Source organism: Dermacentor variabilis, chromosome 3 (assembly GCF_050947875.1).
Source record: "Dermacentor variabilis isolate Ectoservices chromosome 3, ASM5094787v1, whole genome shotgun sequence".
Lineage (NCBI taxonomy): Eukaryota > Metazoa > Arthropoda > Arachnida > Ixodida > Ixodidae > Dermacentor > Dermacentor variabilis.
This window is the reverse complement of record NC_134570.1, coordinates 68,207,891-68,352,069: the sequence shown is the minus strand read 5'-3', so window position 1 is coordinate 68,352,069 and position 144,179 is coordinate 68,207,891. Positions and strand designations below refer to the sequence as shown.

Below are 144,179 nucleotides of genomic sequence, written 5' to 3'. Positions count from 1 at the left end.
ACCATCTGTTTTTAGTTACTTCAGTCAAGCCTCTGTGAACGTTAAGAATGGAAGAGCAGTGCCGGAAACGTAGAAGACCTAGGACCCGCAGTTGTGTGCGTGCATGCGTGTTACTAACTGTTAACTACATGTTAACTATACAAGACAGGCAACAAAAACAACTGTAAGCGAGATAGCTACTGATCACAAACTTACTAAGTACTACTTCTAGAGTTAAGCAGTCTGTTCGTCACGTTGTAAAATTTAAATTGAATCCTAGTGTTTTAGGAGGCAAAACCAGGACGTTGTTAAAGCGCGTTGTTGCGGGGGATCTCCATAAAATTTTGACCACCTGGGGTTCCTTGGCGCGCACCTAAATCGATGTGCACGCGCGCTTTTGCATGTAGCCCCCATCGATATGCTGTCGCCGCAGTCTGAATTGAACCCGCGACCTCGTGCTCAGAAGCGCAACACGATAGCCACCGGGCTATATACCGCGTCCGGTGCAGTGCATAATCGACGGCACGCTGATGGTGTAATCAAAGCATACTTCTCTATGCGCAGCTGACAATTGTCGCGTACTGGGCTCCCGTGATAATCTTCGCCGCATTCGTGAAGGTAGGTTATTCGCATTTGTCTAGTGGTACATTTGTCCACTTGTTTCGAGTCGGTATGGCTTTTGCTACAAAAGCTGTTAATAAAGGTTTAAAGCAGTATTGTTAGAACAACGGGCTGCAGCAGCTCTAAGACATTTACAAACGCTTTTTTATATACCACGTTTTGTGTATCCTTATCACGCAAAATGCTTTTTTTCACTTTTAGGAATTCCTTGTTGATTTTCTGAAGATGCGGACAATAGTTGCATGGTGAATCGCAAAGCACATGTAGCTAATAACAGTTGATAGTTCATTTGCTTTATAATGATTAAATTTTGGTTACGCGTTAAAATCGTGGAATTTAGCAACAGTAACCCACGCCCGGCTTAACAGAAATTCCTAGACTATAGCGCCAACTGTATCACATCTATATTCAAAATGTGGTACGAAATACATTGTCGTTATGTTTTTTTACATTTTCTCCATGGCCTTCTTCTCGATGTGAAGAACATTGCTGCAACGCTAATGCTTATATATACTGGAGCACAATTTGGAAACAAAAAAATATCGACAGTGTTGCGAGTTTCAGGATTTCTGCTAAGCAGAAATGACTGCAACAGTACTCGGTAAAAATTTCGCAGTTGGAACAATTGAATGATTTTGAAAGTTTATAAATGAATTATTTTCATTTGCTGCATAGGTATTCCATTTTGGTCGTGAAAGTAACGCATGCCCTGTCATGTATTGCTTCTGTGCAGGCCGAATTGCGCTGTGTTTCACACATGATCTTCAAATGTATTCGCTCGAAACAAAAAAGGAAAGAAAGAGTCAAGCGGGAACGTATAGGTAGTACCGACAAACGCGAAATGGAACGATCACGTGACTGCCGTGCATAAACACGCGCTAGCAGTGAATTATTGCGAGTCCGTGAGATCTCAATTTACCCAGGACCATTAATGTGGTAGTGAACAATTTCTTCACTTTGAAAACACTAACATAAATCTCCAGGAGGGCGCCTGAGCGTCGTTTCAATTGAGCGCCGGCATCGAAGCTATGCGGAGCACGCAGTCTTGCCCTTCATACTATGTCAGTGGAACGCTTCCGGTAGATGGCGGTACCGCATGTGGCGCCATGAGAAAAAAAAAGATATAATGGAGGAAGTAGAGCGTGAGTTCAGCCCCGGCTGAAGAACAGACGATAATATGTTTGTACTAGCTCAGTGCATCAAGATTTCAATAGCTCAGAATAAACTTTCATGGATAACATTTTGAGATGTAAAGGGAACCTACAACCACGTCGACAGGGTATTGTTATGGGATATTCACAAGTACAAAGGCATAGATGGTCACTTCGTGGAGCTGCTGAGGGAGAGATATAGAGACAACCGAATACAAATTGTATGAGAAGGCTGAAAATGTCATGAAGTGGTGAAAATTCACCAACGACTGAAGCTAGGATGTCCTCTGTCTCCACTGTATTTCACGCTTTATGTTAAAGGCACGAAGAGACGACTAAAAAAAAGTAACTTAAAGTTTCATTGATATTACATGCGTAATGCGCAAATGGTGCAACAAAATGTCCCCGAACTGATATATGCGGACGACATAGCAGTACTAGAGCACAATGCCCTTATAGGCACTTGCGAATATGTGTGGCAACGCTGCGACAAATCTAGGCGTTAAGTTTAACACAAAGGAATCAGGAATTATGATCTTGAATGAAGATACGAGAAATTACGTGGTGTAAATTCAACGGCAAGTCATACCGATAGTTAAGAAGTATATGTACATCGGCGTATACATAAACGAAGGAAAGACGTACTCAAGCACCTGCCAAGATGATCTGAAATTAAAGTGGAAGCGGAATGCAGCACTAATGAAAGACATAGAACTTTGGGAACAATAAATAGGAGGTAGTGCGTGAAATCTGGAAAGAAGTAATGGTGCCCATACAAACGTTCGCAGACGCCATTCTGTGCTTAAAGTCAGATATCTTGTTGAGGTTGGTAGTTAGCCAAAGATCGGTAGGCCGGTTGGCTTAGGAAGCCCATGGTAAAACGACAAATGCGGCAGCCCAGCGTGACGTGGGTTGAACCTTCTTTCGAAGCCAGAGAAGCGCAGGGCACGGTTAGTTTTGAAGAAAGACTCAGGAACATGAATGAAAATAAATAGACGGCTAAGGTGCACAAGTATCAGTACCTGAAAAGCACGGACACAGAATGGACATAGGACACAGGATGGAGGAAGCCTATAGAGACAAGGATGGGAACAAAGAAATTAGAAGGGAAAAGTTGTACGACAGCACAGGGCAGTTCCTTGCTATTTCAGGCTTAAGGTAGTTGCATCAGGACAAAAACATATGGGTGCAGATATTCGTAACGAGATGAGGTAGAAAAAGAAGAGGCACGTCTCTGCTGCAGCAAACATCTCGGACCACTCAGCACCTGCTAATGGAACGCAAAGGTATCCAACATGTGAGCCCGTAGGCAACTTACACCTTCCCGAAGCCCGCAGATTTAAAGTGAATGGATGCATAGACCGCTCCGCAGTCGAGTAAGCACGAGACGTTTAGAGTAATGGCGGGAAAAAGAAGCAGGGAGGAGATGGATACGACTGGATCTGTTACAGGTATAGGTAGCGGTACAATGTAGACAGAGAAGTTTCGAGGAAGAGAGAAAGATAAAGGAAATGTATACAAAAATGCTAGAATGAAAATCATGTATAGTATACCTCATCAAATGAAGCAGGCTAGATGACTGTCGCCGCCGCGTTTCAGAGTGGATGCCAATAAGTCGTCATCAGCAGCAGCATTCGCCGATGCTCTTTCCACAGTTATTTGTTTAAAAAAACCACCGATATGATCAAGATGCGTACTTATATGAGACGCGCAGTAAAAACCTTTTATGCAGCTTTCTTACATCCTACTGCCAGAAGTCGAGTTTCGAGAATAACCGAAGGAACTTACAGGCTTCAAAAGACAACGCATCTAAATTCAGTAGAAGCACAAGGGAGAAATAAATCATAAAGGAATAGTATCTAATTGTAAAGTCTAATAAGACATTAGAGTTAATTTTAGTTACCGTTACATCTTACAGAGAAGGTAAGAAAAAAAAAAGGAGGACAATTTGCCTCTGGCGGGAGCCGAATCTACAACTTCCTAACGACAGCTTCGGTACTTCACCTTCATTTTATTATGCCTTCAGAGTGTTAGCCAGAGCTGCTCGTGGCCATAGTGGAGGATTTGGAATGTCCGTTAAACCGCAGGTGCCTCTCCTAACTTGAAGCAAGCAACAAGAGAAAAGGTCCTTGTGTGCTGCCTAAATGAAAACGCTGCCATTGCTACAAATGATCATTCCGACAAACAGCGCATTTTGACCGACGTAACGTGGTACGCCAAAATGCGTACCTTGGTTGTGCTGTAATACTTGTAATTACACATCAGCGCTTCTTGACGTTACAGCTGTACTACACCTCCTTGCTGTACGGCTTCTACAAGACGTACGAGCTAACTCAGGGCAGGGCGTTCGACAAAAATGCTCCAGTCAACGTGTGGGCCAAGGCACGACAGCGAGGTCGCTTGTGGCCGTTCACCGGGTGGCTAATAGGTGGTCGTACATCCGGTGAAAAAACTCCTGCAGGGGGAATACCCGGCGGGCGAACTCCCGGTACTCGAACCCCAGGTGGTCGAACACCAGGTACCCGAACTCCAGGTGCCCGAACTCCAGGCGGTCGAACTCCAGGCAGTCGAACTCCTGGAGGGCCTACTCCTGGTGGAGAAATCCTACCGTCGGTTGAGCAAGCGACCTCCACTGGCGGGCAGACTTGTGGCAGTCGTACACCGAGCGGGCTTACCCCTGGGGGACGAACTCCTGGCGGACGAACTCCAGGCGGTCGTACACCCGGAGGACGAACTCCTGGTGGACAAACGGCCACTCTTACGTTGGAAGCACCAAGTCCAGGAGAGAGAACGTCAAGATTCTGGTCGGCACCGCTTCCAGGCTACGCCGAAGCCTCAGCGGGCACCGGCAGCACGACGCCGGCGTCTCAACGGGCCCGCGTCTGCGCTACGCGTCAATCGGAAGGAGACGAGGGCGGGGCTACTGCCACCGCTGGCACCACCAACACAACTCTGTCCCGGACGAAGAACGAACGGCAGAAACGCGGAACCGCGACCCCCACAGTGCCGGCCGGTCAGTCAACCGCGGAGCGAAAGCCTCGTCAGAGCGACCGTGCCGCCGCAGAGGAGGCGGCGAACGCGAGTAGCGCTGCTACTTCTGGGACGTCAAGCGTCAGGGCCGCCAAACTTACCGAAGGCGCCGCAGGCCTTGCTGCTGACGTCGGCGCTAAGGGATCGAGGCAAGTGCCACCCGACGACCGCGTGGGCACCGAAGTCAGCGTCGCAACGACCACGTCCCTTAGGTCCAGTGCCGATCCGACGACGCATAGAAGTGGAGGCGGAACGTCGGGGCAGCCTGACGGTGTTGTCAGTGGTGCGTCTTCCGTAGGAGCTTCTCGAGTGCCTCGACAGAGCGACCCTGCCGAAGACGCCCGCACTGCTGCCGGCTCGGTGGAGACACCCCGGTCCACGGATCGCCACGTGCTTAGTGGGCGCACTCCCCGGCAGCTGGAAGTCAACGCCACCACAGCACCGGCTGAAGAAACGGCGTCCGCTAAGCGCAGACTTCTACCAGTGCAGAAGACCAACGGAAAAGAAAGCCGGAAGGCTGCTACCGGCATTCCAAAGACACCGCATTCTTCCGGCCGTATTTCCAGCCGTCGGAAACCGTAGTATAAGCGGCTAACGAGTCCGTTGATGACGCTAATCCTGGTGACATTTTGAATTATACGAGGTTACAATGCTTTAAGATAGATCATGTGTAGTTACGACGTCATCTGTTGGGCACGTGCCATCTCCTGCCCGGGTACAGGCGCGGCTCAGGAGGTGGAGGAGGAAAAACGTTTCCAAGTTTCAAAGTTCTTGCGTCAAAGTGGTTACGAGTTTAGATAAATAAGAAATGTAAAAGGAGGTCCCATAATACCACAGAGTGTATTGGTACCTGAGGTGAAGGTTAGGTAGTGAGATTAATTACTATACGGCAGCAAATTAAAGCAATATCAGGTCATTAAAATGCAGGTGAAAAAGTGTATGTATAAGAGAAGTGAAGCGGAAATACCCCAAGAATGAGAAAAAAACAAGTAAAAAGTTAAATACAAGTGTACGAGTATGCTCAGATTCACATTACAAAGAAAAATAATAACGTGAGTCGGCAGCTTCCTCTTGCTTCCGATTCGCGCTAATGTGCGCGTGCGTGTCCGTGGTAGGGGGACGGGCGGTAGTAGGGCTGCTTAGTCCAGGACCATTTCGGACTTGGCTGCCTCTGGTCCCGGTACACGAGCTGCTGCTGGTCACGCAGGACGGGACAGGGCGGCCTTCCACTGTTCGGAGGTAGGATTTGCTACGGGAGTCATGGTTGGCCTACTTGGGGTTGCCAAGGTGGAGTGGTAAAGGAATGCTTACATATGTGGGCAATTGCAGGAATATAGAGGGTGAGGTTAACGGCACGATATTAGCTTAAGTGCGGAAAACTATTGGTCTCTAGCTTCCGCCACCCAACGGCTTTTTCTCACGCGAGAGTTTTGTTATGAAAGGGGGCAGATGTGGCGGCAAATGCGATCGTATTAGAGGATGGTGCGGTAAACGGGGGTTTGGACTCGACATTGCGGTCACGGTCTACTTCAGGGTGCGGCGCCCGGGTGACATAGGCTCGGGCGACAGCGACAGGGAGAGACATTTATTCCATTCCGGTCCCCTGTTTGGGTCTTCTGGACGTCAGGGTGGTGGCGAGGGCTGGCTGGTCTCCGCAAAGAGACTCGTGGCCAGGGGTCCGTACGATGCTGATGCTGGATGGCATGACGGTGGCACGGCAACGGATACGGTGGGCAACAGCGGCGAGCCGGCCTCGGATGATGTTTTGACAAGCAGCTTGGCAATCAGAGATAACGGCGAGCTGTTCTTGGTGCCTCGTCAGCTGCAGTGATGGTGGGAAGGTGTGGGCGGCCACGCTGACCGTAAGGACTTATCGACGGAGGTGCGTAGCCACGTCTACACATGTGGTACCGAGCCGATCGCCATGTCGCTGTCGTAGCGCTCTTGCACGAGCCCCGCGACGTAGGCACGGAAATCCGCGCGCGTATTTCGTGGTACGGAAGCGACTATTATGCATTCCACGAAATACGCTCCAAGTGCACCATATTGTCTGTTATATTTTGACACTGGACCCGAAGCTAGCCTTCCTTCGCTATCGGTCCAGATATCTGTTTAATCATGGTTATGTCAAGAAAAATAAACCTCTTGCGTTTGCGAAAAATAGGATAGGATAGAAGTAAACGTTATTCGTCCAACGGTTATTCCTGCTGCTTCCAACGGTTACTCCTTCAAGCTTCGTGCTGCTGAATACGTGCTAGACATAACGTTTTTCAGAGCGTGAAAGAAGCCCGCGAATGCACTCAATGTTCCTCGAGCGACCAGTGGCGTGGCAATTTCACTTTCGGAAAGACAGTTTTATGTAGCACATATTGAGCAACAGAAAGCTATACCGGGCGGCTTTCATGTTGCTCTACAATTTTCTCATTGACATTCTTCATCTAATTACAATATTTGAGAACTTGGTTAATTAATTCAGACTAATTCTGTAATTAGGCGGAATGCAAAAAGAAAAAAAAAACTCAGGGTATCCCCAAGCGACGGCCAACAACATTACCTTGGTTCTGTTCAGCTACGTAGCATATGCATATTTCTAAATCTTGAGATAGTGGGGACACCCTGTATATATACTCGTTCTGCCCTCACCGAGTTTAGAACGTAGTCTAACCATAGTATTAAGCGTCTGTTGTACATTGTAAAGAAGCGATGCAAACTCACAGCGAGTTGACTGTTGATCGACCTACACCTACACCGGACTTTCTATTTCGAATATGACCTTTCACGAAATGAATCGGTTCACGGGCACGATCAATGAGATTCACGTTTCGGACGTCTCTGGCTCTTCAATGTAGAAAAAATATAGGCAAGAATTCTCTGCACGAGTCCGGGCACAGTCGATGGCCTGCAACTAAATATAGCGCAAAATGTAGAGCAGTGTCGTGCCGCGGCCTCGACGCATGTGTTCGTCGACGTGGAACTTGCCTACAACATGGATGACGTGTCATTGAAACTCGGGGCCGTCGCTACGTACCGCATGCATGAGAGCATAACGCAGAGATGGCCGACTCGACTGTCGTGCGCGTGTGACTCTTTTGGCGTAGCACCGAACGGACACTTTGCTCGAGAGCAAATGAACCATCTGGGCTCATCGACAATGAATCAGTCAACAGAGTAGGCTAACTATGACTAATGCGCGTCAGTGGGAAAACACGGGACAGTTCTGCGCAAGCGGGCACGTGACAGTTGCCTTAAAAGGACTCTGCAAAACACGTCTTCGTCCTTTCGCATTCCTTCATGACATACCGTGCTCCTCAGGCACGATGATGGGCTCTGTGATATCGCTAATACTGAAAAACACCGTTGGTGGCTTTCTCTGTACGTGATCGTCGAGACATCACACGTGATTTACAAATCCGCTGATTGCGAAAGTCACTATTGAATGCCTTGTTTAAAAGCTTGAACACAGCAGATTTACCGGCTGACAGTCGTAAAAGAAGACTCGAAAGCGGAGCCGGTGGCTGATCAGGAGTGGTCCGCGTTCCATCGGACATCAACCTGTGCAGTTGTGAAAGTAGGCGAAAGCAAGGGAATAGCTAAATCAACGATAGGTTCTGCGCAGTCGACCTTGGCTTCTTGTACACGGCTGAAGTCGAGTCGTAAATGAGAGCCTAATCAACAACAAAAAAAAAAACCACAAATGATATTGTCGGTTATCGCATACAATTGATAACCTTAACTAACGGTACCACACTTCCACATCCATCCAACGGCATACTCTTTATTTCCGGGACACACGACACGCGAGAGGCTTTACTGCGTGTGCCTTCTGCTTTGCGAACGTCTTCCTGTGCTCTTCGATGGTCATTCAAGCTAGCATCTACAGATCTTGAGATCTCAACGCGTCAGACATTTTTTTTTTTAGAATTGAATAGCTTTCTGTCTTTAGTTCTTTGGCTATCTTTATTGCGATAGCAATTATATGGACATTCCAGGCGAATAACCGCCGACGGCGTCGGTGTCGCCGTGTTATTCCGTCTAAAGTCGAAGTGGGATAAGATCAGGGTGTCTAACCGAACAGTTTTCGGGTTCGGTTCGGCTTCGGGCTTCTGCATATTTTCCTCTTCGGTTTATGTTCAGCTCCGGAGCAAAAAAATGATGCTTCGTACGGGTTCGTAACGGTCCGGTACTAAGGATAATCTAATGTTTTAGAGAAAACATTTTGCAGGCTTACTCGACATTTTATTTGAGCGATATTTTGTCTACCCTTTCGTGATGCGGACCGATGTAAAAGGCCCGTCTTAAAGTCTATACAGTTAGCCCGCAAAAAAATAGTAACCTCAGACACACTCCAACATGGAAAAGAAGTTAACAGTCAATTAAGTATCCTGACCCGATTTCAATGCGAGAGCACACTGGCTTTTCTAAGTTATCACCTTAAATAAAAGCACTGCCCTGATCCACCTTAATGTACCGTGCTCTTGTCTCTACCAACGTTAATCTACCTTAATCCAGTTTTGAGAGTTGGCTAGGTCGGTTCTTTTGGTTGTGGGCCAATGGCGTCCGTCCGAGGATTTGACAGTGCGAGCCACAACAGGTCCAGCGCCGGGAACGTGGCGTCATCACCTGGTCACGTGGGTTTTGGTACCATCGTATGTTAAGGGCGGACGCCGGATTTGCCACTTCACGGGGCACGTAATAATTTCGCATTAGAATGCGGCTGATGGCAGCAGCGGTGGCCATAGCAAAAAAGTCATGAAACCAGGTAAGCGAGCAAGCAAGCAAACAAACAAACAAACAAACAAACTGCGGTCCTCCCGTCATAAGCGTGAAAGGGTCCCGCGTCCAGCGTCAACCGTCTTACGAGTAAAGAATCATTTTTAACCACGCATACCCAACCACGCAAGCCCTCCTTGTAGCGCAATTACTTTGCTGAACAAATTGAATTTCTCAAAGTAAAATGCTTCAGCAAAATCGTAAAATACGACTTACAGACAACCTATAGACACGATAGCGTCGGATTGCAATTCGAATATACGAGAAAACGTAATAATTCAATTACACGGAAACTCAAACACAAACCCCTTTTGCAGCGCTTCTACAGTTCATAGAGCGGCGCGCTCGATTCCTTCCAACACCATCCAGATGGCGCTCGCCTCCGCGCGTCCTCTTTTGGGAGAGCTTTGGGAGAACTGCGCGCTTTTGGGAGAACTTCAGAATGGCTTCAGAATAGGTAGGCGTTTAGATGATAACTTATTTGTTCTTACTCAGTGTATTGAAATATCAAAAGTAGAAAGCAGACCGTTATATGTGGCCTTTTTAGACATTACAGGAGCCTAAGACAACGTAGACCGCAACATTTTGTGGTATATTCTGAAATGGGAAGGCTTAGGTGACGATTGTCTACAGATTTGAGAGAGATTTACCTAGAAAATACCGTTTGCTTTGAATGGGAAGGGATGACAAGCGTGGAGAAAGTTCATATCAACAAGGGACTGAGTCGGGGGTGCCCTTTAAACCCGCTGCTGTTTATGATGTACATGGTGAGGATGGAGAATATCGGGTTTAATCTCTCATACAAACAGGTGGGTACAGTAGTAGGGCAGCAGCTCCCAGGTTTATTTTATGCGGATGACATTGTGTTCTAACAAGCAAAGTGATTTGCAACGTCTGGCTAACGTCTCGTGGCGCATCTGTCGACAGGAAGGCAACAATTTAGGTTTTCAATTTAGTGTTAGAAAGTCAGGTGTTATGGTATTCAATGAAAACAGTGAACAGAGAGTGGAGATACAGGGTCAGGAAATACCTCGTGTAACAGAATATAAATACCTTGGTATATGGATAAACGAGGGCAATAGATATATGGAAACACAGGAAAAAACAATAACAGCGAAGGGGAAGAGAAATGGAGCCATAATGAAGCACAGAGCGCTATGGGGATACAATAGGTACGAGGTCCTCCTAGGTATGTGGAAAGGTGTAATGGTTCCAGGACTTACTTTTGGAAATGCACTTGTTTGCTTTAAATCAGGGGTACACTCAGGACTCGATTGCAACCAAAGGTCAGTGGGTCGCCTCGCATTGGGCGCTCACGGGAAGACTAACAAATGAAGCTGTGCAGGGTGATATGGGCTGGACTAGTTTTGAAGTGAGGGAAGCTCGCAGTAAAATTGAGTATGAAGAACGCCTGAGGGATATGGAAGAAAGTAAATGGGCTGGGAGAGTGTTCAGGTATCTTTACAGGAAAAACATTGATTCACAGTGGAGGAAAAGAACTAGGAAGCTTACCAGCAAGTATGCGGCCAGTAGGGTTAGTAACACAGGAACAGAGCACGTCAAGCGGAAAGTCAGAGAGGCTGAAATAATCTCATGGGTGGCGGAAATGGAAAAGAAACCTGCCATGACTAACTACTTAAGAGGAAAAAACGAAATCAGGAAAGAAACAATTTATGATAACTCAAAGGGAAGCTCATTAGTTTTCAAATCGAGATCGGTATGCCTTAGAACAAGCACCTATAAAGCGAGATATAAGAAGGAACAAGAAGCATGTGCTTGCTGCGGTAAAGCTAGGGAAACTATGGAGCATGTTTTATTAGAATGTGAAGACGTCTACCAAGCGGTCGATTTAGGCACCACTGGCCTCCTTGAAGCCCTTGGGTTCAGCGGGAGCAGTGGAAAAGTAAACATGTCCGCAATAGGCATTAGTAAGAGGCGATTGGAGGATTGGTGGACGAAAAGTAGGGAAACGACAAAAAAAAAAAACGGAGACGTACAAAAGCACAGTTAGCAATAGGGGATCAGACAATATGGGTGCGGGAGTTCATAGTGTTTATTTTTTTATTGTTTAACTTAGGTAGGACATTAGGCAGTATAATAGCTAGAGCTTGGTTGTGCAACCCGTTCCAAAGGGGATGCTCATAACATACATACATACATACATACATACATACATACATACATACATACATACATACATACATACATACATACATACATACATACATACATACATACATACATACATACATACATACATACATACATACGTCCGTCCGTCCGTCCGTCCGTCCGTCCGTCCATCCATCCATCCATCCATCCATCCATCCATCCATCCATCCATTCGAAGCCTACGCAAGAGGCCACCTTTCTTCCGTCCGTCCGTCCGTCCGTCCGTCCATCCATCCATCCATCCATCCATCCATCCATCCATCCATCCATCCATCCATCCATTCGCTGCCTACGCAAGAGGCCACCTTTCTTCCGTCCGTCCGTCCGTCCGTCCGTCCATCCATCCATCCATCCATCCATCCATCCATCCATCCATCCATCCATCCATCCATCCATCCATCCATCCATCCATCCATCCATCCATCCATCCATCCATCCATCCATCCATCCATCCATTCACTGCCTACGCAAGAGGCCACCTTTCTACGAGAAAGCTCGTCTTCGCGCATAGCGTCCGCTGCCAGCGCTACCCGCTAAGCATTACAGTTACATAATTTGCAGTTGCCGAGAAGCGTGAGAAGCATTCAGGAATCATTGAATTTTATCGCGTTCCACTCTTAAAGGCGAGGCTTAAGCGTCCTTCAAATGTTTTGTCTACATTATACGAACTTCTCGAAAAAGTTTGATAAGCGTTCAGTGTATTTAGATAAAAGAATTACTCTCCGCACCAAACTCACTCGCATGTTTTTCTGATTGGCAAGGCTGCTCGGCATTCTGAAAGTTGCATTGAAAAAATATCCTTTAGACACGCTGTCCAGGAATGGGGTTTGCTTGAATAAACAAGGAGGCCCGAGTTCTGAAATTCCAGCTCCAATTGCAATAGTGGTGGTGACGTATGGTCGTCTGCGGCGACTGCGCATACTAATTTCTTCATGATACATCTCCTCAAACCTTACAGCACTTAGGGATATTTGAACGAACGTTAGGTAACTACAAAATTTGGAGGACGCTTAAGAGGAAGCTTTAGCTCGGGCTGAACTCCGACGCGACCTATTCAAATACATGTAAAACGCAAAAAACATTTTTCTTAGGTAAGCCCTGGACCGATTTTATTGAAGCTTGTTGCATTTCAGAGATAGAAATTGAAATTCTAGTGACTGTTGGAAGTGGAATTTCGATTTTGGGCTTGAATTTCATTAAAACGATTTTTAAATATTCAAACATTTGAAAAATATAGAAACACGAAGTTTACAAATTCGTCGCTCTGTATCAAGAAAAGATATCGCGGTTCTGTAAATGGCATCGATTAGATCATTCAAAGCGGACAAATTCTATTTGTCATTTTGCAACTTATGTGAATTTGTTACATTGGTTACAAGGCTTCTGCAAAAGCTCGATTTCCATATTACTAAATTATTTATATTCATGGGTAACATATCAATTTTGTCCGCTTTAGATGTGCTATTAGATGTAATTCTCCTAATTGTATTATCATTTTTTGTTGTTGTGTTACAGAGTTGTAAACTTGATTGTATGGCTTTTTGAAAATTTTTGATTTTTGCCAATTTTTAATAAAAAATTTACGACCTACTTCGAAAATTGGAAATCAACAGTCACTAGATTTCACGTTGTTTTTCTTTTAAATGCAACAAATCTCGTCAAATTTGGTGCAGTGGTTGCCGAGAAAGACGAATTCTCCTTTTACATGTATTTAGATATAGGAACAGCCGAGCCAAAGCTTCCTCTTAAGCTTCGCCTTTACGAGTGGAACGCGAAAGCATTCAAAGACCCCTGAATGCTTTTCGTGCTTCCCGGCAACTGTGGCTTATGTAACCGTTACGTTTACCGGGAAGCGCTGGCAGCTAACGCTATGTACGAAGGCAAGCTTTTCTGGTAGAAATGCCGCCTGTTGCGTGGCTCGACCTCCTGTTACGGTTTCGCACTTTTATAATTTCAGTCTGAGAAGAGCTAACATCAAAGGCATGCGCCGCCGGTGTTTTCTTTCTTTTTTTTCATTACGTTTGTTTGTGGGCTACCGTTCTCAAAATTCCGAGGAATAACTTTGTAAAGAATGAAAGACAAGGTAGGAGCAACTTTCGTGGTAGAAGAGTGGTTGGGTATGCCTGGTTCGGAATTTGGTTTGAGAGAGAGAGAGAGAGAGAGAGAGAGAGAGAGAGAGAGAGATAATGTTTACTTTCACCCGCAAAAGGAGTCCCGAGGAATCAAGAGTCTTCCTGTCTCTTCGGCTTGCTCCTCCCTTCTCAGCTGGCTGATGCTCCTTGGAGCTCAGCTGTGTCCAGGGCCATGCGGATGACTTTGCTCGTCTTCCTTCGAGTTAGTCGTTAAAATCCCCCAGGATTGTCTGCCCCTATCTGGTTTCTCGTATCTAGGACATGTCCATATTATATGAATCACGTCCGCCTTCGCCCTGCAGTGCTTGCAGTTCATGGTCTCCCCAGTACTACCGTGCCATCTCTTCAGAATGTAGGGGTTGCAGATCACCCCCGCTTGGCCTTGCCTCCATGTTATCTCTTCTTGCTTACTTAGTTTCTTATGCGCTTCTGGCAGTGTTTTCCTTCCCATTCTATAATAAGTGAGAATTTCGCTGTAAGTGTTTGTCTTCTTCGTTTTGTGGGCTCCCTGGCTGGAGAGGCTGCAGTGGTGTACCGGTAAATACGCACTCGGGCCAATGCGTGCGCTTTCTCGTTGCCGGGCAAGCCTTTGTGGGCAGGAGAAAATCTTTTCACCGGACGTCGGACGCCGACACCGCATTTTCTGCAATAGGGGGCCATTAACGCTTTCGCGTTAAGATATGTTAATCACCTTCCTATTACTAACTTCAAGGCACATGTTATAATACGAAGTTGAAGCCGAGGAGTAGTCAAGCTATGTCTACCAGCACAAATCTTAAGGCTAGCACTAATTTCCAGATGTGGGAGCCTAAAATGTTCTTTTAGATACGCTGGCGGTCCAGGTAAAACTTTTGACCGATTATAACTGGAACGCCGAGAAATCTTTTACCAGATTTTGGGAATGGATACCTCGAAAGTGGCGACAGTCTTGTGATTTCTGCCATGTATAAACAGGCATGACTTAACTACTCTTGGGCTTCAATTTCGCAATTACAACATGTGCCATAAATTTTATTATTACGCAGTTAATTAGTATGTTTTATTTGATTAGCAAAATTATCGGCGAGAATTTTCTTTTTCGTTAAGTACGCTTACACACGTTACCTGTCTGCAAGAGTGGCAGGAGCCTAGATATGACAGTTCTTTTTTAAGTGTTCCGCATAAAAAGATACACGTGTTATAATGATCACCTCGCACAAACCTCCTTAAGTTTCTTTGGAAAAAAAATTAAATTATGGGGTTTTACGTGCCAAAACAACTTTCTGATTATGAGGCACGCCGTAGTGGAGGACTCCGGAAATTTCGGCCACCTGGGGTTCTTTAACGTGCACCTAAATCTAAGCACACGGGTGTTTTCGCCCCCATCCAAATGCGGCCGCCGTGGCCGGTATTTGATCCCGCGACCTCGTGCTCAGCAGCCCAACACCATAGTCACTGAGCAACCGCGGTGGGTAAGTTTCTTTGGAGATGGGCGCCATCAACCTTCGCGTAAAAATGCACTGTTGTTCAACTTGCCTTTTTTAACAAACGCCCTTTTATGCATTGCAGCATAAACGTATCTGCAACACCCACATATTTCTTTTCCACACTTGGGGAACGAATACCTCGAAATTGGTGTCATCCTGAAAATTGAATTCCAAATAAGAACTAGTTGTGAACTCACCGGCTACAATTCGTAAATTACAATATGTGCCGTGAAGTAATTTATTAAAAAGCTCATTTGTGTTTTTTTTAATTATTCGGTTATGCATTCCGCTTTCTCGTGCGAATAATGTTTGCTTCTTCGAATAAACGAGCTCAAGTACAAGAATTACGCTATCTGCCAAAGGCGAGTTAAAAAAAAATTTCGGTTAAACTAAAAAATTATCAGTCCGTACACTTGTTTGCGCGCGCATATGTGCGCGCATGGCGTGTGACGAATACGCTTGGGCCGGAGGCTGTGGGTGTTTGCGGACCATGGTTCTCAAGTTCCTGTCGTAAGTAAAGTTAAGTAAGACCGTGCCTAGTTAAGGCATGTCAATTTACATCTATTTATACGGCATCTATCTATATGCGGTAAAGCCGGTGACACTACAGGTGGCAACGTTTCCAGTGCCATCAAGTAACAAATCGAGCAATACCATGCGAAGAAAATTGTCACGATCGCCTAAACAAAGCTTCGCTCGAACCAATAATTACGTACCGATTAGTTTAAGTGGACTACGCTTGGTACTTCCTCATATAATTGTCACCGCGCAACATGAAAGCACGTGACACAGTATGGTCTGATACGCCGTTACGCCCTTAAATACCAAAGCATATCTGTTATCGCACTTCTCCCTCCCCCCGCCCCCACCCAAAAAAATATCTTGAATAGCCCGCCTCATGCATCACGCTTATTCGCGGCTTGTAGATTTCGCTATATTTCTGAGCGGAGGTGCTGCATTCATCGAGTAAGAGTTTCTGCGTGTCCTCAAGTTTATATAGAGTTACAAATCATGCCTAAATGTTTTAAATTGTCGAAAGGTGAAGTTCGTGCGTAGCGTGCAAAGTTGTCTAAAAGATTCATGCGAGACAATGAGTCCGTAACTTGGCCGTCATTAATGGTGACCCCAATGCTCTATTGGCGCCGACTGCGAAACGCAGTAGGTGAAAGCGTGAACCAGCCTTATGAAACGGATTCTGGTGACATCTGTACATTGTTGCATGCGCAGTGGCCGACGAAACCAGCCGAAAACAGAGCTGACGAGTGACAGGCGTGTGGATGACCTCATATGCCGTCATCGTTATTATTCTCGCGTTGCGCAGCGACAGCCTGCATTAGCGAGGAGGGGAATACGAAACGTTGTGACGTCAGGAGTCTTCTCGTTGCTGCATGTGTAGTGAGGCCAATTACGGGAGCGCGAGATTGTCGCCCAGAAGTATACTCGTTTCAGAACAAGCTCTCAGCTCGACGTGGTGGGCTGCTTATAAATGCACACGATGTGACTTCCAAATAAATAAATAAATAAATAAATAAATAAATAAATAAATAAATAAATAAATAAATAAATAAATAAATAGAATCATGGCAACCGAAGGAAAATCAATTGAACAAGCAAACCAGCGAACGAAAGAAACTCGTCGCCGTGGTTCCTTCGAAGCACTGAAAACGGTAATTTCTCAAATGGTGACAACGGAGCACTAAAGCTCTCCTCAAAGACAAGTTGTAAAAATTTCGCCAGCCGATTACCCTTTGAGTGGGCGCGTAGGCGTTCGCGTGTACACTCGGCGCCCTTGCGCCGCAGTGTCTGCACGTTTGTGCGTTGAGCCCTCGTGTGAGAATTCGCTCTGGCGAACTGTGGGTGCGTGTGTTTGCGCAGCAACTTCCACGTGCTGCTCGAATTGTTGGGGGGTGGGGGTTAAACGTCCTGAAACTCGGCGCAGTGAGTAGTGAGGGACGCTGTAGTGGAGGACGTTGAATTTATCTCTCTCTCTCTCTCTCTCTTATGTCGCCTGGGGTTCTTTAACGTCGTCGCATTTTGCCCCTCATCAGAATGCAGCCGGCATTCGAACCCACGACCTGGTGCTCATCGGCAGAACGCGAACAACCGCCGAGTCACCGCGGCGGGTTCAACCTGCTTCCACGTGTCCGCGTCGTCTCTCGTGGGACGATTCCCTCTGTCGGAACGAGGATCGCGTGCGCGAGTTTGCGTACAAAGGCGCCCGCCATCCCCAATACGCGCTTATACTCAGAGAACCTCGTGCGCGCGTAGTGCAGTCAGCTTCTTCCTACGTGCACCTACGAGTTAAAAACATTTACCATACGGCGCCTACTGCTCGGCTTCTCGGTAGTGCTTCACCGCTGCGGTCTACTTTATTTAATTACTGTTCGCGAGAACAGTATAGGGCAATTACCGTACTGCCAGTCTGGTCACTCCTCGGTCAACAAGATCATCGCTCCATACCTCCATAGCCTTCGCTATGGAAAACCAGGCATCTTTTCATTGGAATCCCCTGGGGCAGTATTCTGGGCATGTCCACCTAGTGGACAGGTCCATTTCGTCCGCTCCTGAAGTGCTGATTGGCAGGGGGCACCTATCTCCTTCTCACGCTGTACCCCAGCCTAGCCAATCGGAACTTCAGCAGCAGACGAAAGGGACATGACCACTATGACCAGAAACCCGCCGTCGGTTACATTGGGCAGGTCATCATGGTGAATGAATGGATGGAACGAAGAGAGAAACGGAGAAAAAAAAAAGGGGAGTCAACAGCGGTTGACATCGAAGACGAGGTCTTCCAGGGCGCATTAGTGTACAATGTGGTTTGTTGTTCCATGTTTTCCCATGTTTGTTATTCGGGAGGGAAGAGCTAGAGACACTTCCGAAGGGCCTTGTCTTTCTTTCTTCGACGTAAACTGCCTGTTGGGTTACCGTAACTTCACCAACGCCACCTTATCCGGCTCTTACATAAAGCTATTTACACTTAACTTTTACTTTTATTTGTTTTGCTATTTTTCTGTTTAGACTGCTATACCTTCGGGATCAAACCGAATTTTTACACTGCACAATATCCGGGGTTGGTCCGCATTTTTGGTTAGGTAAGGCCACAGTTCCTGTTCCGGTTTTAGGCACGTGCACTTTGAACGAGCGCTTCTGAGTTTCGTCCTGGCCTTTTTCGCTAGTTATGCGTTATTACTACTCCTTACATAGCTCTACGCTAACACGATGCGCCTTTTTTGTTTGTTTTAAGCTTCGTTTGAGCACCTTTTCGTTGTTCTGCGCACACTGGAAGTCCTTAGATAGTCTCGTTTACGATGCTAAAGTGGCAAGATACCCAGATCTCACGAACCTCAACTCTATCTTAACACAGCACCTTTTTTCGTTCTCAGCTTCATTTTGACATCTTTTTCGTTACCTTATGTGCACTAGAATGCCTCGAATTGTTTCCCTCACAAGACGAAAATGGCCAGATACCAAGCTCCAACGAACACCAACTCGATCTCAACTCAGCAAAGCAGACCTTCTCTTTCAAAGAAAGAAATAACGAATGTAGCAAGGAACACAAGGACGAACGAACGCAGCGACCAAACCAAACTGAACCACGCCGACTTTCGCCAGTAAAGGAAAGCTTGCTAATAGCTTCTCGCAGAAGCACTGCTTGCCAGAATACGACAAATTATTCCTAAAGAAACGCACCACTTCGGCGCCCGGAGCCGAGCCGCATCGTTCGGCCGTTGTTGAAAATGACTTTTTAGCAAAATGCCGATTTCCGAAAGCCTGATTTCGGACGACATCGCGCTCGCTCTCACTGAAATACAACTTAAGGTGGAAGCATCTACCCGTCCCAAAGACACCAAGATAATATGACGCCCACGACAGCGAGGTTCCACTGCTCAGGTGCGCTTGACTGTGATTTAAGATGCAGCATCGCTGGTCTCCACTATAGGTTGTACAGCACGCCCTGTCATGCCCGTCATCATCAAGCAGACAATAAGGGCACGATTAGGAAATGGCGGAGCCATCATGAAATCAATATACGCGTATGAGCATATGAACAAAACGTAGAACTGGTCGAATGCTATTACTGCGTTGCGGGGACTATAGAAGAAAAGAAAAGTACATTCCTGCATATTTATGAGAAGAGTGAAACGAATGGCTCTTGAGAGGAAACTTTAATTACGCAAAAAAAGAAGTGACGCGTGCAGACAGGACACAAGAGTAGAGAAGTGGACAACACGTGCTGTCCACTTCTCGACTCTTGCGTCCTGTCTGCACGCCTCACCTTTTTTTGCATAATGAATCCTTACCAACTAGCTCAGCTTTCTGTCGTTCTAGGAAACTTTAACTCAGGCCCAACTCCTACGCGGGCGATTGAAATACATGTAAAACGCAAAAACGTTTTTCTGAGATAACCCCTGCACGGACCTTAATGAAATTTGTTGCATTTGAGAGAGAAAGTTAAATTATAGTGACTGTTGCAAGGAGAATTTCCATGTTGGGCTTGAATTTTGTTTTAAAAATTTCAAAAATTCGCAAGTTTGAAAAAAATATCAGCACGAAGTTTACAAATTCATAGCTCTGCATCAAGAACAGGTATCGCGGTTGTGTAAAAGTCACTCATTATATCATTGAAAACGGAAAAATTCAATATGTCATTTTCTATCTTACGTGACTTTGTTACGTTGTGTACAAAAGTTCGGCAAAAGCTCTATTTTCATATTACTAAATTTTTTTGAGATTCATGTGTAACATATCAATTTTGTCCGCTTTAGATGTACTATTACATGTAATATACAGAATTGTGATAGCATTTTTCATTGCTGAGTTATCGAGTTATAAACTTCATAGTTTTGTTATCTGAAAATTTTCGATTTTTGCTAAATTTAATAAAAAACTGACGACCTAAATAAAAAATTCGAAACAAACAGTCACTAGATTTTAAGATTTTCTTTAAATGCAACGAACCTTGCCAAATATGGGGCAGTAGTTGCCGAGAAAAACGAATTATCCTTTGACATGTATTTAGATAGGAGCATCCGAGCTAAAGCTTCCTCTTAAGTACACATTTAGTGCTCGCATCCATGTATACCGATTGGAACATCAGTCTAATACTTGCCACGAGAATGAGACTATGTTCACATCGGTGGCCAAAATAATCCCCCAGGTGCTCAAAATAGTCCGGAGTCTCCCACAACCCATGCCTCATAATCAGATAGTAGTTTTGGTACGTCAAACGCCAGAATTACATTAATTCATTGCTGGAGGCCATTTGCATAGAAGGGTTCCTTTAACCTGTGCAGTGTCTAAACTTTTGTTATATGTGATTTAGTATAAGTGGTGAGTTATGATTTTACCTATGCATCGTAGGTGTGATGACACGTCCATATTAAGTCAAGACACCAAATACTACGGCGCACAGTGGTGTCAGCTGATGTCAGCGAATGCTCTGTTCACCTATTGTACCCTAGTGCGCAAATCTAACGGACGGCTCCCCCCCCCCCCCCCCCCGGAAGAAAAGGAATCTTTCGTTTTGACCACAATTTGTGGATCAGCTGGCAAAGGTGTCGCCATTGTTTCTAGTCGAGGATATTCTCCAGAGGTATGAATACGCTCAAACGAGAAATAACGCTAACTGGTCCCTTCAAACGACGCCCAATCACGGTTTGAAAATTGCTGGTAAGTCTGTAGCTTTTGCACGCGCCTGCACACTATCTGAACTCATCTTTGGCAGCAAGCCATACTATGTGTGTGTAGATATAAATTGGGCGTGTGATTTGCGGATGATCTTCGGAACATGAAAGTTACGAGGCCGTGTAAGAACAAGCGATCATCCATTCTTCATACAACAAAACTTGGATGATTCATTATAGGTCCCTGGGTTTGTCTGATTCATCAGGCATTAAGTATTATGAAGGTACTTTTGTGAAGCAAGCCCATAGAAAAAAGAAAAAAGAAAGAAAAGGCGGCTTGCAAGTCAAGAGAAATTGGATTACTAAGCATGGCCTTCCGCACTCATATCTTATTGCCAGCCGATAGTCCGATTGTTTTGGGCTGCGGTGAAGAAAAAAGAACGAAATCGAATGTGGCACGCTCTTTTATGAAAGAAGTAACCATTTAGCCGCATTTACTTCACTGTGTCTGCCAATCTAAGCGTTTTCGCGGAAGTGTCACAAACAACCGTTGTGAGCTGCAGAATGTTTTGTTTCCGAGGTGCAGAGTCCGGCCGAACTACGCCAGAACCGGCGAGCTTTCAACCACTTGACCATTGGAAACGAGATTCAAAACACTCGTTTCGAGTGATTCATAATGTCGGTGACGCATCAGTCCACTTGACTGTCGCCATTCTCGCATTCTTTTCCCTCACATTCCTCCTTTGCACCATCGCCGTCGTCAGCACCACCGATAAAGAACGCGACCCCACCTTTCTTCGTCGTGCGGTCCCCTTCGCTAACGTCTTCACCCTCGGACTCGTCCACTTTCAGCACTGTGAAAGTCCGAGACCTCACGAGCGGTGGACGCGCGTCCTCGCTCACGTTCTCCGCATTGCAACTGGAATCTTGATGCCGGTCACCGCACTCGTCGACGTCCGACTGTGACTTGTCCGCTGCTTCGTCTTCGTTTCCATCGGCTTCATCACCGCTGAGGTTATCACCATCCCCGTCAAGACTCCCGCCATCTTCCGACTCTGTCGCAGTGCCCTCGTGACAGCTTTTATCATCCACGCCTTCTTCTTGGTCACAGTCGCCTGCATCACTCTCATCGTGCGTTTGTGAGGACTCCCGTCTACCGTCGCTTTCGAATGATTCGTCTTCGTTTGTCACGGCCTCCGTTTCCTCTTGAGAACAACCGCTCCCGATTGCCGGCAGGGGCGTGTATTTGGACAACGAAGACCGGTGTCCTAGCGACGTCTTGGAACGCGCCGAAGCGGTCAATCTTGACACGTCGTCGTCCAGGTTGACGGACAGCCTTCGATAGGAACTGCCGGTGCACCACGCCGGCGACAAAGTTCTGTCCGGACCTTCGTAAATGGAGCATCTCTCCTCTCTGAACCTGCCGAGGGCTGCCGACGCTGTCGCAGGGACGTTCTCCTCAAAGGGACGCATGTCACCATACAAGTATCCAGCACTGCTGCTCAGCTGGTATCCGCGGAATAAATTGTTCGGACTTTGTTGAAGACACCGGATGCTGCTTGGGTGGCGATTTGATTGCGGAATCGCTGTCAAAAGGGTTCCTCTTCTGCGGTCTCCAGGGTCACTCGCCGCTCGAGTGTAGCCCAAGGCCTTCTTCAACTGTGTCATAGAATCGCCGCCCAAAGGAACGAGAGAGCACAATCTTCAGACACTGCCAACGGCAGGTCCGTTCGCATGTCTCTCAGCATTATCAGACCTTACACATGTCAACATAACCGCAAAAGAGCAGAGCTTGCTGTTGTCCACCGTTCAAGATCTTCGGGGTGCGCCCATGACATCATCACGATACGGAACGGTTCCTATGCGAGCGGGGATGAACAACCTTCCAATGAAACTGGGGCCCCATACTGACATTGGGACTTGACTGTAGCAAGCAAAAGTCATAAGAACTACAGCTAGCAGCAATTGTGTAATTGTTCCTACAGGCACCACACATACCGCGTTTCTCGAAGCCCTTCGACGATGATGATTGCTTCTCCGTCCCGAAGACAAACACTGAGATCGCAAGGCAACTTCATTGGCGATGATCTGCCACGCCGTTGCGTCGGGATGGCACGTACCGTTTCTCACATAAATGGCAGTCAGCCACGTACCCTCTCCATAAATCCTTCAAATATGGCTTTACGTTTCTGAAAACAATGAGACACGCAGAGTCTTGAGTTTTGGCATCACCAATCCGAGCAGGAATCACTGTGCTGCCGGCTCACATCAGCTGCGGTCGTACACGCACCCGCATCAATCGTCAAGTTTCTGAGCACAGGACAGTCGTAGACACGTCCCCAACCGGTGCCATCGACGAAGACGCCGGCGGTTACGCACGGTCGCCACAGTCTGCGCCACTTTCCTCTCCTCAGGTAGGGAAAGTCAAGAACGGTGACTGAAGCGAGCGAGACTCCGCGGACGCTTCGACCGCTTCTGAGGGCCGCAGCCGTAATACGGCGCACGCACCATAGTATCGCGTCGACCGTCGGCACCATGGCAACCGAAATGTCCTGTTCGATTTCTGGCGCCATCATCAGCAGCCGCAATTGGTAAACGCAGAAAGAAAGCGAGAGAAAAAACATAAAGCAAGACCGTCACCAACGCGGAGAACATCGCGTCCACAGACCGGACGTGCGAGGGACGTGGCTTGTTTTCGCGCGTGTTCTGCTTTCACGTCTGGCCGTCGGGCGCGGTTCTCCATTACCACGTTTGGCACCGGTGAACTTTAAGCGGCCGACACGACGTGAACGTCCCACGGGGACCCCAGACCGCGATACGGGGTCTGAAAGAAAGAAGGGCATGGGCCAATCGAAAGCGCTAAGGACGTTGGCCGGAAGCTGACGCGTTGAGCCACACACGAAGCGTGCGTAGCATGTTTAAGAGAGGGCGAAAAATAAGTGGGTCCTGAAAGCCTGCACGCGAGATAGGTGCACTCGCGCCTGAGTGATACCGGCGCTTCCGGTGTATTGGCAGCACAGAAAGACGGGATTTCTATTGAGCAGCATTTTGCCGCCTGAGCTAGTCTCCACTTATTTGTGTGCGGAAAGTTATCTTGACAAGGATCATCCTGTTTATTTAAACGCCGAAATAATACCTTCAGGGTTGAGTGATTGTGGCACTCTGCAGCTGCACACAAGATTGTGGGTTTGATATTCTATGCCGTGCCGGCCGAATTTCTGCATAAAGGTGGAATACAAAAACGGTCGAATACTGAGATTGCCATGCATGCAGGTGGCTCTTACATAGATAGGCCGGCCTTATTGGCATTGACATGCGCAGTTTAGTACATCGATCAATCGACATGTCAGGCGCAAAACAACAACAACAACAACAACAACAACAACAACAACAACAACAACAACAACAACAACAATAGTAATGGTGATAGAAGATAAAGTGGTGTGCAGTAACGTGGGCAGTTCTGCAAAAGCTATGCTTCAGTTACGTAGCCTGAGGAAAGGGGGCTGCCATCTTTCAAGTACAACAAGGAATAGTTGCTTAAAAAAGAGAGATGTCGAGGATTCTGACCGACAGAGTTGTGCAAGCAATTCACTTTTTCTGCAGCTCGTGGGTTCGTGGGCATGCGTATCACTTTCACGAGCTCTGCAAGGCTGGGCCCTTATTCACAAAGCATTTGGTGTGCTTTGTGAATAATGGCCCAGTCTTGTGTGCTTTGTGAATGCAGGCTAAGTAGCACCGCGATGACCGACATAATATGAGCGACGGGGGCCAGCGATTAGCAAATTGCGTGATACAAGCATAAAGCATCGTGAATTCGCGCCCTGTTTCTGTAACCACAAAATCATTCCTTCCAACGAATGACCGATCCTGTATCAACAAAATTTTTAAAGCACGTACCAAATTTCAAAAAGCATTTGAATACAGTACCTATCCTTCGCGAGCGAAGAATTTCGCATTGCAACACCATTATACCTACATCTCCTGTCTGACATTCTCTCTAGACAATGCTGTGAAGACGTACTCAGCGTCGCTCTGAATAAGCGCCTCCTAAAACAATGTTTCGTTGTAATGAAGGCTGCACGGCAAAGAATAAGGGACGCAGTATATTTTCTAGGTCAATTTTGAAATGCACGCCATTGCCTGCGGTTGGCAGCTTCTGCTGCCCCTCCATCTTTGGATTTGGTTCGGTTCGTAGAGGTTACTTCCGCGTATAACCTAGATTAACGCCGTATGTCAGTGACCTCTCAGCTGTTGAGAGCGACAAGCTCTGCCTTGTAAAAAAGGCGGTAGCTTTTCTTTCTATATTGTCATTCTCATTATTTCTATATATAGAGCATAAGCTCTTGAATTGTTCAATGAAGTATTACATGTTCAGGCACGAGTGAAACAAATACCTGATACAGATAAAAAGTTCATCATCAGAATTAGCAGCTTGTGATGCTCCGAACTCATTTACTGTGACAGCAGACCTTCACATTTTTTAAGCCGCATTTAGCGGCCCTTTCAAGTGAAAGCGTGGTTGGAGGAAAGGGATCGTTTTGTACCACCGTCATTTGACTGCCATCTGTGTCTGAGAGCTCAAACACTGACTATCGTTCCGTAGACTGCAGAGGTGCGGTGTTACTTTGGGGTATCTTACAAAGAACACCTAGAAAAGTAATAGACGGTACACCATATTCAAGACGTTTTCTATCATCTAGACACTCCGATGGCCCTCTATGATACGCTCGTCTTCAAGGGACTGCATAGACTCTGGCAAAGTCGGATCTGTGAGCGACACGCAAAGACTCCTAAGTCTACGAGGTCATTATTTTCCCCGTGAGAACTGTGTCGTATGTGTGCAATGTGTATGTGAAGCAATAGCAGCCGCGAGACTAGACGTTCTTGTGTTTTGTATTACTTTAATTGGATGCATGGGTGTCTTTGTGGGTGTTAATTTTAGGTGCCTGTTCGTGCAATGCCTTGCTAACCTCTAGATCTGCTTTCCACGCAATTAAAAAAAAAAACAGCGCCATCATCTGAAGAACAATTTTTTCATTCCGATACATTACTTAATAGTTTTCGTCCGATACAGCATACTACCTGTTGTTGCCTCCGAACGACATGCAAAGGTGCTGGCGCTCTCATAACTAGGGTGGTGCATAAAACTCAACATAAATTGTCCACTGCGAATGCTGGGCGCTATAGTTAGTGCTTGGCGCGTCCAGTTCCCAATTGTGCATGGGTGGTGCCTTTGGTGACGTTGGAAGTAACAAAAAGCCTATCTCAAAGGATATGCTTTTGCGGGCTGCATGCGCCGGAAGTTATTTCAGAACCGAAGTTAAGCCGTGACCACCAATTCTTCGACCTCCATTGCCACAGGGTCGTCAATTGTATCCCCTGTGGCGGTTGGAGAAATTGCTTTCTTACTATACATGTACTGAATGCGAAGATAGGTGAAGGAACTGGTCTGACGATGGCGTCATGAAGACCAAAGCGTAACACTAAAGAGAGACAGAAACAATTCTAAACGCTTAGCTCGTGTCTCAATAAGAAGCGCAAGTCACACTGCATCAGAAATTAAAAAAAAATATTCACCAACGATTACGAAACTTCCTAACGCGAAATTTGAACGCTGCTCTACACCGTGTTTTCGTTTCGCGATATCTGTCGATATCTGGCGCGGACAATCTGTCTCGTGCGGCACATTGCAAACAGAGCGAAGTGCGGCACGACTGCCTCGCTAATCAGCAGAACGTGAGAGGCAGTGCGTGGGTGACGCATGGACGCGGCTCATAGCAGCCGCCGCAGACAGACTTCCGCTCATGCAGCGCTTTATTTCAATATATGCTATCGGTGGCGTCATCGGTGAACAGACGACGCGTGCTACTCTGGCTCAATCTCGTATTCATCGCCGCCGCAGAGCCCGTCTTGCGCGGCACTCCGCTTTTCTTCTCTAGCTTTCGCCATATCCCCGTCCCCCGCGTTACATCTCATGGTACCGCTACACCCTCCTCCTCCACTTTCCTCTTCGCGCTCCCTTCGCTGTCACCTTGTTTGATCCCTCGCTGAGCACTGCGTTTGCTCTTTCGTCATTCCCTTTGTTCGTTCGGTCGGTGACGAGGTACACCGACGCCGACGATGGCCGCAGGAACGAGCGCTTAAGAGCTGCGCTCTAAAGGGAGTGCAGTAGAGGCGTTCTGGATTCCGCACCGACGCCTTTCTATAATCTCGTGCGGAAGCAGAAACGTCTTCGAACGTCGTTCTTTTATTCTGTATTTATGTTTCGAATTCGGTCAGGGTGTGTCTCTATTCCGACCACAATCTCTAAAGTCCACGGGAGCTTTCGTCAACCCCTCGAGTTTAATAATCATACGCGTATAACAAGCGCTATATTCAATCGACCGTGCCGCTTCCTTTTGAGCGGAATAAGTTTAATAATCGCGATCAAACTTTTGTAACCACTTTAACTTTTTTTTTAAAACTCGGGTCAAATTGGGGGGGGGGGAGGTGAATACTTTTTCTTGGCTTATAAACGACAGAAATGCTCCTTTCTTTCTTTTTCGTGTGTTAGGGTACAATCTTATGAAGTATAATTCACTTTTGCCTTCTTTTAAGTAAAACTAACCAAGTAAAATATTTTTCTTGCAAATAAATACACGGAAGGTACTGGAACAGCTGTAGAAACACGCACGCGACATTTTCTCACCCGACTTCATTTCCCACACCGAACATTCGCCCGGAAATTAGAAGGCAAGTCAACGCCTTTTCTTTCTCCTTTTATGACCCGCTGTCGCGCTCCCCCCATCTCTGTTTCCTATACCACACCGAACGGCACGACATCGCCCATTATACGGTCAAGAAACAGGAACCTACCAAAGAACAGTACACGCATAGTCACTAATAGAATCGTGGCTACACAGACCGCTTTGTTTCGCGGACCCTTTGGTTGCGTGGAATATTTCCACGAACAACACCACGTCGGTGTACTGTCTCCGCTTGGTGCCCCGGAATCGATAAACACGTGCACCGGCCAACTGTCGCTGGACGGCGGCGATTTCGACCTTGAATGGAAATATGCTCATAACGGGCATCATTAGCCCTCGCCTGCTTTTCCCTAGCCCTCGCTTTCTACCCCTTTCCCTCTGACCATCCCATTCCGTGTCGCGGGTGGTCGATGGGCCTACACCGCTTCGGAAGCCCGCACGCACGTGCTTTGCATTCATATCTGCTGAATCGATCGAATAACCGAATCGCATTCCGAAGCTTGCAGTTCCTTTACGATACCACGTTTTTGTTGAAGCCTGATTAGACGAAATATAGAAGGCCAGTGGCAGTAATGCCCTAAAAAAATCTTGCAGATACTTGTGTTATACTTAAGCCACCGTAATGCGTCAGTATCAAGCCAATTTGTCACTCGAGGATAGTCTGGTGACAGCGCCATGAAACTCGCCTATCTATCTATCTATCTATCTATCTATCTATCTATCTATCTATCTATCTATCTATCTATCTATCTATCTATCTATCTATCTATCTATCTATCTATCTATCTATCTATCTATCTATCTATCTATCTATCTATCTATCTATCTATCTATCTATCTATCTATCTATCTATCTATCTATCTATCTATCTATCTATCTATCTATCTATCTATCTATCTATCTATCTATCTATCTATCTATCTATCTATCTTTGTTTTCTCTTTTTGCTGACCCTAAACGAATACGATCTGCTTGCGTGTTCAGCTGCAAGGTGCACCATCAGTAACAAAACTGCCCAACATCCACAGTGAACGCAAGAAAGGCTTGCTTAAACATTGCTTAAACCCCGGTAATATGCACACGTTCTGCAATCGGCCTTCTCATACCTTTACCAAAGTCGTTCAATACTTTTTATTTTGTCCCTTTACACTGTGCCTCGAACAGGCTCGTGTCAAAACACTTCGTCGCCTGAAACTTTCGAGCCATCGGGAGTATATGTGTATATATATAGCTAACGCCATCGTCGAACCAGCCTTGTGGACAAGCATTTTACCGACTACGGTCGCCAAGGTGTTACTTAATCTCACCTGCCTGGTTCGTCTGCACTAGACTCCATGGCATTGCGAACGGCAAATTAGAAAGACACAGACATTTCGTGGGCGACTGGGGCGAAAGTTAAAATTAAATTATGGGGTTTCACATGCCAAAACCGCTTTCTGATTTAGAAGCACGCCGTAGTGGAGGATTCCGGAAATTTCGACCACCTGGGGTTCTTTAACGTGATCCCAAATCTAAGTACACGGGTGTTTTCGAATTTCGCCCCCATCGAAATGCTTCCGCCGTGGCCGGGATTCGATCCCGCGACCTCGTGCTCAGCAGCCCAACACCGTAGCCACTGAGCAACCACGGCGGGTGACCGGGTCAAAAGCGTTATTTTGAAGGGACACGAATGACAACGAAGATAATGTTCAACAGGTTCAACAGTCTGGCAAGAGAGAAATAATTAATGATTGGCAGTCAGCCTCTAGAATTTGTACAAGAGTATGTTTGTCTAGCTCAATTACAGCGGACGCTGACAACAGAGGACCGTGATTATAGAGTGAGTGTGTAAGTGAAAAACTTTATTAGCTCTAGATCCGCTGGTCTTCTGCGGTCTTTAGATGGCTTCGTCCATCTTCTAGCACAACGGTCGGTTGGCCTTAGTCGAGGGCTCCGCTGGATGCTGCTGCCAGTTGTGCTCGCCGAATCAGACCTTCTTGGTCGACCCGGCGATCGCTGGAGAGCACTCCCTCTCGTTGCTCCGCACTCGGGTTTGGTATAACGGGTACCACGTCTACCTTCTGGCATGCCCATGTTATGTGATACAGCGTGGGTGTTTCGTGGCACTAGGGGCATTTGTCATTGTATAGAAGAATATAAATGGGTTGGAGCGACTGCGGCGGGGGTTACCAAATAATGACCGGAAGCTGAGTGCTATCGCTGAAAAGAAAAAGTGTATAATCATTGCATTGCAGCGTTGATAACATATGGGGCAGAAACATGGAGGTTAACAAAGAAGCCCGAGAAGAAGTTAAGAACCACGCAAATAGCGACGAAGAATAATGCAAGGCGTAACGTTAAGAGACGGCAGGACGGAGGGAAGGATTGGAAAGCAAATGGGTGTAGCGAATGGTCTAGTTTATACTAGGACAGAAAGTGAACCTGGGCAGGTCACGTAATGCGTAGGGAAGATAGCCGGTGGTCTATATTAGAGTTACAGAATGGGTACCAAGGGAAGGGAGGCACTGTCGAGAATTAGGGCGAGAATTAGCTGGTGTTGATCAAGTTAGGAAATTTGCTTACATAACTTGGCATAAGCTATAGTGTTAGCCAGGGATAATCGGATAATCGGAGAGGCTTCCGGTCCCGCAGTGGAAATAAAAATAGTGCATATCTGTTGATAAAGTATAGTTCCAAAATTTTGTTTTTGTTGATATCGCGGTGGTAGGTTGACTACTAGTAGAGAAAACGAAGGTCAAAGGTTTATTATATTTTTTTCGTTCTCGCCGAAACCTCAGCGCCGATAACATCACTGTGACGTCACAGATTTCATAGGATTTTCTCGCATTTGGGCAGCTTCGGCTCAGTAAAAGTCCTTGTATAGTGCCGAGGTCCGGTCTTTGTTTCTTTCAGAATAAAATGTAGTCGATCTTTAGTGATTAAAAGAATATTAAATAGACCCGAGCCGGCAGCGTCTAAAACCGTGGCGTCACCGGCAGGTTGGTGCGCAAACTCCGAGGCGGGGTCGCCACCCCCCTCTCGTTCTTACGCTTTATCTGTCCTACCAAGCCTCCACTCCCGCCAAGATTGTCTTATTTGGTATTATAGAGGGTTAATTTACTAACACACCTGAACTTGTCTCCTCAGCGTCCACTCAAAGCAATTGCCTGCTTGCTATACAGAAAGGTCGAGATCATCCTACGCGAAGCGTCCACACAAACAGGAAAACGCCACTCAGAAGCTGGCCCTCAAGTCTGTCTGCAGATCGATTCGCCTATTTCATTCTGCCTGGGACCGAAGGAATACCGAAGCGCCGCATGTATAGCATAGCGCGCCGGGTCTTGCGAAACGCGAGGCCCATGGCAGCCGAACAACGGCCCCTGTCTGTACAGCGCTCGTCGAGCGGAGTCGGAAGCGCGTTACGTAACAGGATTGCGAAGGATTCGGCGAGTCGCCACGACTTTCTTGCGCGCGTCTTTCGTACTTTTGTAACGCTAAGTCATTACCGTTCGAAACGATGCCCCATCATCACTGTGCGCGGTTCACCTCCTAGCTGACCATTTCAACTTGTCCGACCCTAATGCTCTTCGAGAAACACTTGCTCCCTACCTGCGCTTTAAAACGATCGCTGGTGCTTCTGAAAGCATTCTTTTGTTTTGGTCCCGCACACAGTAATTCTGAACGCGGCTTCGGCTTGAGACGACGGCAACTTCTCATGGTTGGAAACTTCGTCTCATGCATTACCAGAACTGTTTCTGCGGAAAAGATTTAACGAATAGAAAAGGTTGAAAAAAAAAACAGCAAGCGAGTTCTGAGGAGCAGGGCTCGGAGTTCTCGGGTGTCCACGTGCCACCATGCCGACCGCCGCGCGCTAAGTTCGCTTTCGCCGAACCAAAAAACCGTTACAAAGAACAGACACGAGCCCGTCGTACAAGAGCCTTGCGAAAACGGCGGTTATGCGCCGCCGCCACTCGGTCGCCACAGCCCGTGGAATGAAGAAACAAAGATCGAAACGAATGCGAACACTTCAGCAGTACACGCGACGGTCGTTGTTATGACTGCTGCGTGTACCTACAGAGGCGCACGTTCCTTACGATCGAAAGGAGTAACGGGCGTTATCCCCTCGTCGATGCGACGACGCCACTGTCCGAAGTGATGCATCAGCCGGCGCTTAATGACGGCGATAAAGACGCCGCATAGGGAGGCCTTTCTCCCACGGCACCTGCGAGACCTGGTAGCTATACACCCACCAAGGGCAGTCACGCAGGATATGCAGACGATTATTAAGCGGGCTGAATTATCGCGTCCAGAACGTAGCCTATTCTTTCTACAGGCGTAACAGATAAACAAATTTTTTTTCCGAAAAATATGAACGCATTAGACAAATTTATTTATTTATTTATTTATCTATTCGTGACTTTGGCAAAAAGAACAAGATGCCCCCGAATTCTCGGCAAAGTTAAATTGATAAATGGATGGAGGACGACAATTGGCGAAGCAGAACGTTCCGCTTATTTAACAGTGTCAAAGAAAAGTGTTTACACCAGACTGAAAACCGCGTCTTACAGGTAACGTGTTTTTCTCATTTTCCGTTTCGTCCTCTTGCAACCGCTACATTGCTTCCTCGTCGCATTCAACCATCGCCTGTCATGGCCATAAAATGAACACGCGCATAAAAAAGTCGTAGTTTCGTCCGAAAGGCGAAGCATCGATTGCGATAGCAAATTAGTAGGCAGTTGTACGAAGTAAGGCTAGTAGTTTTATCGGAGCTATAAATTTGGAAACATTTGTTTACTAACTGTATTAGCGAGCGTGATGTCAGCACGCACAAGCAAACATGAACAAATCACATTCGATGAGCGCGGACACTCGCTGTCAAAGCGCTGGTGTGAGCGTTGCGCGGCAGCAGCAGCGAGCAAAGTGACCTTGGTGCTGTCATGTCCATTGTTTCAACGCAAAGACAGCGAGACCGCAGCGTGCACAAAGGTATGAGCCTTGTGCAGATCCCTTTGAAGGTACGGCGCGCGACCACGCGAGGCCGTGCAAAGTACGCACTTTGCGGAGTCGAAGCCGCACCCCCTCCCTCCCGTGCTGCTTCCCGACTTTCCTCCCTTTCGCGAGCGAGATTGAGCCGCGATCGACAGATCCCTTTGCGCCCGGTCGCGAAATACGCAGCAGCTGCCAGAGCGCAACACCGGCCCCCACCACGGCCTTTCGCGGTACGGAAGATGGCGCGTTTGCTCTCCGTTTCCTAAAACCCCTTAAACTTCGTAAAGGAGCGCCACGCTTTGAAGAATGCCGCCTCCGCCAAGCGTGCGCTGGCCGAGGCTGACGCCGCGTCGCGATTGGTCCAATAGCCTTACGTCGGCGCTCGCGCCATGCTTCAGCGCCATTTTCGCTCGAGAAGCGTCTACAGAGAGGCGAGGAGCACATGTTGGCGCCGTTGCTACGCCACGGCCGGACTCGACTCGCTCGCTCAGCGCGGAGGGGAGAGTCGAGTCCGGCCGTGGCTACACTCGAGCGGTGTAGGCGGCGCCACGGTCGAGGAGGGAGCGTGAAAGAGAGGAGAAACGAGGAGGAGGGAAGGTGGAGGAGCACTGTCGCTACTTTACGAAGTTTAAGGGGTTTTACCGCTTCCCTCCTTCAGGCGCACCAGAGCAGAGCGAGCTGCAATCGTCGGCTTCCCTCAGATGCTTTCACCCGCACATACAGCATAAGATGCTTTACGACGGTGTTATCGCCCTTGAAAGTCATGGCGACAGCGATGGCAAAAATGCTCCTGGAGAGCGGCACTCCAGGAGCATTTGCTATCGCAATAGAAAGTACACGTGTTTTTGGAACATATCCGGATATCAGATATAAATTCAAAAGCCTTTCTCTAGAAAATAAATTCCTTATTAATTCTCAAACCAGTCCCGGGCTGAGGTGGCCTCGACCGACCAATCGATAGCATAAACCAACGCTCCCGGCAACAAGTCGAACACTCAAAACCACGAGTGTTTCATACATCTCAAACAATATGTGCAACGTACGTGCAAATGTGTAAGGCAGCTGCTCAAGTGTCCAGAATGAAACAATCAATCATTCGAGGTTTATAATATTGAAGATGTTTTTTTTTTCTTTTTTACTTCGAATACTCTAAAAAATCCTGGTTGCAAATGTTACAGTGTATGCTTATATAGGGAAACTTGACGCGAATAGCCAGAGAAGTCTAGTCACTTGTTTTTGCATTTCAAGATGGCCGCGTAGGCCGAAATAACTGGCATCAAACTATTCGTTCAATATACCTGATTACACGCCCGGAAGCACGTGTTTAAGAAAAATTATACCGCCCTGAGCAAAGGCATTGCAAGGGATACATGCGCCTTTTTATAATCATTACTTGGCTTTAGACAAATGAGCAGCAACCAAATTGGCACAGTAGTAGTAGTAGTAGTAGTAGTAGTAGTAGTAGTAGTAGTAGTAGTAGTAGTAGTAGAAAAACTTTATTATGTACAGAAACCGGAAGGGTGCCTACCCCAGATCCCCAGAGGGCGTAAGGGTGGGTGAAAAACGGAGTTTGTCCGTTAGGGTAGTGCCCCTATCGCAGGACACAGCACATAAAGAAAGAAACCTGAAAGGAAACGCACTCTTGTCACGGTGATTTTTTTCGACGAATAAGGTGTTGTCGATTTCGCGTGCTTCGGCAGCTTGTCTGAACTAACTTGCCCCTCCAGGCAAGCATTCCGCTTTCATTCTTTCGCCGTCGGAAGGTTTCCAAAGGAAGGTGCGAGGAACGATGAGCGGGAGCCTTCTTGCGAACATAATTAGCTTTTCGCAAAACTTGACGCAGTTAAAATTCGTAAACTTTTATAACAAGACCAAATTCTTAAACTTCGCTATTATTCAGGAGATTTGACAAGAACGCCACTATTAGGTGTGGGAACGGTTGAATTTGCATGTGACAGCAGGCATCTGGCTCCTCCCAGATCCAACAATGATTGCTTTAAGCAGTTTCCTTTATTCTTTTTCCGCGGGCAGTCAGTGAGTGGAACCATGTTGCCCAACTCAAATGTTTCGTCTCCGTCTGTAAACTCATTTTTGAAAAATCTAAATGACGTGATGTTCCAGCAGGTTCTATAGCGTCGTGGTTTCCTTGTTTGCGTTGTCTTTGTATAAAGTGATATGACTGTCCCACGAAAATTAATTTTTCTAGTATACACGTTCTTCGTGCCTTGCTGTTTGTGTAATAGGTGTGCCTTAGGTTTTAGAATGTCTTTTTTTTTTCCACGTGTGTAATAACCCTAGTGCGGCTGAAAGCATAAATACATGAAATGAAAAATGAAATCCGACAGGTTGCAAAACCTCTTCCTAAAACTTGCACGACGAGTTCATTTTCACGTTCCAGAATTATGCTGCCAGAAAAAAACGCATCAGATATATGCTCCTCCAGAACAAGGGCGACTAGACGTGCCGTAAACGTTTATACTCACAGGGCCCTTCTGGAATCCTCTACGTACATTATGCTCATTTCGTAATCAAATCGAAACGCTAGCCCATTTTCTTCAATCTTGTCGACGTTTCTCTTGAAGGGATTTCGAAAGCGCCGTTTCGCCAAATTGGACAGACCAGTCCTTTCATTCGTTCTGTACCGGAATTGACGTCAGCATTGTTCGAGCGGTGGTAGAGCTTCTGAATGTTTCAAGCTTTCATTCTAGGTCCCGTGTTTGTTTTGTTCTTTAAATTTCCTCTACATCGCCTCACACGATTGAACATCTAAATTACAGTATGGGGTTCTCCGTACCAAAACCGCGATCTGATTATCAGGCTAGCAGCCGTGCGTGGGGAACTCCTAATAAATTTTGACCACCCGGGGCTCTTTAACGTGCACCTAAATCAAAGTACACGAGCGGTCTTGCATTTCTCATTCTTGCATTTCTCGCCCTCTTGCACGCCACTATGAACTGCGTAACCGCGTATTCTGAACGACCTTGCCTGCATTCGCGACCCTGAGAGTTATTTTTTTTTTCAGAGTGGAATTATCTGGACGAATTCCATTTGCTTCAGGAACCCATGTCTTCACGACTGCTAAGCCCTCTATTCGCGAATAACCGACTTGTTGGATTCTTCGTTAGGTGCTTTTCTTTTAGTGTGGTGCATCAAGTACTGTGTAACGCTGTCGCATGTTTCATTTTGTTGCTATACTTTTGCATCCCCTCTCACTTTGGCCTCACTCTGTGAGGCCCAAGCTACCGATGGACGCCCCATTTAAAATAAACTGACAAATTTCCACATTGTGCAAAAAACAGAAAAGCTTGACAATCCTCAAACTTTCGCGCCACCTGCTGAGAGGAATAATTTACCGTGCTTCGCTAAATGTGACGTTCGCGCACAAATATTTAGGCCTGTTCTTTTTTTTTTTTTGACACCCAGAAGGTGCACATGCTTGCTTGCTAGCTCTAAAAATTTTGGAACAAAACTGGGTTGATAGCCACATGAGACAGCTGTGGCAGAAGAAAAACGAAGCAGAAACCGAGCTAGCCCAAAAAAGGGGCAACCGTAACCTGAGAAGAAGAATAGCAGCTCTCAACAAGGAAATTGAGAGCCATGCCCAAACCCTAAATAGACAACACTGGAACGACATCTGCGATAGACTAGACGGTCAATTAAGCTCCGTCACCACCTGGAAACTATTGAGACACCTCTTAGACCCAGACAACACCAAAGCTGAGACCAGGAGACAAATGCAACGACTAACCCACAATTTCCAGGGGTCGGAGGAGGATATGATAAACCAGATTAAAGACAGGTACATAGGAGAAACAAACACCGAAACATTGCCCGACTACAGTGGCGAAAACAACGAAGAGCTGGACCAACCAATCACCTTAAGAGAGGTCCAAGCTGCCTTAAACAGGCTCAACGGAAAAACCGCGGCTGGCCCAGATGGGGTCACCAATAAGATGCTTCGAAACCTCGATGACCACTCCCTCCAGCAACTGACAGCATTCTTTCAAAAGTGTTGGGAACGGGGGGAGATACCCGGGGAGTGGAAGACAGCAAATCTAGTCCTCATCCCCAAATCAGGAAAGGAACTCAAACTTGAGAACCTTAGGCCAATCTCGTTAACCTCCTGTGTAGCCAAGCTCATGGAACACGTCATACAGACTAGGCTCAACGATTACTTGGAAAGTAAGGAACTCTACCCAGACAGCATGATTGGTTTCAGACAACAACTGTCCACAACTGACGTCATGCTACAACTCAAAGAACAAGTATTGGAACGGAAGACTAGCGACTCGAGAGTCATAGTCGGACTGGACGTCAGCAAAGCATTTGACAACGTCAAACACAGAGCGATCCTGTCACACCTCAGTCACCTAAATGTTGGAAGCAAGCTATACAACTATATCAAAAGCTTCCTCACGGACCGAACGGTGAACATAGAAATCGGGGGCACAATAAGAAAAAACATTAAGCTAGGCAACAAGGGAACACCGCAGGGATCAGTGCTCTCCCCTACCCTGTTCAATATTGCAATGATCGGGCTGCCAGAACGACTCAGAAAGATAGAAGGCCTCTGCCACACACTCTATGCTGACGACCTCACCCTTTGGGTCGACAGAGGGGGGAGCGATGGCCAAATAGAAGGCACCCTACAAAGGGCAATATGGGAAACGGAATGCTATCTGAGACCCATAGGGCTAAAATGCTCGCCGGAAAAATCGGAGATGCTCATCATGGGCAAGCAGCAGGTCAATATCCAGCTCCTGGTCAACAACACCCCGGTACCAAGGGTGGACAAGATCAGGATACTGGGTATGTGGATACAACAAAATGGGAGAAACACCGAAACAATTAACCGACTAGACGCCACGACCAACCAAACATGCAGGCTTCTCAGGAGGATAGCAAACAAAAACGCGGGGATGAAAGAGGCAAACCTACTTAGGCTCGTTCATTCTTTCATCATTAGCAGAATCACCTACGCTATCCCGTACTTAAAAACAACTAAAGCAGAGAGAGACAAGGTAGACATTCTCATCAGGAAAGGTGTCAAAACAGCACTAGGTTTACCAGCATGCACATCAACCGAGATGATTCTGAACCTAGGAGTGTCGAACACCCTAGAGGAAATGTGCGAGGCGAAACTCACGGCACAATATATCAGACTAACTGGCAGCAAAACGGGCCGATCCATCCTCAGAAACCTGGGCTATCAAAACCCAGAATCACGTGATAGGATAACCGTCATCCCCAAAGAAATTGCTAACAAGTTAAGAATAACCCCTATCCCAAGAAACATGCACCCCATACACAACAAGGAACGCAGGAGAAGCAGGGTCCAAAGACTCCAAGGCTCCCTCCTCCAAACACAAGGGGTAGTGTACACCGATGCGGCAGAATACCCAGAAGGGCATTATGCTGCAGTAGTAGTGAGCGACAAAGGCGAGCTAGTCTCTAGCTGTAGCGTACGACACTCTTCACCAGATGAGGCAGAGATGGCGGCGATTGCCCTGGCAATCACACACCCATCAACTAGAATAGTCATCACCGATTCTAAAACTGCAATCAAAGCCTATGACAAAGGTAAGGTTTCCAAAGAGGCCGGCAAAATTCTGCAAGCAGGCAAGGAGAACGTACCTAACGACCTAATTAGGATAATATGGGCACCCGCTCATAGTGGACTCACAGGGAACGAGATCGCCAATGAGGTCGCCCGAGGACTCACACACCGGGCCCCAGCGCAGGCAGATTACTTCCTGTCCAAAAAGCGAGAGTTAACCACATACAGAGAAATTCTAGAACACTACAGAATGGGGAGGAGAACTCTGCCTCCCCCCCATAGATCTCTCACAAAGCAGGAAGAGGTAATATGGCGAAAACTGCAGACAGGTACCTTCCCAAACCCGTATATTCTGCACAAATGGCATCCTGAGGTGCACTCTCCAAAATGTAAAAACTGTGAAGGCACAGCAACGCTAAATCACATGCTTTGGGCTTGCCCAGCACTAAACGGCCTACATGGAAACAGAGAGTCATGGGAATCCTCCCTCCATAGCCAGGAAGAGCAAGCCCAAAAACAGGCCATCCGTCAAGCCCAAGCCGCCGCCGGAAGCCAACTGATTCCGGCCTACGTCTAGGGGGGAGGTAGACGGTGATAGGGAGAGCTGCGTCTCACCCGATCACCCATACTCTCTGACGGGTGTAAATAAAGTGCTATCTCTCTCTCTCTCTCTCGTCACACGAAAACTCTCGTATATCGGAGCCAAGCTTCGAAACGCGTGCGAGAATAACCGATTCTGCCAGTGACCCACTGTGCGTCGATCGATGCGCGCACGTTGGCCCGCGCACCTCGGCCCGCGCGAATAACGACCCAGTGTCGTGGCTGTCCTCTGAATACACACAGACACACACACACGCGGGCTCCATCGCTAAGCGGGCGCCCAGATACACGCAGGCACACACGGGCCCAATCGTTGCGTGAGCGGAGCCCGGCGCTTGCCTAAATCGCGCCGCGTTTGAACTAGCCCCGGAACGCGCGATGACAGCTCCTTTGTCAGGCTCAAGGCCAGCCGACGTTGAAGGGCGACGGTAGCGGTCACTGTTTGAATAATAAAGCGACAGTCGACACAAATAGTCAATTCGCACTTACAAATTGTCATTCCAAAAGTCTATTTTCGTTGTTTCGCGGTATGAGGTTGATTACTATGGAAGAGAAACGACACAGAAGTCAAAGGTTCATTTTTTTTAATCCCACGCCAGTACCCCAACGACGGTACCTCAGTGTGATGTCATGAATTTAAAGTATCTTTCGCGGTATTGTACACGTTGCAGAGCAGTACACGTTGCAGAGCAGTAAAATGTCCACAAAACGTGCCGAGTTCAGTCGCTGGCTCTTTTAATAAATGGTGTGTAACCCATCATCGGCAATATAAAAAGTTATCTTGGGTTGGTAACATCGACGAATCCACAATGGATTAATCGATTAAAGTTAGTAAATTATTTCTGGTTTAATGGCACAAAAGCGACAGAGGCCATGCTGCGCCAGCCACAAAACGATCCCTCCAAACGATTAACCTTCATCGACGTCCACCTTTCGTTTAATCGACCTAATCAATCAGGCTCGTTCGCGTAATCGTTTTAGAGAGTTTGACAAATGTCGCGCGAAATTTCTTAAATCGCACTACAGTCGCGGAGCGCGAGCAGTGACCGTGCTGCTGTGGTAGAGCGATCGTCGACTGTCCTCGCGAGTCTCGAGCGATGTCGAGCCAAGCGCTTCACCTCCCTTCCCTCCTCCCCCCCTCCCCCCCCTCCACCACGACGCCCGAAGGCGGACGCTTGAAATGTCCTCACTAGGGTTGAGGATTGGGCGACTTGGTATTGCATTCTAAAACTGGTACAGCGCAACATACAAAGAAAGAAACAAGCCGAGCACTCTGTTCCTTTATCTGGCCGGCTCGGCTTGTTTCTACTTTTGTATGGTGCGCTGTACCAGTTTTAGAATGAAATGTCCTCGCAATTCGCGGCATGCTATAAGCTGCCGAGTCGTTGATCGTCGTGTGGCTCCCAGTCCACTAAAGACGTGGCACGGCATGCGCGCCGGTTTGGAACACGTATTTGACATGGCGATGGAGTTCATGTCGATTCCAGCGAATGCATCGCTTCCGATCGTCTATTATCGCACGCTGGCTGCGTGGCCATTCAAACAAGGTGTTGGTTTCACCCAAACGTCCCAGCCAGTTGACACTCCTTCGCTCTGTAGAAAAGAGCATGTGGCTTAAAATCCTAAACCAGTAATTTATTTTTCCCCTGTGCATATTGCAGTTTCTAGCATATTTCCGTTGGAGTTCACCTTTCAGTTTCGCCCTTTTCTTATAGCTTGTTTAACTGTACAGGAACTCACTATTGCCATGTCTGTTATTTAATCCTGCACTAATTGCCATGTTATAACATATATTGCTTATCTGTTCGAAAGCACCTAGTAACAACCAGTGGCATAGCCAGAAATTTCGTTCGGAGGGGGGGGGGAGGGGGGCTCACGTTCTAGCTCGGCTTGCTCCATATAGAATTTGTCGAGGGGTCAAATACATCAACGATAACTGCATTGCCATCTCCAAAGGTGCTGCAAACGATTTCCTGAGCGCTACGCACTGTCAAGACATGTAAAATTTGCATTTTGCCATAAAAAATATATTCGTATGTCCAAAAACACTCTGCCAAAAATAACTGATATCTATGCTTCCACCTTTTTTGTCTATTTAAAAGAAAATATCACACGAAATTTGGAATATATTAGTTCGAAACCAGCAAAGGAGTGCATGCCACTCATATGAAAAACGTGAAGCCATGAACTGAACAAGTTGAGGACAAGTATTTAAATACTGTATTGAAATGTTTTAACTCAACAATCGTCTTTGCCTTTTTCTACGCATATGCAACGGCCAGGAAAAAATCTCAATGGCGCTGTCCTTCGTTCCAGTGTATTGCGCAGGAGCAGCTGTCATCGTGTGTGTATTGTGAGTAATTGCACCGAAATTATAGTAGCAAAGGAGAGCATATATAAAAAGCAGGAGTTATTCGAATTATACATTAGAAATGTGAAGATACATTGGAATGCACAGATGTGAAGATACAGCTTGATGAAGAACAGAAAAGTGTCACTGCAAACAAAGTTCATTGCACGTATACACAAACGCTCGCAACAAGATATTTATCTATACGTACCAGTCTCCAATAAATCTACGTATCTAAACAAAAGCCACGGTATATAATGCACCAAACAAGGGAAATAAGCATGTTGCGCAATCACAGATCACAGAATCCAGGATCGCAGGATCACTGGATCACGACGCGGTGTCTCCAGCCGTCTTCCGATGCTGCGTTGTTTCTGACTTATCGAGCCTCATGTTAGAGCAGGAGTGGCAGGAAAAAAATACCACTCCTGCTTTAACGTGAAGCTGGATAAGTCAGAAACAACGCAGCATCGGAAGACGGGTTGCGACACCGCATCGTAGTTCACGCACCAGCGGGCCGTGACGAAATGGATGTAGACAAAGTGTGCTCGGGCAGAGATAACTTAAGGGATAGTCGATTACCTTGTTAATTCGATTAACTATTATTCATTCATCATTTCAGCCTGTAACCGTTTAATCACTTTCGATGCAGGGCTTTTCATCGATAAATTGATTAATTAAAAATTTTGCCGGCCACTACTTTTAAAAAGGTTGAAACACACTTATCTACTTTTGTAGGCCGCTGTTTTAATACTTTAGAGGTGGAAATAAGTTCGGAACACAAGGGTATAGACGTTTGATACAGGATAACGTTTAACTTGTTAAAGGCTAAATATAGTTGCCACCAGGGCTGTTGCCAGGGGCGGGGGGGGGGGGGGGCTTATAGGGCTTCAGCCCCGCCCCCGAAATTTTTTCGTGCTATCATGCACCGCCAATCAAAACAACCTTGGCACCGGAAATCATTCTGGTTTTCGTCTAGAATGTCATTTTTATGCTCGAAAAGACATTTCGGCACGAACATGGCGAACTCGGGCTGGATATCGTGGCAACTCCCCTGCACCTGGAGTCACATAACGCCAAGAAGCGCCATCCGAGCACAAAGTTTCAAGGGCGTTTTCATGGCGAGCGGGCTCGTCGCGGCATCGCGCGGAGGCCGCGGAACCTACGGAGCACGTGGATTTCAATTGCGAAACTTTATGGGCGTAAAATTCTTATAAACATGTGATACCAAAAGTGCATTGACTTTTCTAAAGTCATACATCGGACCATGCAACGAGACAAGCCAAATCAACACACTATCATACAAGTGGGCAAAGCACGCAGCGAGGTCCTATGAGACGAAGCGTTGTGGCGGTTCATTTGCGTCGTCATGTAGCAGAAAAGAATATCAACATGTTTTCACCTGCGCCAAAGCGTCGATGTAAAGGCAGTAAAGCCAGCAAAGGTAACTATTTTCTTATTTATTTTTTCTACCTTGACTACCACCAAAAGCCGGAACGAAAATTCATACCGACGCCAGTAATGCCGGTCTGGGTGCAGTGCTCGTAGAGCGGCAGGAGAATGGCGAAAGGGTCGTAGCTTACGCCAGTCGCACCCTATCGCGTACAGAGTCCAATTGCACTACCACGGAGAAAGAGTGCCTTTCCATCGTATGGGCACTTGCAAAGTTACGACTTTATCTCTTGGGCCGCCCATTCCGAGTCGCTACGGATCATCACTTCTTACGCTGGCTGGCAAAACTGAGAGGCCCCTCTGGACGACTGGCACGGCGGAGCTTGCGCCTGCACGAATACGACATGACCATCGTGTCGGGTCGCACACACGAAGATGCCGGAACATTGTCGAGCGCGCCTGTTGAACCTGCCGATCCTGAAGATGACAGCGCTTTTCTCGGCGCCATAAGCGAGGCAGACGTATCTACACGGCAGCGCGCAGCACCGACAAAGGACCAAGTCAAGCTGATAGTGCGGCAAATCCGCTGACACGACGAAAACTGCCGCCTAATTCTGCAGTTGCAGCAACACGGAGAGCGTCCTACTACAATCAATAATTGAGAAGAAGAGAACATGCGAGGAGGCATGGCAGCCAACGAAAATTTGTGACGTATTGTTTTCTCGGTTGTTTACATTCCTTTCTTCATGTCGATGTCGCGAGGGGCAGCGTTTTGCGGTAGGCTGCTCGCAGGTACTTTAAAATTGACTTTAAATATGTTGTAGGCTATATACACCGTTGATATACTGCAGACGATGTGTGTGTATCTACGTAAATCGCTCTCACTCGTTAACACGGCTTCGAAATTTTTTGTCAGGACTCCTTTGAATACGGAATGCTCTCCGGGAACGCACTGCCCGCAGGTTTCTCTGTAAATGGAGGAATTTTTTTAACAGCATAACTACAAATGCCGCAAAAGCAAAATCAGCGAAGTGAGGGATCGTTTTCGCAATTCCTTGGGCCAAATTAAGCGCAGGTGTAAAAATTGTCAATTTTGTAAGAAATGCCTTTAACAAAAGCTCGGATGTGTCACGCTACTACTTTTAGCAACGCTTCGCTCTCTCTCGACAGAGAAGTCCTTGTTAGAAAAAACTTTTATTGTATAGAAGCGTGCGGCATGTGAAGTTCAATATTAACCTAAATGTTCATGTTACTGACGTAATTAGGAACGTTAAGAAATATTGCCTCCTCGCATTTTTTTGTTTTCCTGTGCGTGATGGGACGTTTACATGATGTCCTCATTGAAGTAAACGTGGTTGGATGTTTTATTGCAATAATGGCAAAATGAATCTTATGTCACCAAAATGGAAAGAGACTGGGTGAAATGAATTCATGGCTGTAAATATGCGGGTGGACGCGTCGAGTGTTTCTTTGCAGCTACAACGTGGTCCTTTTGCATAAAAGTGCGCAATTAAAAAAGCTATCAAAATAAACGTACACAATTATTCGTCGTGCGCTCGAGCCCCAATTCAGTTTCCCTCCACAACCCACACACCCACATGCGCGCACGCATACACGCACACACACACGCAGAAACACACGTATACACGCCCAACCGATGTGGTTGCACGAACGTGACCCCCCACCCTCCTATATATACAGGGCGTGTCTCGAATTCTGATCAGCGCCATAGCGGTCGAGACAATTTTCACCCAGACCTACACTAGCCCTGTCGCTGGCACCAGTAGCGCTTTGCAGGGTGCCCGTTCGCGCTTCTTGCAAGCTTCACAATGTTCCCGCATTCGCTCACGCAATTGGACAACTTTGCACAACATTGAATTACATGCATTGTGTATCAAATCATTCGTATTAATATATTTCCACAACTTGCTGGATGTAATTACTTTTATACCCATCGACGCTTTTGACAACGGACCAGGTCCATTGCTAAGTTGAATGCGTATCTTTGGCGTGACCTGGAAGACGGTATACATCGTCCTAACCACTGATGTTCGTACATCGGCGCGTATGCGAAATGCCGTTGGTAGGGATTTCTCCCAGGTTGGTTTGCATTGCGGATGAATTTGCGGTCAGAGTAGAATTCCAGGTGCATTTCTGTTTGGGTTGGGAGGGCAGTAATTGCCCGTTCATAGGAATTCTTGCATTAAATTGTGGGAATTTAGGGTACAGATCGTTCAAGAGTCATACTCTCTAATTAGAGTTGCTAGGCATGGGAAGTAATCTTGAGGTACCTGATTATTCTCTATATCAGGAAGAACTCATGAGCGCTAAGGACGGGGATGTAAATGAGGTTCAAAGAAATTCCACTGAAACAAAATCGCCTGCAACTAGCTGCATTGGTCTTCAAGATAGCTCGTTGATTGTCGCAGAGGTTATGCTGGCTGCTTCTTTTTGTATGTTGATAACGTTATCTGTGTATAAAAGAAGTGGGCGACGAGGATAAGAAGGAATAAATGCTCGTGCTGGCTTGCAGAACTTCACCAATTGACCGAGGAACAAAACGCAGGGTAGCAGCGTGTCTTGTAGGACCCCAAATCAGGCCAAATGATGATGCAGACTGTCACAATGACGATCCTGAAAACTACGGTATAGAGTGCATCACTACCGTTACTTCAGACAAGCTGCGATTAACCATAGTATTATAGAATATTTCTTAATGTACACTAGCTCATGCTAAAGTAGCTTCAGCAAACTAAAGTTCTGGCTACAAATCCTACGAAAGCGGTTTATCACAAATTGTGGACAGTAATAAGCTCACATCGCAATGGCAACGCATCATGGGCAACTGATGACTTCGCGCATCATTAATATAGGGAAAATCAGAAATCATAATCATGAATGTGTATGGTCTCCAAAACAAATTTATATGACAGTTGAACAGGAACAAAACATGCATTTCATTTCATTATGGTATAGCTGCTTGATATTGGTGCTTACAAATAACAGTGTCCATTTCGACATTTTGTCAATGTAGAGAGACGTAACACCAATATTATTACAAAGTTTATGAAAATAAGCACAGACTAATTACCGAGTAGATTAGTCAGGTACTTCTTGAGCACTTAAGTTCTTTCAGGGAAGCGGGCTGGTGCAATGCCAACAGGGCAGGCACCGTATCTATCGATGCTTTTAGGTCTGCCACAAGCCTTTCTGTGCAGCACAGACATTGATATTTTTTCATCAACTGGTCCTTCCAAAGCCCACGTCCTGCAGCGGAATTCCGAAAAATTTTGTGTACACTGGGCGTTCGCGCGCTAAGTAAAGTCACAGTACCTAAGCAACGGAAATGAAAAAACATAGCACAACAAAAAAATGTGGCCACAGCGTGAACTTCAGCACATGATATGGAACATGCACCAAATGCTACCACATAGCACATTGAAAAAGCTAAGGAGAAAGAACACTAATGCTGATGATGAACTGCTCACAAGTGAATTTTCAGAAGATTAAAACATAGTGCAGCGTGTATGTGAAGTGAGGAAGCACTGGAAATGTAGGCACCAGTGCTGGTTCATTGACTATGTGTGCTACAATTTGAACAAACCGACTAACCACTACGCTATCTAAAACAAAGTACAGGACTCAAAAATGCTTTTCTTCAACCTGCCGGTGCTACGCGTACGCCCATATGCATTCTGTTGCATGTATACAATAAGGACTTCTCAATACTGAAGATTTCATACGCGATACCGGAATGATCGTTGGACATAGCGCCGATGAGTACATTCTCCCGTATTGTGTTAAAGAGTGGAACCAATAGCAGACGGTCGTGCCGAATCTCTCACAAGCTCCGATTAGTAAAAAAAAATGTTTTGCGCTAGCTTATGCTGCTTCGAATATGCTTCAGGTGCTAATGTCCGCAACATGAACAGTAGTCATGCTTGAGCACATTGGAAACGTTTTAACGACAGCGCCGCAGCAACCTCGCGAAAACCGCATCAACATAATGTGCCCATATGCAAAAATGGTTCACTGACTCGTATTTTCTGTTCTTTTGTTGCTTTGAGCAAACTTTCAGCACCAATTGGTCTTTAAGATACACGAAGCTGTCCATTGGCCGTTCCAGCTGTGGCCTCCTTCGAAGTCAATCCGGCTCGGTCACCATACGCACACAGACAAAATCACCCATAATAACCGCGATTAACTACCGCCACGTGATCCACCAATGAAGCAATAGAAAACAAAGAGCAGCGGACGAATGCCGGCGCAAATTGGTTGGTTTTGCACCTCGAGACAAAATGCACGACACAGGAATTGTGCAAAGTATATCTGTGTCGTCGTCCGCTAGCATGCTATCGCCGAAGCTGCTACAATATTGCGCCCTTTTTACTGGCCACCGGGCCAAGCACACCTTTTGGTACGACATATACAGTACTTTTCATTAGTTGTCAAAGTATTGTCCTGTCACAGTTATCCACGTGCGTGAAAGAAGATCGCTATTTAAGATAATTGTACAGTAATACAAGCGGTATTCGTATGTTCTCCATATTGTCTACCATGTTGCCTTTCCGCTTCTATAATGTCCCCGCAAAGTAGACTAGCAGATATCGAATGCCAAAATGGCTGCCCACATACGAATAGGCCTCGTGCAAAACACCTCCCACTTAATTGTGTCCAAGGGTGGTGCGACTGTCAATGACATCATTAAGAGGAAGCTTTAGCTCGGGTGCTCCTATCTATTTACATGCAAAAGGAGAATTCGTCTTTCTCGTCAACCACTGCACCAAATTAGACGAGGTTTGTTGCATTTAAAAGGATAACTTCAAATACAGTGACTGTTGGTGCCGAATTTTCGATTTATGTCGTCCATTTCGTAATAAAAATTGACAAAATCGCAAATTTGTAAAAAATGAAAGTATCAACCTTACAACTCTAACTGAGCAACGAAAATCAATATCACGATTATGTGAATTGCATCTAATAGTAAGTCTAAAGCGGACAAAATTTATACATCACACATGACTCTGCAAAATCTAGTAAAGTGGAAATACAACTTTTGCAGAACCCTTGTACACGACGTATCAAATTCACGTACGATATAAAATGACATATCGAGTTTGTCTGCTTTCAATGATGTAATGTATGCCTTTTACAGAACCGCAATATCTGTTCTTGAAGCAGAGCTATCAATTTGTAAACTTCGTGCGTCTATATTTTTTTCAACCTTTCGAATTCTTGGTAATCCATTTCATGAAATTCAGGCCCTAAATCGAAATTCCGCGACCAACAGTCACTAGAATTCACCATTATCTTTCAAATGCAACAACTTTGGTTAAAATCGGTCCACGGGTTATCTCAGAAAAACTTTTTTTTTGCGTTTTACATGTATTTGATTAGGCCGCGTCGGACTTGGGTCTGAGCGGGGGGGGGGGCGAAGTAGCGCATGCGCAGGCGTTGCGAAGCTCCGGCCAGCACTTTGTTTCCGCGCTCGCAGCAAGCCTGATCGCCGCCGGCGTTTCTCTTTTCTCCTCACCCTCTCGCGATAATATTCTCCTCCGCTTTTCTCCACATGCTTCTGCTGCACCCTCCCCCTCGTCCTCTCTTCGCTATCGCCGTCTTTCATCCCCACTGCGCTCGTTCGCTCCGTTACGAGGGACGCCTACACCGACGCTCAACGCAGGAACGGGCGCCTAAGAGCTGTACTGTAAACACATTTCCGTAAAGGGTCTATATAACGAATTCGCATTCCCACACGTAAGCTGTCGTAAGTGTCTTTGCCGAAGCGTTGTACGTACCATAGAGTTTTCTACAACATACTAGAGAGAACTCTGGCGCTGCAGTCGTTGCCCTACCATAGGAATGATGGGAAGTACATGGATTTGTCTGATCTTCGTGCTTGTGGATTCAGACGTTCTTGTGGCTTTGCGTATTACGCTACATAAGCCTTATTGTCGTAACTTTCAGAGCAATCAATACTCTTCGAAGCGCAGAAGACGCCGCGAACACGCACATTCGCTACTAATTGCAACGATTGAGCTTGTTGAGGTTGCGAAATCGAAACGCGCCAAGCGTCTCAAGGCGTTTCGCGCCCGCGATAAATTCGTAAGGGCGTTTCGGATCTCTTGTCGATACATGCGTTCGTGGCTTGGACTTGCACTTCAGCCACCGAGGTGAGCGGAAGCGGAATGTCGGGCTCTTCACGAGCGGCTTCAGCGGCCCATTTCGGCCATGGTATCAGGTCAACAGGACTACCAACTGATTTTACAAACGCTGCCAACAGGTACGTCCGTTCTGCATACGGTTTTTTTACATGGTGACGTTAAGGCGAGGCTTTACAGAGTGTAACATTATCGAGACGCTCTTACTTGGCTGTCTCTCATGCCGGAAATGGTTGCGCTGGGTGCATATCAAATGAACCATCTGTGGGCGTTTACATTCAAGGACGAAGAAGGATAAAAGAGGATTCTCGCTGCAGGCGATTTTGATGCCAAGGATCAGCGCTGTGCGGTTGTCGACCAGTGCGACCGAGGCGTCTTTATCAAGCTCTACTGGCTTCTTCACGGTGTACCTGACGACGACGTCCACGCTGCTTTGTCGCCTTTTGAAAAGGTGACAGATCACCAGGGACAGCTGGCGGGTAGAAGGATGCGTTGACAAAGGGTCAACCTCCCATTCTGTCACTATTATGCTGAAGGTGGGCATCACCGCTGAGGACTTGCCCCACGAGCTGCGACTAGCGGAAGATGTCGCGCTTGTGCACGTCCCCGGCAGAGCTCCCCTCTACCTCCGATGTCGTGGCTTCGAGCACATACGGCGCCAGTGCCGTTTACCATGTGCACGCTGTGGGCTTTGTTGTCGTTTCGGACACGACTAGGCCCAGTCCTCGGGGTTAACGCCCCTGAGAAAGGCAACGCCTGTTAATGCAGCCAAGTGATTGTATGGCTGGAAAGACACATGGGATGACACGGTAGAACCAACTAACTCAATAGAGGTCGAGGGAAATGAGGCCAAAGAAACTTGCACTTCAGCAGAAGTCATGACCGGAGAACAGCACGACACTGACGACACCGTGATGGCAACGTGAAGTAGTGCACCTGCTAAGAGGCTTCACGAAGAGGTGGATGAGCATGAGGAAAAAGACAAAGAGCCCGAGAGTGACGAGCCTCCACCGAAAACTACCCCGGGACGCCAACCGGCGTTCAAGCCCAAGCCCGGCGTTCCGGCGAAACCCCGCACTACAACGCAGACGCCTCCGTTCACGCGGAGGCGTTCCTGGGGACTGCAGTTTGTGGGCAGGATGTGCGTCGGCCGTCGTCATTGTGCTTTGAAGTCCAGAATATCATGGTCCGCCTCCCGAGACCGTCGAGTCATCGTAGCAGATGTGAGACAGACGATATGCGGTAACTGGTTTATATTCTCCTTTGGTTAAATGACAATTAACTTTGCGGCTGCCTTTTGCGTCGTGACGCTGAACGTGCGCGGGCTAGGCGGGCTTAGAAGGCAATGCCAAGCTAACCATATTCATATTGAATATAGTATTGACATATTGGCCGTTGAAGAAGCGAAAATTGCGACTGATGAATACATGGAGCAAATGGTTAACGTTTTCCGCCTCAGATATACTGTATGTGTATGTCACACGGCGGGTAGGTCTTGGGCTGCCTTATTTTCTTTTTTTTTTTTGCGTAGCAGCATTGGCGTATTTGTAGCAGTCAGGTCATCCGATTAATGGCAGGATGGTCCTCCGCGATTTTATTTTTTCAGAGATGCCTCGAAGGGCTATGTGTTCATGCTCCGAACGTAGCTCTGGAGCGGGAAGTCCTTTTTGGTGATGTTCAACAGTACTTGAATTGTGAAAGGCATGTCTTTTACTGGGTGATTTTAATTGTGTTTGCTTTCCAGAAGATAAATCTAAGTTGACCAGTGTTTGTTATAAAAGTGTCGTGCTTTTAAGTTCGCTTCTACGGGAATAAGAACTTCAAGACATTGGCTATGTGTTGTCAAGCGAAAACCATGCCATGTATACGCACTACCAAGGTCGGTGTCAACGCAGGCTAGGCAGCATTTACGCTCCGTTAACCTTTGTACCTTTATTTTCAAGTTATAAGGTGTTAGATGTTAGTTTTAGGGATCATTGCCTGATTATGTCAACCATAGGAAAGAAACAAAAAGCATCAAAATTCAGTTGGGACTTATGGAAGCTAAATGAAAAGCTTTTGCAAGACCATGTTTTCCAAAAGGCAGTTGAAGAAAAGCTCGAAAATTTGCCCAGCACAACTACGTCAGCGTTCATTGCAGATTAGGAACTCTTCAACAGAGACGTTAAATTCACCTCAATTGAAAGAGCATGCGTAGTCAATCATAAAAAAAAACCTGGAAAGGAATTGCACCTCAGGTTAATATACATGCTCTGCGCAGAAAGCTCTTCGCCTGGATTATTTTTTTTTATTTATAAGATTTTACGTGCCAAAACCACTTTCTGATTATGAGGCACGCCGTAGTGGTGGACACCGGAAATTTCGACCGCCTAGGGTTCTTTAACGTGCACCTAAATTGGATTATTTTCGATATAAATCAAAAAAGTTATATCGTAGCTTGAAGTCATGGATGAAGAAAAGTACAGGAGTTCAGTATTAATGGCAAGGGCAGAGAGTTTATGGATGAGAGAGACGCTTACCAAGCGAGCAGAAAGTGACGAGTAGAAACATGCAGTTTCCAAAGAAATAACAGGAATAAGGTATCAAAGCGAAGTCACTAATGATGTTGGAATAATTCAGCACGGATTTTGGTCTTATTATGAAAGTTTGATGGGGAAGAAGACATGTGATATTGAAACTTTTAGAACTGAATTTTTGCTAATAATTCCAGGAGTATCAGAGGAGAGCTGCGAGGCGCTCGACAGACCAATAAGCCTTTCAGAACTCGAGGATGCGATTGACGAACTTTGCCCAGCAAGTCACCGGGGCCTGATGGTCTTGGAGAGGCGTCTATAACAGCTTTAAAAGTGGAATAACTGTAGCATTACACCGCGTGATCAGGGAGATGTACAATAACAGGGAAGCGCCTCCTCGTTTTCGGACATCGCACGTTATTTTAATTCCTAATAGCGAAAGATCGTGCGAGACTTTTGGCGATCGAAGCCTACAGACCAATAAGCTTGAGAAATACGGGCTATTATGTTTACACTAAAGTACTGGTGTGTCGATTGCAGAGTGTTATAAAAGAACTTGTGGGCCCCCATCAGACATGCGGTATCAAAGGCAGATCAATATTTTCGAATATACATACTGCAAGGCCGATACTGGAATGTTGCGATGAAAGGGAGGACAGAGTCGCTATGATACAAATTGACCTGAAAAGGCTTTTGACAGTCGTGCATGATGTCATATTCTTTGTTTTAGAACATGTTGAAGCCAGTGCAGTGATAACACCTGGAGTAGGAATGGCGTACAAAGATTGCACTGCAATGTTAGTAATTAATAGGGAAATTTGGCGCCAGTATAAAAGTGGAATTATCAGTAAAACAAGGATGCTCTTTGTCGCGCCTCTTTTATTTGCCTTGTATTTAGAGCCTTTTTGTTTGAAAATAATTAAAAGCCAATCTTTTCGTGGGTTCATGTATGCAGGAATTGAGACTAGAGCTTTGGCTTATGCAGATGACGTGCTATCTTTTTTTCCGTGATACAGACAGCATGGATAAAACGATGAAAGAGGTTGTTTCATTTTGCGCCGCAACTAGAAGCGTTGTCAGCTGGACTAAGTGCCTAGGTTTATGGCACGCCAGCTGGCCACAGGCACCCGAGTACTTTTGCAACATGAACTGGAGCGTTACCCCTGGAAAATATCTTGGGGTGCCATTGCAACATTATCGTGACAGTGCAGCGTATTGGATCTAAGAAGTAAAAAGAGTGAAAGATCATACACAAAAGTGGGGTGGGCACAATTTTTTGATGTTTTCAGGAGCTAGTGTTTGCAATTTGTTTTTAGCTACAAAAGTGTATTATGTTATGTATTTTGTTTTATGTTATGTATTATGTTATGTTAACAAGTGTTATGCATGGCAAGAATTTCTTTCGAGAAATTTGATAGAGTGTTTGCGGTATATCTATGCCGATCCTCTTGGGAAAGAACTAGCCGGTGTGAGTTGTTTCATTGGGTGAAGAAGGGGGTACTAGGGCTAACACATTTGTTTTTAAAACAGATTGTTAGTAAGTTCTTTTTCTTAAGGGACCAGAGTGATATAATTCTGCGCACTGTTATTCAAGGGAGATTAAATTCTTCCTTGCCCTGGGTGGGTTGTTTCATCAATAAGTGAACAAACTCCAACACCAATTGGTTTTCTGAGGGAAGTTGTGATGTCCTTTTCTTTACTGAAGGCGCATTTTTCGAATGAATTTTTGTATTCTGTGGCGCGTAAGAAACTCTATGGTGATCTGGTTGATGTTTTCTTGCCGCATCCTGTATACCGCACGATGTATAACTTAGGAGCTGAACGAAATGGGCTGAAACACGTTAAAAATTCGGGTTAGATCTTCAGTGAAAAGCTACTTCTTTCATTTGCATTCTGGCACTCTCCTTGTGAAGTCATGGCTACAAAGCAAGGGCTTCTTTGTTCCATGGTCTGTTGACTGCATCATATGTAAGAAACCTGAAGTTATTGAACACATCTTCTTGGATTGCCATGACTCTGTTTTCTTCTGGGATGATCTAAAACGAACTCAGAAGAAAGAACTATCGATAAGTCATTTCGGTATTCGGTTCTTACCATGCGCAGACACTGGGGGAGTGCCGGCTGACTAGATAATGCTTTTGTGTATGAGCAGCGTATGGAAAACGCGTGTGGATGTCAGGAATGCCCGCGTAGATGAAAGGTCTGCGAGGGAACACCTAAGTGAAAGTCTTACGTACACGCGTGGTGCCCTCAAGCACATGATTGAGCCGCCAGAGAGGTTTCAGGAACTTGACAGTTTGGTGTCTTTGATATCCTCTTTGATGGCCTTTTAAATCAGTATGGTCTCACCAAATGATGTAATATTATTTTTCTGCACCAAGTGACCTGATTTGTACGCGTTTGCATGGTGTTGTAATTAAGGTAAATAAGAAAAGAAACCGTGGTTGCTTAGTGGCTATGGTGTTGGGCTGCTAAGCACGAGGTCGCGGGATCGAATTCTGGCATGCGGCGGCCGCATTTCGAGGGTGGCGGAGCGAGAAAACACCCGTGTACTTAAATTTAGGTGCACGTTAAAGAAGCCCAAGTTGCCAAAACTCCTGGCGTCCCCCACTACGGCATGCCTCATAATCACATCTTGCTTTGGCACGTAAAATCTCACAATTTAATTTTATATTTTTTAAACGATAAAGGCTGTTTTGTGTTGTAGATCGTATTGTACTCGATGGGCATCCATGCGGTACTAAAAATACCATATGCGTTGTATTTAATTTTATAGCAATTACTCCACCGCTTTACTAAAGTCTTGCCTCGCATAAATTCCACGACGTGCATTTCACCGGAATAACATTCCCATTTTATCTTGTTCTGTGATGCACCTGCTCCGTGGATGATGCCCCGTTGTGGGCTTTATAAAATCGTGGCCAAAACGACGACGTGGTTATGAAGAGCGCTGTGGAGCGGATGACTCTGGATTAAGTTTGACCCCCTGGTGTGCTTTAATGTAAACACAGTGCACGCTACACGGGCTTTTTGCATATCGCCTCCATCGAAATGCGGCTCCCACGTCCGCCATTTCGGCCTCGCTCTCGTACTTAGCAGCGCCACGGCAAAACCTCTACACCACAACGGCAGGAAATCCGTTGTGGGTTGTGTGGGCGATGTTTCGACTATTTACACAGTAGCGCAGAAGCGCATGGACGGCGAAAAAAAAAAGGACGGGACGCGGCGTTTCTTTCTTTCGTCGTCCGTGTGTTTCTGCGCTACTGCCTAAATCATGCCGGATACCAATTGGCCCACCGGTGGTTCCCTTCGGTGTTTCGAATGCTCGGCATCGTCATCAGCAGCAGAAGCGTGGCACGCGAGTTTCGCGTGTGGCCCGTGCCACGCGGAATCGAACCCCGTTCGAGGCGACGGCGCCCAGGGGCTGACATCGCCCTGCTTCTAAAAATTGATCTTTTGCTTCAGACCTGGTTGACCACGTCGAGCGACACCGCAACGCGACCACCAGCCAGTTTCCTGTCAAAGGGCCGCCAAGGATAAGGATGACGCAACCGGATGCTAGCGCTGAGTTCCATCTACGGGTGGTCGCCGGCTGGCAGGGCTCTCCTGGGTGCCTTAGCGTGTCGTCCATTACAGGCGAGTGAGATTACAGTGTAATATAGTTCGGGTTAACGACCTCCAAGATGGCGCGCGCTGGCAGGGTTTTCTCCGGCCGTCCCATTCAGGGCGCCCGACATCAACGAAGTCCGGCGAGTGCACTTGGCGGCCCAGAGGGGGCGCTGTTAGCCGGCGTCACTTAAGCTCCCTGAATGAAACAACTTAGCGTGGAAGCTTGGGTATGTTGCTGAAACCAGTTAACTTGTGTTATATATGGAACTCAGCGTCACTCTCTCGAGTGACTCGGAAGGGAACTGTCTCGCCGAGTGGAGGAGCCTTCTTAGCGCAGGCGGAGCAACATGCCAAAGCGATAAGCTTCTTATTTGATTTTTCGCCCGTTTTTTTTCTTTTTTGAGTGTTAGGTTAGCCGAGAAATCTTTATAAATTATTTTTCATGTACTTTTCATTTTCAACAATTTTTACTGAGATATAAGTAGCTAACGAATAATTGGAATTTTTCACCACATCCAGGGTTACATTGTACTGCGCCTTCTTAGTGCGAGATAATGGTGCGTTCTAGGCGGAACCCACGCGTGCGTTGTTTTAGGGGAAGCGCTCTTACGCGTTGGAAGAAACGCGATTTCAGTCAATACGCGAAGCGAACGGTTCAGCTTTTATCTGTGGGATGTGCGTGCTTGGGTCACGGCTAGATAACTAAGAGCATGAGAAGAATGAACTAGCCGAGCGTCTTGGAAAGCGAACAGAAGCAGAGCAAGGAAGTAGAATAAAAGTGCTGAAATGAAGTCTCTCATGGGCAGTGTTAAATTTATGAGCGATGAATTTGAGGACATGAAAAAGAGGCTTAGAGAAGCCACAGAAGATAGGGAAGCCTTGAGGAAGGCGGATGAAAAGTTTTGTACTTGGAGCAAGGAAAATGAAAACGTTATTCAACAACTTCAGAAGAGGGTTGTTCAATCGGAGCAATACTCGCGCAGGTCCAATATAGAAATTAAGGGACTTGTGCAACAGGACAACGAACGCGTCACTGAACTTGTTGGGAAAACTGGTGGTGTGCTAGCTGAGCCCATACCTCCTTCTGACGTTGAAGTTTGTCACCGTGTGCTCTCCTGAAAAGCTGGAAAATCTAATGTAGTTGTCCAGTTTAAGAGCAAATAGAAGAGGGACAGCGTTCTTGAACAAGCGCGGAAGGCTAGGTGGCGAAACAATCAGGTTGGAATTCCTGATGACACCAGAGTATTTATTAATGAGCACCTCTGTCCCACCTTGAAACGTCTTCTTTGGCTGGCATTAGCAAGAAAGCGCGAATGTCAGTGGCGTTTTGTCTAGGCGCGAAATGGGAAAGTAATTGCACGCAAGACTGAAGCCAGTAGTGTCGTCAATTAGTCTGGAAAGCACAACTTGCCTTCAATAACGCGAAACTTAACCAACACCACATGCACGCTGTGCCTACCGCGCCTCGCGATGAATGACGGTTAGCACGTATTCAAAAAACGCGCGCCAGTGCTCGCTCACTTCCGAGCGCTCGTGGCTAAACGTGCTTCGTACTGAGCTTCGTGTTGAGCGCTACACAATGCGCAATCTGATTTTGCCTACTGTCCCCGTGAGGCAAAGCCGGTCCGCACCACACAGCACGGCTAGGCTGGAGCAGTGGAGCCCGAACTCCAGCCCTGCTGTGAACTTAGAGTTGTGCGTAGCCACACACAGCTGCCTCTTCTGCATAGCGTAAATGCATCGATTTGCCGTACGTCCCACTTGCCGTACTCAGTAGGTGGAGTTCGTTCATCCTATCGCTACCGGCGTTCCTCTATACTCCTACGCAAGAGATAATTGAGGGCGAACGTAACTATTTCAGTAATACATTCTCGGTAGGTACCGTTCTCGCTCAAAGTTGCACTTTAGGCTTCAAGAAATCTGGTTCAGGGCCCCTTTAATTTATAGTAGTGAACACGAGCTATTTAGAAGCGCCAAATATGCTCACTCCTGTTTTCGTGCCTTGTAGGAATAATCACCTTGCCTACTTTTTTATGCAGATCCCCTACACAAAGGTCAAGAAGTGGCAGTCCGGGTGTTCAGAAATTTTGAGCCTGCATTGCATGGCCGCTTATGAAAAGTTCTGTACATTTCGGTAAGCATGTTTTTGAAGACGCCGTCATGTTAGCGGCGCCAATTTTGCTCACACAATTTCAGTGTGTGTGTCTATGCTCTACCTGTGGCCTCCTTTTCAGAATATAACAATTGCTTGCTAGGGAGCATAGTGGAAAGCGACTTGCAACTTTAGGGTCTGGTTATAGATCGGCAAATGTCGAAATTACTTCTGATCTCGCCAATGAACATGATTGTTTATAAGAGCTGTGATAGCTTGTGGTAGTGCATTACAATCGATGCTATTTAACTGCGAACAATCTCGCTGAATATTCTTAGAACCGTAGACATAAGTTTTCTTTGGGAGCTATTTCAGTGCCCCCCCCCCCCCCCCCCCCCCCAGCAGCAGTTCTCAACGAATAAAAGTATCCATTCAGATTGTTGTTCATCTGTACGTCTATTCCAATTCGGCTGTACACGTGACACATCACACAACGCAAAGTAGCTTCTTAACCTGACAGACCACGTGATGCGTCTACAGCAGGCAAAAGAAAGGGTACTCGAGCACACGAACACACCTCCAGAGATTGATTGCGGCTATTATTGTAGTTACTGCGCGACACGTACTATATACATATTTTAAGTGCTTCTAGAATTGGCTGTTTTTTCTTCTGCCAGAACGCAGAGACATATAGATAGGACGCGTTTATCAAGGCGATTGCATGAAATAAGCGAACGTTATGCTGTTTTGTACCGTGTAACTGCGCTCGTGTCCGTGTTGTGTTCCTTTTCTAAAAGGGAAGCTGAAGAGTCTGTCCAATTCAGTAAGACGCTCATATACGGATGCGGGAACCTTATAAACCATGAAGGTAAAATTTTGGGGGGGGGGGGATTTTTCACTTAGGAGCGCTGTAGCTCCGCCCCCCGTCGAGCGCCGCGCGTTGGTGCTGACGCTGACGATGCGAGCGGAGACCGGACACCGCGGCTTAGTGATGTCAAAACTGGTGTTCCGCTCCTTCGCAGTCTCCGCGACCGTGCCTGACCGGGCTAATTTCTGCGTGCGTGCCGTCCTAATCTGCTTCGCTCGACCCTACATTCCTTTATTTGTGTGTATATAGGAGTGGTGGTTGACGTGCGCAGCATCAATTGAACTTGTGGGCCGATCATGCCCGCGTTCTGTGCAGCCTACGCTTGCACGAACACCAGCGGCCGCGACGATGTTCCGATGTTCCATTAGTTCCTGCAAGACAAGAAGTTTTCAGCTAAGTGGGAAGCTGCTGTGAAGCGAAACAACTTCAAGCGCTCAAGAACAAATGTTGTGCTCTAACCACTTCTGTGACAATTAATACCGGAGTTTATCTATAATGCGTGTTTTGGTTTCTCCTAAAAAAATAGTTAGCACGCTGAACGGAAGGTGCATGTTTATCGCTCACCCTTGACGCAGGTTTCATCGCCAAGCGCCGCGAATTTTCTAATCGCACGTGTGTTGTGAAACAGCCTGCATGCAGCTACCATAACGCAGTGCAAGCGTAACGTTTGCATGTGTTGGAAAGCCTGCTCACGCCAAGACGCTGCACTCCCCCTTCTCTCGCGCACATAAGAAACCGACCATCTCACGTAGCCGATGGAATTCGCCGGTTACGAGTAGCGTGCGGATGGCGCGCTGATGAAGGTTGTATACTACACGTGCTATAACAGCCGGTAAACTTTTCCCGCGTTTAAACCGTCTGTGTAGATTGCCGACAGCTCTGGGGCAGCGCACAAATGCTGAAGATCGCATCACCGCTTACGTTCTACGAGGAGGCATGCAGGAACATAACACTACAGTTGTTTGCCCGGAAACGTACTCACTGGAACGCTGAATGCAGCTTAGCAAAAAACATACTCGCCAAAGAACATTTCCAACACAAGGAGATGCTAACACTTCGCCTTCGTTCGCGTGGAAAGCAGTGCTTGCACCAGCATTTTTTGCTTCTTGGAGAGGCCGGCTCTTCGCAATCGGCTCGTACATGTAGTATGTACAAGTATGTACGTACGTGTAGTATGTACAAGTATAAACCCCTTACAAGTGATCTTGCACGCGACAGCGACAGCGCCACAAGCGAGGCGATGGCTGTCGCGTTCACTCGTCGTCTGCAAGCCGAACTCCACGCGAGCGACGGCTTTGAGCGACGACTTCCCGGTATGAGGGCAGCAATATACGCGCCGAAACTAGCGTGACGCATGCTTTATCAATTTAAGTTGATCTATTTTACTGAAGAAGGAGCATAAAATATTTGTGAAGGTCTTGCACTAGGTTCTTATTCTTGCACGTGTAAAATTCAATAGTTTGCTCGTTCCGTGCGACAAACAGCAGTATTTGAGTTATGTACATCCAGTTTCGGCTTCGCACAATTGGCTAGTAGCTCATAGCATTTCCGGGCGACGAGCGACGAGTTCTAGATTTCTAACAACGAGCGATCGAGCGACAACACCGAGCGATTTGTTCAAGCGACGGCCCGTTTTGTCGCTCGAAGCCGTCGCCCGTGACCGTCGCGCGCAAAATCGCTCTCGTAGAGTTTGGACTTAACGCCGAACTCCTCAGAGGAACGCAAGCTCTCGAAAATTTCCATGACCCTCTCAGCAAAACATCACCAAACTACTTTACACCGTGCTTCGTGTGTAGCGGCAGCAGTCGCTCCGGACGAACACCATTGTTGACGTCACGAGGCGCCAGACCAATCACAGGCGGAAACGAGGCGCGTGAGCTGGGCGTGTCTGCTGCTGCACTTTTCGTCGAAATAAAATATGTTTGCGCTTTCTTTCACTCAATTTCGATGCGATATTCGAATTCAGAGGGTTGCAAACCACGGCGTACTGCTCTTCACTAATTTTTTCTGGAAAACCTTTCAGCTTCCCTTTAACAGATATTGTCGTCGTTGGTCGCGGCTATTCCGTGCCTACGCCTCGTAGTGCATGCAATACACGACAGTAATACGCGCTGCTGTCTGTAGTGTTATTCGCGAACGGTCGTCACGCTATTGCATAGAGCGATACGCAACGCCGAGCGCTCCATTTCCTGCGCCGATCTCGAAGGCGGTGAACGTGTGGGAACGGTGCGTTCAGATAAATTCGGCCGAGCACATACGGCGACCGTTCATAATTCTGATGAAAAAAAAAGATGTCAGTTTTCTGCCAGATCAGCGATGACAATGCAATTTAACTATTGCGGGAAAAAAATGTCTACACGAAAAAATAAAATGCGGAAGCACCCTATCCGTCACACGCGGTTCTTGTGGATTTTGCCACAGAAATTCACCTCGTAGTTAGCTCGCAAAGAAAACTTAGTCTGTAGCTCTAAGGATACTCAGCAGGAGAGTTGGCGGTGAAATACCATCAATTGTAACATATTACCACCGAATATCACAGCTATTCTTCTGAGAAAAATGAACAAAATCTGCAAGAAGGCAACATTACGCAGTATTGACGGAAGTTCAATTTTTTTTTTTTCATCTGTGCTTAAAAAGAGGATATTTCTCAAATTTTCCAGCCTTTAAACTCGGCGTCAGAACCCTCGTTGATGTATGAAGTAAATAGTTTTGCTTTTGCTGGGTGAACAAATCCACAGTAAGCGCTTACACTCTAAGAAAAGTTTGCACCCTCTGGAGTGCCCCTTCTGCCGCACAACGATAATCGTCATCTGCCTTGATGCGTTTCCTTTCTTTAACGCTGCGAGGCCGGTAGTTTCCAGTAACGAAAGGCATGCGCGTTATCAGCATGATAGCATTCCCGACAAGAAGGTAGCGCGCGAGGTGTTTTCAAGAAAGGTAACGCATCTAGGCAGGTGACTATTATTGTTGTGTGGCAGAAAGGGCACTCCAAAGGGTATAAACTTTTCTTAAAGTGTATGATATGGCATGTTGATGAATCAAGCCAATTCTAGAAAAAGAGCAATCTTGGTTTCTTCCTTAGAAATTTCCCAAAATCAAGAGATTTGACATGCACTAACACAATCTGCAAAAGAAATTAGCATTTTTTTTTTCATTGAGTAGCAAAACAAGAAATGTGACAGAGAAAACGTTAACACCGGAGCAATTATTTATTTATTTATTTATTTATTTATTTATTTATTTATTTATTTATTTATTTATTTATTTATACATATTGCAGGCTCAATGAGCTATTGCAAGAGTGCGACGAACAAAAAGCAAACTATAAGATGGCTTGCGTCAATTCTTTCAGTGGTAGTGAACGGATGTTGCCCGCTAATGATTCGAGATCCGTCATTCAATTTTCACCTCTGATTTCTCGCCCACTACCTGCGCCGAGCCAGATGGTGCGCGTGAGATACGTGTGCATATCGGCTGCGAAACACCATACCGTGGGTTCCTCCTTTCGAACAGCGATTCAAAAGCAAGTTTCCCAGGCCGCGCACGCCAAAGCGGCTCCTAAAAAATCACGAAGAAGTTCTTGCAAGACCGCAACTTCATCTAGAAAAGTGCCAAATCAGACATTGCTTTCCTCAGAGGTTTACTCGAGCAGCTCGAAGATGCTGCACTACTGGGGTACAACTTGGCGCAGAGGAAAGGGGACACGCTCGTAATAACTCAGAAGCTAGGCAAGCCCACATTATTTCTAACTCTCAGCATGTCCGAACTCGGTAATGAGCGCCTGCTCGAATTCATCGACAGAGTCACAGAGCCGGTCGAGACGCCGCCGCAGAGTCAATGCCATGGCCAGCTACCTGCAATACGATAGCATAACTTCGAACGCTACACTACGTGGGATCACAACAATTGTTATTGTTTTTTTCAGTGGCACGGAGAGTCGTAACTTGGGGCACTCTAACGTAAAACTATTCCAAACTTTTCTATTCGAATTCTGCAATCAGCCCTCCGCGATTGGTCAAAAACTTTTTTGTCGACCCCCCACTTCTATCTGTCACGCGACGTCACGAAAACCGCGATAGCCCCCATCTGATATGACATGTACACACTGATTATGCATGATTTGCCCGAACAAAATAAAAATAGTTATTTCTGATTCGACGCCTTTTCCCCATTAGCCCTGGGCTGTTGGTCAAGTGTTTTCGGGCTGCACCCACTTCACCTGCTTGTCACGCGACGTCACAAAGCTGCAAAAGCGTCATAGGGACGTGTACGCGTTAACGGTTCATTAATATGCCGAACAAAACTGAATTTTTTTCTGAATAGCCGCATGCTACCCCATTCCGAAAGGAATAAAACATGGCTGCCGCCGATCGCTAAGCCACTGGCTACTCGCACCTGCCGGAGAACATGGGTTTACTTGCGCGTAATGCACCTTTTTGTGTGGCCGTGTAACGTTTTTGGGCACTTTGTTCCGTGCAATGCATGCATTTCAATGACAGTATTAAAAGTAGCGCTGCAGAATTTTAAACTGGATGCATGCACCTGTATGAAAGGAAGCCGCCTATAATTGCTCTCATTTGAACTACTTGCCTTGGCGGCGCATGTCATAAACGAGTGAACAAATTGAACAAACAAGCATTCAAGCGCTTCGTTACACCTATTCAACCGGCAGCAGATGGGCTGCCGTCATGACGAATGAGTCAAGTGACACTGGTCTTATGCGAGTCCACTCAGGCTTGCACAGATGGGTTTACTCTTGCAAAATGAAAATAGCGTAGAAAATAGCATAGAAAATAGCGAGAAATACTTGTGCTTACCTGGTCTCATTATGAAACCGGCAAAACTTCGCAGAAGTGAAAATGGCGGTGCCAGAACACCATAGAGCCGCATAAGACATGTGATGTCCCGATTTAGCCATCCTCGTCTAATGATTAGTTGACGAGGTTTCCTGCTTCTTCCGTTCCTTACACACCTGATCACGCCTATCCTGCTCATATTCCCATCGTCAAAATTGGCACGATAACAGGAGCACATGACGAAGCTCGATTCGACTTGTGATATTGTTGAGCGAGTGGCAACGGTGAGTGGATGCGAGCCCGCACTTCGTCAGACTTGAAATTTACAAAAAGAGAAATAAAAATAACTAAACAGAAGGGAGAGCTGCTTACCGTTCATTGAAATTTTATTGTTTCTAAGAACTTCTGAATGACAAGAAATGTGAACATTCACATCTTATTTTACTTGTTTCTGCGAGATCATGGGATGCCTGACAACCGCTAGAAGCGCGCATGTTTCTTGAAACACAGACTAGCACTCGCCCTCCTTGGCTTATTTATGAGATACGTGTTATTATAGCAGTGAACGCGTGCCATTTATCAGCTATAGAATGCTCACCCTTATTTTTGTGCCTTTTGCGATTAATAAACTTGCCTAATTTAATGCAGATTCCCTACACCCGGTGTAGGAATTGGGCAGCGGGCTGTACTTCAATAGCCAGGCTAGACCTGATGGCCAGCCATGAAGTCACATGTGGCTTCCGGTAAGCAAGTATTTGACTACGTTGCACCTTACCTATAATAGATATGTTTCTTTCTGTGACCTCATTGCTCTGCAGTTCTGGCCGTTCTAACCTGAAAGAAAAAAGGAAGTGAGTAGCAGTGTGGCTGTGTATTACTGTCTGACAATCAGATGTGTGCTTTAAACAAGTAAGACAGGCAAGCTTGAAATTATAAGCTAAATATTTCACGACTTCTCATCCTGTACAGCCTGAGTAGGAAAAAGCAAGGGCGGAGTGCATGATTATACATTATTTAACACGCATTAAGTCATCGCGACATTGGTGAAAACGTAGTGTTTGTACACTTCCTGTATCGCAGATGGCAGCGAAGTTGCTGAAACGTCCACGTAACGGGAAGATGAAAACGCCGTGGGTTTCGCCAGCATGGTGGCTTATGTGCCTCTGTTGCTGATCCAGCCACGACACAGCATGATCATAAACCACAGCGGAAATAGCTAAATTGCTGCTACAATACACCACCAAACATTTACATCGCTTTGACCGTACCACGCCGGCGTCGCAAAGGAACTGATATCGATGGCGATAGTCTCCTTCTTTGCATCGACTCCGACCACTGTCAAATTCGTGCTATCGCGCGAGAGAAGCATGTGACATTCTTTGAATCCACCCGTTTGGCCTTGACCACTGCCGAACTAAAGCCCCCCTTTACGTCAAACCATGTACACGCCTCTAGCTTGCGAAGGTTGAATGACACCAAGAAATTCATCACATCTCGGTGACGAGTGCGCGGGCCTTTGTGTGTGCATCCTTTTCTGGTGGTCTTAGATGGAGGGATGTGCTTTATGGCCGAGGTCGAAAAAGAACCTGAAGAGACAACTCTGCTACCCCCCCCCCCCCCCCCCCCCAGCTTAATGTTGTTCGGCTGTTAGGGGCGGCGTAGTTTTATTCTTCGTGACTATTATTGTTCCCTAAACGGACCTTTCCTCCAAACGCGATAAAGATTTAAAAATAATATCATATAGGGTGAATTAGGTGGTCAATATATTTTGCAAAAAATACCTTTCAGCACTTGCCGCTCCCAAACACAATACTTTGCTTAGTGGAGACCAGCGCAAGATAATGTTGAAAGCTATTAGAGTAGTACTTTTATAGTTAAATAGATGTCCATCGCATGGTGGCTATGACGTTAAAAATTTTGAGGTGTGCTAAGCATGGCAAAAGCATCACCACTGATATCCTGGATCTTGGTACCGTGGAATGCAGTAATTAGGAATGCCGTAAGGCGACCGCAAACTCTTACCTAAGCTTAGAACTTTATTGCCATGCTACGAAGCAAAAGCACTGAATATTAAGAGTGAGTAATTATCACTAATCGATATGGTTTCACACATCAAGCCAAAATCACCCGTAAAGCAGATCAGTTCAAATTTATAATTAATTTGATTTAGCTTTGATGAAACGTCCTAATAGTTTCCTCTAATGTGAAGGAGCCGTCTGTAGCAGGCAGAAACGAAAGCGAGCGAATAGGGACGCAAACAAAGCTGCATTTTTTTATACAGCAAGGATCACTTCTTTCGTCACAGAAAGTTGACACTTGCAACGAGTTGAGCGCTTCTCGGTCTTCACCCTCTGCGCTTTCTCATGTCAACACGCTCTGACTCAGCAGGAGCTGTATTTTGCAACCTTTTAGTGTTTTAGAGGCAACGTTCCGGCACCGTGTTACTCCGAGTTTCGGCTCTTTTTCTCTTGTTTTAACAGATATTGTGACGCTACGTGCTAACATGTTCCAGCTTAGGACGTACTTAATATCTCGGAGAGCATTGATCTGATTATCTCGTTAGAAATCAAATTGGTGGCCTTGCAGAAGCAGTGCGCGGTTTAAGGCCGATTTACGCTGAAGCCGCACGCCGCACCACCCGCCTGCCGCACGCATGTGGTCGGGCGATTTCGGATTTTGCAGGCTGGTACACACGCTTCAGTTTACACTGTATGTGCGGGCCCAGTGTAGATCGATATTTGTGCACCAGTGCGCGAAATGTGCAGTTTTCCGCATGACCGCACGCGTGCGGCCAGCGGGTGGTGCAGGTCGAGCGCAAATCGGCCTCTAATTGTCCGCCCTAAAGCTGAGATAAGTCTGTGCACCAGGTGCGCGGCCTGCATAGGACTCCGATATCGTCAGACCGGTCCACTGGTGTAGCGCGAGCAAATTTTTTCGGACTGCGGTGGCTTCACCGTAGGCTCACTTAGTCCCGTAGAACCCATAAAAAAATTATCTTGAATAGCAGTTTGCTAACGTATTCCTTTAAACATTCTAGTAGCACTCGGTGAATAATTCGCCATCTACTTGAATTGGAATAGTGCTTTAAAAAAAGGGCTTGATTCGTGAGTGTGTCATATATCGACATTATTGTGCCTAAGAAAAATTCATCGAAAGTTCTCAAGTCACTTCCTACTCTAAATATCTTTCGGTAAACAATAAAAGCTGTGACGTACTACATGCTCAGTACGTCAAAAGAAAAAAAAAATATTTTGATGCATAGTAATAAAACATTTTTTGCACAAAACTAACAATCCTTTTGACGGAGTATTAAAATGGTTATTTAGGCAGGAGTTAGAGGAAATTATGTTAATGGTTAAAATATTATTTATACAGAATTAAATTGGAACCCTAGTAACGATGTACAAACAATGTTCTCCATACAAAAGTAAGAATGACAATTTTTAACAGTGTATTAAAATTGTTCTTTATACAAGAGTAAGGCGGAATACTTAAAACAATGTATTTAAAATATCCTTCATATAAAACTCAGAAGAAGTCTGTGAATAGTGCAGTTAAAGTATCCTTCATACAAAAGTAAGAAAGAAGTGTTTTCACAATCTATGAACAAATGTTACCAGAATGTAAATTTAAATATATTGTCAGTAAAGTAAAGAGACACTGTGTAGGAGTTCTAAATTTGATTATAATACAGATTTTTTGCCAGGGATAGCTGATTTTGGCTGTAAGATACATTCAGGCACTTTGTCAGGAATCTTTTTTAAAGCCAGTATATTTTCCGCACATATTTAGCTTCGTATGCCGATTCTTCATAGCATTCTCCCCTGTTTTCGTTAGATTAAAACTTGGTGGAATTTGTTATTCCTATTCAGCGAGAGCAATTTTGCGCTGCTGATAAAGCTTACCCATAAAACACGGGAGCATATGAATACCTTATTTATTGCAAAGGAAGAAATTAAACGACGGACATTAATGGTAGCCTGCAATTACACATAACGTGTCCCCTTTTCACCAAGTACGAACGTAGTTTTCTGGAGTTCATCGAGAAAACGATGGCAACACACTACACCCCTCGTACGACGCTAATGACAGGGGAGGAAAATAAGGATTGAGTTCTTATTTGCAATACTTCCAGTTAGCGCACCGCCAACGCTTGGCATACATCAAACCTGCTATACCGCCCAATATTATTGACTTTCTTCTCCATGTCAGTTTTTCTAGGACTCCTTGCATCCTTGCAGATAATGGCGGTACGGCATTGTGCATCACTTCAATAAATATTCTTTACGAAGGGTATAATTAATGAACGCAAACGAAGCATTGATCGTACGTCATTCCTAACGTGCTTCAATACTTTAATACAATAAAAGCTACGTGATTCGCCTAGGTCTCAAAGGCGACAGGAAAACTAGACTACCAGCTTCGTAGAGCGTATCAAAATAGGGAATAAACAAGTATCACAAATATTCGATAAATATTTTTCAAACAAAATAGCCTACACCAGTTGAAACGTTCCATGAACGTCAATGATGGCGTGGCGTCAATTTCTTTCTAATTATGAAATTGCAGCAGTTCTTCGCCGACCCCCCAACCCCCCCCCCCCCCCCCTCCAGGGCATAGAAACTTTATGTGTTTCGTATACAGACTCTAAAGCGGCTGGTAACAAAGGTTTAGCAATATTTCATCAATTCCAAATAACCGACGTAGTCAAATGTTGGCCGCCTATCACCCCTAAAATATTTTCTACTTTCTCAAGACATAAACTTGAGGGTTTATTTGTATTTCTCAGAAAATCGTGAAGGAGGCATGGAGGGTGTTCGAGAGCTTCTAAACTCATAAACAGCTTCGCTGTAAAACACGCTGGATTCTTGGTGCAACCTCAAAGATAATGAGTGGTGCAATGTTTTTTTTTTGTATGCAGGCAACTCCGTTGCTTGTTCAATTGCTGTGGCTGGGTCCACTGCTTGAACAAGGTGGCCGGTCACCTAGCTCAGCAACACAACGTCAACGTGATTGCAATGCAGGGTAAGTCAGCACAACAAGAAAGAGAACACGAACTGTATTCCAGTGTAACAATTGGGAGTGATAACTTGCGCTGCATATCACCGTAACATCAGCATGGAAACTGGCCTTTGCAATGCGGAGCTAGCTGTGCAGGAGTACTGCTCTAAGGTGCCAGGTGGACTAGGGAACCGCAATGCATCGATTTCGACCTTTTAAAATATAGTAGTCATTGATGGACTTCAGTGCTAACGTCAAAAAACAATTAATTGTAATCACATGGATTCAGGAAACATGTTAAGGCGCAAAAGGAATGTGAGTGAATGTTCTGACTTTTCATGTTCAGCCATTAGGAAATATGAAGGGGCCATCAGGAGCACACTGACGCCTACCCGTTAAGGCGCATGTTTTACACAGTCTCATCATGGCATGAACTTCCTCAGCATTATTTGTAGTTGAATACCGTCTCCCCATCTTAAATACAAAGGAAGACACGTCAGCCTAATGAGAATGAAAAAAGCTCTCATACTTACGTGCCGCACACGACAAAGGATGTAGTAGCTCGTAAAATAAATCAGTTGTTTGAGAGCGTCTCCCTTAGGCGCCCGTTTCTGCGTTGAGTTTCGACGTCCCTCGGCGTCGGCGGTGTCCGTCAGCGTATCCGAGTGAACGAGTGCAGCGACGATTGAGAGAGCGAACGGGGTGCGCTGCGAGGGATGAAAGACGGCGATAACGAAGAGAACGCGAGGAGAAAAGCGAAGGCGGAGGGTGCAGCGGAACAATTGAGGCGGTAAGCGGAGGAGCAGGGTATGGCGACACCGAGCGGGCCGCGTCGCTCTATGAACGGTAGATACGCTGGAAGAGGAGTTTATGTGCGAGGTTCCGCGTTACAGGATCACGTTTTATGGTACCTTCTTATTACAGTCCGAAGCTATCATGTCGGCAGCTGGGGTTTGGGTTGTACTTAACGATTTTCAGGACGCATCTTACAATGACAAATTCAATTAGTTCAGTAAGGCCTGTGCTCCATGCTGAGCGACTGCATGGTTGCGGCTCGGAACGATTCTTTGTCAAGCGACGTCTGAAGCCGACACCGGAGTTTTTGCGACAAGGGGCCCTTGACACTATCGCGTTAAAAAGTGAATAAGCGACATTACCGCTCTCAAACATGCTAGAAAGCGGCGATGGGTGTTGTAGCTAGGCCGTGATGTGGTTCCTGATGCCAGTTTTTGCTGAGTGTCCTCTCTTGTGTCCTGTAGAGGACCGCGCGGAGCTCGCTTGCAAGATCCCACCAACAAGCAAAACAGCATGCGCATGGTCCTCCTCCTGCATCACGAGAGCGTGTTTGCTGTAACTTTCGAGCGGACTGGCCCATTTTACACGGAAGCCAAACTCAATGTCGTCACACTGACGCCACGGTGTGAAGAATATGAGTTTGAGATTATTCTTCGTGGGCCCTCTGGTGTGAACTCATGGCGGTCACGGGCCCTTCCATGTGGAACATCCGAAGACACGTCAGTGCGGCTCAGCGAGTCATTCATCAACAACTTGGCTCCCGACGGAATCCTTAGAATGCAAATAAAATTGACAAAATCTGTCATGTAACAAGGACGAGGGGATTTGTGTCTTGCATATGGACAGACACCTGACAGCGTGACGTGGACTGACCCCTCATTTGAAGAAAGCTGCGTTCCATCGCCCTCTTTTCTCAAGTGGTATCATTTCTGCCTGCAGGCAAGATGTTTCCCTATTGCAAAAACCAGCGTCTTCCAGTGCCTTCCAGTGTGAAACCAGCGCGTTTTTTGAAACTGCATCGCAATGGGTACCCTGGCGCTCGCTGGGACTCATTGGAACATCGGTGAGAACGCTGGATAAGAGTTGAGTCACACTGGAAGAGACGCTGATTCCACTGCCATGACGCTGGGGCGCACTGGCTTGTGCTGTACAGGCACTGGTTCTCGCTGCAGTTCTGAATATGAAATGATTGTGCAACTTTATCGCTTGATACTAGTCTTTTGTCCTAAATAACGCTATAGCTTCGGGTCATAAAACTTTATTTCGTGTCGCAGTTTGCAAAAAGGTGGGTGAGCTGCCCTGTTTATTCTTGCACATTTGACATTGAAGATCACTTTCGTTTTTTGAATTTTCCCTTTTGATTGTGCGGATAGCTAAATTCTTGAATGAAATGCCGCAAACGCAGAGAACGTCCCGTTTTTTAGTAGTTTGCACGTAACATATGACTGGGAGTTGTCGCCGTTGTCACAATGTTGTGGTGTGGCCATGAACTCCAGAAGTCGTTCAGACGCGCTCGAACGGACCCCGAGCTCGAAGCCTACCGCTGACTGACATTATTGCACCGATAACAAAGCTGAGGTGATTGCGCGCTTCCACTTTTCCTATTGTATTAAAAAAAATGTCCTGAGGCTCAAATACACACATTTTAACTTTAGCCATCTACCCGCGCCGAAATTTGTTCCCAGCGAAGCTTAGGCCTAGTGTATCCGCCCAGTCTGTCTGCACGCTATCGGCGCGTCTAGGCTCAGGAATAAAGAAGTCTAAGAAGGATAAATCATCGGTGTTCTGAAATGAACCATTTTTTCATGTCTACAGTGCCAGCAGAAGAAGCGATGACCGCCGATGTGACGCGTCATAAGCACAAGTATATCTGCTGGACTCTCAGCACTAGCCTGCGCTTCTCTGTCGAATATATAGAACTAGACAGACGTGTTGACTGAAAGGCATCATTGAAATAAGGAAACGTTGCATATCCTTCGCGTGAAAAACAAGAAACGGCTATCGAAATCGACAGTAATAGACCATACAGGGTCCCGGGTCCGCGGTTCATTAAGGACCTTTTTCGAATTTAAAATACCAATCGCAAGCGAAAATGGATGTTGTGGCACTTCCGAGCATGCTACTGAATACGGACACCAAATGTTCCTTTGTAGTACAGGCGTGAGCTTTACGTGTTGGGCGATAACGCATCTGCCATGTCTGTGCGAGGCGTACCTCTGCGAAACTAAAGCTGCTTCGTGATTTCGACACGGCAAATTATCCGTTCACGTTGACATGCCTTAGCTTCCCTTAAAGCTACATCTGCTCCCGGTATAGATAATGTAAATAATAAATTACTGCGAAATCTGGACGACAAATCAATCTCTGCCCTCACAGAATACTATAACCATTGCTTCGATAACAGCTCTCTTCCGAGCTCATGGAAAACTGCTAAAGTAATCTTTATTCCCAAACCCAATAAACCCACTGACATAGCTAATATTAGACCTATTTCCCTCACGTCATGCTTGGGCAAAACGCTCGAACATGTCATGCTTAATCGCGTCAATAAATACGCGGAAGACAATCAGTTATTCCCGCCGGAGATGATTGGCTTTCGCCAGTCGCTTTCTTGCTAGGACGCCATGCTGAGGCTCAAGCATGACCTTCTCACTCCTACATTTAGTAAAGACACCCAAGCCATCTTAGGACTCGACCTTCGCGGTGCATTCAACAACATAGATCATGGATCTATCTTACGTGAGTTGAATGTTATTAACTGCGGTAGAAAAATGCATGACTACATCCGCGAATTTCTTACCAATCGCACAGCTATCATAAGTCTCAATAATCAAACTTCGCCCCCAATCACCCTAGGTAGCTTTGGCACTCCTCAGGTATCTGTGCTCTCGCCGTTTCTATTTAACCTATCTATGAGGTCTATTGCTGGGAAGCTAGCACAAATACCGGATCTCCAGTATTCCTTATATGCAGACGACATTACCCTATGGATTAAGGGTGGCTCGGATGGCTACATTCAAGATTCCTTACAAGAGGCTGCAGACGCAGTGGCTACGAGAGCCGGGTTCATGAACCTCGAGTGCTCGCCCACCAAATCTGAGCTGTTAATTCTATCCGCAAATACACGTGTTACGCCGAACATTCAGATTAACATTAACGGGAAGGAAGTTCCCGTAGTAGACAAAATCCGTGTTCTTGGCATGCACATTCAATCTAACAGACTCAATACGTATACACTTCAAACGGTTACTGCCAGCGTAGGTCATACCACACGGCTAATAGGAAGGGTGTGCAATAAACACGGAGGTGTCCGCGAGGCAGAATTGCTAAGACTGGTACAGGCGTTTTCTGTCAGTAAAATCACATTCTCTCTACCCTATCTCCACTTAACTAGGGCCGAGGAAGATAAAGTTAACTCATTGAGACGCAGACTCTATAAATTTGCCCTTGGAGTGCCAAGTAGAGCTTCTACTGAGAGACTTTTGGCTACAGGTACCTTGAGTACTTTTAGTGAGCTCGCAGAAGCCCACCTGACCGCTCAATACCAGCGCTTATCGAACACCCACACTGGTAGGCACATCCTAAACTCCCTAAGTATTGCCCCAGCACCCATGACCAATGAGAAATTCAATATTCCCCACTCGATACATGAGCACTTTCATATCCCTCCTCTACCTAAGAATATGCACCCTGTTCATCACGAACATAGAAGGCTACAACGAGCTAAAGCCCTGCAGAAAAAGTTCATCAGGCGTGTCGGGACTCCACGGAGCAGGAGTTGCTAAAGGATTTGGCTCAGAGATACCTTCCTTTGGAGACCTGGCACGATACACCTGATGTGGTTTTGGAATATAGTTGAGACGAAAATGCAGCTATGGACGCGGAATTTACTGAAAGTGATATCAGGATGGCGCTGCAGAATCTTAATGGTCGATCGGCATCAGGGCCGGATGGCATTACGAATAAAATGCTACGGAATTTAGACGATGGGTCAATTGAGTTCCTTACGCGGCAGATCAATTGCCTATGGAAGGAAGGCTCTTTCCCGGAAGAATGGAAACTGGCAACTACTGTTCTGATACCCAAACCGGGCAAGGCCATAGGGCTTGAAAATCTCAGACCCATTTCCCTGACGTCGTGTTTGGGAAAAGTCGCTGAGCATGCCATTTTAAATAGGCTAACGCGTTATGTTGAGGGCAATGGGGTCTTTCCGCATTCGATGATAGGATTTCGGCCCGGCCTCTCGACTCAGGATGCTATGATCAGGATTAAGCATCAGATCCTTGACCGGCGAACAAGGGATACTAAGGCACTAATTGGACTTGATGTGGAAAAAGCTTTCGATAAAATCCGACATTCTTTCATTCTACAGGTGCTATCGGACTTGAATATGGGGCAGCGGCTTTTCAATTTTGTCAAGGCTTTCCTTAAGGATAGAAAGACATGTCTCAGGTTTGGGGAGATAAAATCGGAAGTCGTTAAATTGGGTTGCTGCGGTACTCCGCAGGGATCCGTACTCTCGCCTATGTTATTCAATCTGGCGATGTCGAAGTTGGCTAATAGGCTGGACACTGTCCAGGATATTGGCTATTCTATCTACGTGGATGACATTACTATATGGAGTGTCGGTGGTAGTGATGGAGAGCTTGAGGCTAGGCTGCAGCAGGTGGTAACGCTTACGGAGGAGTGCCTGGGTCTCATGGGGCTCAAGTGCTCCACTAAAAAGTCGGAGTTGTTGATCTTCAAATCTAAGAAGCTAGGTCGTAGGCCGAGGGGTTGGGTACCGGAAGTTGAGCCTTGCATTAGAATTCATACTAGGGAAGGGTCGGTGATACCCAAAGTTGAAGCAATCAGGGTCCTGGGTTTTGTACTTGAAGCGAACGGATCGAACATTAGAACCATTCAGCGTATTACCAAGAAAACGGAGGAGGCCATAAGACTTATAAGAAGGATCTCTAATAGGCATAGGGGTTTAGGAGAAGAAGGTGCGATGCGCTTAGTTCACGCATTTATTATGTGTCATTTCTCGTATGTGGCAGCTATGCTAAATTGGAATAGGGGGGAGAAAAATAAATTGGAAGCATTGATCAGAAAAGCCATCAAGGCTGCGCTTGGTCTGCCTATGACTACGTCAAACGATATGTTGTTACGACTGGGTTTGAATAATACTTTAGATGAAATTGCTGAGGCTCAACGTACCGCACAGAGGGAGCGGTTGCTAGGTACACCAGCGGGTAGGTATATATTACAGTCAATTGAAGAATCGGTGGCTGTGTCGCACGATAGGGCGCCCCTACACGAGTTGAACGTGAACCTTAGGGCAAATATCATGGTTCGTCCATTTCCGCGGAATGTGCACCCCGTGCACATTGTAGGGAGGCGGGTCGCCAGAGCTAGGGCTTTGTTGCGAGAGGCAAATGATCAGGAGGAGGAGTCTGCGTTTGTTGACGCCGCATGGATTAATGGTAAAAATGCTTATTCGGTGGTGGTAGTAGATGGCAAAGGGAGCGTTAGAAATGCTGCTTCCATTTATACCAAAGACCCGGGGGTTGCTGAACAGGTGGCTATTGCTCTAGCACTAATTGATTCTAGAAGAGTTTTGGTGTTTAGCGACTCGCGATCTGCGATTACAGCCTTCTCGAGAGGACTTGTTGCGGAACCGGCTAACAGACTGCTGCAGGGTAGGGATATCACTTCGCATACCGTTACTTGGTTCCCGGCGCACATGGGGACAGTGGAGGGAGCCCCGCGTAACCTCAACGAGGTGGCGCACAGGGAGGCACGAGGATTAGTGTGCCGTGTACTCCCTGAAGGGGCTGGATCTCCCGCTCCTGAGTACAGGGACCAACTGTTAACCTACAACGACATCGCCAAGCACTATTACTTAGGGCGCAGGGCATTCCCGTTGCCACATCCTAAATTAAGTAGGCCGCAGGCGGTTACATTAAGGCTTCTGCAGACACGGACGTACCCTAACCCGGTCATCATGAATAAAATTAATCCGGACTGCGGGGTTTCAGTCTATTGTAGTCAGTGTGGGGGTTTGCTCGATTTACAACACATGCTGTGGCGCTGCTTGGCGTTGGCCGGTGATGGTTCTCGAGGTGAACAGTGGTGGCAGCGAATGCTGCACAGTGAAGTGCTGGCGGACCAACTCAGGGCTGTCCAGAAGGCCCGTGTGCTGGCAGAGGGGCTCGGCCTCTCTGTACCGACGTGGGAGCGGCCCGCATCAGTCCCAGACTGATCCCTCAGGACCTAAATAAAGTTCTTCATACCATACCATACCATACAAAGACGTGCTCTATGTCGATGCCGCAGAGTATCCGTGTGGACATAAATTCGCCATATCAGTTGTTGACTCCACTGGCAGTATTGCGACGGGAGCATCCATTACAGCCTCTTCCTCGGAGGAGGCAGAGGAGGCGGCGGTGGCACTCGCCGCGACAATACCCAATTACTCTGTCATAGTAAGTGACTCCAAAACTGCCATACACAATTTTGGAGCGGGTAGGGTTTGCAGGACAGCCCTGGCAGTTCTATCTCACAATCCGCCAGCCCAACTTCTGAGTTTAATCTGGACACCTGCTCACGCAGGCCTAATCGGCAATGAAGCGGCCCACCTAAGTGCTCGAGCTTTCACGAACCGAGCACAGGCAGGGGACGGTTCAGACGCCAATAATCTCCCTCCAGCATTCACCTCCAAAGACAGATTACTTACTTACCACGACATTTGCGGGCATTACCGCCTAGGTCGCCTAACCCTCCCTCCTTTAATGATTCGGTCGTCACGCATACACGAGGTACTATGGCGTAAACTACCGACTCGCACTTTTATATCTCCTGCCTTACGTCACAAAATTCACCCGGGAATATACCCTACTTCAGCCTGCAAGTTTTGTCCTGCCAGCAGAGCGGACCTTAACCACATTATGTGGCAATGCAAGGACCACTCCCCTCCCCCTCACCTTTGTAGAGCTTTAAGTAGTAGGGAGCTGTGGGAGGCTGCCATGCGCAGCTACAACCCCGAACTTCAGGAAGCTATCCTGAGGTGGGCTGAGGTGTTAGAGGAGGCCTACCGCGAGTAGGATAACCTCCCTCGCCTTCTTCCCGCACTTCCTTTCCCTTTAAGATGGGATAAATAAAGTTGTCTCTCTCTCTCTCTCTCTGTTGATACTTGATGAAGCTCGGCAATAGTCTGCGAAGGTGCGTGCGTACTTGACAGCAGCAGCAGTTGTTCCAGGAAATAACGGTGCATTTTGAAAACCTTGCCCGTAGCGCTTTCGCCGTGCCCACTGTTAATAGTTCTTAGTGCTTGTTAATAGTTCTTAGTTTTCACAATTGATTTACTTGTGCTTCTATATCAAAAATTTAAAAAGTAGACGCAACAATTCACAGTTTAAATCTTACTAGTATTATTATTCTAAATTTAACTTACTGATGTTTAAGTATATCCTTTATAATATGTATTTCAGTAACAATTTCTTTTAATTTCTTTTTTTAATATTCCTATCAACGCAATACTTACTATAGTAATGGTCACTACTTTATCTCATGTATTCACAGTCAATTTTTCATTCTGGATTATATATCTATTTTCCTTTATTTGTGTTATTTATTTATTAACTAATTTATTTTATTTTTCCAATCATAATACCACATTATTCCTGAGATATGCCCCATAGGGGGTTTGTGCCATTGAGGCATCAGCATCATCATCACCTGCCATCGATTCGCAATACAAAGAAAGAAATACTTCCAAATTCCATTCCGAAAATTAGGCATTACTTTAAATACTAAAATGGGGCAGATACAGTTGGTTTTTAACCCCTGGAACATATACATTCCTTGTGTATGGGACTTCCTTGGTGACACAAAGAGAATACCTAGTTAATTTACCGATTTATTTTGTACCACTTTACAAAATTCTAATAACTTTCATTAAAATGGTTTACCTTCTAGCTAGCTCTCTTTTTTAAAAAACGCACATTCTTCTATAACGGTTTTCCGTTGACCGCCCGCTCCTTCGCGTATCCCCCGTAGTGGGTACGGAGCGTATTTTCCCTCTCATCAAATCACGAAGAAGGAGAAGAAGCAAGGAACCGGAGTCGGGAGCCGCGAGCCATCCAACGCAGCCGCCTGCTCGACCGGTGAGCGAGTTTCCTACCTACGTCCGCCATTGGCACACGCAATGGCAAGGTTTTAACTAGCGATGTGCTTAGACAATCCGAATGACTGTTTTAGCGGCACTGATTGCTCAAGCTTTTTTTGACTGAGATTAGCACCAGATCACATTGCTTAGCGAGCGGAGGAATTCTATCCTGCAGGAGACATTGTGCGCTCGCGATGGGCTCTAGCCACACCTCTTCTCAAGTTTAGCGTTTGCATGTTACGCAAGCGACTTAATGAACGCTCGAGCAGCACTGCCCTTGCGGGCGGGGCGAGGGGAGTGGTTCGGAACGCGCAGCCGGCAAAAGCGTGTTTCGTATGGGGTCTGTTTTTTCAGCGCTTCGGTGAATATCTCCAGTATGAACTTACGAATCTTGGTGCGCAGAACCGTGAACTTCTCACCAGTGAGTGAACATTGTTGCTTCTATTGCACTGGATCAAGGGGTAAGGCCTCACTACGGCTAGGCTTAGCTCGAGTACTGCCACGCCCGCTTGCCGCCGCGGCGAGGCCTACTGCAGTATGGACTCGATGAATGCCCCTCTACCCTTCGTTGGCCCCCTTCAGTAAATACAGTGCCGCGCGGACTCCTCGGCAGTGCTACTACATGGCGCAGCATGTCTTTAATGAAATGCGTTAGAGGAGCCCGATGGCCGCATGATGCGTTTCTCAGCGCTTGTACGCACCGGCGCCACATGTATTTCAGAGACCACGTGCAGCCTTCGTGGCAGTGGCGCCTGGTGTCGCGGTGTTTTATTAGCGGAGCGCGAAGGAGGAGTCTCGCTGGAGTACACGCATCTTGCATAACTAGTTTCGGCGTTGGCAGTACCTTGTGTCGCTATACTGATTTAATGGCAACGCATTACCGTCGACATTCATCATGAGATGGGTTCCACCGCTTTTGCTTTCTTTCTTTCTCTTTGAGTATCGGTTTTGTCGTTTGTCAATTTTCATTATTTCTCTTTATCGCTGTTTATTTTTTATTTTTATGAACGAATGCTTGGTAATTGCACCGCTTCCAAGCACTGACTTCAGGGCCTCGTCAAGGTGGCAAAACGCAGCTTTTCACCAAAGTACTCCCTTTTGCATGAGTGTAAAACATGTATGAGGGAATCTCTATAAGTGTGCAAGATGGCAAATAAAAAGAATAACTACTGAGACAAGACTACAAGAGCTGAACTGACATATGACGTGTTCTGCGTGCTACTCCTTCTCGTCCTAAGTCTTGTTCATGCTTCTTATGTATTTTGTAATGGGACAGTAATCTCTTATTTTAAAGTTATGCTCACTTTAGGACACTAGAGTGCCGAGGACGCCGCGTGGACGTGTTCCAACAGCGTGGTCGCGACAGCAGGTGTTCGTACAGCATGGCGGAGAGCGTCGGGAGCAATGAAGGCACTGATGGGGTGAGCACTGGGGTCACGAAAGGTTCTTTTCTCCGGACAATATTATTTTCTTTAACTATTACGACTTAGCAATATTAATAAAATTAATAAAGTCCTTTTGTATGCCCACGACATTTGCATTGTGCTTAGAGAGGACAAGGTTTATGACTTATATATTAACGCAAACGAAGAGTTAAAGGGCCTATACACGGTTTTAATCGTCAAACTTACAATTAACGTTAAGAAAACTAAATATGTTGCATTTCGCGCATGTAGCAAGTCCCTACCTGTTAAACGTTTACTGTTATTATTAAACCACATGGCACTGTATGAAGTTGCTTCATTTCGATATCTTGACGTGTTCTTTGATAACAACCTGTACTGGTAAAAGCACATAAGCGCAGTCTACATACAGCAGACATCGCGATGCTTTCACTCACACCAACACATCATTTTAATATAAACACCTTGCGTATTTTATCCTTTACATTCATCCACTGTCATCTAACGTACGGCAACGAATCTTCTCTTGAATATCTGTTGAACTGATCCGCCAGCTACACAAACCTAGCGAAAATATACTCACTCATTAGTAAGGAACCTAGTCTGGCTTTGTTAGTAAAATGAATTTATTGTCATATGATAGAATACATATAATAAAGATTGCCGGAATTTTTTTTCTTTTCTCAAAAATATTCTGCCCCTTTAGCAGTAGGTATTTTACTCATCCTCTCGGGCGACGATGCGCCATACATTCGGAAAGTTTAATCTTCCTTCTAGTAAGAATATTTAGTCAGCGTTCGACTCAGTTTAGTTGGCCTAAGTTTCGCATTAACTGCGAGTACAAATAAGATGAGGGAGATTATTCTTCAGTGCTTAAGAAGTGCTTCCTGGGGGTAAATCTAACTTCGCAACGTTACTGATCATATTTGTCTCGATTGCTTTAGTTCTTTAAACATTTGGCGATACACCCTGTAATTCATTGTGATGCTTTCTTACCCATAATACTTTTTGATTACGGCTTGGAAATGTTCATATTGACGATATTTTAATGCTTTGTTATTATAAGTGCTTGTGTTTGTGTTTACTTGGACGTGTGCGTTAAACGCGTACATGCGAATTAAGTTATGTAGCCAGAACTTTTTTTCTACTTCAGACACTTTCCTTCTCAAGCATTCGATGGGGGCGAGATGCGAAAACACCCGTGTACTTAGATTTAGGTGCACGTTAAAGAACCTCAGCTGGTCAAAATTTCTGGAGTCCTCCACTACGGCGTGCCTCATAATCAGAAAGTGGTTTTGGCACGTAAAACCCCATGATATAAATTTTAATTCTAAAGCATGTATACAGTTTACTAGAATGAGAACACTAGAGAGTAATTATTTGTTCAGGTAGACATCATTTTGAACAAAAAAGCAATAAAATCAAGGGAAGCCGTTCACTAAATGACGTAATTAAAATAATTACCTTTTCAATTACAATTACGGAAGCCATGTATAGAGCAGTGGTAAAAGAAATCGCGATAGCAATCTTGTTTCGCGTTCGTGCATTTCATATTCATCGTGTGGATCAATATGGCTACCGTCAAATGATTTGCTATATTCACTCCAATGCTCACGCGGCGGCGTGCGAAGCGACCACTGAGTGACGTATACTAGGGCGACGTAAAATGAAGCTACACCATGTCGCATAATCAAGCGGTCTTGGTGCTGAAGGGACTGTTTGTTCAATCAGGTGCCGCGCAAAGCAGCAATAAAAGCTCGATGTACGAATGACGTGCGAGCAGCTTCATTTTCCACCAACCTTCTATTTCACAGAGGGGTTGTATGAAGCAACGTCTGCTAGATACATATCTACACTCATAGGCAAAGTTACACCCTTGGGAGTGTATCTCTGCCACACACCGATAATCGTCATCTGCCTTGCTTGCGTTTCCTTTCTTGAAAACGCCGCGCCCGCTACTTTCCGGTCGGGAGTGCTATGTCATGCTGATAACACGCATGGCGTTCGTTACAGGAAAGCACCGGGCTCGCCGCCTTAAATAAAGGAAATGCGGACAAGACAGATGACGATTATCGTTGCGTGGCAAAATGTTGTAATTTTGCTTAAGAGTGTAGGAAGTGTTCCATACATCTCCTCAAACAACACTCTAAGAACAGTTTACACCCTTTGGAGTGCCCCTTCTGGCACACAACGATAATCGTAATCTGCCTTGATGAGTTTTCTTTCTTTAACGCTGCGAGTCCGGTACTTTCCGGTAACGAACGGCATGCGAGTTATCAGCATGATATCATTTCCTTTCTTCTTTTCTTTTTAATGAACCAGATCTCTGTTCCTGAACCTGTTCAGGAAGTTGCTGTCGCAATTACTGTCATTGGCTAGTAGAAGAGCTGGGTCGGCTTACCTGTGACCTCAGTTTCCAAAGCCAATGCAGAGGAAACATTTGCATGGCGAGTTCGAATTCCGGGTACTATCACCAGCGGCCATAGCACGGAGATCGCGACTGAGAAGCCAGAAAGGTTCAAACTGGCAGCTCCCGCGCATCCTTTGCTCGGGTGATAAGGCTGCAGAGTCATGACGGCAAACGTGTAGAGATCTCTTTTTTGGCTGTCTTTTTTGCTTGCGTTCATGAGTACCACACAACCGCGCAGAAGTGCAGGCATCGTTTCGCAGCAGCCGTCTACGGCGTGGCTGCGAAACTCTACTTTGTCAACCCACTCGTACAGTGAGCTAAGTGCTTTCGCCGGAATCACTTCGACAGATGTCATAATGATCATCACCATCAGCCTATTTTACGTCCACTGCAGGACGAAGGCCTCTTCCCGCGATCTCCAATTACCCGGTCCTGCGCCAGCCGATTCTAAGTATATAGCACCCGCCAATTTCCTGATTTCGTCGTACCACCTAGTCTTCTGTCGTCTTCTACTGCGGTTCCCTTCTCTTGGTACCCATTCTCTGACCTTAATGGTCCAAATGTTATGTAATAGTCGCATTACATGACCTGCCCAGCGCCATTTTCTTCTCTTAATGTCTATTAGGATATCGTCTATACCCGTTTGCTCTCTGATCCAAACCGCTCTCTTTCTGTCTTAAAGTTATGCCTTGTCAGGACTTGCATAGAGGATATCTTGGCTCTGGCCGCCTTGCGAACCCTAGTATGACGGAAGCCGAACACGTTCGACACATTAAACGGCAATGGGCATGTCGCGTTAAGCGCCTTAATCGTGCAAAATCCGGCTGCTGTCCAAGACATCACTTCCACGTGTCAGCGCCAGAGGAGCGGCGGTCTCTTCGTCTTCAACATGGCAGCAGCGATCCTCAGGTTCCCCATTATTCAGATCTATGTGCTCTTATTCGCACCACCATGTGCGAAGAGCTTCAAATGGAAGACCTCAGGCGTTCACCTGCTGCCTGCGTGAACTTGGCCATCGCTGTAGACTACGTCCTGCGTCCTGGTCATGAAGTCCTTGTAGCCGTAACATCCAGTCAGATCGCCAACGGAGGCGCTCTAGTCGCCCCTTCTTCCCGCTGTACTTCTCGCGGAATTCCAATTGCCGCTTGTCTCGTCCGGTTTTGACGTGGCCGCGCCTTCTGTATGCTTGCAACACGACACCAGATCCTGTGATACTGCCCAAAGGGATGACTGTGGCTTGGTTCTCGGTTCTGACTTAACAGCCGCGCAGTCCGAAGCCTTACTGGTGCTCTTGACGAAGCACAAAGACTGTTTCGATAGCTGTTCCCCTGTGTTGAGCCAAACTTCTGTTGCTACACACCCAATCGAAACCGATGGTTCCGCCATAATACGACGACGCCCCTATCGTGACTCACCATCCGAACTAAAGGGTATTGAACAACAGGTTGCTGCCATGCCTGAGCGGAAGATTATACGGCCTTCATCTAGCCCCTGGGCTTCCCCCGTGGTTCTGGTAAAGAAAAAAGTGGCTGGGTTCCCTTTTGCGTCGATTATCGAGCGCTAAATAAGATCACACGCAAGGGCGTATATCCAATACCTCGAACTGACGACGCTTTCGACACATTACACGGGGCAGAGTATTTCTCCAGCCTTGATCTTCGATCAGATTTTGGAAAATCCCGATGAACGAGGCTGACAAAGAATAGACCGCATTCGCTACACCAGATGGACTTTAAGAATTTAACGTGATGCCTTTTGGCCTTTGTAACGTTTCCGCCACATTTGAAGGCTTAATAGGTCACATCTCAGGTCTTCCAATTTGATTGTGATCAAAATGGAAGACCTGCCTCTGTTATCTGGACGATATTGTCATCTTTTCGTCTAACTTCCGCATACATCTTCATCACTTAGACCAAGTTCTGAAATGCCTTGCCAATCCTGCTCTCCTGATCAATACAAAACATGTAAATTTGCAAGGCAGACAATAAAAGTATTGGACCACTTCGTCTCAAAAGATGGCATCCGGTCAGACCCTGAAAATATTAGCGCTGTTCTCCAGTTTCCTCTCCCCCAACAACAGAAAGATCTAGTACTTTTCTCGGCTTGACTTCACACTTTCGTCGATTTATACGCAACTTCGCCGCAATAGCAGCTCCTCTACACAAGCTATTGGTTACCGGTGCCTCTTTCACATGGACTAACGACTACGAGTCGGTTTTTCAAGCTCTTAAGCAATATCTTACTTCCGGACCAGTGCATCGCGACTTCGATGATCGAGCCCTCACCATACTCCATACTCCATACTTCATACTGACGCAAGCGCACAAGGCATTCGCGCACTACTTCTGCAACGTAATGCAGCCTCTAAAGAGCAAGTCATTGCATATGCCAGCCGAACACTTTCTCCAACTGAGCGGAACTACATCATTACAGAGAAAGAGTGCCTGGCTATCGTTTGGTCGATTCAGAAATTCCGCCCATACTTTTATGGTCGCCACTTCACGATCGCCACCGACCATCATGATGTGTGTTGGCTGTCATCAATGACAAATATGTCAGGACGCTTAGGACGCGGGATACTCCGCTCGCAGGAATATGAATTTACCATAACGTACAAGTGCGGAAAAAGTCATGATGATGCAGACGCATTGTCTCGCTGCCCACTCTCGCTCTCTCCCGGTAACGCGCCCTCGTCTTCCCCACCACCTCGTTCCGATGCTACACCTGCCTCACACCAGCTCTCGATAACAGCCCTGGACCAAGTTACGCTTCAATCACGCTCTGTTTTCGTCTTGCATCCGCGGGCCGACTCCTACTGTCGAACTCTCATGGATCGCCTTAGTGGGTTCGCCCAACCACCCAACAGCCGCTTGCGACGCCAACTTCAACAATTCCGCCTTCAAGGTGGCGTGCTACACTACTACATTTACCGCCCAACAGGTCACCGGTGGGTCGCAGTTCTACCTCGCTGCCTTCTCCTGCGAGTTTTAGAGGCACTTCACGACAGCGTGTCGGCTGGCCACTTAGGCTTTCACAAGACTTACGACCGCATCAAGGCCCGCTGCTTCTGACCTGGCCTATCCACAACGGTGGCCAAATACATTTCCTCTTGTGCGTCATGTCAGCACCGCATACGCTCGATATCCCCTCCTGCCGGTTTACTACCACCTCTCCCTTGCCCGGACGCACCTTCTTAATTTGTTGACATTGATTTATATGGCCCCTTGCCTTTGACTCCCTCCGGTCACCATTGGATTGTGACTTCGGTCGACCATTTATTAACAAGACATTCCAAGACTGCCCCTCTGCGATCCGGTACCGCTTGTGAGGTCGCTGACTTTTTCTTGCCCTCCATCATCTTGCGCCGCGGGGCTCCTCGCGTTCTTCTGAGTGACCGTGGCAAGGCCGTTTATTTGCCAAGTTCTCAAGGAAGTCCTTCGAGCCGCTGATACCATGCACAAATCTACGTCTACCTATCATCTGCAAACCAATGGCCTTACTGAGCGCTTCCACCGTACGCTGTCCGACATGATTTTCATGTACATATGTCCTGACCACGCTGACTGGGATAAAATTCTTCCTTTTGTGACATTCGCATATAATTCTGCTATTCAACCGAATACCGGCTGCAGCCCTTTCTTCCTTTGAGTATGGACGATCTCCTTCCACCATATTCGACAGAGAATTCCTTTCAGCACCTTCACTTAACGCGTCCATTCCAGAAGATATTGCTGCCAGAGTCACTGAAACTACCCAAGCTGAGCGCAAACGTCGCTGCGACAACACACGCCGTGACTCCCGTTTTCACCCTGGAGACCAAGTCCTGCTTTGGACTCAAGTCAGCACTCCAGACCTCTGTGAGAATTTCCTTCAACGCTACATTGGACCATACACCGTTGTGCAGCAAAGACCTGCAGTGAACTATCTCCTCCGCCCAGTACACTCCATCAATGACAGGCGTCGCCGGAATGCCGCAGTTGTTCACGACTCCCGGATGAAGCCCTTCACTCCTGGTTTGATAATCTCTAATCTACGGCCAGGCTGACCGCTTCCATGACGGCGGGAAGTTAGTGTAAGGACTATTCATGAACTTTGTCGGTTTCATTTGTACATAGCCGTCATCATCTTCCCCGTTATTCTACTTCTTCGTGCGTGAGCTGGGGCGTCGCCTTTTACGAATAAAGAGCGTTGACTGCTTGGTCGGTCTCGGTCTTATTTTATATATATATATATATATATATATATATATATATATATATATATATATATATATATATATATATATATATATGTACCTGGGCGCCATCAGAAGACGAAGAGGCAGAAGACGGTTGTTGTTGCTCGTGCTCGGCCCGATCAGCCGTTGTCTCTTTCTTTGAATTTATATAAAACGCCGAGCTCATCTAGCCTTCAAAGCGTGCTATCAATTGTTGGAGGCGCTGGCTTCCTTTTTCGATCTGGAACTCCGTTCCCGGATTCGCAGTACTCGGCATCGCAGAGCCGGAGGCAAGAACTGCGCTCATGTCGACAACTTCATGGCCTTGATTTCTACCTGCGAACGAAATAACCATGAATATCGAGGCTGTTTCCGTGCAAACACTCGTTGATACTGCAGCCGCTGTTTCTGTTCTTAGTGGAGAACTGTCCCGCAAGTTAACAAAGAACGCGATTCCGCTTTCCGACGTCTCCCTGCGTACTGCAAGCGCGTACCACATTTAACCTGCAGTGGCATGCTCAGCTCGCCTTTGTCATTCAGGACATTTTGTACCTAGTCGAATTGGCGTCCGCGAAGGGCTTCTGTACCGCGGCAACTACTTAAGTGATGGCCGTGAATGGTTGCTGTTGATTCCTCGCCACATACGTTCCGACTTGTGTGCCTCTTTTCACGCGGATCTGCAATGCGCGCATGCTGGTGCACTAAAGACGTATGCACGCCTACGGCTTCGATTCTACTGGCGAGGAATGCACCGCTTCGCTCGGCAGCACGTCCACACTCGTGCTCCAAGTGCCAATGCCGTAGGAGCCCACCACACAAGATAGTAGGGCCGCTACAACGATTTCCTTGTCCCTCCTGACCTTTCGACCGTATCGGCATTGATTTGTACGGACCTCTACACACCCCAGATGGTAACCGCTGGGTCATCATCACTGTGGACCACTTCACGCGCTACGCCGAAACTTCAGTGCTGCCGGCGGCCACAGCACGTGAGCTCGGCTTGTTGATCCTTAGCAACCTTGTCCTTCGACACGGTGCGCCTCGCAAGTTACTGTTTGACCGTGGTCGTTCATTTCTATCTGAAGCTGTAGAAACCCTCCTTAGCTAATGCAACATTGTCCGTAGAACTACAGGTTCCTATCTTCCGCGAACCAATGGTATGACTGAACGCTTTAATCGTGCTCTCGGTGACATGCTTGCCATGTACATCTCCGCTGACCACACCAACTGGGACCGCATCTCACCCCCGTTTGTTGCAGTATGCTTACAAAAGCACCACTTGGTCTACCACGGGATTCTCTCACTTTTTTATTCTTTATGGTCGCGAACCTTCCTCGTTTGTGGACACAATTCTTTTCTATCGGCCCAACGCCTCCGAATCTACAACTCTATCCGAAGCCGCAATGTCGTCAGATTACTCGCTCACTTACATTTTCCGTTCCTTTTAGTGAGATTTTCCATGCTAAAGGCACGATATGATTAAGAGGCATGCTGTAGTGTTAGACTTCGTATCATTCCGGAATACCAGGGGTTCTTTAATGTGTACCCAAGGAATGGCACACGGGCGATTTGAGATTTCGACCCTATTTAAATGCGGCTTGAGTGACTTGATCCCACGCCTTCGCGATCAGTTGCGCAACTCCATATTCACTACTCCACCAGGGCGGGTACTCAGTTCAATCATGGTTTTCTTCTTTTTAAATTGCCCTGATTCTGGGGTGTTAATGAAACCAGGGTTGCGAAATTCCCCATTCCTCCCTTGGTACTCTCTGTCGCGTGCCTATAGACGGCGGAAGCGGGTTATAGGCACGTATAAGTAGCCGTATAGGCAACCGGGTACCACCCGACTGCTGGTAGCCGGGTATCCAACTACAAAGAATTCGCCATCAAAGCAATGTTTTGTTAACGTCTCTGATAAGGTCGAAAGGTACAAGGAAAGGGTACTCAGCGACGAGGAAGAGGGATGCCGCGGGAATCCTCCTTTCCCACTTCGTATGCAAGGGGGATGCGTTGGTGCTCATTTGCAGGCCCCCATGGGCGCACGGCGACAGTGTCCGAATTGCGGAGTAGAACCCGCTGGAGTGTTCCGTGTTTACGAAGCGCTGTTTTTTCTGCCGCCTTTGCCTTGCAAACTTCTATTCACACAAGTGCCGAATAGTTATGAGAAATGTTTATATTGCAAAGCACATTAACCGCCAATATTCCCAGGTAAAATGTTAAATTTCGTCATGTCGTGAAAGTAGTCACTTTGAAATTCGTAACTTGCGGTGGGAGGTAGGATAAAGAAAATAACTTGATGGCACCATCAATCGTTAATTTCGTTCGTGTATTCTGAAGTGGATCAAGTAAAGCGGGTCTATTTCTTATTTAGCGAAAACTCAACACAAGTAAAATTCGAATGTTTTTCTTTTCATTGACACATTTCGTACTGCGAAAAGACGAAAGTATCAGCCTGCAGAAGCAATCTTCATTCACAACTCAAACTTGTACACAATATGCGAACATGGATTCTACAAGATCGAAACCAATGCGAAAATTATTATCGACGTACAAAATCGACGTACACGCATTCAAGCCCTTCGTTACACCTATTTCACCGACAGCAGACGGGCTGTCGTCATGACGAATGAGTCAAGTGACACTGGTCCTATGAGAGTCCACGCATGCTTTCACAGAACGGTTTTACTCTTGCAAAATGAATACCTGCTCAGAAATTAGCGATATATACTTGTGCTTACCTGGTCTCATTCAGAAACCTGCAAAACTTCGCAGAAGTGAAAATGGTGGTACTAGAACACCTTAGAGCCGCATAAGACATGTGATGTCCCGATTTAGCCATCCTCGTCTAATGATTAGTTGACCTGGTTTCCTGCGTCTTCCGTTCCTTGCACACCTGATCACGCCTATCCTGCTCATATTCCCATCGTCACAATTGGCACGAGAACCGAAGCAGATGACGAAGCGCGGTCCGACTTGTGATATTGTTGAGCGAGTGGCAACGGTGAGTGGATGCGAGCCCGCACTGCGTCAGATTTGAAATTTACAAAAAGAGAAATAAAAATAACTAAACAGAAGGGAGAGTTGCTTACTGTTCACTGAAATTTTATTGTTTCTAAGAACTTGTGAATGACAAGAAATGTGAACATTTACATCTATTTTACTTAGTTCTGCGAGATCTTGGTATGCCCGACAACCGCTATAGAAGCGCGCATGTTCCTTGAAACACAGACTAGCACTCGCCCTCCTTGGCTTATTTATGAGATACGTGTTATTATAGCAGTGAAGGCGTGCCATTTATCAGCTATAGAATGCTCACCCTTATTTTTGTGCCTTTTACGATTAATAAACTTGCCTACATTTTAATGCAGATTCCCTACACCCGCTGTAGGAATTGGTCTGCGGGTTGTACTTCAATAGCCAGGCTGGACCTCATCGCCAGCCATGAGTCCACGTGTGGATTTCGGTAAGCAAGTATTTGACTACGTTGCACCTTACCTATAATAGATATGTTTCTTTCTGTGACCTCATTGCTCTGCAATTCTGGCCGTTGTATCCTGAAAGAAAACGGAAGTGAGTAGAAGTTAGGCTGTGTATTACTGTCTGACAATCAGATGTGTGCTTTAAACAAGTGAGACAGGAAAGCTTGAAATTATAAGCGAAATATTTCACGACTTCTCATCCTGTACAGCCTGAGTAGGAAAAAGTAAGGGCGGAGTGCATGATTATACATTATTTAACACCCATTAAGTCATCGCGACATTGGTGAAAACGTAGTGTTTGTACACTTCCTGTATCGCAGTTGGCAGCGAAGTTGCTGAAACGTCCACGTACCGGAAAGATGAAAACGCCGTGGGCTTCGCCAGCATGGTGGCTTTTGTGCCTCTGTTGCTGATTCAGCTACGACACAGCATAATCATAAACCACAGCAGAAATAGCTAAATTGCTGCTACAATACACCACCAAACATTTGCATTGCTTTGACCATACCACGCCGGCGTCGTAAAGGAACTGATATCGATGGCGATAGTCTCCTTCTTCGCTTCGACTCCGACCACTCTCAAATTCGTGCTGTCGCGCGAGAGAAGCATGTGACATTCTTTGAATCCACCCGCTTGGCCTTGACCACTGCCGAACTACAGCCCCCCTTTTCGTCAAACCATGTGCACGCATCTATACCTTGCGAAGGTTGAATGACACCAAGACAGTCATCACCTTTCGGTCACAAGTGCGCGGGCCTTTGTGTGTGCATTCTTTTCTGGGGGACTTAGATGGAGAAATGCGCTTTATGGCCGAGGTTGAAAAAGAACCTGAAGAGACAACTCTGCTCCCCCCCCCCCCCCAGCTTAATGTTGTTCGGCTGTTAGGGGCGGCGTAGTGTTATTTTTCGTGACAATTATTGTTCCTAAAACGGACCTTCCCTCCAAACAAGATAAAGATTTAAAAATAATATCATATAGGGTGAATTAGGTGGTCAATATATTTTGCAAAAATATCTTTCAGCACTTGCCGCTCCCAAACACAATACTTTGCTTCGTGGAGACCAGCGCAAGATAATGTTGAAAGCTGTTATAGTAGTACTTTTATAGTTAAATAGATGTCCATCGCATGGTGGCTATGACGTTAAAAATTTTGAGGTGTGCTAAGCATGGCAAAAGCATCACCACTGATATCCTGGCTCTTGGTACCGTGGAATGCAATAATTAGGAATTCCGTAAGGCCACCGGAAAACCTTACCTAAGCTTATAACTTATTGCCGCGCTACGAAGCAAAAGCAGTGCATATTAAGAGTGAGCAATTATCGCTAATCGATATGGTTTCACACATCAAGCCAAAATCACCTGTAAAGCAGATCAGCTGAAATTTATAATTAATTTGATTTAGCTTTGATGAAACGTCCTAATAGTTTCCTCTAATGTGGAGGAGCCGTCTGTAACAGGCAGAGACGAAAGCGAGCGAATAGGGACGCAAACAAGGCTGCATTTTTTTTATACAGCAAGGATCATTACTTTCTTCTTCACAGAAAGCTGACACTTGCAACGAGTTGAGCGCTTCTCGGTCTTCGCCCTCTGCGCTTCCTCATGTAAACACGCTCTCACTCAACAGGAGCTGTATTTTGCAACCTTTTAGCTGTTTTAGAGGCAACGTTGCCGCACCGTGTTACTCTCAGTTCCAGCTCTTTTTATCTTGTTTTAACAGATATTGTGACGCTACGTGCTGGCATGTTCCAGATTAGGAGGTACTATATATATCGCGGAGTGCATTGACCTGATGATCTCGTTAGAAAGGAAATCGGTGGCCTCCCAGAAGCAGTGCGCGGTGAGGGCCGATTTACGCTCAAGCCGCACGCGTGTGGTCGGGCGATTGCTGATTTCGCAGACTGGTACACACGCTTCAGTGTACACTGTATGTGCGGGCCCAGTGTAGATCGATATTTGTGCACCAGTGCGCGAAATGTGCAGTTTTCCGCATGACCGCACGGGTGCGGCCAGCGGGTGGTGCAGCTCGAGCGCAAATCGCCCTCTAATCGTCCGCCCTAAAGCTGAGATAAGTGTGCACCAGGTGCGCGGCCTGCATAGGACTCCGATATCGCCAGACCGGTCCACTGGTGTAGCGCGAGCTAATTTTCTCGGAGTGCGGTGGCTTCACCGTAGGCTCACTTTGTCCCGTAGAAACCATAAAAAATTATCTTTAATAGCAGTTTACTAACATATTCCTTTAAACATTCTAGTAGCGCTCTGTGAATAAATCGCCATCTCCTTGGATTGCAATGGTGCTTTAAACAAAGGGCTTGTTTCGTGAGTGCGTCATATATCGACATTATTGTGCCTAAGAAATATTCATCGAAAGTTCTCAAGCCACTTCCTACTCTAAATATTTTTCGGCGAACAATACAAGCTGTGACGTACGACATGCTCAGTATGCCAACAGAAAAAAAAATATTTTCATGTATAGTAATAAAGCATTCTTTACACAAAACTAACAATCCTTTTGACGGGAGTAATAATGTGGGTATTTAGGCAGGAGTTAGAAGAAAGTATGTTGGTGGTTAAAATATTCTTTATACAGAATTAAATTGGAACCCTCGTAACGGTGTACAAACAATGTTTCCATACAAAAGTAAGAATGACAATTTTTAACAGTGTATTAAAAATGTTCTTTATACAAGAGTAAGGAGGAATACTTAAAACAATGTATTTAAAATATCCTTCATATAAAACTCAGAAGAAGTCTGTGAATGGTGCAGTTAAAGTATCCTTCATACAAAAGTCAGAAGTGTTTTGACAGTCTATGAACAAATGTTACCAGAATGTAAATTTAGATATATTGTCAGTAAAGTAGAGAGACACTGTGTAGGGGTCCTAATATTATTATAATAGAGATTTTTAGCCAGGGATAGCTGATTTCGGCTGTAAGACACATTCAGACACTTTGTCAGGAATCTTTTGTAAAGGCAGTATTTTTTGCGCAGGTATTTAGCTTCGTATGCCGATTCTTCATGGCATTCTCCCCTATTTTCGCTAGATTAAAACTTGGCGGAATTTGTTATTCCTATTCAGCGAGAGCAATTTTGCGCTGCTGATAAAGCTTACCCATAAAACACGGGAGCATATGAATACCTTATTTATTGCAAAGGAAGAAATTAAACGACGGACATTAATGGTAGCCTGCAATTACACATAACGTGTCCGCTTTTCACCAACTGCTAACGTAGTTTTCTGGAGTTCATCGAGAAAACGATGGCAACACACTACACACCTCGTACAACGCTAATGAGAGGGGAGGAAAATGAGGGTTGAGTTCTTATTTGCAATGCTTCCAATTAGCGCACCGTCAACGCTTGGCATACATCAATGTTGCTATATCGCCCAATATTATTGATTTTATACTCAATGTCAGTTTTTCTAGGACTCCTTGCATCCTTGCAGATAATGGCGGAATGGCATTGTGCATCACTTCAATAAATATTCTTTACAAAGGGTATAATTAATGAACGCAAACGAAGCATTGATCGCACGTCATTCCTAACGTGCTTCAATACTTTAATACAATAAATGCTACGTGATTCGCCTAGGTCTCAAAAGCGACAGGAAAACTAGACTACCAGCTTCGTAGAACGTATCAAAATAGGGAATAAACAAGTATAACAAATCTTCGATAAATATTTTTCAAACAAAATAGCCTACACCAGTTGAAACGTTCCATGAACGTCAATGATGGCGGGGCGTCAATTTCTTTCTAATTATGAAATCACAGCAGTTCTTCGCCGACCCCCTCCCCCCCCCCTCCCAAGGGCATAGAAACTTTGTGTTTCGTATACAGACTCTAAAGCGGCTGGTAACAAAGGTTTAGCAACATTTCATCAATTCTAAATAACCGACGTAGTCAAATGTTGGCCGCCTGTCACCCCTAAAATATTTTCTGCTTTCTCAAGATATAAACTTGAGGGTTTATTTGTATTTCTCAGAAAATCGTGAAGGAGGCATGGAAGGTGTTCGTGAGCTTCTAAACTCATAAACAGCTTCGCTGTAAAGCAAGCTGGATTCTTGGTGGAACCTCAAAGATAATGAGTGGTGCAATGTTTTTTTTTTTTGTATGCAGGCAAGTCCGTTGCATCTTCAAAAGCTGCGGCAGGGTCTCCTGCTTAAACCAGCTTGCCGGCCACCTCGCACATCAACACAGCGTCAACGTGATTGCAATGCAGGGTAAGTCAGTTCAACAAGAAAGAGAACACGAACTGTATTCCAATGTAACAATTGGCAGTGATAACTTGCGCTGCATGTCACCGTAACATCAGCATGGAAACTGGCCTTTGCAATGCGGAGCTAGCTGTGCAGGAGTACTGCTCTATGGTGCCAGGTTGACTAGGGAACCGCAATGCATCGATTTCGACCCTTTAAAATATAGTAGTCATTGATGGACTTCAGTGCTAACGTCAAAAAACAATTAATCATAATCACATGGATTCAGGAAACATGTTAACGGGCAAAACGAATGTGAGTGAATGTTCTGACTTTTCATGTTCAGCCATTAGGAAATATGAAGGGGCCATCAGGAGCACACTGACGCCTACCCGTTAAGGCGCATGTTTTACACAGCCTCATCATGGCATGAACCCCCTCAGTATAAATTGTAGTTGAATACCGTCTCCCCATCTTACAAAGGAAGACACGTCAGCCTAATGAGAATGAAAAAAGGTCTCACACTTACGTGCCGCACACGACAAAGGATGTAGTAGCTCGTAAAATAAATCAGTTGTTTGAGAGCGTCTCCCTTAGGCACCCGTTTCTGCGTTGAGTTTCGACGTCCCTCGGCGTCGGCGGTGTCCGTCAGCGTATCCGAGCGAACGAGTGCAGCGACGATTGAGAGAGCGAACGGGGAGCGCTGCGAGGGATGAAAGACGGCGATAACGAAGAGAACGCGAGGAGAAAAGCGAAGGCGGAGGGTGCAGCGGAACAATTGAGGCGGTAAGCGGAGGAGCAGGGTATGGCGACACCGAGCGGGCCGCGTCGCTCCATGAACGGTAGATACGCTGGAAGAGGAGTTTATGTGCGGGGTCCCGCGTTACAGGATCACGTTTTATGGTACCTTCTTATTACAGTCCGAAGCTATCGTGTCGGCAGCTTGGGTTTGGGTTGTACTTAACGATTTTCATGACGCATCTTACTATCGCACAGCTCATGAGACTCCAGCAGACCAAAACGGGAAGGGAACTGCTAATAAGGCTAGGCTTCGCGGAATCAATCAAAGAAACCCAACGAACGGAGGGGATTCCTGATGAATATCGGAAAACATACACTGTTAGCCCCCTACCCAAATACATGGACCCAAACCTCCACACGGCGCGAAGGGACGCATGGGCGAAATACGTCGAAAAGTACCTGGCCACAAAAAACACAACAGTATACACAGATGCTGCAGTATACGCCAAGCAAAGAGGCACAAACATAGTAAAGACAGCTGCGATAGTAATAAGCCAGGACTACAAAGAGATCAGCAGCGCGTCAATGAAGGACTGCTCGGTAACGGAAGCTGAGGAAATAGCCGTAGCTCTAGCGGCAGTGGAGGGCTACCGATCCGAAAGGTCTTTAACAATACTCACCGACTCGCAAACTACGTGTCGGAATTACATGAACGGTAGAATAGGACGCAGAGCGCCTCACATCCTCCGCTCCTGCAGGGCTAACAACAAAGTCAGGCATACAATTTTCTGGGTACCGGGACATGCTGGAATAGAAGGGAACCTAAGGGCGGACAAGGCAGCTCGAGAGCACACAAACCCAGCGGCCACAAGCACCGACCCTGAGGAACCCATACCAGTCACCCCAAGCTACTCAGACATTTTGAATTACTATAAGGGGGTCCGAATCAAATACCCTCCACCCCACAACAGCCTAAATCAGCATGAAGCAACCTCTTGGAGGAGGCTGCAGACAGGAACATATCCAAACCTAAACACACTAAGCAAGATGTTTCCCACCCAGTATAGAGACATTTGCCCCTGGTGCGGCGCCAAGCCCACCTTATATCACATTACATGGGAATGCGTTCAGAATCAACAATTCCTTCAAATAAAAGACCCGAGTGCGGAGCAGTGGGAGAGGGTGCTCTCCAGCAGCGACCCGAAAGTCCAGCATGGACTAGTAAGGCACGCTCGCCGAGTAGCCACCCTCAGTGGTGCCCTGGAATAGGGGCGTCGACCCTGCGCAGATGGGGAAGAAGACCGTGAAGACGGCCGACCGCATCTGCCACCGCTAATTTCTAACCAATTAGAGCAAATAAAGTTTTTCCTCCTCCTCCTCAGTAAGGCCTGTGCTCCATGCTGAGCAACTGCATGGTTGCGGCTCGGAACGATTCTTTGTCAAGCGACGTCTGAAGCCGACACCGGAGTTCTTGCGACAAGGGGCCCTTGACACTATCGCGTTAAAAAGTGACTAAGCACTTTCACGCAGCGGCATTACCACTCTCAAACATGCTAGAAAACGGCGGTGTGTGTTGTAGCTAGGCCGTGATGTGGTTCCTGATGCCAGTTTTTGCTGAGTGTCCTCTCTTGTGTCTTGCAGAGGACCGCGCGGAGCTCGACTTGCAAGATCCCAACAACAGAGAAAACAGCATGCGCATGGTCCTCCTGCTGCATCATGACAGCGTGTTCGTAGTCACATACGAGCGGACTGGCCCGTTCTATACGGAAGCCAAACTCGATGTCGTCACGCTGACTCCTCGGTGTGGCGAGTACGAGTTTGAGATTATTATTCGTGGACCCTCTGGCGTCAATTCATGGAGGTCACGGGCACTTGTATGTGGAACGTGCGAGGACACATCAGTGGGGCTCAGTGACTCATTCATCAACAAGATGGCTCGCGATGGCATCCTAAAAATGGAAATAAAATTGACAAAATCTGTCATGTAACAAGGACGAGGGGATTTGTGTCTTGCATATGGACAGACACCTGACAGCGTGACGTGGACTGACCCCTCATTTGAAGATAGCTGCGTTCCATCGCCCTTTTTTCTCAAGTGGTATCATTTCTGCCTGCAGGCAAGATGTTTCCCTATTGAAAAAACCAGCGTCTTCCAGTGCCTTCCAGTGTGAAACAAGCGCGTTTTTTGAAACTGGATCGCAATGGGTACCCTGGCGCTCGCTGGGACTCGTTGGAACATCGGTGAGAACGCTGGATAAGAGTTGAGTCACACTGGAAGAGACGCTGATTCCACTGCCATGACGCTGGGGCGCACTGGCTTATACGGTACAGGCACTGGTTCTCGCTGCAGTTCTGAATATGAAATGTTTCTGCAACTTTATCGCTTGATAATAGTCTTTTGTCCTAAATAACGCTATATCTTCGGGTCATAAAACTTTATTTCGTGTCGCAGTTTGCAAAAAGGTAGGTGAGCTGCCTTGTTTATTCATGTACATTTGACACTGAAGATCACTTTCGGTTTTTGAATTTTCCCTTTTGATTGTGCGGATAGCTAAATTCTTGAACGAAACCCCGCAAACGCAGAGCACGCCCCGTTTTTTAGTAGTTTGCACGTAACATATGACTGGGAGTTGTCGCCGTTGTCACACTGTTGTGGTGTGGCCATGAACTCCAGAAGTCGTTCAGACGCGCTCGAACGGACCCCGAGTTCGAAGCCTACTGCTGACTGACATCATTGCACCGATAACAAAGCTGAGGTGATTCGCGTGCTTCCACTTTTCCTATTGTATTAAAAAAAAGTCCTGAGGCTCAAATACACACATTTTAACTTTCGCCAGCTACCCGCGCCGAGATTTGTTCCCAGCGAAGCTTAGGCCTAGTGTATCCGCCCAGTCTGTCTGCACGCTATCGGCGCGTCTAGGCTCAGGAATAAAGAAGTCTAACAAGGATAAATGATCGGTGTTCTTAAATGAACCATTTTTTCATGTCTACAGTGCCAGCAGAAGAAGCGATGACCGCCGATGTGACGCGTCATAAGCACAAGTATATCTGCTGTCGCCGAAGGCTCTCAGCACTAGCCTGCGCTTCTCTGACGAATATATAGAACTAGACAGACGTGTTGACTGAAAGGCATCATTGAAATAAGGAAACGTTGCATATCCTTCGCGTGAAAAACAAGAAACGGCTATCGAAATCGGCAGTAATAGCCCATACAGGGTCCCGGGTCCGCGGTTAATTAAGGATCTTTTTCGAACTTAAAGTACCAATCGCAAGTGAAAATCGATGTTGTGGCACTTCCGAGCATGCTACTGAATACGGACACCAAATGTTTCTTTGTAGTACAGGCGTGAGCTTTACGTGTTGGGCGATAGCGCATCTGCCATGTCTGTGCGAGGCGTACCTCTGCGAAACTAAAGCTGCTTCGCGATTTCGACGCGGCAAATTATCCGTTCACGTTCACCTGCTGGCGTTGCGCAGCGGTGAAGTACCGTGTTTGGGCTCTGTAGGTCGGACGATCAAATACTGGCTGGAGCACTTTTATTTTTACGTTCTTTTTTGCTTTTTTTTATTGCACTAAAACGCTCTCTATTGTTTTCTTTTTACAAAAAAATATATACGGTCTCCAGGCACCGCGTATTTAACAAGCTAGAGCTGTTTTTCGCAACAGTAGCCAGCGCCTCCCAGTATGCTGTGCCTGCCCAGCGCCCAAGCATCAAGCGCGTGGCACTGGGCCCTTGATCCGGCGCACTGCATACTGGATGCTGGGTTTTGTAATAACGTTTTTATAGAAAGTCTATGCGTGTGTGAAGAATAAAATAAAATATATGTGAAAAATTATTTTACAAGGTGAAATGATAAGTATCAACACAGCAGCAGGGCTCAAAGAATTTCTAAGAAGTAATGTGGAAATACAGATGCCATTTCATAAACGTGCCTTATGTATCATCCCTAACCGTCAGGAATTACATATGGCACGAAAGAAAATCATTCAATGATGCACCAAACTGACGTTTCGGCCGCACAATATACATAAAAAAAAGAAGTGAAAAGTAGGAACGCGCATGGTAGCTAGAAATACGCGTGCGCACATGTTGAAGTTGGTCGACATGGCGTCAAAATGCGTGCACGCGCATTTGTAGCGGTCATGCGTCTCTACTTGTCCATTCTTTTATTAATCCGTTTTTTTTCTTTTTTTATTGTGCTGCCGAAACGTCCGTTTGGTGCACCACTGCCTTCCAACCATGTGGGGGTATTGACCATCTTCAAGGTCGCAGCAGCGGCAATCCCTCTCAAACCTGTCACACGGACTGAATCTTTCATATTTCCTTGCGGACACGACGGAATGAGCACCTCTTGACGCATGGGTCATTCACAAACTGCTTACCCATATAGATTTTCTTTGTTTTTCTTCTGATTCTTTTTTTGACTGTCACGCAAGTTTGTATTCACGGTTGTTTTCGTCGACTTTGACGTGAGCCGGTGCATGTGCTGGTATTTTTGACATCACTCCATTTCTTTCTTATTTTCCTATTTTTTTACAAGGGTAATTTCGTAAAGTTTGTATTCACGTTTTTGTTTTCTCTCGCTCGCGTCTTTGTCTTCTTACTGCGAAAATGTATATACTGAGCTCTCTAAGCTTGGAGTCACACTCTTAATGAAGGGCGGAGCCCGGCCGTAACGTCAGTAAAGTCATGTTATTTCTTCTACGTGCTTCTATTCCTTGAACTGTATATATATAATTGTCAGGGGGTGTCAAATTACAGTTAAATTTTCTTGCTTTATCCCCTGTAATTCAATTTTTACGACAAGAACGTAAACTTCGATTATTACTGCATGTTTTCTTTGGCACAAGCAGTAGTTCCATGGGAAATAGTTAAGCGACTCCGGCAAAACAACTGCGTGTATATTATGCTTGTTTTATCCTAGTGTCCTGCTTCCACGTGGTTGCCTAATATGAAGATTTAAAGAGCAAGTAGCTTTGATCTATATTAACGTAATGAGTAATTAATGCGTACCATTCATACACTTCGTAGAAAGGCATGGAAGAATGCGCTTATCATCATGAAAGTTTGTGCTTCTAGCTTTCATAAAATCAATAATGAGTGATGTGCTGAAAGCGGGTGCTTGTACCTAAGGTTCGTGTTTCATAATGCTAGATTTCACTTACGTTATACAATACTAAACATCATGTGAGAACCTGATAAGAATTCCACATTGTGAAGGGAACAATTAAAGGCTACTTATTAAATACAAACACGGTGCGTACAGATGGCTTGGCTGTTCTGTAACTCAGGAAAGCACACACACGTTAGCTCACTAAATCTGTCGTTTAGACATAGGAGCTTATCTTTAGTGAACAGATTGCCGCCGATGTCACGTTCTTTGCCATAGTCCCGACAAATGCATATGAACATCCTACATATGGTTCGCTGGCGAAGTCAGTTATCAAACTAACGAGGTTGTGGGGAATCATATTTCAGAGCAAGCTGAATTTACTTTTTTTTTTCACTTCATGACAGAAACTACAGGCGATGGCGGAATGGAATTTTGCGTACTAATAAAATGCTTGAACGTAGTAACTACGCTTGGCACAACCTAACTACATCTGAATTTATGTCGAACCAATGAAACAACTACTGGTGAATAATATCTCAAAATAGCTTGTTAACTCGAAAAAGCAACAGCGCACCAACGAAAATTTTGTGCTGGGAAGTACTGATATCAAGATATGACATACACTATTCAGATAAGTTGACAATTATATTTGCTTTTAACATAGTGCAAGGTCGTCAACACTGGGAACACACAGAGATTTTGAAACATCATCGTGAGATTAACGTACTATAAAAAGTATAGATAAGTTTGCTTTATAGTTCGATTTCCATAGCTAGATTGCTATACTTCAACCCCAATACAGGCATTTTACTGTCAAGCTGAAACATCTTTAAAAGCACACTCATTGAAGAAAGCGAACAAGACAAAATTACACATCTGCCACGGCGGCCGCATTCCGATGGGGGCGAAATGTGAAAACACCCGTGTACTTAGCTTTAGGTGCATGTTAAAGAACCCCAGGTGGTCTAAATTTTCGGAGTCCTTCACTATGGCGTGCCTCTTAATCAAAAATGGTTTTCTTACGTAAAACCCCATACTTTAACAAAATTACAGTCACAATGTATGACGTCATGAGTTTTGTAGGTTCTATCGCAGATGCAGGTAACTCGCAAAGCTAAAAAAGAAACATTAAACAAAACTGCGCGTGAGCATCCGCGTCAATCCACTGGAATGCACAGTAGCACTTGGCTGCAAACACACTGTACACCGCCGCTGATTTCTGGCACGCACCACATAAGACACATTCACGCTGCGGAGATATGTGGTCTTTTTCGAGGAATCTTCGTGGGCCGCACGTTAAATACAGAAGCATGGGCGACAGGAGCGCAACCCGCACACATTCAACACACCAACGCGATGGGGACGACACTAGCGTAACCTGCGCCACATGAGCGATGAATCCTCATATTTAATGCATTCTCATTGAAAGCTTGATTGTTGTATTCATATAGGAGGATGTGGCCAAGTAATGCACCAGGGTGGCCAATGCTGCTCTAGTGAGGGAGTGGGTTACCGGTTCTGGTCACCGGAATCAGGCCGTACTCCTGGCCAGTTGATGCAATTTTATCAACGCGCGAATCTTTTTTTAATCCGCTGGAAAATTGCGCGGCCCCCGGATTTGAACCACGGTCCTCTTTGCACGCGAGGCGCATGAGACTGAAATAATCGGAACAATAAGAATGGGCTGGGATGCGTTTGACAGGCATTCTCAGATCATGAACAACAGGTTGCCATTATCCCTCAACAGAAATGTGTATAACAGCTGTGTCTTACCAGTACTCACCTGTGGGGCAGCAACGTGAAGGCTTACGAAAAAGGTTCTACTTAAATTGAGGACGACGCGACGAGCTTTGGAAAGGAGAATGATGGGTGCAAGGTTAAAGCATAAGAAAAGAACAGATTGGGTGAGGTAACAAACGCGAGTTAATGACATCTTAGTTGAAATCAAGAAAAAAAAATGGGCATGGGCAGGGCATGTAATGAGGAGGGAAGATAACCGATGGTCATTAAGGGTTACGAACGGGATTCAAAGAGAAGGGAAGCGTAGCCGGGGGCGGCAAAAAGTTAGGTGCGCGGATGAGAATAAGAAGTTTGCAGGGACAACATGGCCACAATTAGCCCATGACTGGGGTAGTTGGGGAAGTATGGGGAGGCCTTGCGCTGCAGTGGGCGTAGCCAGGCTGATGATGACGATGATGATTGAAAGATACAATGCGCCTGGAAACATCGCACACAACCCATGTGTAACTCCGAGATCGCGTCAACAATTTCTAATGCTACAGTAGGGGCTGACGACAGCAACAAGTTACTTAAAACAAAGTCAAGGCGCAGGTAGCAAGCAAAGCGTCGTGGATGGGCTTCTTAACAGCTGCATAGAGAACGAAATTCAACGAGAGGGGACATTCGGCGAAAACTGGCAACGTGAAACGCGTGACTCCTAGTGTAAACCCTATCCCTTAGTTGTCTCGAGCATGGGGAAAAAAAAGAATGTGCAAAGAACTTACAGGCAACGTCTTTTATTTTTTTACATCTTTCCCGATAAATCTGAAAAGTTTTGCGCATAAATGAATTTATACTTGTCGACTTGTTTTTCTTGCATCAGCTAGCAACAAGCTAGCGGCACTAAAATACCATATGCGTTGTATTTAATTTTATAGCAATAACTTCAGCGCTTTACTGCCTTTCCTCGCATGAATTCTACCACGTGCATTGCACCTGAATAACTTTCCCATTTGGTGTTGTTCTACAATGCACCCGATTCGTGGATGATGCCCCGTTGTGGATGGATGGATACAACTTTCTTGTAGGTCCGGCAAAGTTAAACGTGACCCGGGCTCAGGTCTTCCACGTCCCCCGTTGTGTGCTTTATGAAAATAAATTCGTAGCCAAAACTACGATGTGATTATGAAGAGCGCTGTGGAGCGGAGGACTCCAGATTAATTTTGAACCCCTGGGGTTCTTTAACGTGAACACAATGCCCGCTACACGGGCTCTTTGCATATCGCCCCCGTCGAAATGCGGCTCCCGCGTCCGGCCTTTCAGCCTCGCTCTCGAACTTAGCAGCGCCACGGCAAAGCCACTACAACACAACCGCAGGCGATCCGTTGTGATTTATGTGGGCGATTTTCGACTATATACACATTAGCATGGAAGCACACGGACGGCGAAAAAAAGGACGGGACACGGCGCTTTCTTTCTTTCGTCGTCCGTGTGTTTCTGCGCTACTGCGTAAATGATGCCGGATACCAACTCGCCCACCGGTCGGTCCCTTTGGTGTTTCGAATACTCGGCATCGTCATCAGCAGCAGAAGCGTGGCACGCGAGTTTCGCGCGTGGCCCGTGGCACGCGTATTCGAACCCCGTTCCAGGTGACGGCGCCCAGGGGCCGACATCGCCCTGGTCCTGAAAATTGATCTTTTGCTTCAGACCTGGTTGACCACGTCGAGCGACACCGCAACGCAACCACCAGCCAGTTTCCGGTCAAATGACCGCCATGGATAAGGATGACGCAACCGGATGCTAGCGCTGAGTTCCATCTACGGGTGGTCGCTGGCTGGCAGGGCTCTCCTGGGTGCTTTAGCGTGTCGTCCATTACAGGCGAGTGAGATTACAGTGTAATATAGTTCGGGTTAACGACCTCCAAGATGGCGCGCGCTGGCAGGCTTTTCTCCGGCCGTCCCATTCAGGGCGCCCCACAGCAACATAGTCCGGCGAGTGCACTTGACGGCCCAGAGGTGGCGCTGTTAGCCAGCATCATTTAAGCTCCCTGGATTAAACAACTTAGCGTGGAAGCTTGGGTATGTTGCTGAAACAAATTAACTTGTGTTATTTATGGTCCTCAGCGTCACTCTGTCGAGTGACTCGGAAGGGAACTGTCTTGCCGAGTGGAGGAGCCTTCTTAGCGCAGGCGGAGTAACATGCCAAAGCGATAAGCTTCTTATTTGATATTTCGCCCGTTTGTTCTTTTTTGAGTGTTAGGTTAGCCGAGCAATCTTTATAGCTTATTTTTCCTATACTTTTCATTTTCAATAATTTTTGCTTAGATATAAGTAGCTAAAGAATAATTACAGTTTTTTACCACATCTAGGGTTACATTGTACTGCGCCTTTTTAGTGCGTTGTAATGATTGGTACTAGGCGGAACCCACGCGTGCGTTGTTCTGAATGCAAGCGCTCTTACGCGTTGGAAGAAACGCGATTTGAGTCAGTACGCGAAGCGAACGGTCCAGCTTTTATCTGTGGGATGTCCGTGCTAGGGTCACGGCTAGATAACTTAGAGCAGGAGAAGCCGAGCGTGTTGGAAAGCGAACAGAAGCAGAGGAAGGAAGTAGAATAAAAGTGCTGAAATGAAGTCTCTCATGGCCAGTGTTAAATTTATGAGCGATGAATTTGAGGACATGAAATAAAGGCTTAGAGAAGCCACAGATGATAGGGAAGCCTTGAGAAAGGAGAATGAAAGGTTTTGTGCTAGGAGCAAGGAAAATGAAAACGTTATTCAACAACTTCAGAAGAGGGTTGTTCAATCGGAGCAATACTCGCGCAGGTCCAATATAGAAATTAAGGGACTTGTGCAACAGGACAATGAACGCGTCACTGAACTTGTTGGGAAAATTGGTGATGTGCTATCTGAGCCCCTAACTCCCTCTGACATTGAAGTTTGTCACCGTGTGCTCACCTGAAAAGCTGGAAAATCTAATATAGTTGTCCAGTTTAAGAGCAAACAGAAGAGGGACAGCGTTCTTGAAAAAGCGCGGAAGGCTAGGTTGCGAAACAATCATGTTGAAATTATTGATGATACCAGAGTATTTATTAATGAGCACCTCTGTCCCACCTTGAAACGTCTTCTTTCGCTGGCATTAGCAAGAAAGCGCGAATGTCAGTGGCGCTTCGTCTGGGCGCGAAATGGGAAAGTACTTGCACGCAAGACTGAAGCCAGCAAGACTGAAGCCAGTAGCGCCGTCCACATTGCCTTAGAGACCTTCAAAAGATCGCCTAAATTGCAGCGTCTAAAGAAGTTCAACTTCGCTCTCTTTTGACTGCACGATGTATTGTGAGTTTAGCTTACCAAGCGAAATTGCTCTGCCCGCACACGCAAACACCATTTCCGCGCTTCACGTGAATTCACGTTCACTTGCCTATAAGCACGACATAATAACTGTGTTTCCAGCCGAGTTTACTTTTCCATTTGACATTATCATGTTCTCTGAAACGTGGTATGAGGAACACAGTGAAATGCTGATCATAGATGGTTACACACATTTCTTTATTAATCGCACCAATAAACGAGGAGGCGGTGTAGCATTGCATGTCAAGCATGGCATACAGTGTGATGTGCTTGACGAATTCACCTGCGTCACGCCGCATTACGAAGTGCTAAGCGTTAAATCTGACAATAACCTGTTTGTTGTGATGTACCGACCACCTTCTGGTAATATATCTAGTTTCTTAGAATTTACTGAAAAGCTATTAGAGCATGCTACATTTCCCAATTACACAGTGCATCTTGGTGGTGACTTCAACATTAACGTGCTTGATGAAAGCGCTCCAACTCGTGCAGTAACTAAGGTAATCAATTCTTCCGGTTTCTGCAGCGTTATTACGACACCTACTCGCGTGACACCATCTTGTCAATCAAGTCACGACAATTTCATTGTTAACGCTGGTGCAGAGATTTACACAGCCGGGACTATCAGCTATAATATCAGTGATCATTGTACAATATTCATAATATGCTCATTTTATATTCACGAAAGAACTTTACCTGATACCACGTTCAGCTACAGATGCCTGTCAGGCGAAAATACGGAACACTTTCGCGCGCTTGCTTTGCGCACAGACTGGTCTTCTCCTTATAACAGTAAAGGTGCTAGTCAAGCGTACGATGAATTTCTGTCTATATTCAGTCGCCTATACAATTTGTAGACGCGAGCGTCTACGTCATCTGTCGTGCGACGCTGATGCTGCTGCCGCTACAGAGGGGTGCCTCTGTAGCGGCAGCAGCATCGGCGTCGCAAGAGAGATGACGTAGACGCTCGCGTCTACATGAGGCACGAGCGGCGGGCACGCTCCGGCACGGGCTAGCGTTCCGAAGAAGATTATTATAAGAATGCTACTCTAAGCGATCGGGTGTCGGCTTTTCCTCTCCTGCGAGGGCCCGAGACTTTACCGGTCTACGTGGTCGCTCGTCGCCACAATTTGGTGACTCCGGACGTGATACTGCCATGCGCTCCTGTGGTAGAGACGACCATGGACCAGACCGACGCTACGAGAGCTCAAGGCCAGAACCCTTCCGAGGAACGCGGTGAGCCCTCCTGTTCCGCCATCGCTGTCCGTCTCCCACAGAACTGGGACCAGCATCCTTCGGCGTGTTTTCTTCAGGCCGAAGAGCAATTTCAAGTCGGTGGTATCCGCTCTCAAGCCTCGAAGTTCCATTACGCCTGTCAGCGCTCTCGCCCGCCGCCATTGACGAGGTAGAATGGTTGAACTCCCCATTGTCTGCCGCCGCCTATGACGATCTCAAGGCAGCACTGCTACAGCGCACAGCAGCTTCACAGCGTTCTCGCATCCAGCAGCTTCTGTCCGCTGAAGAACTCTGTGACCGACGCCCTAGTCAACTTCTTCGCCGAATGAGCCAGCTGCTCGGAAACAACGCGAGATCCATCGACAACACGCTGTGGCGCGAATATTTTTGCAACGACTCCCGGCTAACGCGCAGACGGTCCTGGCGACCGCCTCTACCATGGACTTTACCGGACTTGCCGCTTTGGCTGACAAAGTCATGGAAGTAGCCACCCAACCATCGCAGCCACGGCAACGTCTCCGGGTGACAATACAACCGTTCTGCAAACTCTTCCCTGCTCTTCCGCAGTGCAATCTCCTCTCGACTCCTTGAGTGAGCGCCTGGAACGCATCATCTGTGGAACGGAACATCGCCGGTCATCTCGTCGCCCACGCAGCCGTTGTTCCAGCAGATCAAGACGCACGGGCACCCGCAATGAAATCTCCACTACAACGCCTGGCGTTTGATACTACCACCACCATTTTGGAAATGACGCTCGTCACTGTCGGCGTCCCAGCGCTTGGCAGGGAAACAGGCAGGCCGACCTCTAACAGCGACGAGTGGTCCGGCCCAACACACAAGTCGCCTTTTCTAGGTGACGGACAGAGTTACGGGACAACGATTTTTAGTCGACACAGGTGCCGACATCAGCATTCTCCCCGCCCAACACTCCGACCGAAAAGCGACACCTGTGTCGTTTTTGCAAGCCGTCAACGGCACCAGGATTCCAGTTTTCTCGTCACGCTCTGTCATGCTAAACCTTGGCCTTCGACGAGTGTTCCACTGGGTTTTCCTGGTTGCAGACGTCCGTTGTGCAGTCATTGGAGCATACTTGTTGCATAACTACGGACTCCTTTTGGACATCCAACGACGCCGTCTCATCGACTCCGTGACCCAGCTATCCGTTCCCGGCGTCCCATCATCAGGCACATCGCCCATAGCGCCTATTTCTGCCATGTTGGACGAACCTTTGGCCGCGCTCCTACGCGAGTTTCCCACTTTGACGCGCCTGCCGGACTGGACGCAACCGGTGCAACATGACGTGTGCCATCACATCGTCACCTCCGGCCCACCGGTCTATTTCCGACCCCGGCGTTTGTCCCCGGAGAAACTCAAGATCGCTCGCGCGGAGTTCGAACACATGCTGCAAGTTGGCATCATCCGCCCTTCCTCCAGATCGATCTCGTTCGCGCCTACCATCCACTACCGGTCGCTGAAGAAGGCATTCCCAAGACCGCCATCACCACACCCTTCGGTCTTTTCGAATTTCTCTGCATGCTTTTCGGTTTACGGAACGCGGGCCAATCCTTTCAGCGTTTCATCGATTCCGTCACCCGAGGTTTGCCTTTCATTTTGCATACATTGACGACCTTCTCGTCGCAAGCTCTACGGCAGAAGAACATCTTCACCACTCGCGGTTGTTGTTTTTGTGATAATATGTGGTAAGCGGGAGTGCGAATCATAAAACATACCAAGACGGTGCGCCGTGCGGGGGCGAAGAGGACAGCGACTCTTTGCAAATACCCGCAAGCGTCATCATCATCATCGACACCAATTTGGGAGCGGCGGCAGTGGCGCCTCAAAAAGCGTGGCGCGAGGTGGCCCGTGGCCCGTGGCGTGAGCAGTGCGCGAGGTTCGGCGTTGACGGAAAACAGCTTCCTCGCTGGGCGTCTGGCCCATAGGAGCTATCGCCGCCCGCGCCAATACGCCACACCCAAGTCAACGCTGTCGCCCGCTGGGAGGTTACCTCGCCCCGCTCTTCCGCTGGGCACTGGTCCAGAAGGGCCGGCGGTCCTGAACCGGGGCGGTCGAGCGTTCGGGTCAGCGGCCACAGGGCTACCCCGCCAGCTGTTGACGCGACCCGGTGACTGTGGCCGACCATCTGAGCCCCGCGAGGCGGTCCGTCCCGGCCGCCCGACCCGGCCGTACTACACGGCTGTTCGACCTGACGGCCGACACTGCTATCCGACCACGCTGGCCTACAGCGGTTCCGCGAGGTCTCAGACACGGCGACACAGGCTTCCGCCAGAACTGTAGGCCAATTCCACTTCCCCGATCCATAGATATAGTGCATGTCGTCTGACGCATGTCGTCTGAGGCAAGTCGCGAAATGCTGAAGCCGACATCCACCACCTGCTGTGGGTGTGCCCTGCACTGAAACCGACGAGGCTCCGGCACCTCGCAGCAGCGGCACTCTCGCCGCATAATCCGAGCGATTACACTGCTTGGACACAGGGACCGCATTATCGATCCCTCTTGGAATTCATTAGGTCAGCAAATCTTTTTTCATTCATTTAATCATCCTTATTCACCACCATCCCATGCCCTTGTATGCCTTGAGGCATTTACCCTCGCATTAAAAAAAAAAAAAAACTTTGGCCACACTGCTTATCCGGGTGCCGTAGGCGTCAGCTCTCGCTAACTTCAATTAGTCTGGATAGCTCAACTTGCCTTAGTTACGCGAAACGTAACCAATACCACATGCACGCTGTGCCTACCGCGCCTCGCGATGGATGACGCGGTTAGCATGTATTCAAAAAACGCGCCAGTGCTCGATCACTTCCGAGCGCTCGTGGCTAAACGTGCTTCGTATTGAGCTTCGTGTTGAGCACTACACAATGCGCAATCTGATTTTGCCTATGGTCCCCGTGAGGCAAAGCCGGTCCGCACCACACAGCACGGCTAGGCTGGAGCACAGGAGCCCGAACTCCAGCCCTGCTGTGAACTTACAGTTGTGCGTAGCCACACACAACTGCCTCTTCTGCATAGCGTAAATACATCGATTTGCCGTACATCCCACATGCCGTACTCCGTAAGGCGGAGTGCGGTAACTCTATCGCTACCGGCGTTCCTCTATAATCCTACGCAAGACATAATTGAAGGCGAACGTAACTATTTCAGTAATATATTCTGGGTAGGTACCGTGCTCGCTCAAAGTTACACTTTAGGCTTCAAGAAATGTGGTTCAGGGGCCCTTTAATTTATAGTAGTGAACACGAGCTATTTACAAGTGCCAAAATGCTCACTGCTATTTTCGTGCCTTGTAGGAATAATTAACATGCCTACTTTTTTATGCAGATCCCCTACACAAAGTGCAAGAACTGGCAGTCCGGGTGTTCAGAAATTTTGAGCCTGCATTGCATGGCCACTCAGGAAAGTTCTGTACACTTCGGTAAGCAAGTTTTTGAAGACGCCGTCATGTTAGCGGCGCCAATTTTGCTCACACAATTTCAGTGTGTGTGTGTATGCCCTACCTGTGGCCTCCTTTTGAGAATTTAACAATTGCTTGCTAGGGAGCACAGTGGAAAGCGACTTGCAACTTTAGGGTCTGGTTTTAGATATGCAAATGTCGAAATTGCTTCTGATCTCTCCAATAAACGTGATTGTTTATAATAGCTGTGATACGTTGAGGTAGTGTATTACTATCGATGCTATTTAACTGCGAACTATCTTGCTGAATATTCTTAGAGCCGTAGACATAACAGCTTTCTTTGGGAGCTATTTCAGTGCCAGCAGCCGTTCTCACCGAATAAAAGTATCCATTGAGATTGTTGTCCATCTGCACGTCTATTCCAAGACGGCTATACACGTGACACAACTTTCACACAACGCAAAGTAGCTTCCTAGGCTCGCAGACCACGTGATGTGCTTATGCAGGCAAAAGAAACTGTACTCGAGCACACACACACATCTCCACAGATTGATTGCGGCTATTATTGTAGTTACTGCGCGACACGTATTATATACATATTCTAAGTGCTCGTAGAATTGGCTGGTTTTTCTTCTACCAGAACGCAGGGACATATAGATAGGATGCGTAATAAAACATGCGTTTATCAAGGCGATTGCATGAAATAAGCGAACGTTATGTTGTTTTGTACCGTGTAACTGCGCTCTTGTCCGTGTTGTGTTCCTTTTCTTAACAGATATTGTCGTCGTTGGTCGCGGCTATTCCGTGCCTACGCCTCGTAGTGCATGCAATACACGACAGTAATACGCGCTGCTGCCTGTGGTGTCATTCGCAAACGGTCGTCTCGCCTTTGCATAGAGCGATACGCAACGCCGAGCACTCAATTTCCTGCGCCGATCTCGAAGGCGGTGAACGTGTGAAGGGTGCGTTCAGATAAATTCGGCCGAGCACATACGGCGACCGTTCATAATTCTGATTAAAAAAAGATGTCAGTTTTCTGCCAGATTGCCGATGACAATGCAAACTTATTATTGCGGGAAAAAGTCTACACGAAAAAAATAAAATGCGGAAGCACCCTATCCGTCACATGCCGTTCTTGTGGATTTTGCCACTGCAATTCACCTCGTGGTTAGCTGTCAGAGAAAAACTTAGTCTGTGGCTCTAAGGATACTCAGCAGGAGAGTTGGCGGTTAAATACCATCGATTGTAGCATATTACCATAGAATATCACAGCTATTCTTCTGAGAAAAATTAACAAAATCTGGAAGAAGGGAACATTATGCAGTATTGACGGAAGTTCAATCTTTTTTTTCATCTGTGCTTAAAAAGAGCATATTTCTCAAATTTTCCAGCCGTGAAACTCGGCGTCAGAACACTCGTTCATGTATGAAGTAAATAGTTTTGCTTTTGCTGGGTGAACAAATCCACAGTACGAGCTTACACTCTAAGAAAAGTTTACACCCTTTGGAGTGCCCCTTCTGCCACACAACAATAATCGTCATCTGCCTTGATGCGTTTCCTTTCTTTAACGCTGTGAGGCCGGTACTTTCCAGTAACGAATGGAATGCGCGTTATCAGTATGATAGCATTCCCGACAGGAAGGTAGCGCGCGCGGCGTTTTCAAGAAAGGTAACGCATCAAGGCAGATGACGATTATTGTTGTGTGGCAGAAGTTGCACTCCAAATGGTGTAAACTTTTCTTAAGGTGTATAATATGGCATGTTGACGAATCAAGACAATTCTAGAAAAAGAGCAATCTTGGATTCTGCCTTAGAAATTTCCCCAAATAAAGAGATTTGACATACACTATGATGAACACAATATGCAAAGGAAATTAGCATTTTGTTTTTTGTCATTGAATAGCAAAGCAAGAAATGTGACAGAGAAAACGCTAACACCGAAGCAATAATTTATTTATTTATTTATTTATTTATTTATTTATTTATTTATTTATTTATTTATTTATTTATTTATTTATTTATACATATTGCAGGCTCAATGAGGCTATTGTAAGAGTGCGACGAACAAAATACAAACAATTATAAGAGGGCTTGCGTCAATTCTTTCAGTGGTATTGAACGGATGTTGCCCGGTAATGATTCGAGATCCGTCATTCAATTTTCACCTCTGATTTCTCGCCTACTACCTGCGACGAGCCAGATGGAGCGCGTGAGATACGTGTATATGTCGGCTGCGAAACACCATACCGTGGGTTCCTCCTTTCGAACAGCGATTCAAAAGCAAGTCTCCCAGCCCGCGCACTCCAAAGCAGCTCCTAAAAAATCACAAAGAAGTTCTTGCAAGACCGCAACTTCATCTAGAACAGTGCCAAATCGGACACTGCTTTCCTCAGAGGTTTACTCGAGCAGCTCGAAGACGGTGCACTACTGGGGTACAACTTGGCGCAGAGGAAAGGGGACACGCTCGCAATAACTCAGAAGCTAGGCAAGCCCACATTCTTTGTAACTCCCAGCATGTCCGAATTCGGCAATGAGCACCTACTAGAATTCATCGACAGAGTCACAGAGCCGGTCGAGACGCCGCCGCAGAGTCAATGCCATGGCCAGCTACCTGCAAAACGATGGCATAGCTTCGAATGCAACCTACGTGGGACCACAACAATTGTTTTTTTCAGTGGCACGGAGAGACGTAATTTGGGGCGCTATAACGTAAAACTATTCCAAACTGCTTTATTCCAATTCTGCAATCTGTCACGCGACGTCACGAAAACAGCGATAGCTCCCCATCTTATATGACATGTACACGCTGATTATGCATGATTTGCCCGAACAAAAGAAAATAGTTATTTCTGATTCGACGCCTTTTCCCAATTAGCCCTGGGCTATTGGTCAAGAGTTTTCGGGCTGCACCCACTTCACCTCCTTGTCACGCGACGTCACAAAGCTGCAAAAACTTACCGCGTCATAGTGACGTGTACGCGTTAACGGTTCATTATTATACCGAACAAAACTGAATTTTTTTTCTGATTAGCCGCATGCTGCCCCATTCCGCAAGGAATAAAAGATGGCTGCCGCCGATCGCTCAGCCACTAGCTACTCGCACCTGCCGGAGAAAATGGGTTTACTTGCGCGTAATACACCATTTTGTGTAAAAGCGCAAGTAAACCGTCGACATTCATCATGAGATGGGTTCCACCGCTTTTGCTTTCTTTCTTTCTCTTTGATATCGGTTTTGTCGTTTGTCAATTTTCATTATTTGTCTTTATTGCTGTTTTTTTTATGAGCGAATGCTTCGTATTTGCACCGCTTCCAAGCACTGACTTCAGGGGCAACGGGCCTCGTCAAGGTGGCAAAACGCAGCTTTTCACCCAAGTATTCCCATTTGCATGAGTGTACAACATGTATGAGGGAATCTCTGTAAGTGTACAAGATGGCAAATAAAAAGAATAACTACTGAGACAAGACTACAAAAGCTGAACTGACTTATGACGTGTTCTGCGTGCTACTCCTTCTCGTCCTAAGTCTTGTTCATGCTACTTATGTATTTTGTAATGGGACAGTAATCTCTTATTTTGAAATTATGCTCACTTTAGTCGGTGGAGAGTGCCGGTGAAGCCGCAGGACTAGGTCCAACCGCGGGGTCCCGACAGCACGCCCGGTCGAGCAATGGCGGAGAGCGAAAACAGCAACGAAGACACCCATATGGTGAGCACTGGGGTCACGAAAGGTTATTTTCTCCGGACAAAATTATTTTCTTTAACTATTACGACATAGCAATATTAATAAAATTAATAAAGTCCTTTTGTATGCCCACGACATTTGCATTGTGCTTAGAGAGGACAAGGTTTATGACTTATATATTAACGCAAACGAAGAGTTAAAGGGCCTATACACGGTTTTAATCGTCAAACTTACAATTAACGTTAAGAAAACTAAATATGTTGCATTTCGCGCATGTAGCAAGTCCCTACCTGTTAAACGTTTACTGTTATTATTAAACCACATGGCACTGTATGAAGTTGCTTCATTTCGATATCTTGACGTGTTCTTTGATAACAACCTGTACTGGTAAAAGCACATAAGCGCAGTCTACATACAGCAGACATCGCGATGCTTTCACTCAAACCAACACATCATTTTAATATATACACCTTGCGTATTTTATCCTTTGCATTCATCCACTGTCATCTAACGTACGGCAACGAATCTTCTCTTGAATATCTCTTGAACTGATCCGCCAGCTACACAAACCTAGCGAAAATATACTCACTCAATTAGTTACGAACCTAGTCTGGCTTTGTTAGTAGAATGAATTTATTGTCATATGATAGGATACATATAATAAAAATTGCCCGAATTTTTTTTTACTTTTCTCGAAAATAATCTGCCCTTTTAGCAGTAGGTATTTTACTCATCCTCTCGGGCGACGATGCACCATACATTCGGAAAGTTTAATCTTCCTTCTAGTAAGAATATTTAGTCAGCGTTTGACTCAGTTTAGTTGGCCTAAGTTCCGCATTAATTGCGAGTACAAATAAGACGAGGGAAACTATTCTTCAGTGCTTAAGATGTGCTTCCTGGGGGTAAATCTAACTTCGCAACGTTACTCATCATATTTGTCTCGATTGCTATAATTCTTTAAACATTTGGCGATACACCCTGTAATTCATTGTGATGCTATCTTACCAATAATACTTTTTGATTACGGCTTGGAAATGTTCATATTGACGATATATTAATGCTTTGTTATTATAAGTGCTTGTGTTTGTATTTACTTGGACGTGTGTGTTAAACGCGTACATGCGAATTAAGTTATGTAGGCAGAACTTTCTTTCTACTTCAGACACTTTCCTTCTAAAGCATTCGATGGGGGCGAAATGCGAAACCATCCGTGTACTTAGATTTAGGTGCACGTTAACGAACCCCAGGTGGTCGAAATTTCTGGAGTCCTCCACTACGGCGTGCCTCATAATCAGAAAGTGGTTTTGGCACGTAAAACCCCATGATATAAATTTTAATTCTAAAGCATGTATACAGTTTACTAGAATGAGGACACTAGAGAGTAATTATTTGTTCAGGTAGACATCATTTTGAACAAAAAAGCAATAAAATCAACGGAAGCCGTTCACTAAATGATGTAATTAAAATAATTACCTCTTGAATTACAATTACGGAAGTCATGTATAGAGCAGTGGTAAAAGAAATCGCGATAGCAAGCTTGTTTCGCGTTCGTGCATTTCATATTCATCGTGTGGATCAATATGGCTACCGTCAAATGATTTGCTATATTCACTCCAATGCTCACGCGGCGGCGTGCGAAGCGACCACTGAGTGACGTATAGTAGGGCGACGTAAAATGAAGCTACACCACGTCGCATAATCAAGCGGTCTTGGTGCTGAAGCGACTGTTTGTTCAATCAGGTGCCGCGCAAAGCAGCAATAAAAGCTCGAGGTACGAATGACGTGCGAGCAGCTTCACTTTACACCAACCTTCTATTTCACAGAGGGCTTGTATGAAGCAACGCCTGCTAGATACATATCTACACTCATAGGCAAAGTTACACCCTTGGGAGTGTATCTCTGCCACACAACGATAATCGTCATCTGCCTTGCTTGCGTTTCCTTTCTTGAAAACGCCGCGCCCGCTACTTTCCGGTCGGGAGTGCTATGTCATGCTGATAACACGCATGCCATTCGTTACAGGAAAGTACCGGGCTCGCCGCCTTAAATAAAGGAAATGCGGACAAGACAGATGACGATTATCGTTGCGTGACAAAAGGTTGTAATTTTGCTTAAGAGTGTAGGAAGTGCTCCATAAAGCTCCTCAAACAACACTCTAAGAACAGTCTACACCCTTTGGAGTGCCCCTTCTGGCACACAACGATAATCGTCATCTGCCTTGGTGAGTTTTCTTTCTTTAACGCTGCGAGTCCGGTACTTTCCGGTAACGAACGGCATGCGAGTTATCAGCATGATATCATTTCCTTTCTTCTTTTCTTTTTAATGAACCAGATCTCTGTTTCTGACACTGTTCAGGAAGTTGCTGTCGCAATTACTGTCATTGGCTAGTAGAAGAGCTGGGTCGGCTTAACTGTGACCTCAGTTTCCAAAGCCAATGCAGAGGAAACATTTGCATGGCGAGTTCGAATTCCGGGTACTATCACCAGCGGCCATAGCACGCAGATCGCGATTGAGAAGCCAGAAAGGTTAAAGCTGGCAGCTCCCGCGCATCCTTTGCTCGGGTGATAAGGCTGCAGAGTCATGACGGGAAACGTGTAAAGATCTTTTTTGGCTGTCCTTTTTGCTTGCGTTCATGAGTGCCCCACAACCGCGCAGAAGTGCCGGCATCGTTTCGCAGCCGCCGTCTACGGCGTGGCTGCGAAACTCTACTTCGTCAACCCACTCGTACAGTGAGCTAAGTGCTTTCGCCGGAATCACTTCGACAGATGTCATCATCACCATCATAACGATCATCACCATCAGCCTATTTTACGTCCACTGCAGGACGAAGGCCTCTTCCCGCGATCTCCAATTACCCGGTCCTGCACCAGCCGATTCCAAGTATATAGCACCCGCCAATTTCCTGATTTCGTCGTACCACCTAGTCTTCTGTCGTCTTCTACTGCGGTTCCCTTCTCTTGGTACCCATTCTCTGACCTTAATGGTCCAAATGTTATGTAATAGTCGCATTACATGACCTGCCCAGCGCCATTTTCTTCTCTTAATGTCTATTAGAATATCGTCTATACCTGTTTGCTCTCTGATCCAAACCGCTCTCTTTCTGTCTTAAAGTTATGCCTTGTCAGGACTTACATAGAGGATATCTTTGCTCTGGCCGCCTTGCGAACCCTAAAATGAAGGAAGCCGAACACGTTCGACACATTAAACAGCATTGGGTCTGTCGCGTTAAGCGCCTTAATCGTGCAAAATCCTGCTGCTGTCGAAGACATCACTTCCACGTGTCAGCGCCTAGAGGAGCGGCAGTCTCTTCGTCTTCAACATGGCAGCAGCGATCCTCAGGTTCCCCATTATTCAGATCTATGTGCTCTTATTCGCACCACCATGTGCGAAGAGCTTCAAATCGAAGACCTCAGGCGTTCACCTGCTGCCTGCGTGAACTTGGCCATCGCTGTAGACTACGTCCTGCGTCCAGGTCATGAAGACGTTGTAGCCGTAACATCCAGTCAGATCGCCAACGGAGGCGCTCTAGTCGCCCCTTCTTCCCGCTGTACTTCTCGCGGAATTCCCATTGCCGCTTGTCTCGTCCGGTTTTGACGTGGCCACGCCTTCTGTATGCTTGCAACACGACACCAGATCCTGTGATACTGCCCAAAGGGATGACTGTGGCTTGGTTCTTGGTTCTGACTTAACAGCCGCGCAGTCCCAAGCCTTACTGGTGCTCTTGACGAAGCACAAAGACTGTTTCGATAGCTGTTCCCCTGTGTTGAGCCAAACTTCTGTTGCTACACACCCAATCGAAACCGATGGTTCCGCCATAATACGACGACGCCCCTATCGTGACTCGCCGTCCGAACTAAAGGTTATTGAACAACAGGTTGCTGCCATGCTTGAGCGGAAGATTATACGGCCTTCATCTAGCCCCTGGGCTTCTCCCGTGGTTCTGGTAAAGAAAAAAGTGGCTGGGTTCCCTTTTGCGTCGATTATCGAGCGCTAAATAAGATCACACGCAAGGGCGTATATCCAATACCTCGAACTGACGACGCTTTCGACACATTACACGGGGCAGAGTATTTCTCCAGCCTTGATCTTCGATCAGGATTTTGGAAAATCCCGATGAACGAGGCTGACAAAGAATAGACAGCATGCGCTACACCAGACGGACTTTATGAATTTAACGTGATGCCTTTTGGTCTTTGTAACGCTTCCGCCACATTTGAAGGCTTAATAGGTCAAATCTCAGGTCTTCCAATTTGATCGTGATCAAAATGGAAGACCTGCCTCTGTTATCTGGACGATATTGTCATCTTTTCGTCTAACTTCCGCCAACATCTTCATCACTTAGACCAAGTTCTCAAATGCCTTGCCAATCCTGCTCTCCTGATCAATACAAAACATGCAAATTTGCAAGCCAGACAATAAAAGTATTGGACCACGTCGTCTCAAAAGATGGCATTCAGCCAGACCCTGAAAATATTAGCGCTGTTCTCCAGTTTCCTCTCCCCCAGCAACAGAAAGCTCTAGTACTTTTCTCGGCTTGACTTCATACTTTCGTCGATTTATACGCAACTTCACCGCAATAGCAGCTCCTCTACACAAGCTACTGGTTACCGGTGCCTCTTTCACATGGACTAACGACTACGAGTCGGCTTTTCAAGCTCTTAAGCAATATCTTACTTCCGGACCAGTGCATCGCGACTTCGATGATCGAGCCCTCACCATACTCCATACTCCATACTCCATCCTGACGCAAGCGCACAAGGCATTCGCGCACTACTTCTGCAACGTAATGCAGCCTCTAAAGAGCAAGTCATAGCATATGCCAGCCGAACACTTTCTCCAACTGAGCGGAACTACATCATTACAGAGTAAGAGTGCCTGGCTATCGTTTGGTCGATTCAGAAATTACGCCCATACTTTCATGGTCGCCACTTCACGATCGCCACCGACCATCATGCTCTGTGTTGGCTGTCATCAATGAAAACCATGTCAGGACGCTTAGGACGCGGGATACGCCGCTTGCAGGAATATGAATTTACCATAACGTACAAGTGCGGAAAAAGTCATGATGATGCAGACGCATTGTCTCGCTGCCCACTCTCGCTCTCTCCCGGTAACGCGCCCTCGTCTTCCCCACCACCTCGTTCCGATGCTACACCTGCCTAACACCAGCTCTCGATAACAGCCCTGGACCAAGTTACGCTTCAATCACGCTCTGTTTCGTCTTGCATCCGCGGGCCGACTCCTACTGTCGAACTCTCATGGATCGCCTTAGTGGGTTCGCCCAACCACAAAACAGCCGCTTGCGACGCCAACTTCAACCATTCCGCCTTCAAGGTGGCGTGCTACACTACTACATTTACCGCCCAACAGGTCACCGGTGGGTCGCAGTTCTACCTCGCTGCCTTCGCCTGCGAGCTTTAGAGGCACTTCACGACAGCGTATCGGCTGGCCACTTAGGCTTTCACAAGACTTACCACCGCATCAAGACCCGCTGCTTCTGGCCTGGCCTATCCACAACGGTGGCCAAATACATTGCCTCTTGTGCGTCATGTCAGCACCGCATACGCTCGATATTCCCTCCTGCCGGTTTACTACCACCTCTCCCTTGCCCGGACTCACCTTTTGAATTTGTTGGCATTGATTTATTTGGCCCCTTGCCTTTGACACCCTCTGGTCACCGTTGGATTGTCACTACGTTCGACCATTTATTAACAAGACATGCCAAGACTGCCCCTCTGCGATCCGGTACCGCTTGTGAGGTCGCTGACTTTTTCTTACCCTCCATCGTCTTGCGCCGCGGGGCTCCTGGCGTTCTTCTGAGTGACCGTGGCAAGGCGTTTATATCCCAAGTTCTCAAGGAAGTCCTTCGAGCCGCTGATACCATGCACAAATCTACGTCTATACCTATCATCTGCAAACCAATGGCCTTACTGAGCGCTTCCGCCGTACGCTGTCCGACATCATTTTCATGTACATATGTCCTGACCACGCTTACTGGGATAAAATTCTTCCTTTTGTGACATTCGCATATAATTCTGCTATTCAACCGAATACCGGCTGCAGCCCTTTCTTCCTTGAGTATGGACGATTTCCTTCCACCATATTCGACAGAGAATTCTTTTCAGCACCTTCACTTAACGCGTCCATTCCAGAAGATATTGCTGCCAGAGTTGCACGTTGCTTCAAATCTCCCGGCAAAGCACTGAAACTACCCAAGCTGAGCGCAAACGTCGCTGCGTCAACACACGCCGTGACCCCCGTTTTCACCCTGGAGACCAAGTCCTGCTTTGGACTCCAGTCTGCACTCCAGACCTCTGTGAGGACTTCCTTCAACGCTACATTGGACCATACACCGTTGTGCAGCAAAGATCTGCAGTGAACTATCTCGTCCGCCCAGTACACTCCATCAATGACCGGCGTCGCCGGAATGCCGCAGTTGTTCACGACTCCCGGATGAAGCCCTTCACTCCTCGTTTGATAATCTCTAATCTACGGACAGGCTGACCGCTTCCATGACGGCGGGAAGTTAGTGTAAGGACTATTCACGAACTTTGTCGGTTTCATTTGTACATAGCCGTCATCATCTTCCCTGTTGTTCTACTTCTTCGTGCGTGAGCTGGGGCGTCGCCTTTTAGGAATAAAGAGCGTTGACAGCTTGGTCGGTCTCGGTCTTATTTTATATATATATATATTGAAATACCACGGTCGAGACGACGCTTTATTCCAAAAAGGAAAAATGGCGCCGATGCAAAAACGAACACGAGCCGATGGTTGATGATGACTTTGTACAGATGAAGATGAAGTCCGCATAAATGCTAACACTAATTTCCCCCGTGGACGGAAGCGGCCAGCCTGGCCGCACCTTAGACAGTGGAACGGAGATGAATGGGCTTCAGGCGAGAAACGTGCACGATCTCCGTTCCGCGGCAGCGTCGGTCAGTTGGGGCCTCAACAGGTGTAACGCGATAGTTCACCGGCGAGGTCTGCTCTAGGACTTTGTAGGGGCCAATATATCGAGACTCAAGCTTCTCACATAAACCGGGTGTTCGTGCAGGTGTCCATAGGAGCACATCGTCACCAGGGCGGTAGGAAACGACGCGATGGGAGGCATCGTACCGATGTTTGCGATCGTCTTGGCTGGCTACAGTGTTCATACGGGCGCGACGACGACATTGGGCAAGACGAGACACAAACTGGTCGCAAATGAATGGTGAAGCGTTGACGCGGCCAGAGAAGAAAGAAACGTCGAGTGATGAGGTTGGGTGGCGGCCGTATACTAAGAAAAATGGAGAATATCCGGTGGTCCGTTGAACAGACGTGTTGTACGCAAACGTTACAAATGGGAGAATCGCATCCAAGTTACGATGATCAGGGTGAATATACATGCATAGCATGTCACACAGCGTGCGATGAAATCGCTCTGTTAGTCCGTTGGTTTGAGGGTGGTAGCTAGACGTCGTCTTGTGCACGGTGTTGGACGCTTGCAGCACTTGATTAAGAGTGCTTGAAAGAAATGCCTTGCCTCGGTCGCTCAAAAGAACGTGAGGCGCCCCGTGACGTAAGTAGACAGCCTACAAGAAGAAGGCCGCTACTTCTGAGGCAGCTCCTGAGCGTATTGAGGCTGTTTCAGCGTACCGGGTCAAATGGTCAACAGCAGTGACGATCCATCTGTTGCTGTGGGGAGTAGGTGGGAGAGGCCCGAAAAGGTCAATGCCGACGACAGAGAAGGGTTGTGCTGGACAAGGAAGTGGTTGTAGGGTCCCGACCGGAGCAGTAGTAGGTCGCTTACGGTGTTGGCAAAGCGTGCACGAGGCAACATATCTAGCTATGCTCGTGGAAAGGCCTGGCCAATAGAATCGGCTGCGTATGCGCTCGTGTGTTTTGTGGTAACCCAAGTGGCCTGACGTAGGGTCATCGTGTGAGGCCTGCAGAACTGCAGCGCGAAGAGAGCGCGGTAGAACGGGAACCCATCGATGGCCTTCCGGGTGAAAAATGTATCGGTAGAGCACGTCGTCTTCAAACTTGAACAGTTTCAGCTGTTTCCGTAGCCTGGCATTGGGTGGAGATGAAACACCGCTAAGGCGATTGATGATACCATGGCAATAGGAATCGGCGTGCTGGTGAGTGGAAAGCACTGAAGGGCGGTTTGATGGAGTCAAGGAAGAAATCGGTGCAATAGACGAAGCGTCCTCCGTGCGGCCAATTTGACACGGTGATGTGATGTGCTCCGATGATGGTGGTAATGGGCATCGTGAAAGAGCATCGGCATCTTTGTGCTTCCGTCCGGACTTATATATGACATCGAAATCATATGCTTGTAATCGGAGTATCCAGCGGCCAAGGCGCCCAGACAAGTTTTTGATCGTCGACAACCAACATAGGGCATGGTGGTCGGTCACAACCGTGAAATGTCGACCGTGGAGATATGGACGAAATTTCTGAATTGACCAGACAACAGCCAAACACTGTTGTTCGGTTATCGAGTACTTCTTTTCCGCGGAAGTGAGAGTGCGGCTTGCATATGCAACAACCTTTTCGCAAAATTCGTGGTCGCGCTGCAGCAGTACGGCATCAATTCCGTGACCGCTGGCGTCAGTATGCAGTAATGTGGGCGCCTTGTCATCAAAATGACAAAGAACAGGTGGGGATGTTAGTGCGCGCTTGAGTTCTTGGAACGCGGCTTCACACTGATCGTTCTAATCGAAGGAACTGGAACTACCAAAGAGCTTGTGAAGGTGCGAGGCAATGCTGGCAAAGTTCCGAATAAAACGTCGAAAGTATGAGGCGAGTCCAATGAAGCTGCGCAGTTCTTTTGCACGAAGTGGGCGTGCAAAGTTGAGCACCGCGGCAATTTTATCCGGATCGGGCTGGATGCCGCCTTTGCTAACGAGATGACCCAGGACTTTAATCGTTGTGCTAGCGAAACGGCACTTCTTCGTGTTTAGTTGAAGTCCGGCATTAGAAAGGCATGTGAGCACTTCATCTAAGCGTCGCAGATGGTCAGTGAAAGTCGAGGAAAACACGACGATGTCGTCGAGGTAACAAAGACAAGTTTTCCACTTGTGGCCGCGAAGAACAGTGTCGATCATTCTTTCAAATGTGGCGGGAGCATTGCATAGACCAAAGGGCATTACATTAAACTCGTAAAGACCATCCGGAGTAGAAAAGGTGGTCTTTTCTTTGTCCGCTTCGTGCATTGGAATTTGCCAATATCCGGAGCGAAGATCAAGGCTGGAAATGTATTGCGCGCCTTGCAACGAATCAAGGGCGTCATCGATACGGGGCATCGGATATACATCCTTACGGGTGATCTTGTTTTGCGCACGGTAGTCAACACAAAATCGTACCGCTCCATCCTTCTTCTGCACTAAAACGACGGGTGATGACCAAGCACTGGCGGAGGGACGTATGACGTTTCGTTTCAGCATATCGGCGACGTTCTCCTCGATGATTTTGTGTTCGGCCAAAGAGACTCGGTAGGGACGACGGCGTACAATAGTCTGGCCATCAGTGTCGATACGATGGAAGGCAACGGATGTCTGTCCGAGTGACGAAGTATCCATATCAAAGGAGGCCTGGTGCTTAGTAAGCAATTTTAGCAACGCTTCATGTTGAGCAGCAGTAAGGTCAGGACTTATCACGAAAGCAAGGGCAGATGAAGCAGATTTGTCCTGTTGAGGAAGAGCTTGCGAGGCGGCAAGAGGAAGCAGGGAGACTGGTTGCGTATCCACATAACAGGTCACTGCGGAGCCTTGAGATAGGAGGATTGTCTCAGTGGTCGCGTTTAAAGCGATGATTAACGCAGAGCTTTCTTTGAACCGCACCAGGCAGGAAGCGAAGACAATCCCACGGCCAAGACAGCGACCGTAAGGAGTGATGAACACGTCGCCATTGGTGATGTCTGTAGAAAAGAGACTTATGACTTGCTCGTGGCCGGGAGGCAGTACAGAATCGGCAGCAATCAGAAAACGCAGTCGTGGCTCATCGGCACTCCCGCTGCAATGAACTGTCTCGGTCATATGGACTACACGTTGACGGCAAGAGATTAAAGCGGACGCTGACGAGAGAAAGTCCCAACCTAAAATTAATTAATGAGCACACGGGAATAAAATCGCGAACTTAATGTGATGACGGATACCATCAATGAATACGCGTGCTGTACATTGGGCTGATGGTCGAATGATTGCTCCATTAGCCCCAATCAGGGATGATCCAATATGAGGCGTCTTCACTTTCCGCAGACGAGAGCTCAGGTCCGCACGCATAACAGATATAGTAGCTCCCGTGTCAATCAGAGCTAACAAAGGCACACCCTCCACAGACACCAATAACATGTTCGATGGACGTTCAGGAGGACTTGGAGCACTTCGCGGCGATGCAGTTTTCCCTCCAAAAACTGCACTGGTTAGTTTTCCGGTCGGTGGACATGGAGTTGGGAGACAGGTCGAAGTGGCGAAACAGAACGTCGGAGCGGCGATGGGGAGCGGCGTCTCGAGGCACGTGTGTTGAGTGCGGTGTTGGAGAAGTCGGCCGGAGATGGAGATCGGCGAACGGGGAGATTATCGTCATAAGTGCGGTAAACACGAGAAGGTGGCTCATCGCGTTCAAAGGCCGCGTAACCACGACGTTCGTCTTGTTGGCGGCGTCGGCAAAACCGGGAGATATGTCCTCGAAAGCCGCAGTAGTAGCAGATAGGGCGCGATGAACGCCAGGCAGAGTAGCAAGGCGGGTTCGGAGCTCGGGTGACTAAAGGTGCCAGGTGATCGTGAACAGGCGCAGGTGGTGTGATTGGAGACGCCGCGACTGGCATTGCAGCAATCTGGGCGTAAGAAGCCGGTTGTGGGCAAGGAGAAGCGTTGGTATGCTGGGCGTTCTGCAGGGAGGCCAATTCTTCCTTAATAATACCGCGCAGGTCAGTAGAAGCAGGTTGGACGTGAGCGCTGCTGCAAGGGGGTGAGCCATGTGCTTGCAATTCCTCAAGAATTATGGCTCGAATGATAGACCGGAGCTCAATACTGTTTGCCAGGGGGTTGTCAGAAAAGTCCGGTTGCAAGCGGACTGATTGCAGGGCGTCGAGGCGCTGACAGACGGAGACGACGTCCGACACCGTCGAAGGGTTTTAAGCGGCGAGTGCGTTGAAGGCAGTAGATCCGATACCCTTAAGAAGGTGTTGCACGCGATCAGGTTCTGGCATGGCACTGTCGACACGGCGGCAAAGCGCGAGGATGTCCTCAATGTACGAGGTATACGACTCGCCATAATGCTGGACGCGTTCAGACAGCCTCTCTTTTGCAACTTCCGAACGAACCGTGGGTGTGCCGAAAATCCGCCGTAGCTGCTCCCTGAAAGACGACCAATCACGGAAGTTTCTCTCATGATTCAGGAACCATGTCTTGGCTACTTGAGAGACGTAAAATGGCACGTTGTTTAACCTCGATGTCTCGTTCCAGTTGTTGTATTCGCTGACACGATCGTAGTTGTCGAGCCAGTCTTCAACGTCCTCACCAGGCAAGCCAGAGAAGATGTCAGGATCGCGATACCGGTTGTTGGTAGGGCTCGGAGTGGGGGTGGTTGGCACTTGAACCGAGATGGTGGACGCAGCGGTCTGGTCTTGCGACATGGCGGCCTTTTGGCGTAAGCGGCGTCCCGAACGTAGCTCCAGGAGAGATCTTGAAGTAGATTGAGGTCGAAGGGATCTTAAAGCGCCGCCACCACTTGAAATACCACGGTCGAGACGACGCTTTATTCCAAAAAGGAAAAATGGCGCCGATGCAAAAACGAACACGAGCCGATGGTTGATGATGACTTTGTACAGATGAAGATGAAGTCCGCATAAATGCTTACAATATCTATCTATATATATATATAAAGATACCCGGGCGCCATCAGAAGACGTAAGATGCAGAAGACGGTTGTTGTTGCTCGTGCTCGGCCGGATCAGCCGTTGTCTCTTTCTTTGAATTTATATAAAACGCCGAGCTCATCTAGCCTTCAAAGCGTGCTATCAATTGTTGGAGGCGCTGGCTTCCTTTTTCGATCTGGAACTCCGTTCCCGGATTCGCAGTACTCGGCATCGCAGAGCCGGAGGCAAGAACTGCGCTCATGTCGACAACTTCATGGCCTTGATTTCTACCTGCGAATGAAATAACCATGAATATCGAGGCTGTTTCCGGGCAAACACTCGTTGATACTGGAGCCGCTGTTTCTGTTCTTAGTGGAGAACTGTCCCGCAAGTTAACAAAGAACGCGATTCCGCTTTCCGACGTCTCCCTGCGTACTGCAAGCGCGTACCACATTCAACCTGCAGTGGCATGCTCAGCTCGCCTTTGTCATTCAGGACATTTTGTACCTAGTCGAATTGGCCTCCGCGAAGCGCTTCTGTACCGCGGCAACTACTTAAGTGATGGCCGTGAATGGTTGCTGTTGATTACTCGCCACATACGTTCCGACTTGTGTGCCTCTTTTCACGCGGATCTGCAATGCGCGCATGCTGGTGTACTAAAGACGTATGCACGCCTACGGCTTCCATGCTACTGGCGAGGAATGTACCGCTTCGCTCGGCAGCACGTCCACACTCGTGCTCCAAGTGCCAACGCCGTAGGAGCCCACCACACAAGATAGTAGGGCCGCTACAACGATTGCCTTGTCCCTCCTGACCTTTCGACCGTATCGGCATTGATTTGTACGGACCTCTACACACCCTAGATGGTAACCGCTGGGTCATCATCACTGTGGACCACTTCACGCGCTACGCCGAAACTTCAGTGCTGCCGGCGGCCACAGCACGTGAGCTCGGCTTGTTGATCGTTAGCAACCTTGTCCTTCGACACGGTGCGCCTCGCAAGCTACTGATTGACCGTGGTCGTTCATTTCTATCCGAAGCTGTAGAAACCCTCCTTAGCTAATGCAACATTGTCCGTAGAACTACAAGTTCCTATCTTCCGCGAACCAATGGTATGACTGAACGCTTTAATCGTGCTCTCGGTGACATGCTCGCCATGTACATCTCCGCTAACCACACCTACTGGGACCGCATCCCACCCCCGTTTGTTGCAGTATGCTTACAAAAGCACCACTCAGTCTACCACGGGATTCTCTCACTTTTTTATTATTTATGGTCGCGAACCTTCCTCGTTTGTGGACACAATTCTTTGCTATCGCCCCAACGCTTCCGAATCTACAACTCTATTCGAAGCCGCAATGTCGTCAGATTACTCGCTCACTTACTTTTTCCGTTCCTTTTGGTGAGATTTTCCATGCTAAAGGCACGATATGATTAAGAGGCATGCCGTAGCATTAGACTTCGTATCATTCCGGAGCACCTGGGGTTCTTTAACGTGTACCCAAGGAATGGTACCGGGCGATTTGAGATTTCGCCCCTATTTTAAATGCGGCTTGTGTGACTTGATCCCACGCCTTCGCGATCAGTTGTGCAACTCCATTTTCACTACTCCACCACGGCGGGTACTCCACTCAATCATGGTTTTCTTCTTTTTAAATAGCCCTGATTCTGAGGTGTTAATGAAACCAGGGTTCCGAAATTCCCCATTCCTCCCTTGGTACTCTCTGTCGCGTGCCTGTAGACGGCGGAAGCGGGTTATAGGCACGTATAGGTAGCCGTATAGGCAACCGGGTACCACCCGACTGCTGGTAGCCGGGTACCCAACTGCAAAGAATTCGCCATCAAAGCAATGTTTTGTTAACGTCTCTGATAAGGTCGAAAGGTACAAGGAAAGGGTACTCAGTGACGAGGAAGAGGGATGCCGCGGGAATCCTCCTTTCCCACTTCGTATGCAAGGGGGATGCGTTGGTGCTCATTTGCAGGCCCCCATGGGCGCACGGCGACACTGTCCGAATTGCGGAGTAGAACCCGCTGAAGTGGTCCGTGTTTACGAAGCGCTGTCTTTTCTGCCGCCTTTGCCTTGCAAACTTCTATTCACACAAGTGCCGAATAGTTATGAGAAATGTTTATATAGCAAAGCACATTAACCGCCAATATTCCCAGGTAAAATGTTAAATTTCGTCATGTCGTGAAAGTAGTCACTTTGAAATTCGTAACTTGCGGTGGGAGGTAGGATAAAGAAAATAACTTGATGGCACCATCAATCGTTAATTTCGTTCGTGTATTCTGAAGTGGATCAAGTAAAGCGGGTCTATTTCTTATTTAGCGAAAACTCAACACAAGTAAAATTCGAATATTTTTCTTTTCATTGACACATTTCTTACTGGGAAAAGACGAAAGTATCAGCCTGCAGAAGCAATCTTCATTCACAACTCAAACTTGTACACAATATACGAACATCGATTCTACAAGATCGAAACCAATGCGAAAATTATTATCGTCACGAGCTGGTCATAGGGCAATTGACACTGTCACGTCTGTTATGATGGTGCACATATATTGTGCCTCATAGAAAGTTCAGTTCAATACATGCATTTCAGCTGCAGTATTAGAAGTAAAAAGTGGCAGAATTTTAAACTGGATACGTTAAGCTGCATGAAAGGAAGCTGCCTATAATAGCTCTTATCATTTGAACTACTTGCTTTGGCGGTGCATGTCAACAAAGTGTGGACAAAATCGACGTACACGCATTCAAGCCCTTCGTTACACCTATTTCACCGACAGCAGACGGGCTGTCGTCATGACGAATGAGTCAAGTGACACTGGTCCTATGAGAGTCCACGCATGCTTTCACAGAACGGTTTTACTCTTGCAAAATGAATACCTGCTCAGAAATTAGCGATATATACTTGTGCTTGCCTGGTCTCATTCAGAAACCTGCAGAACTTCGTAGAAGTGAAAATGGTGGTGCTAGAACACCTTAGAGTCGCACAAGACATGTGACATCCCGATTTAGCTATCCTCGTCTAATGATTAGTTGACCTGGTTTCCTGCGTCTTCCGTTCCTTGCACACCTGATCACGCCTATCCTGCTCATATTCCCATCGTCACAATTGGCACGATAACCGTAGCAGATGACGAAGCGCGGTCCGACTTGTGATATTGTTGAGCGAGGGGCAACGGTGAGTGGATGCGAGCCCGTACTGCGTCAGATTTGAAATTTACAAAAACAGAAATAAAAATAACTAAACAGAAGCGAGAGTTGCTTACCGTTCACTGAAATTTTATTGTTTCTAATAACTTGTGAATGACAAGAAATGTGAACATTCACATCTACCTTACGTGGTTCTGCGAGATCTTGGGATGCCTGACAACCGCTAGAAGCGCGCTTGTTCCTTGAAACACAGACTAGCACTCGCCCTCCTTGGCTTATTTATGAGATACGTGTTATTATAGCAGTGAACGCGTGCTATTTATAAGCTATAGAATGTTCACTCTTATTTTGTGCCTTTTAGGATTAATAAACTTGCCTACTTTTTAATGCAGGCACCATTCACCAGGTGCCGCAATTGGCCTTCAGGATGCACGGAAATAGCCAGGATGGATTACATGACAATCCATGAAGAGTCTTGCTCCTTTAGGTAAGCAAGTATTTCATTACGTTGCACATTACCCATAATACATATGTTTCTTTCTGTCACCTCATTGCTCCGCAATTCTGGCCGTTGTATCCTGAAAGAAAACGGAAGTGAGTAGAAGTTAGGCTGTGTATTACTGTCTGACAATCAGATGTGTGCTTTAAACAAGTAAGACAGGAAAGCTTGAAATTATAAGCTAAATATTTCACGACGTCTCATCCTGTACAGCCTGAGTAGGAAAAAGTAAGGGCGGAGTGCTTGATTATACATTATTTAACACGCATTAAGTCATCGCGACATTGGTGAAAACGCAGTGTTTGTACGCTTCCTGTATCGCAGTTGGCAGCGAAATTGCTGAAACGTCCAAGTAACGGAAAGATGAAAACGCCGTGGGCTTCGCCAGCATGGTGGCTTATATGCCTCTGTTGCTGAATCAGCCACGACACAACATGATCATAAACCACAGCAGAAATAGCTAAATTGCTGCTACAATACACGACCAAACATTTACATCGCTCTGACCGTACCACGCCTGCGTCGCAAAGGAACTGATATCGATGGCGATAGTCTCTTTCTTTGCATCGACTCCGACCACTGTCAAATACGTGCTGTCGCGCGAGAGAAGCACGTGACATTCTTTGAATCCACCCGCTTGGCGTTGACCACTGCCGAACTAAAGCCCCCCTTTTCGTCAAACCATGTACACGCATCTATACCTTGCGAAGGTTGAATGACACCAAGACAGTCATCACCTCTCGGTGACAAGTGCGCGGGCCTTTGTGTGTGCATCCTTTTCTGGGGGACTTAGATGGAGAAATGTGCTTTATGGCCGAGGTCAAAAAAGACCCTGAAGAGACAACTCTGCTCACCCCCCCCCCCCCCCCAGCTTAATGTTGTTCGGCTGTTAGGGGCGGCGTAGTTTTATTTTTCGTGACAATTATTGTTCCTAAAGCGGACTTTCCCGCCAAACAAGATAAAGATTTAAAAATAATACCATATAGGGTGAATCAGGTGGTTAATATATTTTGCAAAAAATATCTTTCATCACTTGCCGCTCCCAAACACAATACTTTGCTTCGTGGAGACCAGCGCAAGATAATGTTGAAAGCTATTAGAGTAGTACTTTTATAGTTAAATAGATGTCCATCGCATGGTGGCTATGACGTTACAAATTTTGAGGTGTGCTAAGCATGGCAAGAGCATCACCACTGATATCCTGGATCTTGGTACCGTGGAATGCAGTAATTAGGAATGCCGTAAGGCGACCGCAAACTCTTACCTAAGTTTAGAACTTTATTGCCATGCTACGAAGCAGAAGCACTGAATATTAAGAGTGAGTAATTATCGCTAATCGATATGCTTTCACACATCAAGCCAAAATCACCCGTAAAGCAGATCAGTTCAAATTTATAATTAATTTGATTTAGCTTTGATGCAACGTCCTAATAGTTTCCTCTAATGTGGAGGAGCCGTCTGTAGCAGGCAGAAACGAAAGCGAGCGAATAGGGATGCGAACAAAGCTGCATTTTTTTATACAGCAAGGATCACTTCTTTCGTCACAGAAAGTTGACACTTGCAACGAGTTGAGCGCTTCTCGGTCTTCCCCCTCTGCGCTTTCTCATGTCAACACGCTCTGACTCAGCAGGAGCTCTATTTTGCAACCTTTTAGTCTTGTAGAGGCAACGTTCCGGCACCGTGTTACTCCGAGTTTCGGCTCTTTTTCTCTTGTTTTAACAGATATTGTGACGCTACGTGGTGACATGTTCCAGCTTAGGACGTACTATTAATATCCCGGAGAGCATTGAGCTGATGATCTCGTTAGAAATCAAATTGGTGGCCTTGCAGAAGCAGTGCGCGGTGTAAGGCCGATTTACGCTGAAGCCGCACGCCGCACCACCCGCCTGCCGCACGCGTGTGGTCGGGCGATTGCTGATTTCGCAGACTGGTACACACGCTTCAGTGTACACTGTATGTGCGGGCCCAGTGTACATCGATATTTCTGCACCAGTGCGCGAAATGTGCAGCTTTCCGCATGACCGCACGCGTGCGGCCAGCGGGTGGTGCAGCTCGAGCGAAAATCGGCCTCTAATTGTCCGCCCTAAAGCTGAGATAAGTCTGTGCACCAGGTGCGCGGCCTGCATAGGACTCCGATATCGTCAGACCGGTCAACTGGTGTAGTGCGAGCTAATTTTTTCGGAGTTCGGTGGCTTCACCGTAGGCTCACTTAGTCCCGTAGAGCCCATAAAAAATTATCTTAAATAGCACTTTGATAACGTATTCCTTTAAACATTCTAGTAGCACTCGGTGAATAATTCGCCATCTAATTGAATTGGAATAGTGCTTTAAAAAAAGGGCTTGATTCGTGAGTGTGTCATATATCGACATTATTGTGCCTAAGAAAAATTCATCGAAAGTTCTCAAGTCACTTCCTACTCTAAATATCTTTCGGCAAACAATACAAGCTGTGACGTACTACATGCTCAGTACGTCAAAAGAAAAAAAAATATTTTGATGCATAGTAATAAAATATTTTTACACAAAACTAACAATCCTTTTGACGGAGTACTAAAATGGTTATTTAGGCAGGAGTTAGAAGAAAGTATGTTAATGGTTAAAATATTATTTATACAGAATTAAATTGGAACCCTAGTAACGATGTACAAACAATGTTCTCCATACAAAAGTAAGAATGACAATTTTTAACAGTGTATTAAAAATGTTCTTTATACAAGAGTTAGGAGGAATACTTAAAACAATGTATTTAAAATATCCTTCCTATAGAACTCAGAAGTGCAGTTAAAGTATCCTTCATACAAAAGTAAGAAAGAAGTGTTTTGACAGTCTATGAACAAATGTTACCAGAATGTAAATTTAAATATATTGTCAGTAAAGTAAAGAGACACTGTGTAGGAGTTCTAAACATGATTATAATAGAGATCTTTTGCCAGGGATAGCTGATTTCGGCTGTAAGATACATTCAGGCACTTTGTCAGGAATCTTTTGTAAAGCCAGTATTTTTTCCGCAGGTATTTAGCTTCGTATGCCGATTTTTCATAGCATCCTCCCCTATTTTCGCTAGATGAAAACTTGGCCGAATTTGTTATTGCTATTCAGCGAGAGCAATTTCGCGCTGCTCATGAAGTTTACCCATAAAGCACGGGAGCATATGAATACCTTATTTATTGCAAAGGACGAAATTAAACGACGGACGTTAATGGTATCCTGCAATTACACTTAACGTGTCCCCTTTTCACCAAGTACTAACGTAGTTTTCTGGAGTTCATCGAGAAAACGATGGCAACACAATACAAACCTCGTACAACGCTAATGAGAGGGAAGGAAAATGAGGATTGAGTTATTAATTGCAATACTTCCAGTTAGCGCACCGTCAACGCTTGGCATACATCAAACTTGCTATACCGCCCAACATTATTGATTTTCTACTCAACGTCAGTTTTTCTAGGACTCCTTGCATCCTTGCAGATAATGGCTGTATGGAATTGTGCATCACTTCAATAAAAATTCTTTACAAAGGGTATAAATAATGAACGCAAATGAAGCATTGATCGCACGTCATTCCTAACGTGATTCTATACTTTAATACAATAAAAGCTACGTGATTCACCTAGGTCTCAAAGGCGACAGGAAAACTAGACTACCAGCTTCGTAGAACGTATCAAAATAGGGAATAAACAAGTATCACAAATATTCGATAAATATTTTTCAAACAAAATAGCCTACACCAGTTGAAACGTTCCATAAACGTCAATAATGGCGTGGCGTCAATTTCTTTCTAATTATGAAATTACTGCAGTTCTTCGCCGACCCCCCCCCCCCCCCCCCCCCCCAGGGCATAGAAGCTTAATGTGTTTCGTATACAGACTCTAAAGCGGCTGGTAACAAAGGTTTAGCAACATTTCATAAATTCCAAATAACCGACGTTGTCAAATGTTGGCCGCCTATCACCCCTGAAATATTTCCTGCTTTCTCAATATATAAACTTAAGGGTTTATTTGTCATTCTCAGAAAATCATGAAGGAGGCATGGAAGGTGTTCGTGAGCTTCTAAACTCATAAACAGCTTCGCTGTGAAACAAGCTGGATTCCTGGTGCAACTTAAAAGATAATGAGTGGTGCAATGTTTTTTTTTTTTTGTATGCAGCCAGGTCCGGTGCCTATTCCACACCTGCGGTTTTGTGGATTCCCTTAATCAGCTTCCCAGTCATCTGGCCATGCGGCACACAGTCTCGGTGATGGAAGTCAACCGTAAGTTAGTACATCAAGAAAGAGAACACGAACTTTATTCCAATGTAACGATTGGGAGTGATAACTTGCGGTGCATGTCACCGTAACATCAGCATGGAAACTGGCCTTTGCAATCCGGAGCTAGCTGTGCAGGAGTACTGCTCTAAGGTGCCAGGTGGACTAGGGAACCGCAATGCATCGATTTCGACCTTTTAAAATATAGTTGTCATTGATGGATTTCAGTGCTAACGTCGAAAAAAAAATTAGTCATAATCACATTGATTCAGGAAGCATGTTAACGCGCAGAACGGAGGTGAGTGAATGTTTCGACCCTTCATGTTCAGCCATTAGGAAATATGAAGGGGCCATCAGGAGCACACTGACGCCTACCCGTTAAGGCGCATGTTTTACACAGCCTCATCATGGCATGAACCTCCTCAGTATAATTTGTAGTTGAATACCGTCTCCCCATCTTACAAAGGAAGACACGTCAGCCTAATGAGAATGAAAAAAATTCTCACACTTACGTGCCGCACACGACAAAGGATGTAGTAGCTCGTAAAATAAATGAGCTGTTTGAGACCGTCTCCCTTAGGCGCCCGTTTCTGCGTTGAGTTTCGACGTCCCTCGGCGTCGGCGGTGTCCGTCAGCGTATCCGAGCGAACGAGTGCAGCGACGATTGAGAGAGCGAACGGGGAGCGCTGCGAGGGATGAAAGACGGCGATAACGAAGAGAACGCGAGGAGAAAAGCGAAGGCGGAGGGTGCAGCGGAACAATTGAGGCGGTAAGCGGAGGAGCAGGGTATGGCGACACCGAGCGGGCCGCGTCGCTCCATGAACGGTAGATACGCTGGAAGAGGAGTTTGTGTGCGGGGTCCCGCGTTACAGGATCACGTTTTATGGTACCTTCTTATTACAGTCCGAAGCTATCATGTCGGCAGCTTGGGTTTGGGTTGTACTTTACGATTTTCATGACGCATCTTACTATGAGAAATTCGATTAGTTCAGTAAGGCCTGTGCTCCATGCTGAGCTACTGCATGGTTGCGGCTCGGAACGATTCTTTGTCAAGCGACATCTGAAGCCGACACCGGAGTTTTTGCGACAAGGGGCCCTTGACACTATCGCGTTAAAAAGTGTCTAAGCACTTGCATGCAGCGACATTACCGCTCTCAAACATGCTAGCAAGCGGCGATGGGTGTTGTAGCGAGACCGTGATGGGGTTCCTGATGCCAGTTTTTGCTGTGTCCTCTTTTGTGTCCTGCAGAGGGAACTGCGGATGTTGTTCTCGAAGACCCCACAAGTAAAGACCACATCACGCGCATCCTTCTGCTACTGCATGAGGACCACGTCTTCGGCGTGGTGTTTCAGCGCACCGGTCAATTTCACACCGAAGCAACTCTAAATGTCTTGAGCCTGACACCTAATTCTGACCCATACAATTTCGAGATCATTCTTCGCGGTCCAGCGGGCAAAAATTCCTGGTGCTCCAGTGTTTTTGCTCCTGATGCAGGCCAAGACACCGCTATTGGCTTCACCGAGCCATTTCTCAATAGAATGGCTCTTGAAGGCTGCCTCCGCATGGAAATAAAATTGTCGAAATCTGTCATTTAAAAAGTACGAGGGTGTTTCGTGTCTCTCATATGGACAGACACCTGACAGCGTGACATGGTCTGACCCCTCAGTTTAAGAAAGCTGCGTTCCATCGCCGTCTTTTCTCAAGTGGTATCATTTCTGCCAGCAGGCAAAATGTTTCCCTATTGCAAAAACCAGCGTCTTCCAGTGCCTTCCAGTGTGAAACCAGCAAGTTTTTTGAAACTGCATCACGATGGGTACCCTGGCGCTCGGTGGGACTCATTGGAACATCTGTGAGAACGCTGGATAAGAGTTGACTCACACTGGAAGACGCTGATTCCACTGCCATGACGCTGGGGCGCACTGGCTTGTGCTGTACAGGCGCTTGTTCTCGCTGCAGTTCTGAATATAAAATGTTTGTACAATTTCATCGCTTGATACTAGTCTTTTGTCCTAAATAACGCTATATCTTCGGGCCATAAAACTTTATTTCGTGTCGCAGTTTGCAAAAAGGTGGGTGAGCTGCCCTGTTTATTCATGCACATTTGACACTGAAGATCACTTTCGTTTTTTTGAATTTTCCCTTTTGATTGTGCGGATAGCTAAATTCTTGAATGAAACCCCGCAAACGCTGGGAACGCCGCGTTTTTTAGTAGTATGCACGTAACATATGACTGGGAGTTGTCGCCGTTGTCACAATGTTGTGGTGTGGCCATGAACTCCAGAAGTCGTTCAGACGCGCTCGAACGGACCCCGAGTTCGAAGCCTACCGCTGACTGACATTATTGCACCGATAACAAAGCTGAGGTGATTCGCGCGCTTCCACTTTTCCTATTGTATTAAAAAAAAGTCCTGAGGCTCAAATACACACATTTTAACTTTCGCCAGCTACCCGCGCCGAGATTTGTTCCCAGCGAAGCTTAGGCCTAGTGTATCCAGCCAGTCTGTCTGCACGCTATCGGCGCGTGTAGGCTCAGGAATAAAGAAGTCTAAGAAGGATAAATCATCGGTGTTCTGAAATGAACCATTTTTTCACGTCTACAGTGCCAGCAGAAGAAGCGATGACCGCCGATGTGGCGCGTCATAAGCACAAGTATATCTGCTGTCGCCGAAGGCTCTCAGCACTAGCCTGCGCTTCTCTGACGAATATATAGAACTAGACAGACGTGTTGACTGAAAGGCATCATTGAAATAAGGAAACATTGCATATCCTTCGCGTGAAAAACAGGAAACGGCTATCGAAATCGGCAGTAATAGCCCATACAGGGTCCCAGGTCCGCGGTTCATTAAGGACATTTTTCGAACTTAAAATACCAATCGCAAGCGAAAATCGATGTTGTGGCTCTTTCGAGCATGCTACTGAATACGGACACCAAATGTTTCTTTGTAGTACAGGCGTGAGCTTTACGTGTTGGGTGAGAACGCATCTGCCATGTCTGTGCGAGGCGTACCTCTGCGAAACTAAAGCTGCTTCGTGGTTTCGACACGGCAAATTATCCGTTCACGTTCACCTGCTGGCGTGGCGCAGCGGTGAAGTACCGTGTTAGGGCTCTGTAGGTCGGACGATCAAATACTGGCTGGAGCACTTTTGTTTTTACGTTCTTTTTTCCTTTTTTTATTGCACTAGAACGCTCTCTGTTGTTTTCTTTTTGCAAAAAATATATACGGTCTCCAGGCACCGCGTATTTAACAAGCTAGAGCTGTTTCTCGCACCAGTAGCCAGCGCCTCCCAGTATGCTGCGCCTGCCCAGCGCCCAAGCATCAAGCGCGCGGCACTGGGCCCTTAATCCGGCGCACTCCATACTGGGTGCTGGGTTTTGCAATAAGGTTTTTATAGAAAGTCTATGCGTGTGTGAAGAATAAAATAAAATATATGTGAAAAATATTTTACAAGGTGAAATGATAACTATCATCACAGCAGCAGGGCTCAAAGAATTTCTAAGAAGTAACGTGGAAATACAGATGCCATTTCATAAACGTGCCTTATGTATCATCCCTAACCGTCAGGAATTACATATGGCACGAAAGAAAATCCTTCAATGATGCACCAAACTGACGTTTCGGCCGCACAATATACACAAAAAAAAAGAAGTGAAAGGTAGGAACGCGCATGGTAGCTAGAAATACGCGTGCGCACATGTTGAAGTTGGTCGACATGACGTCAAAATGCGTGCACGCGCATTTGTAGCTGTGATGCGTCTCTACTTGTCAATTCTTTTTTTAATTCGTTTTTTTTTTATTGTGCTGCCGAAACGTCAGTTTGGTGCACCACTGCCTTCCAACCATGTGGGGGTATTGACTATCTTCAAGGTCGCAGCAGCGGCAATCCCTCTCAAACCTGTCACACGGACTGCATCTGTCATATTTCCTTGCGGACACGACGGAATGGGCACCTCTTGACGCATGGGTCATTCACAAACTGCTTACCCATTTAGATTTTCTTTGTTTTTCTTCTGATTCTTTTTTTGACTGTCACGGAAGTTTGTATTCACGGTTGTTTTCGTCGACTTTGACGTGAGCCGGTGCATGTGCTGGTATTTTTGACATCACTCCATTTCTATCTCATTTACCTCTTTTTTTACAAGGGTAATTTCGGAAAGTTTGTATTCACGTTTTTGTTTTCTCTCGCTCGCGTCTTTGTCTTCCTACTGCGAAAATGTATATACTGAGCTCTCTAAGCTTGGAGTCACACTCTTAATGAAGAGCAGAGCCCGGCCGTAACGTCAGTAAAGTCATGTTATTTCTTCTACGTGCTTCTATTCCTTGAACTATATATATATATAATTGTGAGGGGGTGTCAAATTACAGTTAAATTTTCTTGCTTTATCCCCTGTAATTCAATTTTTACGACAAGAACGTAAACTTCGATTATTACTGCATGTTTTCTTTGGCACAAGCAGTAGTTCCATGGCAAATAGTTAATCGACTCCGGCAAAACAACTGCGTGTATATTATGCTTGTTTTATCCTAGTGTCCTGCTTCCACGTGGTTGCCTAATATGAAGACTTAAAGAACAAGTAGCTTTGATACATATTAAGGTAATGAGTAATTAATGCGTACCATTCATACACTTCGTAGAAAGGCATGGAAGAATGCGCTTATCATCATGAAAGTTTGTGCTTCTAGCTTTCATAAAATCAATAATGAGTGATGTGATGAAAGCGGGTACTTGTGCCTAAGGTTCGTGTTTCATAATGCTAGATTTCACTTACGTTACACAATACTAAACATTATGTGAGAACCTAATAAGAATTCCACATTGTGAAGGGAACAATTAAAGGCTACTTACTAAATACAAACACGGTGCGTACAGACGGCTTGGCTGTTCTGTAACTCAGGAAAGCACACACACGTTAGCTCACTAAATCTGTCGTTTTAGACATAGGAGCTTATTTTTTAGTGAACAGATTGTCGCCGATGTAACGTTCTTTGCCATAGTCCCGACAAATGCATATGAACATCCTACATATGGTTCGCTGGCGAAGTCAGTTATCAAACTAACGAGGTTGTGAGGAATCATATTTCAGAGCAAGCTGAACATACACTATTCAGATAGGTTGACAATTATATTTGCTTTTAACATAGTGCAAGGTCGTCAACACTGGGAACACACAGAGATATTGAAACATCATCGTGAGATTAACGTACTATAAAAAGTATAGATAAGTTTGCTTTATAGTTCGATTTCCATAGCTAGATTGCTATACTTCAACCCCAATACAGGCATTTTGCTGTCAAGCTGAAATATCTTTAAAAGCACACTCATTGAAGAAAGCGAACAAGACAAAATTACACATCTGCCAAGGCGGCCGCATACCGATGGGGGCGAAATGCGAAAACACCCGTGTACTTCGCTTTAGGTGCATGTTAAAGAACCCCAGGTGGTCTAAATTTCCGGAGTCCTTCACTACGGCGTGCCTCATAATCAAAAAATGGTTTTCGTACGTAAAACCCCATACTTTAACATTAATTACAGTCACAATGTATGACGTCATGAGTTTTGTAGGTTCTATCGCAGATGCAGGTAACTCGCAAAGCTAAAAAAGAAACATTAAACAAAACTGCGCGTGAGCATCCGCGTCAATCCACTGGAATGCACAGTAGCACTTGGCTGCAAACACACTGTACACCGCCGCTGATTTCTGGCACGCTCCACATAAGACACATTCACGCTGCAGAGATATGTGGTCTTTTTCGAGGAATCTTCGTGAGCCGCACGATAAATACAGAAGCATGGGCGACAGGAGCGCAACCCGCAGACATTCAACACACCAACGCGATGCGGACGACACTAGCGTAACCTGCGCCACATGAGCGATGAATCCTCATGTTTAATGCATTCTCATTGAAAGCTTGATTGTTGTATTCATATAGGAGGATGTGGCCAAGTAATGCACCAGGGTGGCCAATGCTGCTCTAGTGAGGGAGTGGGTTACCGGTTCTGGTCACCGGAATCAGGCCGTACTCCTGGCCAGTTTATGCAATTTTATGAACGCGCGAATCTTTTTTTAATCCGCTGGAAAATTGCGCGGCCCCGGGATTTGAACCACGGTCCTCTTTGCACGCGAGGCGCATGAGACTGAAATAATCAGAACAATAACAATGGGCTTGGATGCGTTTGACAGGCATTCTCAGATCATGAACAACAGGTTGCCATTATCCCTCAACAGAAATGTGTATAACAGCTGTGTCTTACCAGTACTCACCTGTGGGGCAGCAACGTGAAGGCTTACGAAAAAGGTTCTACTTAAATTGAGGACGACGCGACGAGCTTTGGAAAGGAGAATGATGGCTGCAAGGTTAAAGCATAAGAAAAGAACAGATTGGGTGAGGTAACAAACGCGAGTTAATGACATCTCAGTTGAAATCAAGAAAAAAAATGGGCATGGGCAGGGCATGTAATGAGGAGGGAAGATAACCGATGGTCATTAAGGGTTACGAACTGGATTCAAAGAGAAGGGAAGCGTAGCCGGGGGCGGCAGAAAGTTAGGTGCGCGGATGAGAATAAGAAGTTTGCAGGGACAACATGGCCACAATTAGCCCATGACTGGGGTAGTTGGAGAAGTATGGGGAGGCCTTGCGCTGCAGTGGGCGTAGCCAGGCTGATGATGACGATGATGATTGAAAGATACAATGCGCCTGGAAACATCGCACACAACCCATGTGTACCTCCGAGATCGCGTCAACAATTTCTAATGCTACAGTAGGGGCTGACGACAGCAACAAGTTACTTAAAACAAAGTCAAGGCGCAAGTAGCAAGCAAAGCGTCGTGGAAGGGCTTCTAAACAGCTGCATAGAGAAAGAAATTCAACGAGAGGGGACATTCGGCGAAAACTGGCAACGGGAAACGCGTCACTCCTAGTGTAAACCCTATCCCTTAGTTGACTCGAGCATGGGGGAAAAAAAAAGAATGTGCAAGGAACTTACAGGCAACGTCTTTGATTTTTTTAAATCTTTCCCGATAAATCTGAAAAGTTTTGCGCATAAATGAATTTATACTTGTCGACTTGTTTTTCTTGCATCAGCTAGCAACAAGCTAGCGGCACTAAAATACCATATGCGTTGTATTTAATTTTATAGCAATAACTTCAGCGCTTTACTGCCTTTCCTCGCATGAATTCTACCACGTTCATTGCACCTGAATAACTTTCCCATTTGGTGTTGTTCTACAATGCACCCGATTCGTGGATGATCCCCCGTTGTGGATGGATGGATACAACTTTCCTGTACGTCCGGCAAAGTTTAACGTGACCCGGGCTCAGGTCTTCCACGTCCTCCGTTGTGTGCTTTATGAAAATAAATTCGTAGCCAAAACTACGATGTGATTATGAAGAGCGCTCTGGAGCGGAGGACTCCAGATTAATTTTGACCCCCTGGGGTTCTTTAACGTGAACACAATGCACGCTACACGGGCTTTTTGCATATCGCCCCCGTCGAGGCTCCCGCGTCCGGCCTTTCAGCCTCCCTCTCGAACTTAGCAGCGCCACGGCAAAGCCACTACAACACAACCGCAGGCGATCCGTTGTGATTTATGTGGGCGATTTTCGACTATATACACATTAGCATGGAAGCACATGGACGGCGAAAAAAAACGACGGGACACGGCGCTTTTTTTCTTTCGTCGTGCATGCGCTTCTGCACTACTGCGTAAATGATGCCGGACACCAACTCGCCCACCGGTCGGTCCCTTTGGTGTTTCGAACACTCGGCATCGTCATCAGCAGCAGAAGCGTGGCACGCGAGTTTCGCGCGTGGCCCGTGGCACGCGTATTCGAACCCCGTTCCAGGTGACGGCGCCCAGGGGCCGACATCGCCCTGGTCCTGAAAATTGATCTTTTGCTTCAGACCTGGTTGACTACGTCGAGCGACACCGCAACGCGACCACCAGCCAGTTTCCGGTCAAATGACCGCCATGGATAAGGATGACGCAACCGGATGCTAGCGCTGAGTTCCATCTACGGGTGGTCGCCGGCTGGCAGGGCTCTCCTGGGTGCTTTAGCGTGTCGTCCATTACAGGCGAGTGAGATTACAGTGTAATATAGTTCGGGTTAACGACCTCCAAGATGGCGCGCGCTGGCAGGCTTTTCTCCGGCCGTCCCATTCAGAGCGCCCCACAGCAACATAGTCCGGCGAGTGCACTTGACGGCCCAGAGGTGGCGCTGTTAGCCAGCATCATTTAAGCTCCCTGGATTAAACAACTTAGCGTGGAAGCTTGGGTATGTTGCTGAAACAAGTTAACTTGTGTTATATATGGACCTCAGCGTCACTCTGTCGAGTGACTCGGAAGGGCACTGTCTTGCCGAGTGGAGGAGCCTTCTTAGCGCAGGCGGAGTAACATGCCAAAGCGATAAGCTTCATATTTGATATTTCGCCCGTTTGTTCTTTTTTGAGTGTTAGGTTAGCCGAGCAATCTTTATAACTTATTTTTCCTATACTTTTCATTTTCAATAATTTTTGCTTAGATATAAGTAGCTAACGAATAATTACAATTTTTTACCACATCTAGGGTTACATTGTACTGCGCCTTTTTAGTGCGTTGTAATGATTGGTACTAGGCGGAACCCACGCTTGCGTTGTTCTGAGTGCAAGCGCTCTTAGGCGTTGGAAGAAACGCGATTTGAGTCAGTACGCGAAGCGAACGGTCCAGCTTTTATCTGTGGGATGTCCGTGCTAGGGTCACGGCTAGATAAATTAGAGCAGGAGAAGCCGAGCGTATTGTAAAGCGAACAGAAGCAGAGCAAGGAAGTAGAATAAAAGTGCTGAAATGAAGTCTCTCATGGACAGTGTTAAATTTATGAATGAATGAATGAATGAATGTTTGATGTTTTGTGGCGCAAGGGCCAAGTATGGCCAAAGAGCGCCATGTCCGTGTTAATGGGCTTGCAGTGAAATTATGAGTTCGATGAAGTTGGTGTGACGTGGCTGTAGAGGGGCCTTAAAAACGGTCGCGCTAAAGCGCGCAAAATCTGTATAATAAGATTATGGCGATGACTTATGACGTGTACTATGAACATTAAGATACATTTAAATAGAATGATACGATGCGTAAAATATCTAAGGTTATAAGATATGCTCGAGCACTACTGCCTCCTTAGAGCCCTTGAAAAAACAAGGGCCTGGAGGCATGTGCTAGGCAAAACTGTTATCGCAGCGGCATCCTCTGGAGCGAGGATGCTCTACGAATTTCTTGGGCATATAACGTGTAGTACGACATCATTTAAGAAGCTCAGGACTGTCTTGTTGTCAAAAAGCGGTTCCTTACCAAGAAACATAACCGGGTGTAGAGGGATGTGATGTTTGTAAGCAAGCGGAAAATGTTTCTTTCTCTCCGTTTCGGCTTCCCGACACTCCAGGAGCACGTGGAGGACAGTAAGCACCTCACCGCATCTACCACAGATTGGAGGTTCACTTCCAGTAAGCAGATAATTATGGGTGCCAAATGTGTGTCCTATTCTGAGGCGACAGAATAGGACATCTGTTCGCCGAGATTTTGTTGGGGAGGGCCAAAAACCTAACTGCGGCTTTATAACGTGCAGTTTATTATTTATCTCTGCGCCCCACATGCGTTGCCAGTGGTTTCGCAGTTTCTTTCGTATGTAAGGTTTCAGATCTGTGAGAGGCACCAAATCAGTATTATTAACAGCAGGGAGTGCAATTGACGTAGCCATCTGGTCTGCCAAGACGTTACCTTCGATTCCCCTGTGGCCGGGTACCCAGCATATGATGATTTGCTGGTTAGATAGATAAGTTTTGCATATGTCGGAATAGACCTCAGTAAGTACAGGATTTTTATGTTTGTAGGGTGACATTAAGGCCTTCACCACACTTAGGGAGTCTGTATATATTACGGCTTTTTGGAGTTTTGTTTTCTTTATATGCTTTACAGCCGACCATATAGCGTAGGCCTCTGCCGTAAAGATACTTGTTTCTGGATGTAGTACATCGCATTCCGAAAAAGAAGGACCGACGGCTGCATAAGATACTCCGGCATGTGACTTGGAAGCGTCTGTGTAGAACTCTGTGCACGAGTGTTTGTACTGAAGTTCTAGGAAATGCATTCGAATTTCTACATCTGGAGCATGCTTTGAAACTTTTAGAAAGGATACGTCACATTCTGTGACCTGCCAGTCCCAAGGAGGTAATAGCTTGGTTGGGCGCATTAAGCGGTGCTCCAGGAGTGGGACATGCATTTCATCGCTAAGCTCCTTCACACGCAGCGAGAAAGGCTGTCTTATAGACGGACGGTTGCGGAAAAGTGTAGCATACGTCATATCGGTAATGGTATTAAGACATGGGTGTTCAGGAATGGAATGCACTTTAAGGAAATAAGTAAAGCTGACGTATGATCTCTGTAAGCGGAGTGGCCACTCATTCGATTCGGCATATAGGCTTTCGATCGGGCTTGTTCTGAAAGCACCAGTGGCTAGGCGGATACCTAGATGATGGACAGGATCCAGCATCCTTAGCGCGCTCGGGGCGGCAGAGTTATACACTACGGCCCCATAATCCAATCGTGACCGTATTAGGCTCTTGTAGAGATTCATTAGACACTTTCTGTCACTTCCCCACGTAGTCTTGGATAGAAGTTTTATTAAGTTCATTGTTTTTAGACATTTTTCTTTGAGATATTTGATGTGTGGAATGAAAGTGAGTCTATCGTCAAGTATAATACCTAGGAATTTGTGCTCTTTGTTGATAGGAATTTGTTGTCCACACAGTTCTAAGCAAGGATCCGGGACCAGGCCTCTCTTTCGTTTAAAAAGTACACAAGAACTTTTGTGAGGATTGATTTTAAATCCGTTTTTCTCTGCCCATTTTGATACTTTGTTTAAACCATGCTGTACCTGTCTCTCGCACACTGCGAGGTTACAGGATTTAAAAGCTATTTGAATGTCGTCCACATAGATAGAGTAAAAAATGGCCGGAGGTAATGAAGCACGGAGCGTGTTCATCTTCACTATAAAGAGCGTGCAGCTAAGGACGCCTCCCTGGGGTACACCAGTTTCTTGTGTAAAAGGACGTGACAGTACATTGCCGACTTTTACACGGAATGTGCGATTGGACAAATAGCTTTCTATGAGGTTTAGGATATTACCATGAATGCCCATTTCTGACAGGTCTCTTAAGATTCCGTATCGCCACGTTGTGTCGTATGCCTTCTCCATATCGAGGAATACGGATAGGAAAAACTGTTTGTGTACAAATGCGTCACGGATGTTTGCTTCTATACGTACAAGGTGATCAGTTGTGGAGCGCCCTTCCCTGAAGCCACACTGATAAGGATCAAGTATTTTGTTCTGTTCAAGGAAATGGATGAGGCGCCGATTTATCATTTTTTCAAATACCTTACACATGCAACTTGTGAGGGCTATCGGGCGGTAGCTTGCCACTGAGGAAGGATCTTTGCCTTGTTTTAAAACAGGAACCACAATGGCTTCTTTCCATGCAGTCGGAAGGTACCCTGCGTCCCAGATAGTGTTGAAAAGTGTAAGTAGTGTAACTTGCGTGTCATTGTGTAAGTTTTTCAGCATTTCATACACGATTCTATCAGATCCTGGTGCGGAACTCTTGCATGCGCTCAAGGCAGCTCTGAACTCTGCAATACTAAAAGGACGGTTGTATGGTTGATTTTGACGACATTTTCTGTTGAAAGGCTTACGTTCTTCTATTTGCTTGTATTTGAGGAAGGATTGTGAATAATTTGATGAACTTGACACGTTCTCAAAATACTCCCCAAGTGAGTCTGCCTGGTCTTGTAGTGTATCGCCCTGTGTGTTTACCAGGGGGAGTGAATGTGTTTGCCGCCCTTTAATCCTATTAACTCTGTTCCAGGCTTTGGCCTCATCCCTAAACGAGTTAATACTCGATAAAAACTTGTGCCAGCTTTCTCTTCTGGCCTGTCGGCGGGTTCGCCTGCCTTGGGACTTTATTTTTTTAAAGTTTATAAGATTCTCTGCAGTGGGAGAAGCGCGTAGCAACGCCCACGCCTTGTTCTGATTCTTACGGGCGATCCTACATTCGGTGTTCCACCATGGTACACGTCGTTTGCATGCCAGACCACTCACTTCGGATATGCATTTTGATGCGGCATCTATTATGAATGATGTTAGATACTCTACAGCAGCATCAATTTCTAGAGAAGACATGTCGGCCCATGAGATGTTAGTGAGAGTTCGAAATTTCTCCCAGTCTGCTGTGTCTACCTTCCACCTAGGAGCTTGCGGAGGATATTCGTTTTCTTTAGATGTTCTTATCAGTATGGGAAAGTGGTCGCTCCCGTAAGGATTCTTCGTAACTTCACATTCAAGTTCGAGCAGTATAGACGGGGAAACTATACTAAGATCTATTGAAGAAAATGTTCTGTTTGCTAGAGAGTAATATGTGGGTTCCTTTTTATTCAGCAAGCACGCACCGGAAGAAAAGAGGAACTGTTCAACAAGACGACCTCGCGCGTCTGTACGAGAGTCGCCCCACAGGGAGCTGTGCGCATTGAAATCGCCAAGAACAACATAAGGTTCTGGCAATTCGTCTATAAATGACTGAAATTCATGCTTGTTTAATTTGAAGTGTGGGGGTACATAAAGCGAGCAAATGGTGACGAGTTTATTTAAAAGAACAGCTCGAACCGCCACTGCTTCAAGGGGCGTTCGTAGCTGTAAACGTTGACAGGCTACACTTTTTTGAATTATAATTGCAACACCGCCCGATGATGAGACAGCATCATCGCGATCTTTCCGAAACGTAACATATTGTCGAAGAAAGTTTGTGTATTTTGATTTTAAGTGTGTTTCCTGTAAACACAGCACTTTTGGATTGTGTGTATGGATGAGTTCTTGCACATCATCAAGATTCCTAAGAAGACCTCTGACATTCCATTGAATGATTT

General features: G+C 46.5%; 2 protein-coding genes across 10 annotated transcripts in view; both read left to right on the top strand.

Annotated features, from left to right (window-relative positions):
* The first annotated feature begins 48,614 nt into the window (after positions 1–48,614).
* Positions 48,615–133,416, top strand: LOC142575824 (uncharacterized). 9 transcript variants are annotated; one of them, XM_075685517.1, is made up of 8 exons: positions 48,630–48,842; positions 54,699–54,869; positions 56,882–56,976; positions 67,520–67,623; positions 76,435–76,541; positions 111,409–111,520; positions 126,885–126,979; positions 131,138–131,226. In XM_075685517.1, exons 2-7 carry the CDS (start codon positions 54,789–54,791, stop codon positions 126,959–126,961), a joined length of 576 nt encoding a protein of 191 aa, XP_075541632.1. In that variant the 5' UTR covers positions 48,630–48,842; positions 54,699–54,788; the 3' UTR covers positions 126,962–126,979; positions 131,138–131,226. The 9 variants fall into 9 exon arrangements, with proteins under 9 accessions (XP_075541634.1, XP_075541632.1, XP_075541627.1 ...); XM_075685519.1 differs by lacking the exons at positions 111,409–111,520; positions 126,885–126,979; positions 131,138–131,226 and adding exons at positions 77,853–77,964; positions 87,941–87,999 and having other exon boundaries at positions 48,615–48,842; XM_075685512.1 differs by lacking the exons at positions 76,435–76,541; positions 111,409–111,520; positions 126,885–126,979; positions 131,138–131,226 and adding an exon at positions 94,634–95,419 and having other exon boundaries at positions 48,632–48,842.
* A 4,216-nt stretch (positions 133,417–137,632) lies between these two features.
* The window catches only part of LOC142575826 (uncharacterized), a 24,698-nt gene continuing 18,151 nt past the window's right edge, over positions 137,633–144,179 (top strand). Inside the window, exon 1 of the mRNA XM_075685523.1 lies at positions 137,633–139,309. The gene's annotated coding sequence lies outside the window, so the exon portion shown is untranslated. The remainder of the gene's footprint in view (positions 139,310–144,179) is intronic.

Excerpts from the sequence above, each read along its gene's own strand:
- LOC142575824 (XM_075685512.1), top strand. The coding sequence starts at position 54,789 with ATGCTAGCGCTGAGTTCCATCTACGGGTGGTCGCCGGCTGGCAGGGCT. Across the intron at positions 54,870-56,881 it reads TAGCGTGTCGTCCATTACAG|ATCCCCTACACAAAGGTCAA; the intron begins GCGAGTGAGATT and ends TTTTTTATGCAG. Across the intron at positions 67,624-94,633 it reads CAACGTGATTGCAATGCAGG|AGGACCGCGCGGAGCTCGAC; the intron begins GTAAGTCAGCAC and ends TGTGTCTTGCAG.